This window comes from Lampris incognitus, chromosome 1 (genome assembly GCF_029633865.1).
Source record: "Lampris incognitus isolate fLamInc1 chromosome 1, fLamInc1.hap2, whole genome shotgun sequence".
Lineage (NCBI taxonomy): Eukaryota > Metazoa > Chordata > Actinopteri > Lampriformes > Lampridae > Lampris > Lampris incognitus.
This window is the reverse complement of record NC_079211.1, coordinates 134,601,166-134,745,344: the sequence shown is the minus strand read 5'-3', so window position 1 is coordinate 134,745,344 and position 144,179 is coordinate 134,601,166. Positions and strand designations below refer to the sequence as shown.

At 42.5% G+C, this 144,179-nt stretch overlaps 7 protein-coding genes across 9 annotated transcripts in view; all 7 read right to left on the bottom strand.

Annotated features, from left to right (window-relative positions):
- arhgap25 (Rho GTPase activating protein 25) overlaps window positions 1-6,876 on the bottom strand; it is a 22,061-nt gene extending 15,185 nt beyond the window's left edge. The window contains exons 1-3 of the mRNA XM_056284887.1: window positions 6,441-6,876; window positions 2,658-2,860; window positions 1,920-2,007 (exon numbers count right to left, since the gene is read on the bottom strand). Of these exons, the coding sequence (XP_056140862.1) occupies window positions 1,920-2,007; window positions 2,658-2,860; window positions 6,441-6,504 (355 nt within the window). The 5' untranslated portion in view covers window positions 6,505-6,876. The remainder of the gene's footprint in view (window positions 1-1,919; window positions 2,008-2,657; window positions 2,861-6,440) is intronic.
- A 570-nt stretch (window positions 6,877-7,446) lies between these two features.
- On the bottom strand, window positions 7,447-42,740 carry cds2 (CDP-diacylglycerol synthase (phosphatidate cytidylyltransferase) 2). Its single transcript, XM_056284238.1, has 13 exons — window positions 42,516-42,740; window positions 34,752-34,894; window positions 33,082-33,178; window positions 32,550-32,647; window positions 31,656-31,795; window positions 30,592-30,650; window positions 28,965-29,047; window positions 28,574-28,661; window positions 28,142-28,210; window positions 27,041-27,193; window positions 26,232-26,351; window positions 12,427-12,530; window positions 7,447-11,350 (listed from the first exon to the last, which is right to left on the bottom strand). Exons 1-13 carry the CDS (start codon window positions 42,579-42,581, stop codon window positions 11,215-11,217), a joined length of 1,356 nt encoding a protein of 451 aa, XP_056140213.1. The 5' UTR covers window positions 42,582-42,740; the 3' UTR covers window positions 7,447-11,214.
- Window positions 42,741-59,259: 16,519 nt separating this feature from the next.
- Window positions 59,260-64,520, bottom strand: zgc:65851 (uncharacterized protein LOC321113 homolog). Its single transcript, XM_056274779.1, has 4 exons — window positions 63,789-64,520; window positions 61,388-61,705; window positions 60,802-60,926; window positions 59,260-59,629 (listed from the first exon to the last, which is right to left on the bottom strand). Exons 1-4 carry the CDS (start codon window positions 64,518-64,520, stop codon window positions 59,260-59,262), a joined length of 1,545 nt encoding a protein of 514 aa, XP_056130754.1.
- A 19,333-nt stretch (window positions 64,521-83,853) lies between these two features.
- mxd1 (MAX dimerization protein 1) lies at window positions 83,854-98,229 on the bottom strand. Its single transcript, XM_056290345.1, has 6 exons — window positions 98,164-98,229; window positions 97,382-97,481; window positions 91,911-91,940; window positions 86,735-86,849; window positions 85,513-85,672; window positions 83,854-85,062 (listed from the first exon to the last, which is right to left on the bottom strand). The coding sequence occupies exons 1-6, from the start codon at window positions 98,219-98,221 to the stop codon at window positions 84,866-84,868; spliced, it is 660 nt and encodes a 219-aa protein (XP_056146320.1). The 5' UTR covers window positions 98,222-98,229; the 3' UTR covers window positions 83,854-84,865.
- Window positions 98,230-99,972: 1,743 nt separating this feature from the next.
- snrnp27 (small nuclear ribonucleoprotein 27 (U4/U6.U5)) lies at window positions 99,973-104,850 on the bottom strand. Its single transcript, XM_056275535.1, has 6 exons — window positions 104,675-104,850; window positions 104,057-104,183; window positions 103,536-103,642; window positions 102,805-102,884; window positions 101,873-101,937; window positions 99,973-100,540 (listed from the first exon to the last, which is right to left on the bottom strand). Exons 1-6 carry the CDS (start codon window positions 104,709-104,711, stop codon window positions 100,486-100,488), a joined length of 471 nt encoding a protein of 156 aa, XP_056131510.1. The 5' UTR covers window positions 104,712-104,850; the 3' UTR covers window positions 99,973-100,485.
- Window positions 104,851-105,378: 528 nt separating this feature from the next.
- On the bottom strand, window positions 105,379-132,389 carry add2 (adducin 2 (beta)). 3 transcript variants are annotated; one of them, XM_056275272.1, is made up of 15 exons: window positions 132,067-132,389; window positions 126,141-126,333; window positions 125,234-125,375; window positions 123,459-123,610; window positions 121,349-121,429; window positions 119,928-120,077; window positions 117,491-117,634; window positions 116,892-116,990; window positions 115,543-115,719; window positions 114,490-114,738; window positions 111,443-111,559; window positions 110,087-110,173; window positions 109,816-109,942; window positions 108,536-108,619; window positions 105,379-106,804 (listed from the first exon to the last, which is right to left on the bottom strand). In XM_056275272.1, exons 2-15 carry the CDS (start codon window positions 126,285-126,287, stop codon window positions 106,527-106,529), a joined length of 2,034 nt encoding a protein of 677 aa, XP_056131247.1. In that variant the 5' UTR covers window positions 126,288-126,333; window positions 132,067-132,389; the 3' UTR covers window positions 105,379-106,526. The 3 variants fall into 3 exon arrangements, with proteins under 3 accessions (XP_056131247.1, XP_056131316.1, XP_056131398.1); XM_056275423.1 differs by lacking the exon at window positions 108,536-108,619 and adding an exon at window positions 106,982-107,015 and having other exon boundaries at window positions 106,698-106,804; XM_056275341.1 differs by lacking the exon at window positions 108,536-108,619.
- Window positions 132,390-139,039: 6,650 nt separating this feature from the next.
- The window catches only part of figla (folliculogenesis specific bHLH transcription factor), a 15,194-nt gene continuing 10,054 nt past the window's right edge, over window positions 139,040-144,179 (bottom strand). Inside the window, exons 3-5 of the mRNA XM_056279831.1 lie at window positions 142,253-142,336; window positions 139,806-139,973; window positions 139,040-139,111 (exon numbers count right to left, since the gene is read on the bottom strand). Of these exons, the coding sequence (XP_056135806.1) occupies window positions 139,040-139,111; window positions 139,806-139,973; window positions 142,253-142,336 (324 nt within the window). The remainder of the gene's footprint in view (window positions 139,112-139,805; window positions 139,974-142,252; window positions 142,337-144,179) is intronic.

Genomic DNA, 144,179 nt, shown 5'->3' with positions numbered 1-144,179 from the left:
TACCATCACAGGGCATTATTTCCTACACAATTGAAGTTAATTGGAAAAAAAACCAACGCGACTATTCTTGTTTCTTGCCTCTTGTTTACCATATGATGATGATAGGTAGGATTTTTTGAGTTGCAGTGCATTTCACAAATGCCAGATTGCAAGCAGCCCCTCCTCTTTCACTCAGTTTACAGCCTGCATTTTGCACAGAGTGAACAGAAGCCTACTTTACGCTAGCCAGCTGCTTTTAATGTAGGTGAAGATGAAAATCATGGCGAAACAAAGCGGTTTGCTTAAGCTTGACACAAAAAGACATCGTGAGGAGCTGGAGGAAGAGAATTCAGCTAGAGTTCAGTCATCATTCTCAACCCAGACACATACTCCTGTGCCAGTTTCTCATCAAGTGCCAAGTATTAACGACACATACGTGGCTGCTAATTCTGGCCTTTCCCTGTCAGCAGGGCATCAGTGATGACATGCAGACTGAACTCTTTGTCCTTGCTCTCCTTTGAAAGAGAGCTGACTGAATCGCTGGACTTGAATGAAATAATTTCAGTGTTTGGCACCAAGCCCTGTCATCGCCTGTTGTAATCATCAAAAGTAAGCTAATTTACAATTTCGGACTGTGCCTATTTCACTATTATTGTTTACTGGGTATAGCTGTAGTTGAGTGTACAATTGGATTTTATGCTGATGTTGCTGCATGTGCTGCACGTATGTGGTTAATGTGGCCGCCGTGCCAGGCTCTGCAATGCTCTTAATGTTCATCTTGGTCCCTGTAACATTACCTCTTATGATGTATAAGGCTTGTATGATTAGACTGTGGTGCATTTAGGCAAGTATAGTTGTAGTGGCCTAGTTTAGTTAACATATGCGTTTCAGAACTTATTAAGTATGATTGGTCTTAGACGGGCTTTTATCTGTGCCCACCCACACTGTAATGTCTGCCTACACTGTTGAAGTGGACAGAGAAAAATTATAAATATCTAACGAAGAACTCCTTTTAATTTCATAAATTACTTCAGAGTTTCTTTATGCATGCTCAATAATCCAGATATGAAAGTCAAAGAAAGTTCAATCAGTTCACCTGAAGAGGTCACTTAGATGAGTGATGAAATGTATCAATAAACATTGTATCCAGATGAACTGATTCAACCTTCTTTGATACTTCAGAGTTATTCTTATCATCATCATCGGCGGTCACTCGGGGTCGAGTATGACCGTCCTCCCTCTGGGTCCCTCTGGATCTTCAGGTGGGCATAGAGGCCAATCCTGGAGCTGCATAATGGGAGGAAGCCTACGCGTGACAGCTTTTTACATGGAGTGGCTGATGTGCCTGCAGCCACCTCACGGTCCTTGGCAAGGGGTGGCCAGAGTCCAATGGCAAGGAGAACCAAGGCGATTGGGGACAAACTCTGTTGCAGCCTTCATCCACCTTCACTGCCGTTGTGACCTGGAGACAACTTCCGCCAGTTCTGCCGTTGAGGTCTTTGTTGGATTGTGCTTCATCTGGAACCTCCCCCTTGACCTATCCGCCTTGCGTGACCCTACCAGGAGCCAAGCTCTGGACGGCATAGCTCTTGGGATAATTGGTACACACAAGCTTCTCCACCAGAGCAAGGTGGGGATCCAGGAGAAGTATTATTGTAACCTATGACAGCCCCATCGTATTTATATACATGAACATCACCTCCTCAAACTGGAATTCACACAACAACTAATTCCCGGTTTTATACTGATGTACAATCTGAAGCACGGCATATGTTATTATGTAGGTGGGGCAAATTCTTCTTTGTATTACCTTACCATGACAGACAACACGAGACTGTATCATTCATACACGAAGAAACTATCAAAAAGGGGTTGGATGGTGAAATCCAGTGGTATTCCCCCTCAGATGTCCCTCAGATATGAGTCGTTGCTTTGCTTACGTGGTATGATCTCAAACAGGCACTTCCCAGGATCATCTGAACTCTGTGGGAGCTCGTTAACTTTACTGAACCTCAGCTGGATGACTCCCTGTGGATCACACATACACACAATCAGACAGACACACACACACACACACACACACACAATTAATCTCAACAAAAAAACAGTAGCATGGGCTCAAATGACTAAGAAGTTGGACATGAAATGCCATTTAAAAGATTTGTGGTTTGATCTTATTGACATTTATTTATTAGACATATAACTGTCCAGAAAATCCTTAAACAGGAAGGCATAAAGAGTACTTTTTGAGCTTTTTGGCCTCTTTTTATCTTTTTTTCAATTGTGCCCTTTCCAATTCCTTCTTTTTCCCATTTTCTACTATTACTGCATCTGTCGAGGTTTTACTATAGTCCTTCTATTGTAGTCTATGTTGTATCTATTCTAATCCTTGATCTGTCAAGATGAAGGATTAGAATAGACATAGCCACACATTACTGTTCCTATGAAAATTTAAACATTCATGAAAGTCTTTAATTCAGTTCAGTTCAATTCAAATCAGTTTGCTGAAGTTGTCCTTGCTCAAGTTCATGTTCACAAACAATGAAACAGCACTGCATGTTCACAGGATCATGCAAATACAGTCATGTAAGTAACATTTCACATTTACATAAGAATAGCCACTAAACTAAACCAAGCTAAAGTAAAACTTAAACTCAGCTGAGCTCCCTCTGACCCACCTGGACAGTGCTCTCCTTGTCGTCTTTGTGGTAGGTCAGCGTACTTCCTCTCAGGATGAAGTAGCGTTGGTGCCAGTTCTTGACAATGGACCTCTGCTGTTTCTTCAGCCAGCCAGCCTTCAGCGGCCTCTCCATGGACCTGGAAGAGCCCGGTGAGTCCGGGTTTGGGATCCCCTCGCCTGGCATCACGCTCTTGGACCGTGCTGCCAACACAAACAGGAAGAGGAGGTGAGTGAGAGTATTAATGACAAAGAAGGTATCATAAAATACAAACGAAATACACTGCAGAAAGATGCATGTAGTACCACTGAACGTTAACCAAAGCCTCAGGGCAACTCGGCTACAGCAAGGAACTTCCTCCTTTTGTTGATTAGTGAATACGCGTCGATCTAGAGATGTGGAGAGAATATTTTTGCCTGCCGGTCGATTATGTTTGGTGTGGTGGCTTTAAAAGGAAACTTGTAGCCATGGTCTGACATGGTGTGTTTCCTGTTGAGGGGAGTGCAAACTATAACATTACAGCCATGATTGTTACAGACCAGTAAAACCACGTCATACAAATAGACGGGCCACCAAACAAGGAAGGGTATTGCATGTGAAAGGTTTCATATACTATATATATATATATATACACTACCGTTCAAAAGTTTGGGATCACCCAAACAATTTCGTGTTTTCCATGAAAAGTCACACTTATTCACCACCATATGTTGTGAAATGAATAGAAAATAGAGTCAAGACATTGACAAGGTTAGAAATAATGATTTGTATTTGAAATAAGATTTTTTTTACATCAAACTTTGCTTTCGTCAAAGAATCCTCCATTTGCAGCAATTACAGCATTGCAGACCTTTGGCATTCTAGCTGTTAATTTGTTGAGGTAATCTGGAGAAATTGCACCCCACGCTTCCAGAAGCAGCTCCCACAAGTTGGATTGGTTGGATGGGCACTTCTTTGAGCAGATTGAGTTTCTGGAGCATCACATTTGTGGGGTCAATTAAACGCTCAAAATGGCCAGAAAAAGAGAACTTTCATCTGAAACTCGACAGTCTATTCTTGTTCTTAGAAATGAAGGCTATTCCATGCGAGAAATTGCTAAGAAATTGAAGATTTCCTACACCGGTGTGTACTACTCCCTTCAGAGGACAGCACAAACAGGCTCTAACAGGTACTATTTAATGAAGATGCCAGTTGGGGACCTGTGAGGCGTCTGTTTCTCAAACTAGAGACTCTAAAGTACTTATCTTCTTGCTCAGTTGTGCAACGCGGCCTCCCACTTCTTTTTCTACTCTTGTGGGAGCTGCTTCTGGAAGCGTGGGGTGCAATTTCTCCAGATTACCTCAACAAATGAACAGCTAGAATGCCAAAGGTCTGCAATGCTGTAATTGCTGCAAATGGAGGATTCTTTGACGAAAGCAAAGTTTGATGTAAAAAAAATCTTATTTCAAATACAAATCATTATTTCTAACCTTGTCAATGTCTTGACTCTATTTTCTATTCATTTCACAACATATGGTGGTGAATAAGTGTGACTTTTCATGGAAAACACAAAATTGTTTGGGTGATCCCAAACTTTTGAACGGTAGTGTATATATATACATAAAATCCAGTGAGTCAAGCACAAGCCTGTTTCATGAGTGAGTCAAGTACAAGCCTGTTTCATGCCATAAGCAATCATATGGCAGGAGACAGGCTTCTGCTCTCTCATAAAGAATTTACTTGACTCACTGGATTATTTTGCTCCTTATTTGTTGAGCACTTTCCCTACCATTGAGTGTTTCTTTTCACAAAGTTTTATATATATATATATATATATATATATATATATATATATACATACACAGACTAAAGTCTGACTGATATCTGACATAAAACGACAAACTCTTCCATCGTTTTATAAAATCTCTGTCCAATGTCCTCATTTACGGATATCATATGAACATGTTTGTTTTTTTGTTTTTTTTTTACTGTAGTTCATCTTGTGACTGAAGGGGGAAAAAAAGTTAAGCAGTAGGAAAAGTAATGATGAGTCTGGGTTTAACAGGGCTGGGACAGATCAGGAAGCGAGGTGTACGTGGCCCACTTTCGATAAGGGCAGATGGAGGTGGAGAAAATGCCCTGCTGGGTGGTAAGGCCCAGGGCGATGGTGTGATTGTGATTGAGGAGAGTCGCTCAGTTCTTCTTAAATTCACCCTAGCCCGTTTGGTGAGATAAGGGAGGAGAAGAGACGAGGAAGGGGGTGCCCTGCGTAAACAGGAAGCTGCCGTATGACTGCCAGAACGGGCACCACCACTTTGAAGGTCTCCACCTACATGTTTGAAAGTCTCTTTGGTCCAATTTTGATAGCATCACCCCCGCCTACTCGTCATAAGTGGAGAGTCAAAGGGTCGTCAAGGAATGGCGGGCCCACACAGAGCGGTGGATGTGACACCACACCCTGCACAGGCGGACACAAAGCTCAGAAAGGCCTCCAAACTGGCCCGTGAGACGTGACGGGGCTGAGCCTCGCGCCCAGACCCCAGAGTTTCAGCTTCAGCTCAAAAAGATTTCAAAGATGGTCATCGAAAAGCACTCACGTCATACACAAAACCTCTACGACAGATAAAAGGAGAAACGTCAGTACGGAGGTGTGAAAAGGTTTTTTTCACGTGTGGATGGTGAGGCTCTGTCAAGGCCACATCATTACTAATGTTTACGATGATTTATCTCACACACACACACACACGTCACACTCATCCACACACACGCACACAAACTGACGCACACAGAACTACAGTGTCAACCATTGACAGCGCCGAGGACATTGCATCAGTTTCCTCCGAAACACCATTTCTATTTGACATTGCTTTGCACTCCTGTTGTGTGCAGGACTCTGCTTATCTTGCTGAAGAATCCTTAGAAAGTCACACGCAACACAGCATGTGAAAGCAGAGATGCTTTCATTTACAAGCTAAGTTCATTTATTCTGAAGAAAGACGTGTAGACATGATAAAAACGAACTGCTGACATCTGCCACCTTCCATAATGCAAGTTAGATATGTAAAACCAACACGGGTCAAGATAGATTGTTAAAGTGAGGAGTGTGACTGGACAAATATTGTGTTACATATTGTATTACAATATGTATTGCATGTTGTGAAAATCAGTGGAATTCTACGAGTGTTAAACAAATACAATCACCACTTTTGCAAAGCCCCTGTTTAATTGTACTGTTGTAATGGGTGTGTCGGTCCAGCCTGTGTGGAAATAGTAATACAGTATTTGTACCGATTCCTCCTTATGTAAACATCGTGAAGCACAGGCTGCTTACACAAACACACACACACACACACACACACATTCTACCAGATGGGTTGGTAAACTGCGCTCTTGTTGATCATCACACGATGCAAGTCACCAATGATACAGACAAAATTCTAAAAGTATATTTTAGGGATGTATTTTTTTGGCACAGTATAATCAAATTGTTTATTTTTTCTATTTAAAATACCTTATTTTCATGTAATTTAGACTAGTCTGATCTTACTTAAATAACACATTCTGTGAATTCATATCCAAAAATGCCTCGTCAGCTGGAAAACGAGGTTGGACTCTATATGTCAAAGTAAATGGGAAGGTAAAGTTGTTTGCTGACATTTGTGGAGTGTGAAATGATTCTATGTCATGTCTGTCCATATTCACAATCGCTAAATACACAATAGTAACTTGCAGAATGAAGCTGTGAAGTGTAAATTCATGGCATCTCTGCTGTGGATGGCAGACACAGGAATTGCACTGGCTTACCTATTCGAGTAGTCTCGGCCTTGAGGGTGCTGAAGTCCCAGTTGCGAGGTAGTTTAAGTGACATTGTCCTCGCTTCTTAGGACAGGTCAGTGTAGCATCTCACACACACACAAAACAGACACACACCGGCACTCACACACACACATGGACAAACACATGTACACTTACACGCATATTCATACACACTCACACACACGAATTACAGATCAACTCCAAGCTGAGACACTACTAAAACCTGTCTTTAACACGCTTCCTACTTCCTGTGTTATCTTTCTTCTTCTTTCTTTTTTTTTTTTTACCCCCTCCAAACATGTCCCTTCATGTTGCCTCCACTTCTGTGTGCGTAGTTGTTCGGCCGTTCTAATAGGGAACTGCATAAAAGCCTTCCAGGCTTATATTCTTAAAGTATAGCTCCAGGGTCCATGCAGTGATGACAGGTTTCAAATGGCACCCTTCTCTGGTATCACAAGAAAAAAAAGAAGAAAAAAACTTGGTCTCTTTTCCGCCCTCTCACCAGGAAGTGGGTTTTCATCCGCGTTGGCTCATTCAAGAAGCAGAAGCATATCACTGCAGGGCATTGGTATTAATAGGACACATCCTGATGGGAAATAAAGTCCACATTCAACGTGTCTGTGTTGTCCAGGGAAGTCAAAGGTTTTGACGACATCATCTAATTACAAAATGAATACCAATTACAAAAATAAGTACAGATAAAACTTTGAGGGTTATCAGTTTCCTCTAGTTCTCAATGCTGCCAACATACATGTAGGCAAGGACACCTAACCGCTCAGTCACACTCAGACAAATGTTTGTGGACCAGCCTGCTAGAGATGTATTTAAAACAAACTAAACAGCAAAATACTAAATATGTGGTCTTAATGCCAATGTGTGTTTGTGCTCTGTAGTTGTCCTAAGAATAAAGGCTATATATTACTCAGTTCACTGGGTTTGAGATTATAAAATGGGGAAGAACAGGAGGAAGGAACAGTTATCAACCAACCATTGTTTTGTTTTGTTTTTTTATTTTCACTGACTAAAGGTAAAGCACATTTCAGCAGTTAAGAGTACAACTTTTCTCTGGACAAATGTACAACTTAACACAAACCAAACATTACACAATTGAATAAAAATATCCATCTTAAATATAGGCAAATTCAACTTGGCAGGATCTATCACAACAAAAGGGGAGGGGAGGGGGCGGGGCAAGAGGGACAGTCATGTTGCACATCTCCCGTACATTCCATAGAGGCCCTGGCTTGACAAGATTGATTTATTATAAGAAAAATAGTGTGTTGATGCACAGTGTTGTTGCCTTTTTCTCTCTTTGTGTATCACACGGAAGAGATATGTAAAACGATCATTCATATTTTATGTCCCGTCAAGTGCGGTAGTTCTCGGGGCTTGGGGTGGAAGGAATGCATTGAGTAGCAATGATAAAGCGAAGGCCTCACTGCTTTAACTTGCAACACAGGCCGAGGTTTGAAAGACCACAGGCTGGGACGGCTTGAGCTCTCTCTAGTGGTCGTCCATCACACAAACAAGAGAACTGGCCACAACGGCACACATAATGCCGCGTATAATGCCGAGTCACCGAGGCTTTTAGGCCAGAGAAAACACATTTCACCGGTGGGATATCCATCCCTACTGAGTTTCTGGAAACTTTCTTGCATGCTCACCGAGACGACACAATATACGGTGAAGTATATGTGTTCTGACTGGCACTGCAACAGAGAGCACACAAGGTAACACGAACCAGGAGAAAGCCTAATAGACATCCAACTAAAAAAAAAAATCACACCGAGATATATGAGATAATATATTTCAACTCTATTTCAGTATTATTTCTAACTTGGAATGGATAGTACTTCATATATGGCTTTAAAACATCTGCAAATTAGCCTGACTTGGGAGAAAAAAACCCTACTGAACATATTTCTGACACTTTAAATATTCATAACTAAAATACTTGTGTACATCAAATCAAAGAAACTTCTTAATACTATAATAATTATAGGTAAATTATATTAAACACACACGAAGTTAACATTGAACAGACTTGATCCATGGCATAACCATAACAAAGCTGAGGAAGTATCACAGCCATGGAAAAATTAGGATGGAGATACATTTAAATGATGATGAGGACGTTGTGCGGACCTGTATATGTGCTATTACATGTAAATGTTTACTCCACCTCTACCAAACTGATAGCTTGTTCAGAAATGAGTGTTTACCCACTCCCTATAAAAATTATGTTGTCATGAAGGAAATGCAACTTTGGGGCAAATTCTACCCTATACGAGACATATAAAAGCATCTGCCAACAATCATGTTACATTTCTGAGGATAGAATCTGCATTTGTAAAATACTGATCAATCTCGATGAATTTGCAGTGATGCGCTTGTAAGGATGCATTCGGCAAACAAACCCCTTCAAGTGCACCTTGGGAAATATTGGATGGAAAGTAGAGAATAAGAGGTGGTCCAACGGTGTTCAGTTTCATCACGAGTAAGCCCTCAACGTAAGAGGTGTATTTCTGGATGTAGAATTGGAGCCAGACCACTGGGAAAACGTCAGATTACATTCCAATGTTTAGGATTTGAATCTGCAAAAACAAACCTTGAAAAAAGTTTTATCTGTCTAGCTTCCCTGCTACACCGGTTAGCTTGTGTTGGTATTAATGTTGTCTTCAGGCACAATTCACCCATAGAAAATACTCCTACTCCATTCTCATGTATACCCGTTTGCTGTCATTCAGCTTGCACTGACTTAATAAAACCTCACTGCTAATGTAAAAAAAAACAACAATATCGGCATGATAACCAATTCCCTTATCTAACAGGTTAATGGCAAAGTGATGAATGAGGTTTACGTGGATGACTGAAATGGAGATGTTATTGATCATTGGGTATAATGGGGTCAGCCCACTTCAACAAAATTTATCAAAAACTTGTGATCGTGGTTTGAAAGTTCAAAAATGTATTTAATGTAATGATACGGAGTATCCCAATATCACAATAGTGCAATGTCTCTGCCATAAGATCCATTAAAAATGATCACAACACTGGAGGTGTTTCATTATTTATGTATTGACAACCCAAGTGTGACCTGACAGTGGCAGCCAAACATTAATTTGCCAACAGCATAAAAACCCCTGAACATGAACACTCTGAATGTGACAGGCTAGTAGTATACAGCAGACTGTACTGGAAATGGTCAAACTAACTTCTAGTGCAAAGGGCAATACTTTTCTATAAAAATAAAATAAAATAAAGTTATGCACCAAAACAAGTTAAATTTTGGCCAATGATCACATGATGGTCAGTGTTTCAATTATCAGACCGGGATTATGCCGAGGTTTAAGCAGACTTCCAAACAGGCCCGGCCATTTAAAAATAATCATTGTGAAAACCCAGGTAGCATGTGTTGTATGAGATGGCCCCTTTCAGATACCAACACATACGTAACACATGTATGGAGCATATATGTTAATTATTCCATCACCTTTACACTACTTAACCCATTACCAACAACACCAGGGCCACTGACGATAACCCATTTTGTCTTCTATGATGCTTCTTGCAAAACAATTTCCAAAGCACTCACCAAAAGTTAATGCTGAGCATACAAAATATTGCCCCCCCCCCATCCTTTTTCTTTTCCCATGAAAATGAGCAACCGGTTCAGTTTTTAGGAGGGTGTTTCTGTTTTCTAAGCATTCAATACATGGACTTGTAAAAGAAAAAGTTGCTGTAAAAGAAACTGGCACAGCCCTGATTAGTGCACCCTACTGAGAAATAACCACTGTTTCACAATAAGACAGGTAATTTCTGTAGAGCTTTCTAAACTACTCCTTATGGCATATACCCACAACATTTAATTGGATAACTTTCCAGAAAATAATTCACCCTTGACCTTGATTTTCCATCTCCTTCATGACAGACTCAGTAATCCTCCAAAATTCCCAATGGCGCTTATTACAATATTAGACGCCTGTATCTCACAGCGGCTACACCCCACGTTGATATCACATACATAATTTGGATGGGTATGAAAGACTATGAAATGATTGATGGCATCAAAGTGCACATAGGAAATACTGACAAACATACACACAACTCAGGAGCACATTATGTATGGACACAGTGAATTTCTACTCGCTAAAATTCACACAAACACATCAGCATATAATGGCATATACCAAAATGTAAAAATTTTACTGCCTATGTATAAATAGCAACAATAATAAGAAGGAAAATAGAAACAAGAAAATGAGGGTGTCACAGGTGACAATACAGTGTGTGTAATGCTGCTGAGTAACAGTGCATTAAAACAAAACAAAAAATAAAATAAAAAATAGAATATGTACCATAAAATATTTGCACACCTCAACAGACTATCCTGTGTACCAGTAGAAATATACAGCTGACCGACGTTATATATTCAACAGACAAAGTGGCATCACTGTGTTGACAGATGTAAGTTGGCTACTGTGGAAAATTTGTAACAATTACAGTAATTAAATAACCTGAAAACACTGATGCAAGAAACTTCAGTCCCACATGTACATAGATAAACACGCACTTCCCTCTTTCACACACAAACAAAATGGAATGACCCAAGGCTTTAGGTTGTTGTCGTTTTTTCTCTTGGATGTGTTCTTGCTCACACAAAGCACTGCATGTCTCCCAGACCTCTGGGGCTGGCCGCCGCAAATGAGGGCCACTCTCCTCTCAGTCCCCCCAGCAGGGTGAGCCGGTGTCGGCCGTGGCTCTAGGCAGCTGACTCCTCCAGGACAGGCAGCAGGCCCTTCTCTGTCAGGTGGGCCTTGAGGGAGTGGAAGATGTGGAGCTGCTGGTCCAGGCGCAGAGCCAGGAGCTGCTGGATCACCTTGGTGGGGTTGGGACCCCTGATAAGAGATAATGAGCCCATTATAAAATATACACACAAACACAAAGAATGACAGTCATTCTTAACAATCACCTTTTTTTATTATTAATTTATTTATGATTTTTCCCTTTTTTCTCCCAATATAGTGGCCAATCAATCCCTATTTTAGTTCAAACACCCACCCTCGTACTGCATGCATTAACCAACTGCATCTCTCCGGTCGGCAGTCTCGAAGGAGACGCCTTGTCACGAAAGTGGCAAGGCGAATCCAGGCCGAACCACTGCTTTTTCCGACACAGATAGACAAGATAGACTAGAGACGCATTCATGTGACAAACACAAGCTGACTCCGCCCCCCTCCTGAAGATAGCGTTGCCAATTATTGCTGCTTCGTCAAGTCCGGCCACAGTTGGATCTGACGAGACCAGGGCGCGAAACCCGGTCCCCAGTGGACAACTGCATCGACACAAAGCCGATGCTTAGACCGCTACACCACCGCAGACCCACAATCACTTTTAAAGTATACGCATTTGTCTTGATGACATTGGTGCAGAGACATGCAATCGACTTAATGAAGCAAATAAATAATAAATCAATGAACATTCAGAGAAACAAAATTTTGTGGTACTGGATTTTTTGAAAACTGAACCAATAGCCAAAAGCTAGAGGTTATACAATCATGCAGAAAGGTAAAAAGTACCATGTGACTGCATGCCTAAGATATGTATCGCAGCATTTACCATATTATTAAGCAAAGGCCTCTGAATTAATGTTTTGCTACCTATAGTGGCTGTTAAAGTACACAACTCAAAAGCATCTTCCTCCAGCAAACTTACCAAACAAGCAAAGATCTAATGTTGATGTGGGCACTTTCATTTTCTCTTAATGTTGCCCATGACTAAAATAGACCTGGTCTGACTGCTGTGTTGCACGCACCAATCAAAGTACCAATAAATAAAGCACCAGTAAAAAAAGTACCAATAAATACGATAGAAAGGGCTGAATATTCTGTGTTTGCTTCTGGTTAAAACATGAGATTGAATTCAATAGAACTGCAGTTTTTTCTTTTCTTAAATTCAGTGCTTTCCGATTTACCTGATGAAGCTGGCAATATAGACGTTAACAAAAGTGGCCATAAGATACTGGCAGTCAAATCGATCCATAATGCCTCCGTGACCAGGGATTGTGTTGGCAAAATCCTGAAAGAGATAAAGGACATTGATGTAAACTAGAAACTTGCCGTATTTATTTTGTGTCCCAACTTACTGAGGCAGAGTTGACAAACATTACCACAGATTTAGTTACAAAAGTACACATCAAGACTCAAATTATTGTAACACAGACACACACACACCACACCACACCACACCACACCACACCACACCACACCACACCACACCACACCACACACACTTCTTCGGTCTGAACTGACTGCAGGTATCCCCACCCTTATATACTATACAGTGGTATAACGACCGAAAACACGACGGCATTAATAGATAGACAGATAGACAAGATAGACTAGATAGATAGATAGATAGATAGATAGATAGATAGATAGATAGATAGATAGATAGATAGATAGATAGATAGATAGATAGATAGATAGATAGATAGATAGATAGATAGATAGATAGATAGATAGATAGATAGATAGATAGATAGACAGATAACAATGATAAACTACTACATTAAAGGTTGTAGAATCCATTACTGAAATAATGTAAATTGAGACTGGGGGGCACCCATAGTGATTATCAGAATCAGAATCATGTTTATTGGCCATGCAGTTTTGCACATCCAGTTTCGTGGTTCTCTCGGTGTACTTAACATAGAATAACAACACTACAACACAATAATCTTCAGATATATATACACAAGAATTAACTTGTACAGGTGCAATAGCAACACTACAACACAACAATCTTCAAATATATACACAAGGATTGACTTACACAGGTGAAATAAGAAGTGATAAAGTGCAATGGTGCAGAGATTATATCAGAGATGCTGAAATAGATGTTAGCAAGTTACTTACATACATGCCTGAGGTAGATGGACATGACAGAGCGTACCAGTATATGTACAATGTACAGCACAGTATATACAAAATGGTTGGATCTATTGAGCGTTCATTTGAATGACAGCCTGTGGAAGGAAACTTTTTATATCTGGTTGTTTTGGGGTAGAGTGCTCTGTAGTGCCTGCTAGAGAGGAGGAGTTGGAACAGGTTGTAACCAGGGTGTGATGGGTCTGCATTGATGTTACCTGCCTGTTTCCTGAGTCTGGAGGTGTATAAGTCTTAAATGGATGGCAGGTTGGCACCAATGATTTTCTCTGCAGACCTAACTGTCCGTTGTCGTCTGTCCCTGCCCTGTTTGTAGGCCAAACCAAACCAGACAGTGACGGATGTGCAGATGACAGACTGAATTATTGCAGTGTAGAACTGAATCAACAGTTCCTGAGGCAGGTTGAATTTTTTGAGCTGGTGGAAAAAGTACATTCTCTGCTGGGCCTTTTTGATGATTGTGTCCATGGTGGATGCCCACTTTAGGTCCTGGGAGATTGTGGTACCCAGAAATCTGTAGGTTTTTACCACAGACACCATGCTGTTGAGTATGGTGGTGGTGGTGGGGGGCACGTGTTGAGGGTCTCCTCCTGAAGTCTACTGTTCAGCTCCAGGTTGTTATGGCCGCACCAGAGGGCCAGCTGATCAATCTCCCATCTATATACAGACTCGTCACCATCCTGATAAGGCCAATGATGATTGCGTCGTCTGCAAACTTCAGGAGTTTAACAGACAGGTTACCTGAGGTGCAGTTATTTGTGTAGAGAGGGAAGAGTAGAGGGGAGAGCACACATCCCTGGGGGGTGCCAGTGCTGATTGTCCGGGTGCTGGATGTGATTTTCCCCAGCCTCACCAGCTGCCTGCTGTCTGTCAAGAAGTTTTAATCCACTGGCAGATGGAGGCTGGTACAGTGAGCCGGGTCAGTTTGGAGTGGAGGATATCTGGGACGATGGTGTTGAATGCTGAGCTTAAGTCCACAAACAGGACCCTTGCGTATGTCCCTGAGGAGTCGAGGTGCTGGAAGACGAAGTGCATTCCCATGTTGACTGCATCAGCCACTGACCTGATGCTCGGTAGGCAAACTGCACGGGGTTGAGCAGGGGGCCTGCGATTTCCTTAATGTGGGCCAACACCGGTCTCTCAAAGGATTTCATGACCACAGCCGTTAGGGCAATGGGCCTGTAGTCATTTAATCCTGTGATACGGGGTTTCTTGGGGACCGGGATGACAGTGAAGCTCTTGAAGCAGGAGGGGATTTCGCATAGCTCCAGTGATCTGTTGGAAGATCAGTGTGAAAATGGGGGCCACGCCATCCAGGCCCGGTGCCTTCCTGGTCTTCTGTCTTTGGAAGAGCTGGCGCACATCCTCAACACAGATCCTGAGTGTGGGTGGGGGTTCAATGGACAGGGGAGAGTGGCTGGTAGGGAGTGCAGTTGGTTGTGTGGCATGTAATTGATCCTGCAATACTAACCAGAATTTTATTCAAAGACAAGCAACACTTATGTAAGAGTTCTGGGTATTAAAAATATCGTGAAAAGGAGGCAAAAAAGACAAAAGGAAACCATGATATGAAGGTGAACATTTGGAAGGTGAAGAAATAAATGACACCATGGCCGCCATGGATGACGAGCTCGACAAAGGCGATGGCGAAATATTGGACTCAGGCGAGAACAGCAATCAAGATATCATGAAAGCCATAATTTCCCTGAAAAGAAGACTCTAAGAAAATTTATGTGACGCAAGCAACAATTATTGATATAAGACAACAGGTACAGGAATGCACAGGGCACATTATGCAGGTGGAACAAAGGATTTCTGATACTGAAGAATATGTTAATGAGCTAATATCCAAAGTCGGGAAAATTGAAAAGCACTGTTCAAACCAACGAAGTGGAGGGACTTGGAATGCAGAAGCCGACGGAACAACATAAGACAGGTGGGCCTACCAGAGAAGATAGAGGGCCAGGATACAATTACATTCCTGGGAAAGTGGTGACCAGAAGCTCTGGGACTTGAACTGCAGGAGGTCTTGGTAATTGAACGGACTCACAGAATTGGTGCCCTGCCAAACAACGACTTGCACGATACGTCTGAGAACGATTATTATGATGTTCTTGAACTTTAAAGACAGGGAGCGAGTACTGAAAGCAGCCAGAACCAAAGGAAAAGTCCTATACAACAACGAACAAGTCCGTTTTCACCTGGACCTCTCTGCTGGTGTACACAGGATGCAGCGCGGCTATGATGACATGTGAAAGAAGTTGCGAGACAGGGAATCCATAAGCACAGAATCATCTTTCTGGCGTGGCTCCTGGTGACGCATGTTGAGAGGTCTCTCACGTTCCAAACTCAGGGCTGAAGTGAACAAGTCTGTCCAGTCTCTTTGAATGATCAAGGCAGACCTGATGATGGAATGCTCCATCAGGAGAGTGTAGCAGCAATACTGATTATTCTATGTTATATCACTTTCAAACAAGGTAATATGATCCTCCTTTCTGCTTATCATTTTCCATTGGAAAGGACTGTGTTTCGTTTCCCTTTCCATTCTCATGGCCAAAATAAATGTTCATCTTTATTGATGTGGACAGCGGACTTAATACGGATTAGAAAAAGGGAAAACAATAAAATGTATTCACCTAAGCAATGGACAGTTGAAATGGCATTTGCTTAAAAAGAACGCTCAACCCATCATGGACATTATGTGGCCAACAGCGGTATTATTCGATTCCTTTGATATTTTCTCCATATCTCAACATGGGTTCCAGCCAGGCATGTGGTTATTTGTTGTGTGCCCTTTGTCCGTTGTGTACAGGTTGCAAATATTACATAGTTCATTTTTACAAACTTCCAAGAGGTTAGGTAGCATTCGGTTAAAGTAGTTAGAACTAAAGAAGGGGAATAACTAAAAGTGAGAGATAAACGGTCCCTCTTAGTGCGTGGGCCCGTTTTGCCCATAAGTGGTAGCTTTAGAGTGGGAGAGGAGGGGGGTTGTTCAGTCTACATGGGCTCCACTGGGGATTTGGGGTGAGTTTTATTTTTTATTTTTTGTCTGTGGGTGTGTTTTCATCAATGTAGTTTACCAAAATGATTCTTGAGGACATATTATATAACTAATGTCTAATAGTTTGAAGGTAAAATTTACCTCATGGAACTGTAAGGGTTTGAGAAAAATTACAAAGCTGAAACAAGTGATGAGCAGAATAAAAGTGTTGCAATCAAAAATAATTTTCTTGCAAGAAACCCACCTGCTAAGTGAGGATATCTCTAAAATAAGAAGATGGCAGGGCCAGGTGTTACACCACCCATGCTAGAGGAGTTATGATACTAATTCTTAAATCTGCCCCACTATAGATTCAAAATATAGTTAAGGACCCTGCTGATCCTTAACTATATTTTGAATATATCATGGTCCAGTGTACTTTATTATTTGAAAATATAAATCTGATGAATGTGTATGGCCCAAACGGAGATGTTCCTAAACTTTATAATAATCAATTTCTGACTGTTTCAAATCTCCCTGGGCAGTACATAATAGCTGGCGACTTTAACTGCACGTTAGACCCATTGAGAGACAAATCATCCAGCTTAGATAATACTCACACCAGATCGAGGAAGACAATACACCATTTTATGAAAGAATTGAATTTGTTGGATATTTGGAGACATGGTAAACCAAATGCAGTAGAATATTCCTGTTATTCCAGCACTTATAAAACTTACTCACATATACACTACTTTTTAGTCTCAGCATTACTTGTTTCCAAAATTGATGAATGTCATTATAGCAGTATGGTTCTATCCGACCATGCAGCGATATCTTTGAGTTATAAAGATACTAAACTTGTGAGTCATCCCCCGAAATGGCGCTTTCAACCAGGGTGGCTAGTGGACCCCACATTTGTAGATTTTTTATTTTTTTTAGATAAACAAATTGACTTGTATTTTGAATGCAACACTCCCCAAACATCTGCTAGCACAAGAGGGGGAGGCATTCAAGGCATTTATTAGAGGTCAGATAACTTGTGTTACCAGCTCAAAAAAAGAGTGCCCAACTTTAAATGAAGACATTAGATGAGAAAACAGAAGAACTAGAAACAGATATTTACCAAAATAGGCCTAGCTCTATAGATGCACATGCAAAAGTACTACTTAGATCACAGTATGATGGACTGTCAGCTAACAAAGCAGCTGTCAATTTAATGAGACTCAAACTGTCCTACTATGACCAGGGAGAAAAGCCTGGGAAACTTTTAGCATGGTGCATCAAACAACAACGAACAGAAAGGTCTATTAACTGCATTGAAACTTCACAGGGTAGAACTATAGTGGACAGAACAGAGATTAATGAGGCCTTCAGGGTCTTTTAAGGGAAATTGTATAGTACTGAGTGCTCTTCCAGCCTAGATATGCAGACACAATTCCTAAACAACCTTAATATTCCTAGAATTTCTGAAGAGGAAATTAGAGCATTAGATGGAGAATTAACAAAACTGGAAATTGCAGAAACGATTGGCTGTATGCAGGCTGGAAAAGTGGCAGATCTAGATTGCATCCTTATAGAGATTTATATATATATAAAAAAAAATCAGTCTAAATTACTTTCACCCCTTTTGGGGATGTTTCGGGAGTCCTTCAGGAATGGTCTTCTCCCCACATCCATGAGGGGTACCCTACTCACATTACTCCCAAAACCAGGAAAACCAAACACAAAATGTGAAACTATGCGCCCAATTAGCCTCTTAAATTCAGATACAAAACAAAAATCTTGCAAGAAGATTGAAGGGCCTGCTTCCTCGGGTGGTGGGAGAGGACCAAAATGGATTTATTCAAGGTAGACAGGGTTTTCAAAATGTCAGACAAGTGCTCAATATTTTACACAGCCAGAGAGGGGTAACAGACACGGCCTTACTCTCACTTGATGCAGAGAAGGCCTTTGACCGTGTTGAATGGCCTTATCTGTTTGAGGTGCTTACCCATCTTTGGCTTTGGGGAAGCAATTTGTAAATGGGTTAGACTGCTTTGTACTGGGCTCACTGCAGAAATTTTGACCAATAATGTGGTCTCTAAACCTTTTAACATCTCTAGAGGTTGCCTGCAAGGAAGTCCTCTATCACCATTGCTATTTGTCAAAAAGACATGCATGTTAGGGTTAATACTCCTGTCTGTGCCCTTGACTGACGCATGGCAAGACGAACTGGAGTTGGTCCCCGGGCGCTGCATGGCGGCTGCCCACTGCTCCTAGCTACACAACTAGGATGGGTTAAATGCACAGCGTAATTTCCCTAAAGGGATCATTAAAGTCTATCATATCATTTATTCTTGCAATAGAACCATTTGCTATAGCAGTGAGGATGCATAGTGGCATTTATAGAATTCAAGGTCATTTAGAACATAGAATAGCACTGTTTGCCGATGATGTAATCTTGCTCCTAAAAAATCTAAACAGTTCTATCCCTGTACTCCTAGATCTTATTAAAACACTTGGAAAAATATCTGGATACAAAGTTAATCGTTCAAAATCATCTATGTTACTTAATGACTTAGACAGGAAAAATAGCCATATTTATGCTTTATTTTCAACCTAACGGATAATTCCACATATCTGGGTATAAAAATTGTCCCCAAGGTGAATAAGATCATTCAGATAAATTATGACCCAATTCTGGAAGCTACTACCTCATCAGTAGAACGTTGGAAATCTTTACCTATCTCAATGACTAGCAGGATAAATATTCTAAAAATTAACATACTTCCTAAATTTCTCTATTTGTTTCAGAATATCCCCCTGCCACCCCCTTCATCTTTGTTTACTAGAATTAAGAAATTGTTTACCAATTTTATTTAGCAAAATAAACACCCCAGACTATGTCGATCTTTATTATATCTACCATATGATCGAGGAGGCCTTAAATGCCCAAACATCGAATGGTATTACTGGGCAGCTCAACTGCAGTCCATCATGTTTTATTTTTCATCTGAAACCCCCCCCCCCCCCCCCTGCTTGGACGGATATAGAATCTTGTTCTGTTATGCAAAGCTTACTGTTGCACTTCTATTTGTATTCAGCAGGTCACAAATACCTGAGAAAAAATACAGACAACCCTATTGTATTGAATAAGATTAATGTTGGGTTTGACACTTGTAAATATTTGAATATAAACTCTTGGTTACGCTTCAGTCCTATTTGGGGTAATGTTAACTTTAACACTAGAAAGACCAAGGCTGCCATTTTGACAGTTTTGGATTTTCAGAGTTAAATAACTTGATGAAATAAAAAAGATACAGACCTGCGCTCCCTGACTACTGCTAAAATTGCATATATTTGCATTAAAATTAGTTTTAGATCAATTGCACAAAAAAAGTTATGATAAGATCTACCTAAAATGACCATGAGCGGTCAAAAAGACGGCTTATAATTTGCGCATCATCATACGCATCATGTCACTATTTATGACGTGTGTTGGTCGCGTCATTTCCTTTGCGAAGTTCATTGCTCTGTCCTAGAAACACAGTAGCATTCTCCAGTGCAGAGTAATAGTCTAAACTTGATTTTTGATTGTTGCCAACATATCTGGGTACAGCCGCCATTTCAGACGCACCATGACTACCACCAAGGTGTTGCAGTATTTACAGGCATTGGACAGCGGCAATTTTGAATTGTTTGAAGAATAGTATTGAAGTTGTTAAAATGTTAATTTTGGTGTCAGTCGTTTCGTAACAGACATACTAACGTACACGATGCATTAATATCTCAACTGGATATTTATCTTGACAGAATATAGAGTTTAAAAACCGGCGGTCATTTTGACCACCCATGGTTGTTCTAGTAGTTTTTAAGTTCCAGTCATTGTTTGGGACTGTTCAATGGTTATTTTCAGTTCTTTTTTTGCATTTCACATTTTATAGGCCTTGTCACATTTGTTAGATTAGAAATATGTGTTTTCCGTTTTGTTTTTTAGGTAATATTTTCACTTTTTCAATTTTGCTATTCAAGTTCGACCATGTCTCTGAACTTTAAATTGTTTGAAAAATAGTATTATAGTTGTTAAAATTTTAATTTTGGTGTCAGCCATTTGCTAACAGACATATTAACATATCCAATGCATTAATATCTCAACAGGGTATTTATCTTGACAGATATAGAATTTAAAAATGCCCATGTCATTTTAGGTAGGAGTGAAATCCTGGTTGTTCTAGTGTTAAACCAGGGAAATATGACTCAGGATTTTGGTTATGGGTTGACAAAGAGTTAAAGAAAGTGCATGATATGGACAATGAAGTACTTATGTCCTTTGCAGAAATATCAACTAAATATGACATTCCAGAGAATCACTTTTTCAAATATCTTCAAATTAGGATTTTTATAATTTTTATGAAAAAAGAAAAAACTGTGACACAGGGAAAGGATGGACATTTACCAAACCAAGATTTTTGTATGGAAGCAGGAATCCATGTTAGCCCAAATCAGATACAAACAGAAGCTGCTTAGTTACTCTACAACTTGTAAAGAGCCAAACCACAAGTACAGCTGAAAAAGATGAAAGCCCCTAAGTAATATTTTTGACAAGAAGTGTGTCAGCCCTGTGATGGCCTGGCGACCTGTCCAGGGTGTCTCCCTGCCTGCCGCCCAATAAATGCTGGGATAGGCTTCAGCATCCCCGCAACCCTGACAGCAGGATAAGCGGTTTGAATAATGGACGGATGGATGGTTATTCTCAAACTCATTCATTAGATATACCTATCATTTCCTCATTAGAGGCAGCAATTATAGGACATTGCTATGATAAAAGTTAATTTCATCTTCGCATGGCTTGTTTGAATCTGGGTCTGATGAATCCTCAGAATCAAAACTGAGATCATGGAAGGAAGATATAGATGATGAAATATCTTTAGAAGACTGGACTAAGACATGTAGGAAGGTTAGAGGCAGACAATTAACAGTAGTTAATTTCATCTTTGTATGGCTTGTTTGAATCTGGGTCTGATGAATCAAAACTGAGACCATGGAAGGAAGATATAGATGATGAAATGTCTTTAGAAGACTGGACTAAGACATGTAGGAAGGTTCAGAGGCAGACACTTAACAGTAGCTTGAAACTTATACAGTGTAAATGGCTAATATATATAACTCCTGTTAAATTGCACAAGTTTAATGATACCATTCCTGATACCTGTATCAAGTGTACTGAGGCAAGAGGGACACTGGATTTTTTGGGCCCCATTCTCTTCTCATTGTATATGCTGCCCTTGGGGTCTTTTTAAAAAAAACATAATTCAGTGCATCCGGAAAGTATTCACACCCCTTCACTTTCCCCACATTTTGGTATGTTACAGCCTTATTCCAAAATGGATTAAATTCCTTTTTTTCTCATCAATCTACACACAATACCCCATAATGACAAAGTGAAAAAGGTTTTGTAGAAATTCTTGCACATTTATTAAAAATAAAAAACTGAAATATTGCATGTACATAAGTATTCACACCCTTTGCTATGACACTCAAAATTGAGCTCAGGTTCATCCTGTTTCCACTGATCTTCCTCGAGATGTTTCTACATCTTGATTGGAGTCCACATGTAGTAAATTCAATTGATTGGACATGATTTGGAAAGGCACACACCTGTCTATATAAAGGTCCCACTGTTGACAGTGCATGTCAGAGCAGAAACCAAGCCATGAAGTCAAAGGAATTGTCTGTGGACCTCCGAGACAGGATTGTATCGAGGCACAGATCTGGGGAAGGGTACAAAAAATTTCTACAGCTTTGAAGGTCCCAAAGAGCACAGTGGCCTCCATCATTCATAAATGGAAGAAGTTTGGATCCACCAGGACTCTTCCTAGAGCTGGCCGCCCAGCCAAACTGAGCAATCGGGGGAGAAGAGCCTTGGTCAGGGAGGTGACCAAAACCCGATGGTCACTCTGACAGAGCTCCAGCGTTCCTCTGTGGAGATGGGAGAACCTTCCAGAAGGACAACCATCTCTGCAGCACTCCACTAATCAGGCCTTTATGGTAGAGTGGCCAGACGGAAGCCCCTGCTCAGTAAAAGGCACATGACAGCCCGCTTGGAGTTTGCCAGAAAGCACCTCAAGGACTCTCAGACCATGAGAAACAAGATTCTCTGGTCTGATGAAACCAAGATTGAACTCTTTGGCCTGAATGCCAAACGTCACGTCTGGAGGAAATCAGGCACCTCTCATCACCTTGCTAATACCATCCCTACAGTGAAGCATAGTGGTGGCAGCATCATGCTGTGGGGATGTTTTTCAGCGGCAGGAACTGGGAGACTAGTCAGGATTGAAGGAAAGATGAATGGAGCAAAGTACAGAGAGATCCTTGATGAAAACCTGCTCCAGAGTGCTCAGGACCTCAGACTGGGGCGAAGGTTTACCTTTCAACACGACAATGACCCTAAGTACACAGCCAAGACAACGAAGAAGTGGCTTCAGGACAAGTCTGTGAATGTCCTTGAGTGGCCCAGCCAGAGCCCAGACTTGAACCCCATTGAACATCTCTGGAAAGACCTGAAAATAGCTGTGCAGCGACGCTCCGCATCTAACATTACAGAGATCGAGAGGATCTGCAGAGAAGAATGGGAGAAATACCCCAAATATAGGTGTGCCAAGCTTGTAGCTTCATACCCAAGAAGACTTGAGGCTGTAATCGCTGCCAAGGGTGCCTCAACCAAGTACTGAGTAAAGGGTGTGAATACTTATGTACATTCAATATTTCAGTTTTTTATTTTTAATAAATTTGCAAAAATTTCTACAAAACCTTTTTTCGCTTTGTCATTGGGGTATTGTGTGTAGATTGATGAGAAAAAAAAGGAATTTAATCCATTTTGGAATAAGGCTGTAACATAACAAAATGTGGGGAAAGTGAAGGGGTGTGAATACTTTCCTGATGCACTGTATGTCTTTCGTTGTTTTGCCGATGATTTGCAAATCTATCTGCCTATAAAAACAAACAGCAGAGATTCTATACAGGCTTTACTGAGTTGTTTAAAGGCTGTCAAAACATGGATGGAGTTAAATTTCCTGAAATTAAATCAAAATACGACTGAAATTATTGTATATGGACAGCCTGATCTGCTGGATGGTTATGATAGTGCTCTTGGCCCTTTAGCTTCCTACAGTCACTCTTCTGTTAGGAATCTTGGGGTGATTTTTGACAGCTCTTTTAACTTTGACAAATAAATAAGCTCAGTAGTCAAAACAAGTTTTTTTCATTTACGACTTCTGGGAAAAGTAAAGGCCTATCTCCCTCCAAATGATATTGAAAGGGTAATTCATACGTTTATTACCTCTCGTCTAGATTATTCTAACTCTTTGTATGTTGGCATAGCTCAGTCATCGCTTTGTCGCCTGCAGCTTGTACAAAATGCAGCTGCTCGCCTGCTGACAGCAAAGAAGCGACGTTATCATGTAACGCCTGTACTGGCCTCCCTTCATTGGCTTCCTGTCTGTTTTAGGATCCAGTTTAAGATTTTATTACTTGTTTTCAAGTCGTTAAATGGGCTGGCACCATCTTATTTATCTGGGCTAATACATTATCATACACCAGTCAGAGCACTCAGGTCAGCAAACCAGATGCTCTTAAATGTACCGAGATCCAGGCTTAAGAATAGCGGTGACAGAGCCTTCGCAGTTGCTGCCCCTGATCTCTGGAACAACTTACCAATACACATAAGATCTGCTCAGACCCTAGAGACTTTTAAATCTTGGTTAAAGACCTACCTCTTCTTGCTGGCATTCGATTCAAGTTGAGCTAGACACCATGTTTTTATTGTGGAAATATACTTTTACTCTTGTGTTTTATTGTTTACATTTTAATTCCTTTATTTTACTTTTACATGTATTTTATATTCATATGTGTTACTTATTTTATATTGTATTTTAAGCTTGTGCAGCACTTTGGTTCAACTGTGGTTGTTTTAAATGTGCTATATAAATAAACTTGACTTGACTTGACACTATACCACTGTATATGGGAATGCGTGACAGTGAAATCCTTTTGGCTAGATCTACTCATATATTTTCGTAATGTGTGTGTGTGTGGCGTTAGTGTGTGTGTGTGTGTGTGTTAGTTAGTGTAGATAGCGGGACCGAAAACTAAAGCACTTATGATCCTAATTCTTTTTGGAGGTGGTAGGTATTGTCTCAGAGAGTAAGGGAAAAATCCCAGAAAATTAAAATTATGCATAATTATGCATAATTATGCAAAATATGCATTTTTCTAAAAATGGCTAAAAACCACTTTTCTCGGCATTTCAGATGATTCTGAGCATCTTTGATTTTTTTTCACCTATATAAAAAAAAATTCTGGGACATGTTTTGGCATTATGCAAAATATATGCATTTTTGCAAAAATGCACTTATGATCCTAATTTTTTTTGGAGGTGGTAGGTATTGTTCCAGAGAGGACCAGAAAAATAGCAGAAAATTAAAATAATTATAAGAATTATGCAAAATATGCATTTTCTAAAAATGGCTAAAAACCACTTTTCTCGGCATTTCAGACAATTCCGAGCATTTGGGGGGAGGGAGTTGGAGTGGGGGGAGGGGGGTAAACCACTTTTCTCGGCATTTCAGATGATTCTGAGCATTTGGGGGGGGGGTTTAGGGGCAGGGGGTAGGCGGTTAGCTGGCAGGATGAAGAGGAGGAAGATTTAGACAGGTGGATAACCAAACCGCTACATTGTAGCGGGGTTCTTCTAGTATTATTAATATGACTGATCAAATTTTAGGAAATAAATTACCATTGGGTCCTAAGCGTTTTACTCTGGGTACATATCCTATCAACCATCACTTACAAAGCAAAGAGTTTAAAATCACAGACATGGGTATATTACAAGCTAAATGTATAATTACGCTTAATTGGAAAAATGTTAATGGCTAAGAATCGGAATGTGGATTAAAGAAATGGCTTCAAACAAGTCAATGGAAACGATAACGTATATTGTTAGACGTAAACAAAATATTTTTGTTGATACCTGGAGACCTTTTATGTACTTCTTAAGGCATAATGTTAATGTTGGTAACCTGCTTCAGCAAAACAAGCTCTGAGGGAGTAGGGTACCTTCAAGATCATGTACATTGATCTAAGACACACCCTTTACTTTTTTTATTTAATTAATTTTTTATTTAATTTTTTTTCTATTTTTTATGTGTATGTAGGTGTGTGTGTATATGCATATGTTTCATTATTTACTTCTTACAATTGTCCCTAATTGTTGCTTATGTTTTAAAATGTGCATGTATATGCATAAGTTTTCATGTTTCATTTTTTTACCTCTTGCAATTGTTCTTTAATGTTGCCTATGTTTTGAATTTCCTCACACTGGAAAGCACTTGGTGCTTATTGCTTGAAAAGTGCTCTATAAATTATTATTATTATTCTTTTTATGTCCCTACTTGGTTGGTGGGAATGAGCTGTGGAAGCGAGAACAGGGGGGAAATGTTTGCTGTGTTTTGTATAATTGTTATTCATTGTATATTCTGATGTGATTTGCAAACTATTAAAAAAAAGAGAGAAAAGTTCTTCCCTGCTATATGTGATCAGTGAGTGGGTGCTGGAAACTAAACATATGAAAACAAAAAAGTACAACAGTGGAGAACCGAGGCAATTGTCTGCGGCGCCACCTTGATGATGACATAGATTTTCTTGATGAGCAAGAAAATATAACTTCTTACTAACAGACTTAAAGCTATGAGATTGTACACAGGCTATAGATAGGGGGTCAGACTAACTGTCAGGTAGTGCAGACCTTGGTATGGAGCAACACAGATCATCTCCTAGGTCAACCCATCACACAGAGGTGTCCTTCAATGTTACCTTGATCTTAAAAGCCCTCTTGAAGCCACTGGCAAAGAAGCCTCCAAAAGGTCCCATGATGGAGGCAAAAGCAGAAAGGGCGATACTGTGGATCTGGAATGGATAGAGACGCACCGTGGTCTGGGGAGTGAATGGAGGGAAGTTGGGTTAGAGCAAAAGGTCAACACTGTCATACTGACATACAAAACACAATACAGAGTAAGATTGTGTGACACAGTGTTTCTAAACCTCCCTGACTCACCTCCAGTCTTAGATTTCTGTCATTTTTAAAAAAAATCTTAATTCCATTTGATGTATTCTAATAGTAGCAGGACAAAATGACTTCTCTAAAACTTATCAATTATTAACTCATTTTGCTTAACAACAAATAAAGCTAACTGATAAAACAGGCTGTATTACCTGCTGCTAAACCAGTACTTAAATGATGGAACACTGATTAATGCTGAATTCAAAGAGTCGGGAATTATTCCACATATCAAAGGAGAAATCTGTTTTTGTTTCAAACTATTCATCCACTTTGGAGTGACTACAGAAAGCAGCAGAGATTTACAGCTGGAAATTATATGAAACTGTAAATCAATACAATGAATCTCCCTATGAAAGAAAATCATGATACAATTTGATCAAAGTTCTGTGTCAGTACACTGTGAAAGCACGTTGTGGACCTCACAACTAACTGCATTGCATGGAGAATCCTTTGCAATACAGTTATGCAATTCTTTAATGTTCATGTTTATATGAATATATCACACTGCTGAGGCCTAATCCAAGGACATGAACAGAGGCACTGGAGTATGGGAGATTCTCACCCAGCCAGTGAGGGACTCCAGCACGCTTGGCAGGGCGTAATCCTGGAGCTGGAACAGCTCTGAGGGTTCACAATCCACCTGGAAACTATTGGAGTCATTGTTGAACTCCACCGGACACACAAAGTAGCGGTAGCCTGCCATCACATAGGATAGCTGGGGAGACACCGTATTAGGAGATAGTGAACAGAATTAGGAAATAGTCTGTACTCACACATCTTAGAGCCAAATTGCTGTCCTGCTGATGACTAGCTATGACTCTTCTGGTGATACAGTGATGGCAAGAACATAGGTAGCAACAATGATATGTGAGTGGCAGTTAATTGGCTATGCTAATGCTAGCAACATAACCATCTGTTAAGGTGTTTGACAGCTGCCATTGAGAGTAAACAATTAAAAATCTATCCTATAGTACTCTGAGCATGTGGGAGGATCATGCTATTCCCCACAGTCCCCCGCCCGCCCAGAGCAGGCGCCCCAGCCGACCAGAGGAGGTGCTAGTGCAGTGACTAGGACACATACCCACATCTGGCTTCCCACCCGCAGACACGGCCAATTGTGTCTGTAGGGATGCCCGACCAAGCCAGAGGTAACACGGAGATCCGAACTGGCGATCCCCATGTTGGTAGGCAATGGAATAGACCACTACGCTACCTGGACACCATTGAGTGAGCATATTTTATGACTAGAAATAGAATACTCTTATTGGGTATTCTATGATGATCTCTATATGCTCTAATTATTTAAAATGCTACAAAGATAATCTCCAAGTCAAACTATCTCAAATTTGACTTACTACAGGGCTAAACTGGGTTAGGCCATCTCATTTGTCGAATAAAGCATTTTAGCATTAGCCAGGCAGGTACATATTTTGATAAAATGACATCAAAAGGAATTGATATAAAAAGAAAAGTAAAAATTTCCAGATTTAAAGCTACAACAGACTCTTGCGCTTATAATCAAACAATGGAGGAAATGTTTATCCACTGAAGCTGGTAGTGAAATGTTAACATGTTAGTTTAGAAAAGGAGTGTATGAGAGACCAGATAAGAAATTGACTTCATCTCCCTAGAGCGTGTGCAGTGATGTCACTTCATGTCTTACCAGGATTCCAAACACAATGGTGGCAAAGAATCCACCGATGAATCCCTCCCATGTCTTCTTAGGTGATAGCTGCAAAAGACACAATCAGGGTGTTGACACAAGGGTAACTTCTGCTTGTTGTATCACAGTGTTACAAACAACAGGTCAAACGTCCATAACTTCAGTTTTTAAAGGCAAGGCAGGAGAATACAAGAAGCACTACTGATGAAGCGTTCTGTTGGGATGATTATACAATTTTTATTTGTCTTCGATGATTTCTAGACTAATGGTTTTAATTCCTTATTGACCGAGACATGGATGAATTGTTGGAAACAAAAACACTGCCATGAAAAATATTTCAATTGTTTTTATGATTGACGGCATAGACGTTTTTAAGTCCCAATCCCTCCTTATACAGGTTATGAGGCCCCTACAACTGCCAATATTACCAACCTTGATGAGTGGGGTGCGGCCGAAGAAGAAGCCAAACATGTAGGCCATGATGTCATTGCAGATCACACAAGAAATAGGCACAATGAACCTATTGGCATTAAACAGAGCTTTGATTATGAGAAAGTAGGAGATTTCCAAATCAAAATTAAAAGACACTGGCTAATAAAACTGAAATACTATGTGCATGTTTTAGGCTTCACATTCTTTGCAAGGCAACTGCAAAATGTAATCTCATTAGTTAATGCCCTGTCCAGTGCAATGCTTTTTAAACGGTAGATCTTAATGAATGTTACTACAGATGACTAATGTTAATTTCATTACAATTTTACCAATAAGTAGACATTAGCGGACAGGGTGTCAGAAGAGGGAGGCAGAGAATCAGGTTCCTTACCAGATCATTCCTTCAAACAGGTTGTGGATGATGAGGTGAGACTGGGTTACCACAATCAGTAGAGTCACATGAGTCCAACCAAACTGGGCAGCAAAAGACAGATTAATGAGGAAAACAGAGCAGGACAAAAATTACAGGTTAGTTTTACAGCAGCGTTGGGTTCAATTCATTTTAAACTAAAGGTGCCTTAGGTCGCCACCTGGACACTGCTTGGCATCCCCCTCCTCACATTTTCTTTTTATGTATCTTATAAATCCATATAATTTTGTTATCCTGTTTTAATGTTATATCCTTCTCTCACTAAGATGTGTGACTAATTTTTTTTTTTTACATGGTGATGCTGGTCACATGGCTTGAGTCCTGGGCTGTTCCGGTGGCATATGGACACTGCTTGGTATCCTCCTCATCATATTCTTCATATATTTTATAATTCCATTGTAATTCTGTTATCCTCTTTCAATGTTGTATTCTGTAAATTGTATAAACACAACATCCATTGCACGTTGTCTGTCTTGGGAGAGAGATCCCTCCTCTGTTGCTCTCCCTGAGGTTTCTTCCTATTTTTTCTCCCTGTTAAAGGGTTATTTTTAGGGAGTTGTTCCTTATCCAATGCGAAGGTCTAAGGACAGGATGTTGTGCTGCAGTAAAGCCTCTTGAGGAAAATTTGTAATTTGTGATACTGGGCTATACAAATAAAATTGACTAAATTATGTGTTATGGTCAGTAGAAGCGGACCCAAACTCAGACAATGGAATTGAGCAATATAAAAGCGGTTTACTTTAGGAATTTAGGGGAATGAAGATGGCAGGCAAGGCAGAAAGTAGAGAGAAGATAGCAGATGGCACAGCTGAACTGAGCTGGATGATGGTTAGCAGAGTAGGGCAGAGCAGGACAGGCGGACGAGGGAGTGAGCGTGGCTGGCTGAGGAAATGCTTGGGAGGTAGTAAGCGCGCAGGTGAGGCAGACAGGTAGGCAGGCAGGGGAAAACAGGAGACACCAAGGAAAAAGGAAACACAAGGGAAATAACTGGAGGCATGGCTGGGCCTCAGAGTATTGTCTTTCACAACAAACATAAAAGTTAGCCGGTGACTTCAAGGTACCTGGATCGAACCTCACCACCAGTTTTGAAAAGATGGCCGGGGGAAGTCCTGCAGTAACACGCTCCCGCTTCCAATACCTACAGCGGTAATGCTGCTCAGTGGCCCACAGCAGAGGACTATGGCTGTACTACATAGCTTCCAGGTAGAAATGTGTGTGGCTTTGCGAACGTGTAGCTGAACAAGTGAGCTTAGCTAACCTTCCCTGGGTAAATGACAACTGGAAAAAAAAACACTGCCAACAGAGTATCAAGTGTTATCCCACTGAACAAAAGTAAACATAAGTGACTCGAAAGCCAGATTATGATCTAATCACAACACACAATTCAGGACTGGTATAATAGCATTCTGAGGAGGACTGAAGCTGGTTTTCTGTTATTTTGTCATTCCCCTGTAAGGTCACTGTTGTCTCAATCTAAAGTGCTTTATTACTTTACAGAGCGGACTCTGTTTACTTGAAGACCTGAATGTTTGTGAGCCACATGAGTAACCCAGTAACCTAAAGGGGGGAGGCCAGGGGAGCCACTTACCATGTAGAACTGCAAGCGGTAGTGTTTCTTCACCAAGCTGATCACAAACATGCAGAAACCTGCAGTGAAGAGAAAAGCCACACACCTAGTAATTACACTTGTATTGCCTGCAGAATGAGGGAGTTTTATTAACTTCTAATGGAGAGCATCTCCAGTCACACTAAATTTAGACTGACCTATATTCAAGCTTACACTGTGATAGTGAGTACATCAGGATTGCTGGAACTGCTGTTTTAATGTAAGATTAAAGTAAAGCTCTTACAAAAAGCAGCCGGTAAGACTCTTCGATAAAAGAAATCAAATAACCTGTTAATGTGACCATAATCTGAACAGTTATGATGCCTGTCCCTTGAAAATGTTTACATCAGCATTTACTCTTTCCAGATTCCACTTATGGCACCATTAGTTGTGAGAGGATGGCACATGATCATAAAAGCTTTCAACTGTCAACCCGAAAGCCTTAAAAGGATGAAGATGGGCCTTTTGGTTTTCTTTTCACCTTAAAGCTGAGAGGCTTGAAACACAAATGAATAAGCTTTCCTCACCACATCCTGTTCATCGTCAACTGTCATCCTGTACCACTGAAAGACTGTCAGCCTATAGTAAAGAAACTTGGACGTTAAAATACCTGGATTATTAACTTATAAAACAAAAATGTTCTCAAAAAAGTAACCAACATACAACTGTATGTGATGCACAGTTTAGCTCTCATGATGTCTGTAAGGTTAAACCTGATGATCTCGCAAAATGGAGCTACTGTATAGCTGATGTTACCTTGACTGAGTAAATAAGGGATTTATATGGCCCATCCCATGTGAGCTGATGTGGTACATTCTCAATGTATGAAAATGATCATAGGGATTTCAGACTGCATTACTCCATTCTATACACTGCTCTTTTCCAAGTTAATATTTCTTCAACAAATTAGCAAACCACTATTACTTCTTCCCTGTGTTTTTTTTCTCAACTGGGGCAAATGTAGGCAACCATAGGAAGCAAGGGTGAGATGATCCAACAAGTGTGAAGAGACTGGCTCTTTTGTCTTTCTGTTTGTATGTCTGCACCTGTGAGGTAGAGGGCAAAGGAGATGAAGCGGTGGTATTTGCTAAGAATACGAAGAGGCTCCTCCCTCTGCACCAGAGTGAAGAAGTAATCTGTCACCGTCTCACCATAGAAGAAGTAGTTCACACACAGCAGGAAGTACCTGGGAGGAGCAAATAGACATTGGAGAAATACAGATCTTACTTATCCATACATGGCTACACTGTCACAACCCATTCAATATGCTTGCAGAAAATCCAGATGATATATTGCAGTGGGTGAGAAGGCATGTCTTTGTATTTAGCAGAAGTTGTTATGACTGACACAGGACTTTGTATCCATGGTTATGGATTGGTCAGCAGTAAATGTTTTGGTTCACTGAGCTATTCAACTAATGTGAATGGCTGACCAACAGTTTAAGACATTAGTTGTACTGGGCAGTCAGCAAAGGCATGTAAAACCTTATGAATGTGGAAAAGAGTGCTGCTAAAAAAAAGAACGCATGCTCAGCAAAACTAAATAGATTAGAGTGTTATTTACTATCAAATTATTAACTCAACATTTTGTGTTCGTTTATCTTTTTAAACAGGATTTTCAGACTTATAGCATAGTGAATGGTAAGAGACTACAGAATTGTCACAATAACATTCACCTGTACGGCTAGTTCTAAAATCAAACTAGTCACCGACTATTTGACACCCGACCTGCTGATTTACAGTATTATTGCTAATGTTATCATTGGCTTAATACTCTCAATCTAAACAGAGAAAATCAATTCAGGTCACCAAAGAAAGCACGGGAAGTCTGCAATAAAAAAAAAATGAGACAACAGTAAGAATAGCAAAAGAGGACATTAGCCATTATCATAACACTGCTAGAAAAAATAGTGTTGTGTGTTTGTGTGTGTGTAACCTCACCAGCTCAACGTTCTGAACCAGGGTAAGTGGTAAGAATGATACACGCTGTAGCCGATGGTGATGATCTCTTGGAAGCACTTTATCTGAACACAGAGTACCTGCACAGAGAATCACACAATACATCATCACAGGGTGCAGCCTAAAAAACTGGAGCATTAAAAGATTATTCAATATGTATCTAGCAGAATCACAGGCCCGGATGCTGCTGGGTACCCATAGCAAAGGGACAGTTAACATGTGGACAAAAACACTTGTAACAAGGACACAGTGTAATGGATGTTGAGCACAACTTTTATCAAGTCCAATCAAGTAAGGACTTGGTGAATTTGCATTCAGCAGACTTAGGCTGTGTCCATCAGAGAAAGGTAAAAAAAAAAAGCACCACTTTTTGTATTGCTTTCTATGAAAAGCTGTGCTAAGAATAAACTCTCCACAGCTCATGCTCCAAACTATCTCTCTTGTTAATCTTTTTCTAATTTTAGATCATGTGTGGTTGTTGCACCTATTGGTCCCTGTAGAGCCTTGTACTCACAATCATCATGAGCACCATGGGGCCCATGTAAATGATCAGGAAGAAAAAGGAGATCATAGCTAGAGTCAGGATCCCTCGTACCCACCAGTTCTTCCATCTGAGGGGTAACACACACACACACACACACACACACACACACACACACACACACGTGCACACAGTCAATGTAGGTACATGCAGACAGGAAAAAACACCGACATTAACAAACATAACCAATATGCCAATATGGTCCACTAAACAACTGACATGCTGTAGTCCATATACCTGTGTATAAATGATCTGTACAGTGGAGAAAAACTAGTGTCTTGCATTACATGTTTGTGGATGAGCAGCAGGGGTGCCCTGATCATTACAGAAACAGAAGTGCCATGTCAAATCCCTCATGACCTCTGTGGAGTCTTTGAGCAAGACACAGAACCCATACCAACTGTAACAGCACTCTTATGCTTTAGATGCTGTACTTTAGCCTCCCCGTAGACAGAACCCTCCCACCACACGAGGGACCGATAGACTATCAGAAGAAGAAAAACAACCTTTCTCAGAACGGTCTGACATTTTAGTCTATAGGGTATAAAAACATATCACTCGTGAATGTGTTGTCCCTTTTTACGCCTCAAACAACCCACATTAACACACTGTAGAGATGACTCTTGTGGTTGGACCACAGACGCTGCAGTACAATGAGTCATACAACACATTATATTCAGACGAACTATGTACGGCACATTACATTGGGACAAACTATTTATGGAAGGAAATTCTATTTCTGTGAATCAGGCCTCTGTCACAGCCCCGGCCGTGCCTCTAGTTGTTTCCCTTGTGTTTCCAATTGTTTTCCTTTTCTCCTGTGTGTGTGTGTGTGTGTGTGGTGTGGGCGTGGCTTCCTTCCCTGGCACTCTCCGGCTCCCTCCTGACTGCAGCTCATTCACCTTACCCGCCCAGCCTGCACCCCTGCCTAACATTAACTCATCAACTTAACAGTATATCTGCTCCGGATCACCATCCACTCATCGCCAGATCGTTGCTTCAACCACAATGGTGGTCTCTTGCTCTTGGCCGCTCTGCAATTGCATATTCAGTTATTCTTCGTGTCATCTGCATTACCTGTATTTACCATGTTTCCTTGTATTTCCAGGATCACTACTCTCTGGTTCCCCTGCCTGCCTCGCCTGCTCGCTTACTAACCCCTGAGTTTTTCCTCAGCCAGCTATGCTCACTCCCCCATCTGTCTGTCCTGCTCAGCTCAACTCTGCTAACCGCCATCCAGCTCGGCCAAGCTCTGCCATCCGCTATCACCTCTCAACCATCTCCCTTGCCTACCATCTTCATTCCCCTTTATTCCTACAATAAACCCCTGTTACTTAATGCCATTGTCTGTGTCTGCGTTTGGGTCCGCCTCTACTGATCGTTGCAGCCTCAGTTTGAAACTGCACATGACTTTTGCCCTCATTTTGAACAGTGCAATGGTGTCAGGCTTGATTTTCACTTGCTTTTAACTTACTTTTCACTTGTGCAACACACTACAAAAAGTTATTAACCCTTAACTTTTACTGTTAATAAAGGGAAGATTTGTTTTAACACCTGTTTAGCATCCAAAGGGTTGTACACGTTTTGAACAGAAAGCCATCCTCTTCCTTAACACAGCATTTCTTTGTAAATGCTGACCTTACCTTGAGGATAGTCCTGACAGGGCCTTGTTCAGAACTTCGGGGGTGTCATCAGAAGGAACAGGCACCTCAGGGACACTCAAGTCCGCCTTTGACTCTGTGTCTGACGCTCGGTCTTTCTCTTCCTTCAGCTCATTCTCTGAACCCTGAGAGACAGAAAGAAACACAGAAAGAGACAGGAATAAAGGGAAATTAAGACTTGGACATGTAGTAAATGTTCTGTTCTCCAATTAGAGGACCACAGACACAACCACAGAAATTTCAGGAATTTAAAGAGTGGTGGCTTTACACCCTCTCCATGAAAATCCAGCCCATGTACATTTGTAATAAAATATCTTGAGATGCTTCAAGCATTGACATTTTTCCCATTTCAGTGTCCCCATTACAATGTTTTGCATGTGGAGAGCACGGCTAATCATTTTCTAGACACCCAGATTCAATTGTTGGTCCATTCCACAATAAGCTCCAGTATGTCCTGAATTTTAGTATTCATGTAGCAAGTATATCACATTAGAATACACTTTTTTTCCCATCTTTTTAGGTTGGGCAACGAAATGATGAATTTTGACTACATGTGTTTTAATGTGGTGGAATTTTTCAAGTTGTGGGCCACCAAAGTTATATGAGTGAAATGGCTTGAGGGTAGCACCTTCACAAATAAGACCCTGTAATCATTCAATATTCAAACTGAAATAGAGACAACTTTCATAAAGGCTGCCACAGGGATGGTTTTAGGCAAACCTACAGGCAACACACACTTCATGTGGCGTGTTTCCTGATATGGTTTCCGAGACACATCTAACTCCTAAACATTCACTACTGCCACCACAGTCCTGCTATGTCTTGTCTACACAGCCCCACCATGGATCAGTATCCAAACCTGTGACTGGCTAATGACTAATAGTGTTTTCTATTATATATATATATACACACACCTTTTTCCATAACTGTTCTCAACAAGATCTGTGAGGAAGTGGTGTAGTCCTCATTAATATTCATGAGCTGACCTTTGACAAATATGTAAGGTAGGGTTGGTGATAAGAGTGGGCAGGGTTTTATATTTTGATTTGATAGGCTGTACGCAAACGATGCCTGATGACATCATGGGTATCAGAAAAAAATATCATCGGCGAAGCTGAATTAGCAGGAGCTCTTTAAAAATAGAAAATGGAATTTTAACTTTTATACTTGCACCATTTTTCTTCTACAGTGGAAAGAGAGTACAAAATACATAAGTGATGTAGTGTTTCAATTTCGGTCTGACTTTAACGACACTTTTGGTGCAAAAAAAAAAAAAAGAGAAAAAAAAAGGGCCGTTTGACACTGGCTACATCAAATCTAAAAGCTTCCACATTTCCTATCCTGTAGGATTTCCTGTACTGGATAACACTGTGGAAGACTAAACACAGCACCAAATTCATGTCCGTTATTGTTGATTTTCTGTTCCTTAGGGTGCCTATTGAAAAGAGCCTGCCTCTCCATGGAAACAACCACCACACGGTGTCATCAGATTGTGGCAGTAACACATTATGAAGCCTGCCTGATGGACACACCCGCAGTGCTCTGTCCCAAACTCCTCTCAGCTGGCGTTAACCAAATTTGAGTTAAGAGCTCTAATCTCACATTAACACATCAGGTGGGTAAATTGTAACAACGCGAATAGGAAGAGTCAGAGTAAGGATCTGGATCACATACCATGAAGCTGACTTAATGTATCGGTCGCAATAACACTTACTTGGTGAAAGTAAAACAAATGTGCGAATAAGCCTGGTGTTCTTTCAAATTCTGACTATGTGTCTCAAAGCTACTGCAAACACTAATTAATGTCAATGAAGATTCATGTGTATAAGAGGTGGTGAGACAGGTTTGGATTAGCAAAATTAAAAATAAAAATTGTATCCATGTATGTAAGAGCTAGTATTACAAGTTCACAGAAGAACAAAAAATAGAATCTCTGTATACAAGAGGTAAATTAGTAAATTCAGACTGCAAAGGAATATGAAATAGTGGCCCTCTAATACACAGCATTCACAATGAGACTATTACTACTCAATAATAATGTTAAAAAATTGTATATGCAAATATTTGTTTCTGTTTAAATGGGTATGGAGTTGGCTGAGAAAAAAAAGGTCAGGCTACTTTAGGCAGATAATGGTGGAATGTATGTGTTGGATGCCGGTGGCGTAGTAATGTTAATATTGATCCGTCTGTTGGAGGAAAGAGAAAATGAGAGGGAGCTGAAGAGTGCTGAACTGTACTTTTTTCCCATTTAAATGACCGCAGTTTTGTAAACTGTCTTTTTCTCCATCTTGTCTACTTTATTGAATCAAGTCAGGTTTATTTGTATGGCCCTAAATCATTGTTATGGTCCCAAAGGGTTTTCAAGCTCATCTCATTTACATTACATTCTCCAAAAAAGCTACATACATCAAGTGATAATGTCCACTGTCCTTACACCCTCCATTTAGATGAGGAGAAAAAAACCTTAACAGGAAAAAATGGGAGAAACCTCAGGAAGATCATCAGAGGTAGGATCCCTCTTCCGGGATGGATAACCATCACTTATCTCGATTATCAAATGTACTTTCCACCAATGTGTGCATATATTGATCTAGCTTATATACATACCACAACAGAAAAGAAAGGCTTTACATTTGTTTGAGGTTAAAATAATGACGAAGTATCAAATTGTCTGAACACACCATTAAAAGTCATTACTCAGCATCTCAACATCCTATCTCCAAAGTTGCAGCGACAAAAAAAAGTTGTTTAGGAGAGGGGAAAAAACAGCTCATAGATAGACAGGAAACCCCAGTCACCTAAAGATCACAGTTCCAACCCCGAAAAAACAAATATGTCCACTCCTGTTGTAGCATCCTTTGGTAAGATACAAAGTTAAACCTTTAACTTTTAGCTCATCACAAGTCCCTCCATAATATCAGATACATACAGTACAGAAAAATCAATAAAATCAGTCATAATATCATGTCTCTGAACGCTAATATTCTGTAAAACTGACACATTTTTGCTCAATTATTTTCAAGATTTGGAAAGTCCCAGAGCTTTACAAACCACCAATATAGTGTTTAATATGTAAAGAAATCTATGTTAAGACCTGTAGCGCACGTGCGCACACACACACACACACGAACAGCCATCACACTGATGAAAGCTCGAGGTCTGTTAGTTTCTATGGCGACAATATCCCGTCATTCAGGATGCTTGGGTTAAAAATAGGCCCTCCTTTCACATAAACAACATGCCGTAACTCCTTGTGTCATGCTTCCACTCATACTGTAAGAAATAGTGTCTTCATTTAGTTTGTCGAGCCTAAGAAAAGATTATGTCCTAATGTCTTCTTTCACGCCATTTTAGAACGCAAACCGAGACATCCATCTTCTCTAACCAGACGCTACATGCGGCTGCCACAAACTTGTTTGTTGATGTAGAAAAAGTGTTCTGAAATTAAACAGCTACAAAGAGATTGAAAGGGCCTACGAGGTGGTTCATGGGCTACATCAGCTCTGTTCTCAGCTGTGTTTTCCAAAGGATCCATCTGCTACGAGCCTTTACATCAAATTCTCTACCTCCCTACTGCTAAAAGTCTAGTATTCGATTAGCATCCTGGAGGCCAAACAGAGTAAAACGAAAGAGATTTTTTTACACTGATGTAATGATAAAAAACTCTACATATTAAAAATCTCTGGACACAGAACCATATGAGTCTGTTTTGAGCAAAGCAGTGAATCCAAAATCATGTAGCCTGGTTGCTCCGAATCACATAGATGTAGAAAGAAAGAAAGCCACTTTATTTTGTCATTGTACAGGTTACAATGACACTTGTTCTCTGCATTTAACCCATCCTATCATTATTATTGTTATTATTATTATGTTTTCCTTTATTATTTTACTACTTTATTAATCCCAGTGGGGCAATTCTTTCTCTGCATTTAACCCATGCTTGCTGTGTAGCTAGGAGCAGTGGACAGCTGACGTGCAGCGCCCAGGGACCAACTCCAGTTCTTTTTTTCCATTGCCTTGGTCAGGGACACAGACAGGAGTATTAACCCTAACATGCATGTCTTTTTGATGGTGGGGGAAACCAGAAAACCCACTGCAGACACCGGGAAAATATGCAAACTCTACACAGAAAGGACCTGGAATGACCCTCAAGGTTGGACAAACCCGGGGTTCGAACCCAGGACCTTCTTGCTGTGAGGCGACAGCGTTAACCACTGAGCAGTGGGCAGCTCCAGCGCCTGGGGACCAACTCCAGTTCTTTTTTCCATTGCCTTGGTCAGGGGTACACGCAGGAGGAGTATTAACCCTAACATACATGTATTTTTGATGGTGGGAGGAAACCGGAACACCAGGTGGAAACCCACGCAGACACAGGGAGAACATGCAAACTCCACACAGAAACGACCTGGGATGGCCTGGGGTTCAAACCCATGACCTTCTTGCTGTGAGGCAACAGTGCTAACGACTGGGCCACTATGCCACAAGTACAAAACTGTAGTACATGCCATTCAGTCCCATGTTGAAACACTGATAAGCCTTCAAACTGACTAACGTCAGTGTAATTATGAAAGATTCAGAATGGTGAATTAGTTTAACAAAGCCGCACAGCTATTGAGAAGTGTGTAAGACAGGGGAACTTTCAGCCCTCACAGTGGAGCTTGTTGGACGGAGTCAACAGACCAAGGCGGCTGAAGACCTACTATTTTGGGCGGCTCGGTGCTCCAGTTTCCTTCCACTATCAAAAAGACATGCATGATAGGGTTAATACTCCTGTCTGTGCCCCTGACCAAGGCAACGGAAAGAAGAACTGGAGTTGGTCCCCGGGCACTGCAGCTGCCCACTGCTCCTTCCTATACAATAGGATGGGTTAAATGCAGAGGATGAATTTGTTGTAAGAATACAATTCGTTGTAACAATACAATGACAAAATAAAGTGGCTTTCTTTCTTCTTTTCTTTCTTCTATTTCTATTAAGCCAGCTGGATGCTGCTTGGCTTCCCCCTCATCCCTTTTCTTTTTATATGTCTTATAAATCCATATAGTTTTGTTATCCTGTTTCATTGTTATAGTCTTCTCTCACTCAGACATGTGACTTTTTTTTTCTTTTCTTTTTTTTGTCTACATGGTGATGCTGGTCGTGTGGCTCGGGTCCTCAATGTCTTTCAGTGGCTTCATCAGTGTATGAATGTGTGCGAATGGGTGAATGTGAGGTATACATTGTAAAAAAAAAAAAAGCGTTTTGAGTGGTCGGTAGACCAGAAAAGCGCTATATAAAATACAGTCCATTTACCATTTAACCATTCCGGTGACATCTGGACACTGCTTGGCATCCTTCTCATCCTGTTATTCATATATTTTATAATTCCATTATAATTCTGTTATACTCTTTCAATGTTGTATTCTGTAAAGTGTGTTAACACAACATCCACTGCATGTTGTCTGTCTTGGGAGAGAGATCCCTCCTCTGTTGCTCTCCCTGAGGTTTCTGCCATTTTTTTCTCCCTGTTAAAGGGTTTGTTTTTTTGTTTTTTTAGGGAGTTGTTCCTTATACGATGCGAGGGTCTAAGGACAGGATGTTGTGTTGCTGTAAAGCCTCCTGAGGCAAATTTGTAATTTGTGATATTGGGCTATACAAATAAAATTGACTTGACTTAAGTCCACAGAGGAGATACCAAGGCAAGGCAAATTTATTTATATATAACACATTTTGGCAACAAGGCAAATTCAAAGTGCTTTACATAAAACATAAAAGGCATTAAGAGAAGCAAAATAAGGCTCTAAAAATACATTTAAAAACAAATAAAACAAGAGTAAAAGTTACAGTGCAGTGTAAGATGAAAATCAAATACTTCAAGTTTTATTTAATGAAAGGCAGCAGCAAAGAGGAAAGTCTTCAGCCTTGATTTAAAAGAACTGAGAGTCGCAGCAGACCTGCAGTTTTCTGGGAGTTTGATCCAGATATGTGGTGCATAAAAACTGAATGCTGCCTCTCCATGTTAGTTTTGACTTTGGGCGACAGAAAGCAGACCTGTCCCAGACTATCTGAGAGGTCTGGATGGTTCATAGTGTAGCAGTAGATCAGAAATGTATTTTGGCCCTAGACCATTCAGTGCTTTATAAACCAAGAGCAGAGTTTTAAAATCAATTCCTTGATGGACAGGGAGCCAGTGTAACAACCTCAGAACTGGAGTAATGTGATCCACCCTTTTGGCTACTTTCTGCTCTTAAAATAGGAAGTAGTATCCTGTCCCAATCCCAATACCACAGGCAAGACAATGAAACGGAAAATAAGATACCCAGACATAGTATCGAGCCTTCCTTAATGGTTATACCAGTAACATTACAACCTTAACTGGTCTTGCATTGTAAGAGTACTAAGTAAACCCATACTGGCACATCAGTCCAGTGTGTGGGATGTGGGTCATATAAAATGGCCTACCAAGGACAGCATACTCTTTAACAGCCACAAGTGGAATTTGTAGAAGAAATATTACATAGCAACTTAACTACTCACATAATGCTAGTTCCATTGCATATTATGTTTGGAGAGGGAAACTACCAGCAGCCAAACATTGGTCAGTTTTGTCTGTTAGACTTTATACTTCACCAGACTGTTTGGCAGTTTAACAGCCATTTTCTGATGATTTTTGTTCCCATTGTAGATTTGTATTTGAAGGGAATAATTAAATATTTACAATTCATCACCATCATGACAGGTGGAAACAAAAATATTTCATTTCCTTCCCTGGTTGAGTAAAAGGCATACTGTCAAATCACAGTAACATGATTTATCATTTGCATGCCATTGTCATAAGCAAAACACCACCTGAAGGTGGTTTGCTCTAATCCTGGTCATCTAGGTGAATTAAATAAAGCAAAGCTATATGAATTGGTGTTTTACTCAATCCACATCAGTACTTTTAAGCGCATATCTTAAAAGAAATGTCAACCATAGTAAAATCTATTCCAAACTACAATTAACTTGATGTTTCTTAAGAATTAAGTGACCAGTTACATGGAAATGTACACATTATAAAAGGGGCGCAAAAAAGTAACGAGCCAGTCTCGTTACTTGTCAAAATCTGAAGTAATTACATACAAGACGTCCGAGGCACTAAGTGGGCATAACACAAACAACACTTGATACCTTTGGCTTTCAGACTTTGTTGGTGTTCACTGTATTTTGTATAGTTTTATAAACGTGCCTTCTTGTCCTTGATATCCAAATTAACACAACTATTACAAAAAACAACTATTACCACGCCCCTTGTTTGGCTCCGACTATTACCTGGGACTAAACTTTAAAGATTCACGTCGGTTTACATGGGCTGCAGAATGACCACATTCCCATACAGTTTGAATGACACCCGGAGGAGGATTACAAACAAACTGTAAGTAAACACTTGAGTTAAATATCGGAAACCCCATCATAACTGCTGTAGAAACACCAGCAAAGCTAACGAAACGCATTTTGCTTCAGCAAGTAGCCAGAGACACGCTGAAATTAACCCATTCACAAATCGATGTCGCCGCAAGCTAGCGTTTACACAAAATGCACACGGCGTGAACTCAGCGTCACTGCTGGCGTTATCTGCCGCAAATATATCTTTAATATATTGCTTTTAAGTAGTTAATCTGGAAACGGGGGACTACTCCTAAAACATGCTCCGCTAACGCTAGCCGCCAGTTAGCTGTCAGGCTAACGGTTAGCTTAGCCATCGGACGTTAGGCTGAATATCCAGTCTACCTTGTCGTCTGTTTGCTGGTGATGTAGGTCGGTGTGGGTCGTCCCGCGGTGCCTCAGCTCCGTCATCCCTGCAAATGTTGGCCCCCGATGATAACAACAAAGGTGCCGTGGTTTCAAATTAAATACTCGTTGTTATGACTTGCTGATGAATAGCAAGCCGCAGCAACGATTTTACACCCAAACAGTCTGATCACTCCGTTGTTGATCCTCTGACATAAGGTCCCCCTTCTGGTCTGCTGCACCGCCCCCCTAAGAGATATGACGAAATGCGTCCAATAATCCTGTCACCTTTTTTTGTTTTACACAGGAAACATTTACACCTCACATTTACATTCATTCATTTGGCAGACGCTTTCATCCAAAACGAATGCATCGTAATCATATCATAGATAGATGGATACTTTATTATTGCCACGCAACAATGTTGGTGGATATAAATTGGTACAGCATGGTAGCTCAGTTCCAGTGCAAAAGAAAAACAAGCAGCACAATAAACCATTACAACAACACACACAAAAGAAACACATAAATGTGAGAATATATAGAGTGAATAGCGTCGTTGTCGTCGTCTTCTTCTTCCATCTCTTCCTGTCCTCTGCGTGTTCCTTTGTCACGCCAACCACCTGCATGTCCTCCCTCACCACATCCATAAACCTCCTCTTTGGCCTTCCTCTTTTCGTCTTGCCTGGCAGCTCCATCTTAAGCATCCTTCTCCCAATATACCCAGCATCTCTCCTCCACACATGTCCAAACCATCTCAATCTCGTTTCTCTTGCTCTGTCTCCAAACCATCCAACCTGAGCTGTCCCTTTGATATACTCATACCTGATCCTGTCCATCTTCATCACTCCCAATGAAAATCTTAGCATATTCAACTCTGCCAACTCCAGCTCTGCCTCCTGTCTTTTCATCAGACTGACTCCTGCCTGATCTCGTCCGTCAACCTGTCCATCACCATTGCAAACAAGAAAGGGCTCAAAGCCAATCCTTGATGTAATACCAACTCCACCTTGAACCCATCTGTCATTCCAACCACACACCTCACCACTGTCACACTTCCCTCATACATATCCTGCACCACTCCCACATACTTCTCTGCCACTGCCAACTTGCTCATACAATACCCCACCTCCTCTCTGGGCATCTTGTCATATCCATCCGTTCCATCCATTACCCGAACCGCTTATCCTGCTGTCAGGGTCACGGGGATGCTGGAGCCTATGCCAGCAGTCATTGGGCTGCAGACGGGAAGACATCCTGGACAGGCCGCCAGGCCATCACACAGGGCCGACACACACACACACACACACACACACACACACACACACACACACACACACACACACACACACACACACACACACATTCATACCTAGGGGCAATTTAGTATGGCCAATTCACCTGACCTACATGTCTTTTGACTGTGGGAGGAAACCGGAGCACCTGAAGGAAACCCATGCAGACACAAGGAGAACATGCAAACTCCACACAGAGGATGACCCGGGATGACCCCTCCCCCAAGGTTGGACTATCCCGGGGCTCGAACCCAGGACCTTCTTGCTGTGAGGCAACCGTGCTAACCACTGCGCCACCGTGCTGCCACCCTGTCATATGCGTTCTCTGAATCCACAAAGGCACAGTGTAACTCCTTCTGACCTTCAACATTCTCAAAGCAAATATTGCATCTATTGTGCTCTTTCGTGGCATGAAACCATACTGCTGCTCACTAATCTTTACCTCTCCTCTTAACCTAGCTTCCACTATTCTTTCCCATATCTTCATGCTCTCTGCACATCACCCTTATTCACATCACCCTTTCCACTCTTCATCCTCTTCATAGCTGCCCTCACTGCCTTCTTGCTAATCCACCGCACTTCCTGATTTACTATCTCCACATCATCCAACCGTCTCGCTCTCTCTCATTCATCAGCCCCTCAAAGTATTCCTTCAACCTTCTCAACACACACACACACACACACACGCACACACACACACATACACACACATACACACACACTAAGTTTTAATTAAGCTTCCTTTATTAATCCCCTTGGGGAAATTCATTTACTGCAAATTAACCCGTCCTAGCTGTGATCTGTGTAGCGAGGAGCAGTAGGCTGCTGCCTTCATGCTGTGCCTGGGGACCAACTCTAGTTCTTTTCCCATTGCCTTGGTCAGGGGCACAGACAGGAGTATAAACCCTAACATGCATGTTTCTTTTGATGGTGGGGGAAACTGGTGCACCCGGAGAAAACCCACCACAGACACGGGGAGAACATGCAAACTCCACACAGAGGACAACGTGGGATGACCCCCAAGGTTGGACAACCCCGGGGTTCAAACCCAGGATCTTCTTGCTGAGGTGCTGCTCCAGTTTCCTCCCACAGTCCAAAGACATGCAGGTCAGGTGAATCGGCCATACTAAATTGTCCCTAGGTGTGAATGTGTGTGTGTGTGTGTGTGTGTGTGTGTGTGTGTGTGTGTGTGTGTGTGTGTGTGTGTGTGTGTATCAGCCCTGTGATGGACTGGCAGCCTGTCAAGGGTGTCTCCCTGCCTGCCACCCAATGACTGCTGGGATAGGCTCCAGAATCCCCACGACCCTGAGAGCAGGATAAGTGGTTAGGATAATAGATGGATGGATATCTACTACTACTACTTTTGGCTGCTCCTGTTAGGGGTCACCACAGTGGATCATCCATTTCTATCTCTTCCTATCCTCTGCATCTTCCTCTTTCACGCCAACCACCTGCGTGTCCTCCCTCACCACATCCATAAACCTCCTCTTTGGCCTTCCTCTTTTCCTCCTCCCTGGCAGCTCCATGTTTAACATCCTTCTCCCAATATATCCAGCATCTCTCCTCTGCACATCTAAACCATCTCAATCTCGCCTCTCTTGCTTTGTCTCCAAACCATCCAACCTGAGCTGTCCCTCTAATATAGTCATTCCTCATCCTGTCCTTCTTTGTCACTCCCAATGAAAATCTTAACACCTTCAACTATGCCACCTCCAGCTCTGCCTCCTGTCTTTTCGTCAGTGCCACTGTCTCCAAAGTCCAAACCATATAACAAAGCTGGTCTCACTACCATCTTTTAAACCTTCCTTTTAACTCTTGCTGGTACCCGTCTTTCTCAAATCACTCCTGACAGTCTTCTCCACCCACTCCACCCTGCCTGCACTCTCTTCTTCACCTGTCTTCTGAACGCACTGTTACTTTGAATAGTTGATGCCAAGTATTTAAACTCATATGCCTTTGTCACCTCTACTGTTTGCATCCTCACCATTCGGCTGTGCTCCCTCTCATTCATACATATGTACTCCATCTTGTTTCTACTGACTTTCATTCCTCTCCTGCTTGATCTCATCCGTCAACCTGTCCATCACCATTGCAAACAAGAAAGGGCTCAGAGCTGATCCTTGATATAATCCCACCTCCACCCTGAACCCATCTGTCATTCCCACTGCACATCTCACCACTGTCACACCTCCCTCATACATATCCTGCACCACTCCTACATACTTCTCTGCAACTCCCCTCATACAATACCACACCTCCTCTCTCGGCACCCTGTCATATAAGCTTTCTCTAAATCCATAAAGACACAATGTAACTCCTTCTGGCCTTCTCTATACTTCTCCATCAACATTCTCAAAGCAAATATTGCATCTATAGTGCTCTTTCGTGGCATGAAACCATACTGCTGCTCGCTAATCATCACCTCTCCTCTTAACCTAGCTTCTATTACTCTTTCCCATATCTTCATGCTATGGCTGATCAACTTTATAACTCTGTTGTTGCTACAGCTCTGCACATCACCCTTATTCCTGAAAATTGGTACTAGTTAATTACTTCTCCCCTCCAGGCATCCTCTCACTTTCCAAGATTGTGTTAAAGAATTTAGTTAAAAACTCCACTGTCATCTCTCCTAAACACCCCCATGCCTCCACAGGTATGTCATCTGGACCGACCACCTTTCCACTCTTCATCCTCTTCAGAGCTGCCCTCCCTTCCTCCTTGCTAATCCACCACACTTCCTGATTCACTATCCCCACATCATCCAACCTTCTCTCTCTCATTTATCAGCCCCTCAAAGTACTCCTTCCACCTTCTCAACACACTCTCCTCACTTGTCAGCACATTTCCATGTCTGTCTTTGATCGCCCTAACCTGCGGCACATCCTTCCCAGCTCGATCCTTCTGTCTAGCCAATCGGTAAAAATTATTTTCTCCTTCCTCATACAATGCAACATATGCCTTTTCCTTTGCCTTAGCCACCTCTTTCTTTGATTTACACCACATCTCCTTGTACTCCAGTCTACTTTCTTCATCTCTCTATCCCACTTCTTCTTTGCCAACCCCTTTCTCTGTATACTTTGCTGTACATCCTCATTCCACCACCAAGTCTCTTTGTCTTCCTTCCTCTGTCCTGATGACACACCAAGTACTAGCTGTCTCCCTCACCATTTCTGCAGTGGTGGCCCAGCCATCCTGCAACTCTTCACTACCACCCAGTGCCTCCTTGACCTCCACACAACAGTCTTCCTTCTTCAACTTCCACCATTTGATCCTTGACTCTATCTTCACTCTCTTCCTCTTCTTGGTCTCACAAGTCATCCTACAGACTACCATCTGATGCTGCCTAGCTACGTTCTCCCCTGTCACCACCTTGCAGTCTCCAACTCTTTCAGATCGTGCCCTCTATATACAGTGCTGCTTGAAAGTATGTGAACCCCTTGAGCAGTTTAGATGTTTCTGTTGTTTTACCATGATTTTCTTATTCTATCATCACCAGTTTTTATATATGAAATGTCAGATATATGTTTATCAATTGCATCTACTTGTTTAAGTAGCCCAAAAACTACATGAAACATGGAATTAGGGTATGTGCAAACGTAAGTGAACCCCCAGCTGCATTGGTTAAGTCAAGCAGGTAACAGACTTAGGTGAAACACATTTGGGTGCTTAATTCATCATTTAAGCAGACCAATGAAATGAGACATCCTTGGGAAAGGGTTTGGCCTGCACTAATTAAAAGAGAGAGGAAACCAACCAAACCACTGTGGTCCCATGCAAATCAACAATGCCGAGAGCAAAGGTGATATCCGAGGACATGAAGAAGAGGGTAGTGACAGCCCATCAGTCTGGGGAGGGCTATAAGACCATCTCCAAAAGATTCCAGCTCCATCCATCCACTGTAAGACATATAATTTACAAATGGACGGCCTTCAACATGACAGCAACTCTGCCTAGAAGTGGACGCCCATCAAAAATATCACCCAGAAGCACCAGAAAAATAATACATCAGGTAAAGGCCAACCCACACATCACCTCTAGAGAGTTGCAGACCTCTCTGATAGCATCTGGGACAAATGTGCATGCGTCTACAATCAGACAAAAATTGAATAGCCATGAAATTCATGGGAGAGTTGCTAGAAGGAAGCCTCTGCTCTCAAAAAAGAAGAAAGCTGCCCGTTTCAACTTTGCCAGAGAGCACTTGGACAAACCAGAGGCCTTCTGGAAGTCCATTCTCTGGACAGACGAGTCCAAAATAGAATTATTTGGTCACAATCAAAACCAACATGTTTGGAGAAAAGCCAACACTGCATATGAAGAAAAGAACCTCCTCCCAACAGTGAAGCATGGTGGTGCAAATGTGAAGGTCTGGGGCTGCTTTTCTGCTTCTGGACCTGGACGACTCCATATTATCCAAGGAACCATGAATTCTCCGGTATATCAAAAAATTCTTGACCAGAATCTCCTGCCATCAGCCAGGGAGTTGAAGCTGGGACGAAAATGGATTGTGCAACAAGACAATGACCCAAAGCATTCCAGCAAAACTACAAAGGCATGGCTTCAGAGAAAGGATTCGTACTCTGGATTGGCCCAGTCAAAGTCCGGACCTTAATCCAATTGAAATGTTTTGGCGAGACCTGAAGAAGTTGGCACATACCAGATGTCCCTCCAACCTCTCTCAACTGGCTGAGTTCTGCAAGGAGGAGTGGGCAAAAATCCCCATAAGCAGATGCGAGTGACTGGTTAGTGGTTACAGAAGACGTTTGGTTGAAGTAATGGCTGCAAAAGGAGGAGCCACAAGCTACTAATACAAGGGTTCACATACTTTTGCACATGTTAAATTTCCAGTTTTTGTGAAATAAACCACCTTTGTTGAATTAAATAATGAAAATATATCGCTTTTTGTGTGTGTGTCCATTATTTGGAAGGTGTGCTTTACAAATTGGGATTTGGATGTATGTGTAATAAGCTTATTTTAATGTTTTTTACAAAAACAGTGACCCTGTCTGGAGGGTTCACAAACTTTCAAGCAGCACTGTAAGATATAGTCCACCTGTGTGCACTTTCCTCCACTCTTGTACGTCACCCTGTGTTCCTCTCTCTTCTTGAAATATGTATTCACCATAGCCATTTCTATCCTTTTCACAAAATCCACCACCATCTGTCCTTCCACATTCAGGAATCAGGAACACTTTGTCATTTCATTTCATGTACTTATGTACATGAAGTGAAACAAAACATCATTTCCCCCAGCCCACAGCAGTGCAACACAAAGACAACAACAAATCCAAAAACTACAAGAACACATATATCCAAATTAGAAAACATATATCCAAACTAAACACATATATCCAAACTAAACACATAGTATATCCAAACTAAGCAAAAAAAAATCACTGTCCAAAAGGACGAACGCCAGCCAGGATGACTGTTGGAACTGCCGGTCTGCATGGGCAAGCAGTTAGCTTCACCTGCCCTGCTTCCACCTTCTGTCAGACTGCCCTCTGTGTTTCCTCTTTGGATGCAGCGCCGGGCAGGGCCATGGTCCCTGGGCCCACAGGATGCAGCAGACCAAACTCTCCAAGCCGATCCAGCACCAGCTGTCCCAGCCATCAGACGAAGACATAATTTAGATGCAGACATGGACAAAGACACTGCATAGACAGTACTGGGTGAGGCCGCTGCAAACTTGAGTTCGCGCAGCCATCTTCCCACACTGAAAGAGGAAAAAATACAAAAAAAAAGAAAGTACATCAAGGTATTCTGGCTCCCACCATATAAAAACATGCACATTATGTGAGTTGGAGTCTCTAAATTGCCCATACATATGAATGGTATGTGAGTTCTGTGTGTGGGGGCCCTATGATTGACTGATGACCTGTCCAAAGTGTCTCCCTGTCTTCCGCTCAATGCCCGCCATGGCCCTGAATTGCAGTAAGCAGATAGAGATAATGTATGAATAGATCATTTACTCTACTGAGATTTCTTTAGTCTTCGAAGTCTTTGCATAGCTTTGCATAGTCTTTGCATAGCAAAAAAAATATATATTTTTTTACTATGTTGCTGTGGGTAATGGTAACTGATGCTCTCTTCCGTAAAAGATTCTGTATGTAATTCGACTTGAATCCTGACCGCTATCCTTCTGGGATATTTACTGATATTTACTAGCCATATAATCCTCCAGGAAGACTAAAATATTACTCCTAGTGAAAATTGTGCAGTAATTTGCACTTTTATCACTGAGTGGCAGCAAAAGCCCACAAACGTTCTGACTCAGTCTCAGTCTGTCTCTCTCTCTCTCTCTCTCGCTCTCTCTCGCTCTCTCTCTCTCTCTCTCTCTCTCTCTCTCTCTCTCTCTCTCTCTCTCTCTCTCTCTCTCTCTCTCTCTCTCTCTCTCTCTCTCTCTCTCTCTCTCTGTCTCTCACACTCTCTCTCTCTCTCTCTGTCTGTCTGTCTGTCTGTCTGTCTGTCTCTCTCTTCTCTCTTTGTGTGTGTGTGTGAGTGTGTGTGTGTGTGTGTGTGTGTGTGTGTGTGTGTGTGTGTGTGTGTGTGTGTGTGTGTGTGTGTGTCTTCTAACCCCACTGAGAGCAATACGGCCCCGTGCTGTTGCAGGCATAGACAGAATACTCTAAATACTTAATAACATCCCATTTTCCATTTATTTCAGGGGAGTGAAAATGGTGAGCAGTGCAGTCCAGACACCATGCTTTAATAGGTTTTAAAAAAAAATCATATGCCCAACATCTCTATAATCTATGATATTTTGTGAAATTTAAAAAGCAGGTTTTCTTTAAACTCTTAATGACCTCTGCAAGGCCAAGAAGAACCAACTAGATGGTAAAAGTAGTGATCATTTAATGTTTATTTTCATGAAAAAAAATGTTTTTTTTCTAATCTGAATCAGTGTGATGCTGAATACTCTCGATTTGAGTTGATAGACTCTCCACGCTGTTTCACTAAATCAAAAACAATGCGGCCTATGAAATTAACCTACATAGACAATGTAGCCTACAATATCTTGGAAGATTTTTTCCAAGGTTTACTTTAAAAGTGAGCAACAGCTGTTCATGAGTACCAAATCACTTCACTCATGACAAAATGTTTGACTCTCTTACATCTCTGAATGGATTTGATGAAAATAATAAAATTAGTATGCACTGACTGGTGAGTCGATTACAGAGAAAAGTATTAATCCAAATAATGACTTAAAACAATCTCAGAGAACTGATATTGTCCTTAAAATAGAAACATTACTATGTTATATATACAAACTAGCATGATAGGATTAATTTCACCTGCTTTTGGATATTCCAAAAAGTTGAAGTTGCCGTGCAGACCTGGAGTGAGTCTTGGTGTCAGGTGTGGTAGCAGACGATCTAACACTGTCTACATCCTGGATAACATATATATTAAAAAACAACATTATTTTGGTCAATGCAAACCTTCATTGGCAACAGGATTAAAATACCCCTAAAATAAATAATGTATTAATCAGCATCGTAACGAGTCAGCACCGGGCCCCAATGCAGGATGGTCAAAGTGGGCCCTGGCCTGCCCATCACAATCAGACGTAACATAACGTCATGTCAGTAGCCAATGAAAGAAGTGAAAGGATGCAGCTTTAAAACGATCAGCATCAGCGAAATGCACTGCACAGTTGACCCCTAAATGTAATGATTACTAGAAAACAGACCGCCGAGCTACAGAAGAGGAGCCATAATAGCAAGGCCAGGATAGTGATAGAGTAGCCTACTTAACAAAATCTGGTGTTGGAGCACCATTACAAATGAAAACATCAGTGCACCTTGACACGAATGAAAACTTTATCAGTGACGGTGCCTCCGCACATAGACGACATTATTCACATCTGTGCATAGGCCTTATAAATACAGAACACAAGTGTGTAGGTTGATTTTTAGTCAAATAAATAATAGATAAGTTCTACTTACATCATATGTGCACTCTCCGGGCTTTTTGCTGTGTGAAGTCGTCTCTTCTGCTGTGTAGTACGCAGTAGTATGCATGTCCATAATTACACACATGGGCACACAGCACATTTTTGAACATACCACATACCATAGACTCAGTGCTTGAGATCTTTGATACGATAGTGGTGCGATAAAGAGGGCTCCATGCATGCAGGCCCCAATGCAGCTGCATTACTTACATATATGGTATTTTTGCTGTGGGTATTAATTACAAAAGTCGGTTTCTTCCATTTTACGGCCTCAGATTTATATGTTGTTTCCATATCAAGCAAAGTCATATCAATGTATTCATAATGCACATTGTTTCATTAATTTAATGCACAATTTATTCATAATGCACACGATAAAGGATTGAAGTTGACCAAGTTGGTACACAGCTGAAAAGGAGTAATAAACTGGCAGCAGAATCAAACAAAAAAAACAAAAAACAATATGAAAGCAGAAAAGATGCACAAATAATGAGCGCAAGACAACTAAGAAGTTCAAGGAGTCTTAACAGATAGCATCTTAAAGTATTTCTCATTACCATTAGTTACAACTATAATCAATAGCTAGTTCATAATAGATGATATTCTGTTCGTATAAGCAAGTACCTAGAATCTCATAGTCAAGACATATTTTTAATATGCTAGGTTTAAAAATGATCACTGTAATCTCACTTCTGCCCTCATATGAACTCTGCCTGGTTTACAGTGACCCTTTTCCCCCCATGAGATTAGCATATAGATGTTCAGATATTCTTATCAATATCATTTCAATGCACTATTATTTGAATGATATTGCAGTATAGTGCAAATATTGTATTGTAATATTAATATTTTAAAGGTGCTATGTGTAATATTTGGTTTGGGTTTTTTTGCCACTCAAATATGTATGTTTGAATATAACTTATACAATATTCATACACTGTATTATTTTTCAATTCTGATCTGGATTCTGGTTCTAATTGTTATCTTTGTGCTAACGTCAGCAGCCCTCCAAGAATTTGGCTTTTACTCATGCTGTAAAAACCCACTTTTTCTCTAACTGGAAAAAATTTGAAATTGTGTCTTAAATTTCGTGTAGGTATTCCTTGTTCCTGGTTAATTGTTTTCATTTTCAGGTTCAGATTCAAATTCAGATACAGACAGCTTTATTTATCCCAGAAGGGCAATTCAAATTTACAATCTACCCAGACAGTACAGTACAGTACAGTACAGTACAGTACAGAATAAAAGTCAGGTTCTACTACCATGCTGCACTTACACATATGCATATTACATAATAGGGATGTCCCCTACTAATGTACAGTTTACAGGGGATTTAACACTATCGTTAATGAGCGTGTGCTTGTGTATATTTGCTTCATTTGTGTGTTTTAGATTTATGGAGCACAGATAATTCATGGTAAGTGTTATGTTTTCAAGTGTAAGGTAGGTTATTTATTACATGACTATAAAAATCAACAAAGTATTGGCAATTGATGAATAATGTGGGGGTTGAAAAATGAGTGAATACCGCAACATCGCCTTTGGTTCAAAGATTATGACTGCAGTGGTTTTGACCACTGTGGGAACCATTCGATCCTTTCTGCAGTATGCTGCCTTCAACTTTGCTCAGTCATGCCTCAGCAGATGGTATATCTGCAACAATGTCACATCCAGTCATGCTGTGCCATCCTGTCCTGTGATGTCATCCTGCTGTTTGCTGTGCTTTGTGTGTCAAGCAATCAGATTTTTGGCTGGGAGTCCTCAGTTAGCTCCTCTAGAACTGCAGGGCTCTGGGACATCTGCAATGCAGAAGTCTATATATAGCAATGAAGAAAGGGTGCAAGGGGGAGAGAGAGAGAGGCGAGAGCGCGAGAGACAGAGAGAGAGGGACACAGAGTCGCAGACAGATAAATAGAAAGACAGGTGGACAAGCCAGACAAGAGGCAAAACAATGTTAAGAGGGAGAGGAAAAGAGGGAATTAGGAGAGAGTGAGAGAAAATATCAAATGAAAAGAATCATATTTGAACTGTAAAGTAGTTTTAGACTGATCCCAGGTCCACAGAAAACAAGAGCGGTCATTGCCAGTGACTGCTGAAAGGTTATGGTCACTCTATCCTACACCAGCTATCTTTACAAGCTCATTAGACCTCTTCAGTGTGTAAAACAACTACATTCATTAGCATGCTATTGAACACTGACTATGACCAGCTAATGTACAGTACAGTCACTTCACAGTTAGTGGAGTGGCGGAGGATAAGCACACCTAAATGCAGTTTACCTGTTTTCCTGCCCAGGGACCGCAGATGTAAATTTGCTATAGAGCCAACTCTGGCCCAACAGTTGTGATGTGCATGGCCCCTGTTAAATAAACGAATAAACTAGACTATCCACCTTTGTATTTGCAGACTATAGTTTTACATACTTTTACTCAGGCTGACATAAATCTTCATGACATAATTTCATAGTATATTTCAAAGTAAGTAGCATCATTCTGATGTAAATTATAGAGAATGGCGCATTTCATCTTGAAAATACATAGATTAATGATCAATGATAGCAATATTGTCCATATTGGTAGTTGGTTGCCGTTGATAATCACTGACTGAGGGTTACGTTGGAGTTAACCCGTCTTTTTATTTACCACCTCATCACTGTCCACGGACCAGTTCATCTCTGGGATGCAGTGTTTGAGAAGGGTCCATGTCTGAGCGGTAGGCAGCCACGCAATAGCCCAAGGTCAGAGACAAGCCTGTTTGCCAGTATACTACTGTGTGATGCAGTTTAAAGTGAAAACTTAATTAGAGACTTGGAGAGGCACATGTACAAGGAAAGGGAAGGCTAGCTGTTTGTTGATTGCTGAGTTTCAGGATTTATTGCTTTATCTTTACAGTTCTCGTGAGGGCAGTAGAGGGGAGAGCAGTTCAATTATGCATGCAGCCTCTGAACAACAGAATCTGCTGATGGTAGACCTCAGTTCACACACACACACACACCCACACAGTCCAGTCACATCCGTGTAGGATTGTGAGATTGATCACATTCTTAAATTTTCAATGATCTATCTCTTCTCTTCTCTTCTCTTCTCCCTCTCTCTCTCCCCCCCCCCACTCACCCACCCACACGCACACACACACACACACACACACACACACACACACACACACACACACACACACACACACACACACACACACACACACACACACTCCAGTGGCTTGTGCCAGGTCATAACTCAGCTTGTGTCCTGACCAACAGACAAACTATCCCTCATTTTGTGTCCACTGAGCCAATGGACGGGCTTGGAGAGCAAGCTTGTAATGGATTTATATCAATAAAATAATGATTTGTATAATTGTAATTAGTTATGATTAATAACAAACAGAGAATTCATTGTGCAAGTATTACTGAGAATAAAAAAAGCTTGCATGTTAATCGAGATATTCTATAAACTTTGTGCATGGAAATAATGGGTTAAATTGGTTGTAAATTCTTAACATTTTAGCGGTAAATTATTTTCATCCTCGGCTTTGTTATTATCCGACACTGTCAGCAGTGACAGGGACTGCAACGTGCTGCAAAACAAATCACCACTGATGTTTATTTAGCATTTTTTATTAATTTATTTTGCTTTTCATCGAGGAAAACATAGAATGCAAAATGCACATTTTCATGTGTGTAAATATAAATTTTTACAGTGTTTTTTAATCCCTTCTTACCGACCCGCCACACAACGTAAAAGTCAATGACGAGTAGTCAATGACATTTTGTCAAGCTGGCTTTTTTTTTTTTCGTTTTATTTCACTGGTTGTACATTTTAAGTATTGATTGTCTGTTAGTGCTGATAATGTGTTTTGCCACCGTGAGCAGGGAGTCCAACAGGCTCAGGCCGTGATGAAGTCCTCGTCATTTGACAGCCGTGCAGGCGGGCTGCTTCTGACAGCTGTCATCCATCTTAGCCAGCCTCATTTCCTGCCTCTGGATGCAGGATGTGAGAAGCCAAGATGAGAAGATAACGGTGTGAAGGGCTGATGCCCTGCAGGACTGCCTGCTAGCTTGAGACAGTGACTGTAGGATCAAGGTTAAAACAGCAGGCAGATCTCTGAATAACGTTATCGGGCTGGTTATGCAGATCTGGCAAGACTCCTTAAAGGAACAACTTTAACGGAACAACCTGGGTCTTATTTTGAAGCTTTTTCCCCATTGTGAATATCGGTAATGACGTAATGTTATCCACAGGCTTCATTGTGGATATTTTGGACATGGCACGACTGTACACAGCTTCACAACAGTGTCTTGTGGGGCAACTGAACACAAGCCTTGAACCCGTCCTTTCAATAACACCAAACAACGTCCTGCGTTATATGTCCGTACTTCAACACCCATAGTTATTTCCCATTATCTGACTCCTCTGCTGTTCTGGCCGGGTGGTTTATAGTTTATGGATGTTTACTACTACCTGCCGTAAGTGTTGGCTGCTTATTCCTGCAAGTTGAACCAGGAAGTAGCTCAGCAACATGATGGACAGTTGATAACATTGAATGTTTTCAGGTAAGAGCTTAAACTTGCATTTTTTATTTGCTCTATAAGACACTATTGTAAAGCTGTGTCCAGCGGTGGTCCTGTGTCCTCGGTCTCCAACACGAAGCCCTTGGGTAAAATGGTATGATAACCAATATGCACGATGGCAAAAACAATGAAAATAAGACCCAGGTTGGAAAAACACGGAATTATCCTTTAACCCCTAAACTGCACCACAAAGCTGCTTACAGGATGCCAATAGAAGACGGTGACTGTAAGAAGCAGTTTCCAAGCACGAATGTGTGCGATGGCATAAATAGAAAGCAGGCTGTCAATAACAAAACAAAAAGGGTGCATGTTCACCAAAACCCTACCTGAATGAATGAACGCCTCAAAAATGTTATTTTTTCATGTGGATTTAAGCCTCTCCTTATGTCAATATCAGTGTGTGTGTGTGTGTGTGTGTGTGTGTGTGTGTATTATTGTACAAAATGATTGCAATTCAAAATGTAAAAAACATGAAAATAAATATATTGATAAGTAAATATGAAAAATGTTGCAAATTTGACTAATTTGCAAAAATCTGTTCTACTTTTACTTTATGTAACGATGCATTCATTTGGGACTATGCTAGGTATGACGCTTTTTATCAAAAACCGAGACTCATTTGGCTCTGTGTTAGTTTTAAACTCGTTCATGTTACGTAGATAACAGTGTTATTTAATCAGAATTCATACCCAAATATAAATTTCCACTAGAACTGACATCATCTGTTACTTCTGAAATTGTGTGAATGAATAGAGTTGATAGAGTGCTTGATTAAAAAACATGTCTGCCTCATTTCTAAATGTGAATTTACACTCATTACAGAAGTGGAGGTCTGAGGCAATGGGATTTATTCGCATAGGATTATTATTTCCATCATTACAATCTTACTGTGTACTCAATACTGCGACGTAATTGTATGGGTGACTGGTTCATATGAGAGAAGACGCGAGGAAAAACGTGAGCATTTGGTTAATAAATGTCTTTATTTGGCTTTGAGAGGAACATCACTGCATGAGATAGCAGCACGCACAGTCACAGCTGAACAGCAGAAACGGTCTGTAAAGTGTTGACACTCCTCAACCACCCCAGAAATATGTGAAATGCAGGTGAAAACACATTTTTAGCATCGGTCATGGTTAAGGCATTTTTTAATCATTATTATTTATAACACTCAACAAGCAAAAAAAAAATCTATCCCATCCCCATATAGTCAAGCTCCATATCTCAGGCCATGCATACATGCCCACTAATTGATTCATTCGTCAATAACAAACGAGGAAAAAGATGGGTGGGGAAGGGGGGGTAGTTAAATGTGCCACTTTATATGAACTTCACTATGTTTTTGGTGCACAGGTCAGGTTTAGGGTTGTGTGTACCATCCCTCCATCAGACTGTTGAGCCAGTCAGCGGTAATAAGGCTGGACGGGGGTTATGGTGATAATATAGCCCTTACGTGTGGCGCTGTACCATGTGACCATTAACCCGGTGTCATCTGCCCCGGCCTGCCACCTGCAGTCTAAGTGGAGGGCTGTCACTGTCACCCACAGCTGCCTGCACACCAACACCACCTTAACCTTCAACCTCGTCCCTATTTTTAGCACGTCTCATCACCGTCCAAACGAGCTGATGTTGGCCAGAGAAACACTACTGAACCACACGCAAAGACACAGGGGAGACAAAACAGCCTTAGGTTAGGGGCTATATGTTGCTCATTGACAAATGAATCAAGCAGATGGGGGGAGTATTCATATTTCAGACATAACAAATTATAGTATCTTCGCTATACAGCAGCAAATTAAACTCTAACTCTTCATTCAAAAAGGTACACCTCCCCAAAGTACACCCCCTCCTCTCTAATAGGTGAAAGAAGAGCCCTCCCCCTCGACACATTCGAATCTTGATATTATATATGCAGCTCTGGGAACACCCAGGTTGCCATTCTTGACGTGCCAGGATGCTGCAGTGGCAAAAAAAAAAAAAGATGCAGGAAAGTGAATTGTGACGTTAAATTCTTACATTTCCTTTTGTCGCGGTGAGAAGAGATGCAAAAAAATGGACAGAAGGCCGGAAAGATGCCTCGCGCTGTGAGATGTGTGGGGTCCGATATGTCAGCTCAAGAAGGGGCCGTTGCCCTCGTGAGAAATGGCAGGTGGGGCTCTGTCCTTTGGGGTTTCCTTGGGGTACATGGTGAACATTCAGAAACACAACGGTGGAGTATATTCTCTGATAAGATCCCTATTTGCGGTACTCTCCAACTTTTATATATGTAGAAATTAAATAGCACCGTAAAAGTTGGACTGGTAAATTTGCTTCCTATGCTCCAGATATGTGTGTTGATCCAGAAGTCTGTGTGCTACTGGAACTGTTAACATTCAGGGTCATTAACGCTGAATATCAATTACACTCCCGCTGTAGATGGTGTAGGGTGAAATAATGTCCCTTTTTCTTAATTTGAAATCAAACTTGTATTATTCATGACGTTCAGTTCCACATTAGTGCAGGCTGTCCTATCTGTCCTTCACTCTACATGTTCAACAAGGGGAAGCATCCTATAGAGGATGTCATCATTGGATGAGCCCCCTCTGTCATGAATATACATTTACTGGAAGGAAACTGATCAGTCTTAATTTCTAGTCCCTGTCCATCTCCACCGAAAGAAATGTAGTTTGAACATGAACCACGGGTGAATTAACGTGCAAAATAACAAAAGGGAAGGATGTGACGCATCTGGAGTGCAGAGGTGTGTGTGGGTGTGTGTGTATGTGTGAGTGTGAGTGTGTGTGTGCGTGCACACGTGCAAGTTTGTGTGCGTCTCATGATACGAAGATGAGCAGATCCATATGAGTGAACTGATGGTGTGAAGTGGGTATTGATGATGATGATGATGATAATAATGACAGCAATGATGACAGCGACAACAGAAGCAGTTTAGCTCTTGCTAATCTTGCCGGTGGCAACACCCTTCTTCTTATCCTTCTCCTCCTTGTCTTCCTTCTCCTTCTGCTTGTCCTCTTCTTCCTCCTCCTCCTCTTCTTGCTCCTCTTCGTCGCCCTCACCATCTCCCTCCTCCTGATCCTCTCCCTCCTCTCCCTCTTCCCCCTCCTCAATCTCCTCCTCCTCTTCCTCCTTCTCCTCTTCCTCTACCTCTTCCTCCTCCTCCTCTGGCTTGGCGCTGGACTTCCTGTAGGCGCCGAGAGTATAGCTGCGGGTTGACGAATAGGAGAAGCCAGGGTAGCCTGACTGCACCATAGCGCCACTAACAGTGCTAAGGCGGCACTCTTCCCCTTCTAGCAGCTTCCTGTGTAGACGCACAGAGAAATAAAAGAGACGAGACATGAAGTCACATTCTGTTATGACTGTTGTAATCCCAGTTCACCTGGAGGGATCTATTACTGTCTCATTACTGTGGCTTGGCACATCTGCCCAGGACACCATCCACAGCCATGTTTCCATCAAGTATTGCATTAGAAAAAGTTGGGTGGAAATTGTAAAATTTTGATAAAATTTTCTCGCTATCACAAAGAAATGTTTACGCTCGCTTGAGGCGATTCTTGCTTTTGTCGATGAATAGTTAATGCATTTTTTTTTGATAAAAAAAAAATCAAATGCAAACAGAATTTAATCCCATAATCAGTTTTCTCCTTATCTTGGAGCATCTGTCTCATGGGAGTTGAAGTAAGGACATGTAAAGCAGGACACGTAAAAAAGTAAGTTCAGGGTTTCAATCACTTAAACAGATCTGATGGAAACACACCTAATTTACATTTTCTTTTTTTACGACTTCAGGGAACGTTTGTTTAAAATCCACTTGACGGTTGGAAACATTGCTACTGTTTCTATATGACATTATTTAAAGTTCTCTATACCATTTTGTTTTGTTGAGTGGGGAAAAGAATTGGTTCATCCATCTGAGGTGAGGATATCAAATAATGTCAACTCATTCAAAACCAGATTGTTTGGCTATACTGAAAAGCAAAATATAAGCAGAAAGAAGAAGAAGAAGAAGAAAGACAGACAACTTTGAAAAAAGCAAAACATCATGGCGTATTATCGAGGCCATGAGTCATCTTGAGATCTGTGCTCACAATTTCTATTCATAAGGATGGATCTTGTTCATCTGTAGTGTTTTGAAGTTGGTTCAGAGTAAGTCATATATAGGCCACTTCTGACTGTATGAAAATGAAAAAAAAAACTAAAAATGAAAGAAATTAGTTCGGCTCAACACTCCCAGAGGTAAACATCATAGTGTAACGTGCATGGATAAGAAGACACGCTGGCCGCTGGCTCGCGGGTCTGACCCTTTAGTCGAGCGGTTAGCGATGTCTCCTGCGGTGCGGGCGATACGGGTTCGCTTCCCGGCCGCGGCAGCTCCTGTGGTTGCGTTGTCCCCCGAATTCGCTACAATATTCTACAGGATATGTCTGTCTCACGCCACTAAACGGGACAATGAGGATGAGGTCCTCGACGTACCTGTATGCAGCGATCTCAATGTCCAGGGCCATCTTGACATTCAGCAGGTCCTGATACTCACGCAGGTGACGGGACATCTCTCCCTTGGTGCTACGCAGGGCAGCCTCCAGCTGCTGGATGGTATCCTACACACACACACACACACAGAAAGAGAGAGTGAGAGAGATGTAATATTAATATTCTATATTGCCTTTGTGAATACTAATGTCTCATACATGTGCACAAACACATTGAAATATAAAAGTTAAATCATTGCACTGGACATTTATTGATCTGCTAATGGTGTGCTGCAAAATCTAATCAATCGAGTTTCCCTTTCGGCTCATCCCCTGCATGAGACGAAAGTGAATGACAGATTAAAGCAATTCTTGTGAGAATGTCCTGCAATCGATTTTTTTTAAGGCTCGGTCCACCCTGACCCCCGTCTCTCCCTTGCAAGACTGTCTGGGAGACAGATGCTGAGTTTCTTTTGCAGATGACACCGTTGTCTAACTCGACCATGAAGGGAGTAATGCATGCCCTCAGGGATTCATTTTAGTATTCCGAAAAGCTAGATATTACCCCACCCCACCCCTCATCTGTATACCTGCATCTCTCCAATTTCGTTGCCATGGCGGTCCTCCATCTCTGCAATCTGCCTCTCCAGGGCCTCGTTGTGACCCCGGAGGGACTCGATCTCCAGGGTGCGAGCCTGCACCTGCCTGCGGTACTCGCTCAGCTCCTCCTTGGATTGCTTGATGGCGTCCTGGTTGCGGGCAGCCACCTCATTCACGCTCGCGAACTTGGAGCGGTACCAATCCTCAGCTTGGACCTGGTTCTTGGCAGACAGGGTTTCATACTGGGCCCGGATGTCCTTCAGGGCTGCGGCAAGGTCGGGTTTGCTCATGTCCATCTCGACTGACACCTAGAAAGGGAAGAGAGAAATGGGCTCGACACCGTTTGGGGAAAATGTGGAGTTTATTTGTTAAAATAACCATCCTTGGTTGAACTCTGTTGTTTGTTATTTTTTATATAGGGATGAGCCTGATCTAAATGTAGTGTTTAATACCAGCTTGGTATTTGCAGGTTTTCCATTGGATATTAGATTGATATGTTAATTTTTACGAAGAAATAAAATACAAAATGATTCACATATCGTTCAAAACTATGCTGGACCACCACAGTGGATGACGCTTCATTTTTTTTCACATGCTCATCAACAGAATGACCAGACCGGTAATTTTTTCTGTAACAGCTGTTAGTTTGTCAATGTTGTTCTCTTGTTTACTCAAAGTTGTGTAATGCGTGCCATTCTCCTGGCCACAGCATGAGTAAACTGATTGTACATGTCCATGTATGAGGCGAGGTCTCAGGCTTGGCTTGCTGTGTTGCAGCTGAAGTGGAAATGCTGCAGGCTGATGAACCAACAGCTGACTCAGGTCTCTCTCGTGCTGTCAATAGCTTATAGAGTAATGTTCTCTGCAGGATGGACCAGCAACCCTATAGAAATCTACCCAGCAACCCTATACAAATCTACCCAGCAACCATTACTCCGCTGACAGACTTACTCGATACTGGACGTTCCCTGCATTGATTTCTGTTCGAAGTTGCATGAAATTGCAAAGCTGTTCAAACTGAATTTCTCTGCAAAAAATGTGTTAACGCGACTGGCCCTTCTTTTAAGTTCACCTGAAATGCAATTTAATCGTTGATAAAGTTGTTCTCTCGGTGCTAGTTCCCTTTAACTCTAGATCACCTTGAGGGACTATTTGAACATGAACCAATAATATTGACAACTTTGTATAGGAATAGGCCTGGTGTGTGTGTGCGTGTGTGTGTGTGTGTGTGTGTGTGTGTGTGTGTGTGTGTGTGTGTGTGTGTGTGTGTGTGTGTGTGTGTGTGTGTGTGTGTGTATGTGTGTGCGTGTCTCTCTGCATGTGTAAGTGGATGTTTGAACATGTATGTCTGCATGCAAGGCTGTGCATGTGGGGATGAGGTGTTTGGATGACATTAAAAAGAAACAAGTTTGGCTGCATAGATAAATAAATATCTGCCTGTGAGCGTGACTTGCTTGGTTGGTTTCTGCGTCAGAGTTCATCCTACCCTGTTTCTATATAGGACGACCACACCCCTGGATTATGCGCAAACCCCCCTCCCCCCCCGCTCTCTCCCTCCCTCTCCATCTGCAACTGCCGCTCTCGCCTCTTAGCACGCATGAATAACATGCACGCAAAACGCACGCAAGCGCAATTTACAAACATCAAACTAATATCTATATATAAAGGTGAACTTCTGAAAGTTTGTACGGGGGTGGGACTCTGCAGAGATCCGTCGCCCGCAGACACGGAGGGAGGGGGGGGAGGGAGGGAGGGAGGGGGAGTCGTGGTGCTGAAACGGAGCTGCAGTGCTATAAATTATCCACGGCTGTCGCTAATTGCAGTGCGCAGCGTTCGCCTTGCCGATGGTGCCGCATCATGTTGTGACTCAGCCTATTTGCCCCCCCCCCCAAACAGTCGTAAAGTCACATAACTGCTCTCCTAAAGTGAAATGGTTTAGATTACATCTCCGCTGTGACGAGATGGCGGCGGGAAATCTACTTATTTCTTTGGCTCCAGGGAGCTGGACGGGATATTTGTTTTCTAGTCTCTTGCATTTGCTGGTTTTTATAGCTTTGAGCGGCACAATGTCCTGCTTTGCTGTTTTGGGGCAGTTTTAGTCTATCTTGTGTCTACTTTGGTTTTGCTATTCGCCGCCTCTTGATGCTCGGAGGCTTGCTTACACTTCATGCACTGCTCTTCACGCGCACTCTTATCTATGCTGACCGCTACTTCATACACCGCGACCATCATGTGGTTACCGTCCCGTGCTCTAACGCCCACAGCTTATCTGCTAATTGTTGACCCGTGTCCCTGTGGGGACAAATGTAAATCTAACAAAGAACACACTTCGAACACACATAGATACTACTCCGCCGTGCGATAAGATGGAAGGGGGGGGGGTGTCCGTACCTGTGAGGCTTGCAGGGACCCCTGCAGCTCCTGCAGCTCCTCCTCGTGGACTTTCCGCAGGAAGGCGATTTCATCCAGCAGCGACTCCACTTTCTTCTCCAGCTCCAGCCGCGCCAGCGTGGCGTCGTCCACGTCCTTGCGGTAGCCGCGCAGGGTGCTCTCCGCCTCCTCGCGGAGCCGGCTCTCCTCCTCCAGCTTCTCCTTCAGCCGGTCCAGCGTTTCGCTCATCTGCACGCAGTCCAGGTGCATCTGGCTCTTCTCGTGGGTCAGCTCCTCGACGCGCCCCCGCAGCTCCCGGATCTCCTGCTCGTACAGGTCGTGGAGGCGCGACGGCTCGTTGTTGCGCTGGCGCAGCAAGGTCACCTCGGCTTCCAGCACCTTGTTCTGCTGCTCCAGGTTGTGCACCTTCTCGATGAAGGAGACGAAGCGGTCGTTGAGGCCCTGCAGCTGCTCTTTCTCGTTGGTGCGGATGATCTTCAGCTCGTTGGTGACGGCTGTGGACTGCGTCAGGTCGATGGACTCGTGTGCGGAGGCGAAGCTCCGTCCGGCGCCCACCTTGCGGATGCTGGAGGAGGTGAGCGCCGACGGTGACCCGTAGGTGCGGTGGCCCGTCCGGTATCCCGCGGAGAGGCGAGAGGGGCTGCTGCCCAGAGTGATGCGGGTGGACCTGGGGGCATCTCCGAAGATCTTCCGATACGAGCTGCTGGTGTACATTTCGTTCGCGTAACTCATGTTTTCAGGTGGGAAATGGTGATCTCGTCCGTTCTCCCCGCTTTCCGTGCGCGAGAGTGTGTGTGGAGTTGGGGTGCGTGGAAGTTGGTATGTGGGAGAGAGGGAAATAAAGAGAGAGGGAGAGAAAGTGAGATGCGAGTGAAGACCGGCCGGGAAAGCTGATTTTATAGGGAAGGCGCTGGTGCATCATTTGACGCAGGTCCAACAGGAGATGGGGAAACCTGCAAGCTGTTGCAAAAAAAAAAAAAAAAAGCTCTCTCTCCGGGGAACACAAAGCCACTCATGCAGCTCCTCTTTCGCCTCGTAGCTCTGACAACTCCTCGCCAGACAATTAGGAGAAAACAATAACTTTTGCACAAACGATATCTTCGCAATTATTTAAAATCACTGCATTGCCAGGCTTTGTTTTTGAGGCTGTGTGCGTGATGACATGTGGCGACCCATTACTGACGGTTTATATGACACAGGCGTGCAAATTAAATCACATCAAGGAAGGGCTTTTCTTTTCATACACTGAGCAAGATGCGACGCAAAATAAAAACTTTATTAACCTCTATGAATATACACTGTGAGTCAAAGGGGCGGCCACTGTAACGTGTTATGTTGTCCTAAAAAACTGTCATTGCAGCTTTTCTTTGCCGTCCCAGCAGAATGGCGATAAGGGATCGATGTGTGTTGCCGTGCCGAGTGTGTCTTGCTGCTGCAGTCTGCATCCAGCAGCCCTGCACGCCCTGACCTCCGCAATATCAGAATACGGGATGAGATGTACTCAAAGTGGCCTGACGCTGGGGGGGGGGGGGGTGTATGGCATGACAACGCGATCTTAATGGAGCTGTTTTGGTGCAGCAGTAGAGACTAGAGGCCACTTTTCATTCAGTGAAGACTTTACGCATCAGTGAAAAGTGTGCGTTTTTAATCCATCGATTCATAGTTCCAGCAGTGGAGGGATACTTGTACCGTGTGTCTCTGTAACACCTGCCGTGGCGTGGGAGGACTGGCTGGGGGGGTGGTTATGCAGTACAAGCAGTCTCCTATTTGTTCATTTTGCATTGGTCCTGATCCGTACAGGACCAAGGCACCACACCCCTGTAAGGGTGCTGTATCCCTTGTAGGGGTGTGGTTTTGGAAGCGAGTGGGGGGAGGGGGGAGGCTCCATCCTTGTCAGGGTTGCAGACTGAACGGTGCAAAACCTGCAGTTTGCACCTCCAAACATCAGATAAGGCGTTTCCCGGCTTCGCTTATAGATCGTATGAGAAACGGCCTGTCGATGCCTTTGCAGCTGTTGTCTTACGGAGCAGGTCATGGTTTTTGCTGGACTGAATTGTGTGATACAATGCTCAAAATCTGGCTCTTTCTTCAAAGAATTGCGTACTTATGTCTTGATGCATGCTCAATAACCCAGGTAAAGAAATCACAGAAGGTTGAATCGGCTCATCTGGACACAACGTTTATTGGGAGAAACGTCTCAGTGACCTCTTCAGTCTCAACTGACTGCAGGACCTGCAGGTAACCTGCAACACTGCCCAGTTAAGAGGATCATGTCCCTCATTTCAGGACACGTGTAGAATGGACAGTATGAAACAAATGTAAATCAATATGCGTATCAAAAGGGGTGCTCATCCGCTCATTTCTGCTGAAATATTCTCTCTAAAAATGGCAGTTGTGCCAACAAATTGAAAAAGCTGCCAGATTCCAACACTGGGCGACGTTAACCAGCTGTTGTCCATGCCGACGCTTCGATCAGAGAACTGCAAAGTCAGTCGACAGAATTGAAACTTTCCTTTGAATACATATTAATAAAACCTAGTCGCATTACATTGCTGAAAGCCAGCTTCTTTCTTAACATTTTCGCGGGCTTCATGAGACCTTTCAGAGTTGACAATGACTTTCTGTTGGAATGTTAGAATGAAACGGTGAGGCGTGTCACTCATCAGGTCACGTGGCAAAAGTCGAACCTGTCCTCAGTCTATATACATTGTAACGACCACGGATGAATAGGCTCGGTAGCCCTTGGCTAACGGGTCAGACCCTTTAGTCGCCCGGTTAGCGTAGTCGCCCGTGGTGCGGGAGACACGAGTTCGCGCCGCGGCTGTGGTGGTTCCCGACTGCCCCCCCGAATTGGCTACAATATTCAGCGTTATTGTACAAGGGCCTTGGAGGTGGCGAGCATTGGGCCAGATGTCCTACTTGCCAAAAGGATTGCGAAGCGGTGCGGTGGCCTCTCGCTTCCCGGTGTAGTGATCGCCGCAGGTCCATCAGGACCTTAGCATACGGCCGCTCCTACGCACAGGTGTCCGCAGCAGCACCTTCTCGTGGTACCTCCTGTTTTCACAAAGTCTGCTGCGGGGGCGACCGGGTTCCCGGCGGTATAACCGGGTGGGTCGATTGGACCCGTTAGCCTTGGTTCGGCAGCCAGTCTAGGAGAAGGACAACTCTGATTTAAAACCTCCGCTGCCTTGCGGGTGTACTCGTCTACGGGAAAAAGGCTTTGGGAAGAAACCCTGAGGAAAAATCTGCAGCCGTCTCCATTGTATGGCAAGCCCTTTTAACATTCATTAGCTAGACGAGATATCTGCAATGACGTAATTACAGATATCCGCGACGTCATTTCGCCTAGTCAAAACTCTAATTCACGACTGCAGACGCTGCAGATATCTGTAATTACGTCATTGCAGATATCTCGTCTAGCTAATGAATGTTAAAAGGGTTTGCCATAGGCGACGAGGTAAAAGCAACACTAAGAAATAACGTACCATATCGTGAACTACGTGAGCGACGCGAAGGCAAGGTTAGCTACATCACACGTGAGTAGGCGGCGTAGCCAGTCAGAGTGAAACCAAGTGAGGCATCGACGACAAAACGATGCTAACGATGTCGGTCTTTGCGCATGTGCGCAACATGTGAAATAAAGTGCGCGCTGCTCTACTTTATTTTGACCTCACCTCACACCGTACACTTGACCTATGCCGTAGAGCGCGTTGGACATAAGACGTACTCTGCGCTCTCTTCGGTCCTTGACAACGTATCCTCATGAACGGTTCGTACGACATCGTGCGAAAAGTTAGGCACAATTTTTTGTGTGGAGCGACTCACTGCGCCTGCAGAGGATTGCGCGGGGCTGAAAAAGGGGGCGGGGGGGGGGCCGGGGGGCCCAACCCTAGGGGTTAGCGTGAGGTGGCCCAACCCTAGGGGTTAGGGTGAGGTGCCTGACATGCGTCACATACGATTTTTTGTGCATTACTTTTCGTACGTTTTCCTACGACCAGGGAATGAGAACAGCCTGTCCTTGACTATACAGACCCTCTCACTTTTAAGTCCCAGATAATAACTGCCCAAAACCAAGAACATGGCCGGCACGAAAAAGCGGAAGCTGACCAGGAAAACTGTCAGTTCATATCTGACTGGACTGATCAGTTCTGCTTTATTTTACCGGACCACGCCAATGTCAAACCTACATGCTTGACCGTAGCTGTCTGCAAAGCAGATAATCCCAGGCGGCATTTCAACACTATGCATGCTGCCAGTTTTAACAACTGCTCCACACAAGAACACAAGAATAACCACACCATGAAAACCACATCATTAAAACGTGATTTTAAATCTAACATTATCAGTCCCATCGGCCATTGCGCTCCCCCAGCGTAGAACCTCCGACAGTCAGAGCGACCGCCCCCTCCGGTCGCTACTGTATGACGTCATTCTTTTGTTTGAAATGTGCGTGTGTAGCAGATTTGGAATGGAGTGTTTTCTTACTTTATTATTAAAAATGTACATTGCGGGCGCCCGGGTAGCGTAGCGGTCTATTCCGTTGCCTACCAACACGGGGGTCGGTGGTTCAAATCCCCGTGTTATCTCCGGCTTGGTCGGTCGTCTCTACAGACGCATTGGCCGTCGGATGTGGGTATGTGTTCTGGTCGCTGCACTAGCGCCTCCTCTGGTCGGTCGGGGTGCTCCCCGGATCGGCAGATAGTGGGCGGAGCAGCAACCGGGACGGCTCAAAAAAAAAAAAAAGGAGTGGGGTAATTGGCCAGATACAATTGGGGAGAAAAGGGGAGAAATTTAAAAAAAAATGTACATTCCATGCAGCCCTATCCCACTGTTTAAAATAAAGGTGTGTTTTGTCTTTTTGTTTTGTTTTTACATTTGTACGTTAGGAAAAGGGGGCACGGTGGTGCAGTGGTTTAGCGCGGTCGCCTCATATCAAGAAGGTCCTGGGTTCGAGCCCCGGGGTAGTCCAACCTTGGTGGGTCATCCCGGGTCGTCCTCTGTGTGGAGTTGGCATGTTCTCCCCGTGTCTGCGTGGGTTTCCTCCAGGGGCTTTGGTTTCCCCCACAGTCCAAAGACATGTAAGCCAGGTGAATTGGCCGTACTAAATTGTCTCTAGGTGTGTGTGTGTGTGTGTGTGTGTGTGTGTGTGTGTGTGTGTGTGTGTGTGTGTGTGTGTGTGTGTGTGTGTGTGTGTGTGTGTGTGTGTGTGTGTGTGTGTGTGTGTGTGTGTGTGTGTGTCTGTCGGCCCTGTGATGGCCTGTCCGGGGTGTCTCTCCGCGACCATGAGAGCAGGATAAGCGGTTAAGATAATGGATGGACCTTAGGAAAATTTAGGCATACCGTTGGATCTAAGATGTTACACAGCCGCCTATCACTGCTGGGGAAGGGGGTACACCCACCACTAGGTGGCGCTGCAGCCCCCTCCCCTTCCCGCGCTAATGAATATGATAACGTCATACAAGCACATCGGTTCTACTAGCTGTAAATCATCGGCTCAAGATCACAACAGCTGCATCATTTCGTGTCTCATGGAACCCGGCTAAAGCTAAGAAGCCATTCGCTGACGCTGAGCTGATTAAAACGTGTGCAATTGATATGGTGGGCGAAATTTTAAGTCAAGCTGAGAAAAGCAAGAACACTCTTGTGGAGCTATTAAAGCAGGTGCTGTTATCGGTTCATACGACAACAAGAAGAGTAGAACTTTTACCCGAGTGTTTTTATAATCTACTCACCGATTTGAAGAACACAGAAACCATATAGTCTATGCTAGTGATATAGATTTTTTTTTTGATGGGAAGACCTTTCAGGAAGAGCTACTTTGTTTGCTTCCTCTGCCTGGGCGCACAACTGGGGAAATCACCTTTAATGAATTAACACAGTTCTTTGAGAAGAATGGCTTGGATGTGAGCAAAATTGTGTCTCTTGTCACCGATGGGGCTCCGTCAACGGAGGGACAACACAAGGGCTTGATGAGCAGGCTTGCCGCTGTTAACCCAGCGCTCTTTGCATTTCATTGCATTATTCACAAATCAGTGTTGTGCACTAAACTGTGTGGGGAAATGAAAGAGACAATGGATACTGTGACGAGACTGGTCAATTTCATTTCCCAGATAGGAAAATTGCTGTGCCCTGGACCCCGGACCCGGACACACCCAGCACTTTCATTCAGCCCACATACCATGTGGAATGATGGCACTTGGGTGGTCCGCTCCTGTTTGCCAGATCTGGGCTAGAACGAAGCCATAGCAATGCCACATATGCCACATATTTGCCAAAGGTGGCCCATATTTGTTTTGTGATATTTGGGCCATATTCACCATTTACTACACGGGCCACTTCAGGGTCACATCCAGATTACATGTTGCTGAGAGCACCACATCTTTTCCAAAAAAGGCCCACATTTGATTTGGCATATTTGGGCCGTATTTGCTCTTATACATGTGGGCCTCTTCAGGCTCACATCCATTTTGTCAGGGCAAGAAGAAGGCCATCAGTGCTGCATCATTGCCTGAAGTGGCCCACATCCGGGTGCTATCTGGGATGTGAGAGTTATAGTCTGCAACATCGCCTTTTCAGAGCATTGCTGGAGGAAATGTCAGCTGAACACAAGGATCTTTTGCTGCATAATTATGTTCGCTGGCTGAGCAAAGATCAGATTCTATCTCTCATCTTGCTCCCAGCTTGTCAAAATCGATAATTACACATTTAATTCTCTAGATCTATCAACTGGTGTCCCAAAGGGCTCTATACTGGGTCCAGTCCTATTCAGCATGTACATTAATGATGTACCTTCTGTGTGTGGAAAATATGACACCTTAATGTATGCTGACGAGACAGTTATTTTTTTCTCATAGTAAAACTACAGAAGAGGTTGCAATCAAGATAACAGATGTTATGTTGAAGTTCACATCCTGGCTTGACCAATGTTGTCTGCAATTGAATGTGTTGAAAACAGTTGGTATGTTTTTCTCAAAAGGCAACAACATAAATGTAGTGGAAGATATTCTCATCCAGGGAGAGATACTACAAATTGTCTCAGAATACAAATAGTTAAGAGTACGCATGGATTCAAACCTCAGCTTCAAAACCCACATAAAAGGGGTCTGCAATAAAGGTTAGTTTGGCAGATTTCAGGTTTACCAGAGACTTCCTATTTACTGAGGCAGCAAAGATATACTTCCACTCAGTGGTTGTTTCCTACATCACCTATTGTCTGATAAGCTGGTCTAACACACACTACATACAGAATTAAAACCACGGGAATCATTATACAAACTAGCACTCAAAACCTTCGACAAGAAGCCATTCGGTTTTTATCATTGCCATATTCCTAAAAAGTATAATCTACTTAGTTGGGAAAACCTCATCAAATACTAAAATGCCTGCCTCATTTGTAAGATAATGTATGGTTTAGCTCCTCCTCTGTCCAGCTTCATCAACTCCAAATCTACCACAAACAGAGCTACTAGAGGTGCAGCTAGAGGGGACTGCACAATCCCACTCAGGAGAACTGCATTTAGTCAAGCCCTCTTCTACTTTAAAGCATCACATCAATGGAACTCAGTACCACAATCAATTAGAGAGTCCCTATCCTATTATTCATTTAAGTGTAATGTCAAGAAATGGCTTATTAAGAATCAATAATATCAACATTGATGCTACTCGCACACACCTTTAACATGTTGTTTAACTGTATTGTACATTAACTGTGTTGTATGTCTGACTTTTTATATATATAATTTTCTGTAGTCTTTATTAGCTTTTTCTACATTAATTTTCTATATTTTCTTGTTTGTTTGCTCCTGTGTTTTTTTTGTTAACTATGTTGCATGTTTATTTTATTTTTTGTACTATTTTATTATCCTAGGATGCCTAACAAAAACAGGCAAAGGGACTGCCGATGCAAAATAGCCTCTTAGCTAACTCATATACATTCACATTTGTTTTGAATGTTGATTAATGTACATTGTCCCTTCCCAAATAAACATTTAAAGGCCACGTGTTGGAGAGGGTGTGCGACCTGCACAATGAGTTTGTGTCATTCTTATCCAGACTGTGCAGCCAAAAAACCCAAGAATATAAGAGGTTTTTAAGTGAGAGTAAGGTGATGGCATATGTTACTTTATTTTATTTATTTATTTTTGTGTGTGTCAAATCCTGTCTCATCTAAATCTCACAATTTCTCCCTCCACATACGTATGAGTCATCGATTTCTTCAATGAACTCGATCAAGAACCAGGAAAGAAACAGACTCTTCAATGCACATCTTGGCCAGTGCCTCAGGCTTGCCACAACAGAAAACAGGCCAGACAGCAGAGGGATTGCCTCATCCCGTCTCTCTCACTTATCTCACTTATTGGTGAATAACCATCCATTTATTTTTGTCCATTTATCCATAATTAAATGGTTGGTTTTGGATTTATTTTGTTTCAAGAGTGCCTTTTTTTCCTTGTATGACCCTCAACACATGCTTTGAGAATCCCAGGCCTAAATTATTACTACTACCACTACTATCACTACTACTACTACTACTACTACTACTATTACTACTACTACCATTGGCTGCTCCCGTTAGGGGTCGCCACAGCGGATCATCCGTTTCCATCTCTTCCTGTCCTCTGCATCTCCCTCTGTCAAACCAGCCACCTGCATGTCCTCCCTCACCACATCCATAAACCTCCTCTTTGGCCTTCCACTTTTCCTCTTCCCTGGCAGCTCCATATTCAGCATCCTTCTCCGAATATACCCAGCATCTCTCCTCCACACATGTCCAAGCCATCTCAATCTTTCCACTCTTGCTTTGTCTCCAAACCGTCCAACCTGGTCTGTCCATCTAATATACTCGTTCCTAATCCTGTCCTTCTTAGTCACTCCTAATGAAAATCTTAGCATCTTCAGATCTGCCACCTCCAGCTCCACCTGCTGTCTTTTCGTCCGTGCCACTGTCTCCAAACCATATAACATAGCTGGTCTCGCAACCATCTTGTAAACCTTCCCTTTAACTCTTGCTGGTACGCTTCTGTCACAAATCACTCCTGACACTCTTCTCCACCCACTCCACCCTGCCTGCACTCTCTTCTTCACCTCTCTACTGCACTCCCCGTTACTTTGGACAGTTGACCCCAAGTATTTAAATTCAAATGCCTTCGTCACCTCTACTCCTTGCATCCTGACCATTCCACTGTCCTCCCTCTCATTCACGCATAGGTATTCCGTCTTGCTCCTCCTGACTTTCATTCCTCTTCTCTCCAGTGCATACCTCCACCTCTCCAGGCTCTCCTCAACCTGCACCCTTCTCTCGCTACAGATCACAATGTCATCTGCAAACATTGTAGTCCACGGAGACTCCTGCCTGATCTCATCTGTGAACCTGTCCATCACCATTGCAAACAAGAAAGGGCTCAGAGCCAATCCTTGATGTAATCCCACCTCCACCTTGAATCCATCTGTCATTCTAATTGCACACCTCACCATTGTCACACTTCCCTCATACATATCCTGCACCACTCCTACATACTTCTCTGCAACTCCAGACTTCTGCATACAATACCACACCTCCTCTCTCAGCACCCTGTCATATAAGCTTTCTCTAAATCCACAAAGACACAGTGCAACTCTTTCTGGCCTTCTCTATACTTCTCAATCAACATTCTCAAAGCAAACATCCCATCTATAGTGCTCTTTCGTGGCATGAAACCATACTGCTGCTTGCTAATCATCACCTCTCCTCTTAACCTAGTGTCTATTACTCTTTCCCATATCTTCATGCTGTGCCTGATAATTTTTATACCTCTGTAGTTGCCACAGTTTTGCACATCACCCTTACTCTTGAAAATCGGTACCAGCATGCTTCTTTGCCCCTCCTCAGGCATCCTCTCACTTTCGAAGATTGTGTTAAACAATCTAGTTAAAAACCCCACTGCCATCTCTCCTAAACACCTCCATGCCTCCACAGGTATGTCATCAGGACCAACTGCCTTTCCACTCTTCATCCTCTTCATACCTGCCCTCACCTCCTCCTTGCTAATCCACTGCACAGCCTGAGTCACTATCCCTACATCATCCAACCTTCTCTCTCTCTCTCTCTCTCTCTCTCTCTCTCTCTCTCTCTCTCTCTCTCTCTCTCTCTCTCTCTCTCTCTCTCTCTCTCTCTCTCTCTCTCTCTCTCTCTCTCTCTCTCTCTCTCTCTCTCTCTCTCTCTCTCTCTCTCTCTCTCTCTCTCTCTCTCTCATTTTTTTCATTCATCAGCCCCTCAAAGTACTCCTTCCACCTTCTCAGCACACTGTCCTCGTTTGTCAGCACATTTCCATCTCTATCCTTCATCGCCCTAACCTGCTGCACATCCTCCCCAGCTCGGTCCCTCTGTCTAGCCAATCGGTACAAGTCCTTTTCTCCTTCCTTAGTGTCTAACCTCTCAAACATCTCACCATACGCCATTTCCTTTGCCTTTGCAACCTCTCTCTTCACTTTACACTGCATCTCCTTGTACTCGTGTCTACTTTCTTCATCACTCTGACAATCCCACTTCTTCTTTGCCAACCTCTTCCTCTGTATACTTTGCTGTACTTCCTCATTCCACCACCAAGTCTCCTTGTCTTCCTTCCTCTGTCCTGATGACACACCAAGCACCTTCCTAGCTGTCTCCCTCACTATTTCTGCAGTGCTTGCCCAGCCATCCTGCAACTCTTCACTGCCACCCAGTGCCTGTCTGAACTCCTCCCTGAACTCCACACAATAGTCTTCCTTCTTCAACTTCCACCATTTGATCTTCGGCTCTGGCTTCAATCTCTTCCTCTTCTTGGTCTCCAAAGTCATCCTACAGACCACCATCTGATGCTGCCTAGCTACGTTCTCCCCTGTCACCACCTTGCAGTCTCCAATCTCTTTCAGATCATGCCTTCTATATAAGATATAGTTCACCTGTGTGCACTTTCCTCCACTCTTGTACGTCACCCTGTGTTCCTCCCTCTTCTTGAAATATGTAGTCATCGCAGCCATTTCTGTCCTTTTTGCAAAATCCACCACCATCTGTCCTTCCACATTTCTCTTCTTGACACCATACCTACCCATCACCTCCTCATCACCTCTGTTCCCTTCACCAACATGTCCATTGAAGTCCGCTCCAATCACCACTCTCTCCTCCTTGGGTACACTCTCCACCACGTCATCCAACTCACTCCAGAATTCTTCTCTTTCTCTTTCATCTCACACCCAACTTGTGGGGCATATGCACTGATAATATTCATCAATGCACCTTCGATTTCCAGCTTCATACTCATCACTCTGTCTGACACTCTCATCACCTCCAGCACACTCTTGACATACTCTTCCTTCAGAATAAGCCCTACCCCATTTCATCTCCCATTTGCACCATAGTAGAAGAGTTTGAACCCACCTCCGATGCTGCTGGCCTTATTCCCCTTCCACCTGGTCTCTTGCACACACAGTATACCTTCCTTTCTCCTTCCATCATATCAGCCAGCTCTCTCCCTTTACCAGTCATAATGCCAACAACAACAACAACTACTACTACTACTACTACTAATGATAATAATAATAATAATGACAATGACAATAGTAACAATAATCATAATAGCATCAACAGCAACATCGGCACATCAAACAACTTTTGCTGGCACGATAGAAAAAACCCTGGACATGTTAGCCCTTGGGGAAAACTAATTGGGGAACCCTGTCCTACATGATAGATAGATAGATAGATAGATAGATAGATAGATAGATAGATAGATAGATAGATAGATAGATAGATAGATAGATAGATAGATAGATAGATAGATAGATAGATAGATAGATAGATAGATAGATAGATAGATAGATAGATAGATAGATAGATAGATAGATAGATAGATAGATAGATAGATAGATAGATAGACAGACACGGAGGGAGAGAACGAGAGAGAGAGAGAGAGGGAGAGAGAGAGAGAGAGAGAGAGAGAGAGAGAGAGAGAGAGAGAGAGAGAGAGAGAGAGAGAGAGAGAGAGAGAGAGAGAGAGAGAGAGAGAGAGAGAGAGAGAGAGAGAGAGAGAGAGAGAGAGAGAGAGAGAGAGAGAGAGATTAATAATGGAAACTGGTCTGTTTTGTTGGACTGTTTTTTAACCACTAGAGGGCAATACAGGGCCAAAAATGCTTTGAATTTCAACAAGGCTGAAGATGAACCCACGTGCAGGAAAAACAAATAATGACAAATAAAGTCAGCATGTTGTTTACAGCTATTATCAACGCATATCTGCAGTGAACCACAGTGTCTTTTAGTGCCCAGTTAATGGGGACTCGGGGGTGATCATTTGACCAGAGATCCCAATCCAATTTATCTAACATCAAAGTGCAAACATCATTCATGTGTCACCTTGTCTGACCTCTCAAAGTAAGGGACTGATGAGGGACGTGATCAAAGGGGAGGGCAGAGGATTTAATATGACAAAGGATGAGATCAGTGGAACCCATCTTTAAACAGGGAGAGACTGATTTAGATGTGTGAAAGGAAGACAGACAGCGAGAGAGAGAGAGAGAGAGAGAGAGAGAGAGAGAGAGAGAGAGAGAGAGAGAGAGAGAGAGAGAGAGAGAGAGAGAGAGAGAGAGAGAGAGCATCACTACACCCTTGCTGCCCAGCCATTTTGTCCCAGGGAAAAAGATTGAGGGGTGAAAAAAGGGTTTAAGCTAGTGACTCAGCAGGAAATGACAGGTTGCCAGAGCTGTCCGATTTCTATCATTATTTGACTTTCTTAACCTCCCACCCGCTTTCTTCAAAGCACAGAAAGGAAGTGTGGACCAACTTTTAAGCCCATAAATTCCTTTCTGGTGTCCATTCATTCCGCGAGCGTCTGTTGTAGCTACCCCATCAATTCCTTCATTCACTGAGTTGCATTATATACTCCACCAATCACACAACAGTGATGCAGTGTCAATGCTGAACGGTCATATTTCAGTTTTGCAAATTTGACTTTTAAATGCTGTGCAGCCGCTGAGATGACGCAAGGCGGTGGAGATGGGAATTTGATTAAGAAACACTGCCAACATAAGAAGGGAGCGAGACGTGCATGTGTGAAATGGATCCACCAACACCACAGCACCCAGTAACAGCACTGAGGGAAAAGAGAAATATCACCCATTAACCCTTAAGATGCAGCTGACCTGAGCACTGCATCAATATAAGGTTTCTATTCACTGTAAATACTCTTCCATGGGGCTGCAGAAACACCACACTGCAAAAAATGACGTGCTTATCAAGGGATTTCATCTTGTTTTTAAGTCTCATAATGCTTATTTAAAATATTGCTGGTAACCTTTTCTTAACCAACTGGCAGATATTATTGCTTGTTTCAAGGAAGTGCTCTGGTTTCGATTCGTTTCAAGACTACACAGAAAAGAAATATTATTTCAAAACAAGTTTCACATTTCAAGATTTACTTTCCTGATAAGTGAAAATTCCTCTTACAATCAGGAAACTGCACTTTCTCAAAATGAGCAGTGCTATTGTCTGCCATTGTGGTAAGAACATTTTACCAGTCATATCTAGAAGTAAGCACTAAGAGACTTAAAACTTGATTGGATGCATTGATAAGACTGTCGTTTCTGCAGTGTATGGGTTTTCTTTTTTTTTTTTTTTTTTGCATTGCAAAACAAAGCACAAACGATTATTTATATACTACAAAATGGGTTAACTGTGCAGGAAGCTGTCTATGCCAATGACATCTGACTACATTTTAGTTGATGCCAGGATGGTGTTAAAGATCAAATGTAGATTTTGATGGGCTGTGGGGTTTTTGTTTTTTTTTTTTGCTGATAGAACTCATATTCACATTTTATGCGCATTTCATACATGTATAATGGCGGCCTACAATGCTGAAGCCACACCTTCTCTGTCTGCGTTGCACTGCATTTATGCATGAGGCATAATTGAACTAAGCCGACAGCTAGGGCGCCGCAGCCATATGCAGTCATGTGACTAACAACATGGTGCTGGGACACCAGTGGGGTGAGCCAAATCAAATCTCCATAGGGCCCCAAAAAAGGCTTGGGCAGGCCCTGACAGAAGCTTGAAACAAAAGGCCTTCCATCAGTAGTGCTCTTTTTGGAAACTCATCCTCATCCTCAGGTGCGTTGTTACCCACAGGCGCTAAGCTAAAGATCAGTGATGAGCATTGCCATGTGTCACATCCAGACCACTCACCGCTCTCCTCCTCTGTTTCAGATGTGCTCGTCTTTTCTGATGCGCACTTCTTCGCTCCACTCCGGTCTCCAGAGATATCCGTCCATGCATGGAACGGTCTCCCCCATCTGTTCACACACGGACCTTGCGCAAACACAATTGCACATTTTGAGTCTCTTATCTTCCACATTGGTTGTCAGCTGCGTTGGTTAATGACCAGGTCCGTCTTTTGTCACTTATTCAGATCCTGGACTCTGTTGTAGTCACCCAGGGGACCAAGATCTGTCATGGTGTCAGCTGATCAATTGTTTGACTTCTCCATCAGTTGCTGAGGGGTCAGTCATAATTAGATTTTTATATCACTTTAGATGGCACATTGAAATAATGGCATTTATTGACAATGTATGTATGTAGATCTACACACAGTCTCCTGTCAATCATGTCTTGGCTGTTGGGCTCACACCATGTGTCTCAGTGCTATGAAACCTGTGTTGCTGGCAAGACGAATTCTCGTGTTTGCTTTATAAATACAGATTTCCCAGTAGTTACGCGTTTACCATCATGACGTCACACAGTTTTCTGCAGCTCAACGTGGTGCTGAAGCCAAACGTGATTCACACACGGATGGCAAAACGGATTGAATAATTTGAAATTTGTCATGTTATAGTCGAGTTTTTTGCAGAACTTTAGTGAATAATAACCCATCCCACATAAGAACCACAGGGGCTGTATGCTTGCTTTTCTAGTGATGAATACAAAAGCGGTTAAAGTATAAAGTCCAACTGGGCCAACAACCGCAAACATGGACAAAAACAATTGGGTATTTTTTGTTTTTCTTTTCTTAAAAACATCCTATATTCTCTCTTAACAGTGTTCAGTGCTGATAAATCATCCGGGCTGTTTCGGTGCATTAATCTGTGACTGAATCCATTCTCACACAGCAAATAACCATCAAACCATTATCATTATCTAAAGGAGCTGTGACCTTCTGTTAATATAACATGATGATGGTTTGTGACGTAGGTTCGACCACATCATGGAGAGGGGCCGGGGGTGTCCATAACCAGGCTCTTCAGTGGTGAGTTGATGCCTGTAAGTGGTTGAATCGCTATGTACTTACTGTATTCCCCCAAGGGTATTGTTTTATTACAGGTTGCCATAGTGCTGCATGTCTTTTGTGGTTCCTTGTTTGAGTGTGGCGCTTGGTTGTGTGCCTTGTCTACAGTCTAAGGGTGTGTGTTTGTGTGTTTTTCTGTAGTTTTGTGTGCCTTACTGTGAGGCTGCATTCAATTATGCTCACGTGTGTGTGTGTGTGTGTGTGTGTGTGTTTGTGTGTGTGTGTGTGTGTGTGTTTGTGTGTGTACTTACGTCCAAGTATGCGTGAGTGCAATTACATACCCACGTGCGATTGGCCGGTGGAGGTCTATTGATGAAGATCTTTCTAAACTGGGTGTGTTTGGGGATAAGCTGCTGGATTTGTCTAATCTGACAGTTGAGGACAGTGAGAGATGGGTCAGCGGAACGGAGACCCTGACATATACCCACCATCTTAATGTGTAATCTTGCACACACACACACACACACACACACACACACACACACACAATCAAGTTGGTTGTCAACACAGTAAACATAACCGACCTAATGGTGTGGCCTGCTATGCTATGCCCATTCAAAACTGGATTGTGTTCAATAACTGCTATTGTGATAAGTCTTTCTGTGTGCCCTCATATATATATATATATATATATATATATATATATATAAACATGTCATTTGGTGAACCCTTTTCTGCAAAACTCTTCAAAAAGCATGCCTTAATACATTTTTAGCACCAGTGGGCCACATGAAAAGCATGACAGAATTTGCAGGACCCACACATTTTTGCACGAATCTGTTGCCATGGAAATGTGCAGATGGAAATGCAGATTCAAATTCTGCGCTAATGACCGTTGTTGTATGACTCAACTTCCATGGTGAATGGCACAACACTGTAAGACGGGATCAATACGACTAGTGTTGAATCCAGGACTACAAAAAAACAAAAAAACGGATTAAAGACTGTTATATTAAAAACACTGGTGTAAAATCAGCCATGGTAGTTGGGGGGCTGTGGGAAGAAGACATCAGGGCAACGCTGCAATGGAATTAACACACGTCAGTGTAAACGCCACTGTGGCTTGAGGCAGTTAGAGACCGTCCTATCATGTCTATTGAGCTGAACGTCTGTCAAGCTTTGCCGTGACGGCCCAGACCCTCGCGGCCCTCCCCCACGCTCACGTGTTCCCATGACCTCAACACCGAACAGGAATATACCCTCGGCCTAAGTCTTCACTTTCACGCATGGTGGGAATTTAGAAGTCAAGTCAATTGTATTTGCATAGACCTAAATCAGAGTTTAGTCCCAGATATTTTGGTTTTTTTTAATCATGGTAGATTCTCTGTACAGATACTTACCATTACGGTGATGCTAGTTTTGCTGGGAAAGGGGTCAGAAATGGTTTTGATTTTCAGAAAGGCAGCCCTCAATTCGACACTGCTTTCAAAGTGTTTCTGCCCCCCCCCCCCCACCACCACACACACACACACACATTAGAGGTAATTTCTATGGAAAGAGGATGGTGTGAGATAGTGGAACAATATGGTCTGTGTTGGAGAGTTGCGGAGTGCCTCAAGCTGCGATAATCTCCATACTACTACTTGTGACGTGGCCCCCCCCCCCAGCAGCAGCAGCGGCAGCGGGGATGTTGGGGTTGCCTGAAGATGCCCATCCCCCTCTTTCCCTTCCCCTTTGCTGGCTTTTGTGCATGTTGTTTATTTAGCTCGTCAGATGGCTGAGATCATACAAACATGGGATTTGGCCCACAGATTAGCATCTGATGAACACACTAAGTAGCTGGCTGGGAACGACCTCCATGGAGGCTTTCTTCTATCTGCAGTAGGAAAAGAAAAATTTACCGCCCGTTCCAGAATTTATATAAAGCTTACTCATATTGAGAAATCAGGTTTCATTCTCTTATCACTATGGGGTGTCCTTGTGTCCCACTGCATGCTTGCACAGACGTGACAGTATTACTCCTTCCCCCCTAAAATAGCCCAGCCTCTGCAAAACAAAAAACAAAAAAAAACAAAAAACACAAGGGCAAAGTGATGGGTAGGTAAACAAGGGTTTCAAATGGTTTTATTCCTTTCATATAACTTGCAAATATAAATTGCTGTTCAACGTTTCGTTTCTCAAAGGGTTCTCGACATTTAAAGTTATTTCATTAGTGGTCAGTGTCCACGTCCTCCAATTCTAAAAAGTATGTGTGAAAATTGTCTCTTCAATTTGTAATTGTTCGACGGCAGACCATGGCCTTTTGGAGGTGAAAGGTAGTATGTGATGATGTATGGGCTATATGACCAGGTGTGTCTGTGTTGCTCTGTGTTGCATTGTGTAATGTATGAGAGCACCACACCTGAGACAGTCACAATGAAAAGGAATGACCTTTGTGATACACATCAATATATCATATACATTCATATATATATAATATACTTCTGTTATGTCTTACATTTGTTTCTGTTTTAAGGCATCAGCCACTAGGTATGAATGAACAAAATGACAAACCAAACACACAAACAAACATGAGGAGATCCCCTGATGTTAAAATCCATAGCTTAAACAACTGGATTGGGCAGAAGTCAACTGCAGTCTTGTTCTTTGAGAAATTCCACACCTGCGTTTTAAGGCAGATACTGAAAAGCACCAGGGTCTTAGAAGAAGAGGGTGTATATACAGGAGGGGTGGGGTAAGAGGAGGGGTGGGTGGGGGTTTGGGCAGAGCAATAGTTGCATGTGATTATAGACAACGCGCACACATGCACACACGCACTTGGCTTCGCTTGTGGCCCTCCATGCACCATGGTTGCCAACACAGCACATGGAGGAGGGAGCCATGCTCACGCTAACACACAGACACACACACACACACAGACAGACACACACACACACACACACACACACACACACAATGAAAATTACAAAACACACACACACACACACACACACAAGATGGTGGAAGACAGACAATGGGCAAATTGAGGAAATTGTGATCTCTCAGAGACAGACATTAATGCTGAGGTTGATATGAGGTCTTTGTAAAGTGGACTTTTTGCACCATCTACTGATAAACAAAGGAAAATAAACAAGAAATACTATAGCCATATAAATCCTTTTTGTTTTGTAAAATCATCCACCCCCCCCCCCCAACCACCCCAAAAATGTCTCTCTGAAGACAGTGACGAAATCAACACACACACACACACAAACAGATGGCATTCTGGTGCACACACCTGTCCACTCACACCCGGTGTTCAGTACATTTCCTGTTCGCCTCCCATCTAGCGTGGCTACATTGTTTTCCTCCAGTGGGCTAGTTGCTCATTTGACAAAGAAAGGCAGCATTCCACACTAAACGACCAAACAATCCTACACCTATTGTTGAGGGTTTCTATTTTTTTGCCGCACCATCTTCATGCTTTGATGAAGATCTGCGGTCTGGCTGTGAAGTGGGAGGGCGGAAGGTTCCGTCGGCACAGTGCTGTCGAAGCACAGAGGTGAGACGGGGGGGGGTGGGGGGGGGGCTCTACATTCAAAACACTGCAAATCCTCTCGCTGCTCGCCGGACCCATGACTTTCTACAATAGGCCGTGGGTGAAAACCCTCACAGACGGAGCGCAGCCATTTTGTTTGAAGTTCCCAGGCACAGAGATGGAAGAGCGAGCACCACGGCGTCACACGCCGCCAGAGAACCAAACCCACCTCCGACACCACAAGCTTCCCTTTTTCACTTTTTTTTAACTTTTTAATTACTTTTTTTTTCAAAATTATATTAATTTTTTTTTTTGTCTCAACACTCTCGCCGAACGATGAGCACAGCTTTTAAAAAAAAACAAGTTAGAACCAACTAGAACCAACCATAAATAAGGTCATTTTCTAAGAGCACTGTGCCAAATTCATAACAGACAAAGGCCTTGAGGCACAAGAGACGGTTCTACAAAGCTATGGATTGACTAAGTTGTGCAAACAAACTACACATCGGAAACCTCAATAAACCTCACAAGAAGAACATAAGCTATGACTACTTAAATATATTTATATATATATATATATATATATATATATATAATCTTCTATATATTCAGTATATTAGATCTAATAAATACTTTTTTCCATATACATATTTTTTTCTTTAAACTATTTACATAAAAACTAACTTTTTTTTTTGCAGAAACAATAAATAGCTATGAAGGCAAGGCAAAGGAAAGAGACTATAATTTAACTTTTTTCTTTTTTCCCCCGTTTCAGATGTGACCATGCAGGAGGAGACACAGGCCTTCCTGGTGCATTGTGTCTGAAAAGCCAAAGCCACTCAGCCCTCTCTTTCCAGCTTCGACCTACTACATATCAAACTGTACTCCCCCTTCACAAAACTACAGGCAGGGACCTCCCCTCCAAAAAAAAAAAATTTTCTCTATCTCGTCTGCCTGTCCGCACTACATAGTGGAATGTGCTCAAGTCTACTGACTGCTTTCAGTTATGTGGGCTCTTTCTTCCCTGGCTCGTATCAAGCGAGCAGGGCTGGAAGCTTATTTGCAAATGCACCGGCCAGTGCTGAAATCCCCCAGCATCTGGCCGATGGCTGGAGTAACTCTCCTGTCTTGCTAATGACCCCCGTTCACTGCTGGGTCAAACCGTGACCAACACCATGCACACGTGATAAAAAGATGCTTTAAAAATGCCACCGTCATCAGAGAGAGGCAGAAAACATCCAACCCCACCCCATACCCTTCACAATCTCATGCTGCACAAGTTTTTTTGTTTTTTTTTTCCTTTTCTTTCTGTTATGTTTTCCCCAGGACAATTATGAATGGCAGGTGTAGACGTTAAAAGCACAGAGAACGCAAGGACCATTAGCGTGAAGGCTCTCACACACCACGCCTGGGAATTAGGGGACGTATTGCTGCCAACCCCAACAAATAACATTTTCCACCAACAATTAAATTTAGTCTCCTACAAGGCTTCAGACGGATAACCAACTGACTTTTGTTCAACGCTTATGACATTTTCATCCCATAATGGATGTAGTCACAGCCTTAAGTTTGTAGGAGACAATGTTTGAGAAAAGGGTGACAGTTTTGTTTAAAAATTTGATTTAGTGCACCAAATTGTGCACAGATGGTCATCTGGTCAGCAGGGCAAAAGAAGTCCTGTGTCTAGGTCATCGTTGTGTGGTCTGTCTCACTGGACAACTAGAAGCTGGAGGGGTGTATGCATGCAACTGTGCTTGTGTGTGTGTGTGTGTGTTAAAGAAGGGGATGAAATCTCAAAAGTGCTTACTGTAGCTCTTGGGGCCTAGAAAAAGAGGCAGTGGGGTATAGTGTGGTAACATTCTCAAGCTGAAAGTTGTGTTTTTGATGGACGGAGGAAGGTAGAGGGGAGGGAGGACAGGATGTTGGTCAGCATAACAGAGATGGAGTGTCTACTGAATCCCGCTCATTTGATTGGAGCAGAACAGAATTGGTGATGTCTGGAGACTGTCCCTACTTCCTGGTTGGCTGACGGAGTGGACGGCTGGATGCATGGGTGTGGGTGGTTTTCTTTGAGGTGTTGAAAGTTTGAGTGGAAGTCGATGTGAGGTGGGGCAGAAAGGAGCGAAGGCTGGTTGACGGTAAGGCCTCAGAGCCTCGATCAGTCCTATTGGAGGTGGGGGTGGACTGAGTTTCGACTGACAGTAAAAGTGGTTGCGGGTGGGAGGGACCAGGAAGTAGTTCTATAAACAGGACGGGGTAGATTGGATTTAGGGGAGTCGGGTGGTGGTGGGGTTGGGTCAGTAGACGGGAGTTGGGCCAGAGACAGTGCTTCTTCATAGGCTGCAGCCCAGGTGCTTGGCCCTCTCCAGACTGTCCTGCAGGTGTCGCAGGCTGGCGCTGGAGTAGCCTTCATCACTACAGCTGCTCCGCAGGCTACCCCGCTCGTCCCCTGAGTCGCTGACGCTGCTGGTGCTCCACTCCAGGTCCCCCAGCAGGTAGTCTGTCCCCTCCACGTCCACCTCCAGGTCTTCTGTAGGCACACAAGGACATATCCACATACAGGCTTTTAAAACAAATCTGTCACATGCCAAATCTTGTGTAGCTCTAGAAATTGGGTACCCTGATGGAGAAGGACCAAAAAAAAGCTTTGTTTACACTTGCAGAATGAGAGAGGAGGAAATGTGAGATGGAAAAAGTACAGGGACCAGTAAAATGGAAGAACAGTGTCATGTACACTCATTTCAGTATTGAACTGGGTCCCCTTTTGAACACTCAAATGTCTCAAGGAGTATAAACCCTTCAAAAGCTAACGCCTAATCCCTCATCTACGTCTCCCCTTCATAAGTAAAGAAGATCTAACAGGGAAATCTGTGACTTCCATAGTTGACATAGATCTACTTTGTCAGTCAATTTAAATGGGGAACTAGTATTTTGTCCTCTCGGTGTGTGTGGCTGTGTGTGAACAGAGTGCGAGGCTCACCTTGGTCAGAGTCGGACTTATCGGAGGAGAGGTTAGAACCCGTGCTGTCCATGCGTATCCTCTCCACCCCCAGCTGCTCCAGGCGCCTCCTCAGGTGCCTCTGCTCCCTCTGCAGCTGCTCCATGGTGTGCTGCGCTCTCCTGTCACTCTCCTCCAATTTCTACACCATGCGTTGAAGATATAATGAGCAAAAACCAAAACACAGACTCAGTAACATCATGGCCACCTGTGACATATATGCCAGAATGTATAGTCACCGCTGTGTGTCCAATGGAGCAGAAAGCGCTAGCTGTATTTTGGGATCTGACCTCTCTTTAGTGCCTTGAACTGCGAGTGTTGCTCCTCTCTTTGAGGTTCAAACAAATTTTGACTCACATTAAGGCGGACGGCTCATTATTGTTACCTGAAGAGGCAACCTCAAAGATTTCCAATCTCCATTAGATTAATATCTCTTGCTATAGTCAACTATCTTTCATGCTTCTCTCTGGTTGTTGCACCAGAGAGGAAGTTCCACCGTATCCTCTCTGGTGGACCAAACCCTGCTGATTGAAGTAAAATGCACGAGTTCCTATACGCAGCTTGCAATTTTTTTGTGGTTAGTGTTCAGTTTTTTTTTCTTAACTGCAAAAACTTTCAGAAGCAAGGCTTTCATGAATTGGAGTGAGTTGAATCATTATTGTTTTGCCACAGATGGTGATAGATAGCAACCAAAGGGACATATGAAAAAGGTCCACCGACAAATAAGGAGGAAGGAGAAGCAGGACCTGACAGGAAATAGACATGCTTGCTACTTTGTCATTGCAGAGAGGAGAAAGATAAAAAATAAATGAAAATTAAACAATCGATAATTCACGATAATGACAAAAAAATAAAAATTTGGTTTATGCACAACACTCACAAGCCCTAACTTCCAGCACAAGCGCTGGCATTGTTTCTCTGACAGAGGTCTCCACTGGACACACAGCTTTAACACATCTTTTGTTTGTTTGTTTTTTTTAACCAAAGTTGCAAAAAATATTGTACAGCGTATCACCACCATTACAGCTTGGCTGTGTATTCATGTGAGTGCTCATATGTGGCTCATCTAGACTGTTTATGGCCGTAACCAAGACAAACTACAATCAATGACAGCACTTATCCTTTACAGTGGTCAACAAATTGCCCTCTGTGCACTGATTAGGCTGGCACACATACACACCAACACACGTGTACACACACACACCTTGATGTGCTCTTTGGCCTTCATCAGCAGGCTGAGGGTGGTGTGCCTGTTGGCATCTGGTCCCAAGGGTACAAGGGATTTCAATCGCTCTAAACACAGCCGTAAGTGCGCTCGTCTGTAGGAAGAAGGGAAGGGAGACGAATACAGAGAGAAAGTGTCACACATAATCAGACTCTCTCTTCACACACTTCACAGATTTTTTTTTTTTTTGCTTAAAGTCCTTGCTTTTAATTGAAGCCAACACAAGCCCTGCTCTATTTTGACATAAGCTTGCATCATGTGCGCAAGGGTGGACAAAACCACACAAACCCCACATGAAGAACAGACTTTAACAGAGGTGAATAACAGCTACAAAGGCAGCTGTACAGGGCTGTTGCAATTAGCTGAGGGCAAAATAGCAGTATATATGTATTATTATTATTATTATTATTATGATTATTAAGTATATATATTAAAGACATATGACAATCAGCACTTTAAAATGTGAGTTCTTACAGCCACATTAGGCAACCAACAGAGCTCCAGAGGCCACATAATCAGTGCCTATATCAGGTTGTAGGTTCACTAATCACAAAATCTAAGTTGTTTAAATATGGTGCAAGGATCATTCAGGACAATCACGTCAACAAATGCCAAACATGGTAAAACTGGTTTCAGGCAGAAGAGGAAGAGTGGTCACATGTCAAAGCCCAAGGACAGAGACAAGACAGTTAAGAGGACAGCTGATCAGCAACACTAAATGAAGGACTGTCAAATGAGTAAAGAAACGAATCAACATCCTCAACTACTAACTCAAATAAAACCGGACACCGAGATCCTCACAAAGCTGGATATCATGGCAGGGCCGACTCTGATACCACTGTGATCCAAGGCTGACAAAGACCAACAGCATGCAACATGAGAGAAGCAAAACCTGGACTCCGAAGCAATTTGGTCTTATGAGTCACCCATTACCCTCATTCCTACACAGAGATGGGCTGACATTTGAAGAATGCAAAAAAAAAAATCCCTTTCAACCCAACATGCTTGGTGCCAGCTGTTACACACGGGTGGTAGATCTGTAATGTTAAGAGAAGGCGTTTTGTTGGAGACAATAGGTCCATCGTTTGAGATCTGCATGGTCCTTTGACAACCAAAGACTATGACAACATCCAAAAAAAGCTAGTGCGCCACATATGCGAGCACTATTTACTCATAGTATTCTCATATTCCAGAATGCTCCATACACAGGCTTGATATATTCAAGAAGAGGTATCCCAAACACCCGAACAAAGTCAACACATCTGACTTTGTTCTGGTGCTTACCATGACCTATCCCGAGACCAGATGAAAAACACTGAACCTTTGTAGGAGGGCCCGAAGCAAAGTTTATTATAGCAGATCTCCACTTTCTTCATCTGTCAAACAACTCAAGGCTTTCTGGATGGTGAAGTTCTCAGGAAGAATATAGCTGGTATGAGGGAAAAGAAAGAACGACTGCTTTTTTAGTTACTTATTAGTCGACTATTGGTAGGTTTTTGTATTATCTGTTGCCTAAGAAAAAGATGTGTCAACTAATGAGGTAAATATTGTATTCTACCATGATGCAGCCCAATTTGGAGTAATTTACAAAACTGTCCCAAGATGTTCTATATATTGTAATTTTGGGATGCCGTGGACCATACTGTGCAAAGCTTTATAATTTGATGATGCATATTTCCCCAAACATTTCCCCCCCCCTTGGGGACAAAAAGGAATAAAAAAAGAAAAACATCTCCAAATATTCAGTGAAACTGTCTCAGAATAACATCAAATCTAAAATTTGGCTTTTTATGGAAAATACTTTTCTGCATTCTCGTTTACATTTCCCTTTCATGCGTCCGTATGGCCCTGCTTCATTTCGTCCTGTTTGTCTGTCTCTTGGCTCTACACTGGCAGTTGTGGCAGCTGTACGGGTGTGGTGGGTGTTGGTGACCACATGACCCCTCTGGTTACACAACACACACCTCCAGCCCCAGACTGGAGCGGGTGTGCATGTGTGTGTATGCTTGTGTGGGTGTGTGTACACGTCAGACTCTTCCGTACAGGACGAGTGTAAAAAAAAAAAAGGAAGGAAAAAAAAGCTGCTGTAGTGCTGTAGCTCAAGGCTGGATGAGCTGTTCTTTTTTTATTCTGCATGGCCAGTAACCCTGGCCATGCAGAAAGCAATCCAACATTTGTGTGTACAAGTTATTCAAATTGGCAGCGGGGACAACAGGGAGAACCATGTGGCCAGCTACAGAGGGGTGGCAAGCAGCCGTGCATGCACAATGCATATGCGTGCATGTGCATCCTCTAAACACCCCCCCCCACACACACACACACACACCTCCCCCCACCTCTCAAAAACACAAACACCTGCCTCAAATGCAGCCCACACAAGCATATACAAAGCAGTATTCAAAGACTGGCACCAGGTGCCTTCTTCTCAGCTGACTCAGTCTAAAGGGCAAGCAGACTGCCATTATATAATAGGAAAATGCCCTTCCCTAGTTGTTCTGACATAAGGGATCAGCAAGGCTGACTAATATTTGTTAAACAATGTCAACTAGGAGAACATGCATGCAATAGTACTAGCTCTCCCTGGCCACATGGAGTCCATCGTATCCACTCAGTCAGAGAGACGGCGTTATTTGAGCAACAGGTTATTCTGGCCTACTGTGGTTATGGTGCAGTGTGTCAATGGGTGAGTATGTATGCATGCTTGTGTGTCTGTGCATTATCACACTGTCAAGAATCAGCCCAAGGCCACAACATTTTTTTTTTGACCGCCCGTGTCCCAATTTCCACTCAATTCCTGGAAAGCGAAGCAAGGAATTAAAAGCACAGGACTGGTCCAACTGCACCTGACTGGAGCAGCGTTGCACTTTTTAGATTTTACTCAGGTGAATGTGAGATTGGCAACATGGGGGGGGGGGGGGGGTTTAGCCGATCACAGACTACAGGGTAGCTCCCTGCAACCAAAATGGTCTTTCTCACACTGCCGTCCCAGCTGCTAAAAGCTACTTCAAGTTCAATGTGGTGCACTGTGGCCTGCCATCAGTATAATTGCCCTTTGAACCCTTTGAACCCCTGAGTAATTGCCCCTGACCAGCTGGGGCAACCTCGCACGCAAGAGTGGCTGCAGTAATATTACATACACACAAACACATACTACATATGTAAACTAACACATACACTCACTTGCTCTGTGTATGACAACAGGGTAGCCATACAGAGGCGAACACAAAACAACCATACGTTGTTGTGTTTGTATATAGATGTAACACTGATGCAAGATTATCTCAGCCCCTTCCAGATATATATTAGGGTATGGGCCCCATTGTTCTCCTCTAGCTTCCTAGCAATGGGTTGAAATGAGTAATTCATCATCGAATGCTGACAAGCTTTTTATCATTAAGGTACTGGTTGGAGAAACTGGCCACAGGCTATGAATGTACTCACATGCAGACAGAAAGACTAAGACTCTAATGTTGACTGCTGGTGGGTGATTTTATTAGGCATAGGGTGCACCCCCCCCCCTCCCCAACCCCACCCCACGGCTAAGACATGCTTGAGTCCAAGCGTGCACACACACACACACACACACACACACGGTCCTATATTCCAGGCAGAGGCCTCGGTGCCATATATTATTCAGGCTGCAGGCGGTCTGACTGGGTGTCTAGTGGGCAGCCGATTCGGATCTACTAGCACAGACAGGAGAAAGGCTCTGGGAGGCACACCAAAAAGATAGCAAGGAAGACGAGAATATTCCAGGGCTGTAGGCGTGGGCCATTTTCCCCAAAGGTACATGCATTTATTCAGAGCACAAGATAACGTATGCAGGCCCTCCAGGCCACCTAACGAAGACTACCAATACATTATGTAAACGGGCAAACAAGTACCAATGTCTGATCTTTTTCTTTTTTTTTAAATTGGAGCGTAATTCCAAATATCTGCTTATGCGCATCATATTTTCCCTGCTTTAATAATTCCTTATGTGAAGCTCATCCATTGCCTACAATTCGGTCTGGATGCATGCTCAGCAATCCCGCAGCAGAATTCCACAGAACCTGAATCAGTTCATTCTGGACACGCGGTTTAGCTAGGTTTCTGATCTGCACAATGATACAGTGAGATTGTTAATGAGCTTTTATTTCAGGGGAAGGTTCACCAAGTAATCGCGGTGTGAAGTTATAATTGCGGTGGTGTTTGCAAATTCCACAGACCAATATGAGATGAAACACTTTCAAGTGCAGTTATGTTAGCATCTTTCTAATGCCTGACCAAAAAAAAAAAAAGAACAGATGAATCTGGGTCTTAGGTACTGATGTTGTAGTATCTACTGGTAAAGGTCTTTCAAAAGCTTTGTCTGCTATATCTGCTTTTTAACCACAACAGCTTTGCTTCTTTTTTTCTTTTTCTTTTTTAAACTCGCCACTACCTGCCGTCTTCTTTCGAATTTGGCTGCTACGCTACGCACCGTTTCATTTTTATTCAGGAAAATTATAAAAAAGCTACAAAAACGTTCAAGACCTGAATATTTGTAGCTTGCCTATTGTCAGTACAACTTAAACGTTTGCAAGTAAATCTTTATAACTTTGGAAACACACACATGTGCAGACACACACACACACACACTTATGTGATTCAGATCGCACAATTTGGCAGGTATTTAAATAAAGGCAGTTAACTTTCTTGACTACTCATCTTACATTCAAGAGCAACATAACCCCTTTAAATTTGACAGAAACCATGCTTATCAATATTTAGCACTTAAAAATCATTATTGTTTCATATGACAGTTTGTGATAAAATTTTCTTGTTGTCTCACTCAATGCAAATTGGGATTTTAATGCCAAAGATTTAAAAAAAAATCAAATCTATCTACAACCTGACCTTAACTCATTCTGCCAGATAACTTGTCACTACATCAGCCACAGTTCACCAGGTGTACACATTCTCCACAACTTTGCCCCTCTGCCTGTGTTTTACATCTCTTCCACCCGATTCACCGAGAGTTATGTGGCGAGAGCGGGGGGGGGGGGGGTTTCAATGGTGCGAGCTGGTATTCTGAGGAACTGAAGAAGGGCACCCACCCACATACAGTACATGTACACTCGCTGCAACACACAGTCACACTCAAGCATGCAGAAGATGAGACATTTCGCATTACCTGTTCTTTTCCATTTCGTTGTGTGTAGACCTGCGGAGACATAAAAGACAGTTATTAGAAAACTTCAACACACATAATAACATAGCGGTGCTTGATTGATCTGTGAGAACCCCCCCCCCCCATCACCACCACCACCATCTTTTTTTTCCATCACTGCAGTCCAAAGCCACATTGCAGGAGAGCAAGAGCGAGAGCGAGAGCGAGAGCGAGAGAGAGAGAGAGAGAGAGAGAGAGAGAGAGAGAGAGAGAGAGAGAGAGAGAGAGAGCGCGAGCGCTGTAAGAGGGGTTTATGAGCTGTCAAAATGCCCTTCAATAAAATGGTAAGGTAAAGGAAAAAGGCTGGAATATTCCAATGCCCAAAGCCTGTTCTAGGAAGAAGCCAAAGCTTCCCACACACACCCCATACAGACACATGGTGAGGAGCCTAAAGGGGTAAACTCTGAAACAGTAACCAGGGACAGGAGCACTGGAAGTTGACTGTGTGCCCCCACACATCGCCCGATCATGCACTCTGTATGTCGGACTGAACGGAGGAGAGGAAGGAGCAGGAGGACGAAGAAAGAATGAGAGAGAGATATTGGGGGGGGGGGGGCAGAGATGGAGAGAGTGAGAGAGAAAGAGCATAACAAAGAACTAGACAAGGCACTAGTAGCACCAAGAGAAAATGAGAGCGAGACAGAGAGAAAAGGAAAGAGAAATGGACAAAGCACTAGTAAGTTAGAAACCGATAGCCGCCCTGAGTCCTGCATTGCAATGTAGGGCTGCATCATCTTCACAAATACAAACAGACATGAAGACAGACAGCTAGACATACAGAGACAGACAGACACACACACAAAGGGATACACGTGGGGACAGAGACATATGCATGTGTCAGAGTCAAAGGCATCCCAGAAACTAGGTCACGTCTAGTTTTTTTGGATGGACTGACAGGTTGACCTGTGTGAAATGGGGTAATTAAAGAGGAAAGAGGGGCCGAAGGGTCAGGGGAGGCTGAAGTTCCCCCAGCTATCCTAAACCCACCCCCACCTCCCCCTGAACTCCGAACCCCGCCAAGGACGACCCCCTCTTTCCCAGAATAGTTCTGCCATCCCACCGCTGTCATCAACCTAACCCGCATAGAGTCAAACACAAACACACACACACACGCACGTACGCGCACACACACATGCACACGTCCTGTTTCTTCTTAGTTGTGTGGCCAGATTGAGTACCTTTACCAAAGTGCTACGGACATCCCTGCTTTTCTGTCTTCAGTCCCAATCTTTCACAGGGTTAGGGTTAGTAAGATTCTTACTCCCGGTACATGTGAGGCGAGGTAAAAGGACCTGTAAATATACACCATTTCCCCTGTGCGCTTTGGTGTTGGGTGTCTCTGTGGGTACACTCTCAGTCTCACCCCCCCCCCAAAAAAAAAACAGGGACACATTCCTCTGCTGGGGTAGACAGCCACCGGTGACATAACACTGCTGGCAAGGAAATGATCCAGTAATGTAGGGCTACTTGACCAGCTCCCATACCATCTTCTACCTGCTGCCCTACATGTTGACCCATTTAGCTGCCTAATCCACATTGTCACCTGGGACAGTAGTAGACTAAACATGGGCTGAAATGTAATCACTAACACACCGGGCAAGGGTATTCTCTTGTTGCATAATAATTGATAATGAGCATTTCCATATTGACAGACATTGAAAAATGCCGAGTGATGAGCCTTTTTTTCTCAGGGTTTAGTGAACTCGTCTGGGGCACTGTCCCATGTTGTAGGGCACCATTTTGATGGTAGTGAACTGGACCGCCTGCACGATACCCAATTGAATCAGGTAGCAACCGTTTTTTATGCCTCTGAGAAATATGTAGTGGGGAGAAAATGTAACTTGCCCATCTACTACCTATTTTACCACACACTGCATTGTCATGTAGAACAGAGATCATGCCGCCTAAACAAACAAAAAAAACTTGCTAGCCACTGCAAAAACTGTATAAGAATTTGTCTAGTGGCTGATATACGCATTTGCCTGATTGCTGGTGGTAATTTCCTTGGGAGATTAGATTACAGGTGTTGTCAACAGTTTACCATCTAGGCTACTGTATATTACGTAAGCGATTCCAAGATGCAGTATTTCCTCCACCTTGGTCTATGAGGGCTCAAAGACATTCGCAATGTAGACATCACTGGATCACATCATACTTTATGTTTTCCATGTTTGTCGGAAGCTTAGCTCGAGACAAGAAAACCACATTAGGCTGGAAACAACAACACAGGCGGATGAGCTTTGGAAGGCTACATTTCCCTGCACAGCACGCATGGCAAGATCACTGTATGGTTTCTATAGTGCGCTCTACTAGCCTACGCTGTGTGTGTGTTTGTATGTGTTTGAGTGGGTGTGTGTAGGGTGGGGGAGGATAGCTCCATCTATATAATGGAGGAGCTAGTGCTCTCCACTGCCACCGCCTGCCAAGAGTGAGAGATAGACAGGGAGGAGGTGTAGAAAAAAAGTGAGACAGGAAGAGAGAGAGAGAGCGAGAGAGAGAGAGGGAAAGAGAGAAATATAGGCAGAGAGAATGAGAGAGGAGGAGGGAGAAGCCACCAGAACTGACACACACCAGAAAACATGGTGGTTCCCTTCCCCCCACTACGCACACATCCATACCATAGGGAAACAACAGGAACTGGAGGGCTGGCTCTAGTGCTGGATGTATAGACGAGGGTGAAGGACTTCAAACAGGGGCTCCCTGCCCTACATTTTATAAAGGATTGCCCGCAACAAAAACCCTATAATGCCTTTCATTAACGACAAGCTCTTTCAGGCCAAATTATTCCCTTCTCGAAAGGGGCCAAATCATTTCGCTTATCCGCTTGCTAATGTTTTTGCTCTTGATATTAGATGCTACACACACATATCAGCATCTCTAACACATTCTCTTTACCATTGCACTTTATCACCTCTTGTTTCACCTGTATAAGTCAATCCTTGTGTATATATCGGAAGATTTTTGCGTTGTCATGTTGTTATTCTATGGTAAGTACACAGAAAGCCATGAAACCTGAGTCAAATTCCATGTAGTGCAAACCTACATGGCCAATAAACTTTATTCTGATTCTGATGTTCGTCAGTAAACACCAGCACATATCCAATCTACAAGGTTTTACAGAAGGAAAACTAATGTTATGCATGGCTGTAAGGGCATTTTGTAAGGGCAGTCCCTTACAAAACAATATGTAAAAGCTGATGGAGCAGTCCATCGTCACATGGTGGAAGATATGGTACTGTAGGAAATGTGATTCAGTGATACAAACCATGGTATGAGTAGATCATAAATAGATGAATTGTTCTCAGTGGTAACTTGGGGTGTCTGCTAAATGAAGTTCAAATGAATGGCAGGAACATCATTAGCAAATTATTATGGCTACTTTATTAACACCAAAATCCTGGTATTTCCCCAGGGGTCAACTTCCAGGGAATTTTTGATAAAACAATCTTTAACACCAAGTCCAATAAAAATGCATATTTCCATTCTGTCAGCTAAATATTCCTCCCTGTTTCACTACAATGTAGCTTCAGTGTGTAGCATCTAATATCAAGAGCAAAAAGCAGATCCATGTTATGCAGATATTGACAACATACAAAAAAACTGAGTCAACAATATGGAGGCGATAGGACACAGTGGGGGATGATGTAACTAAATTGGAGGGATTTGCATGGTGTGTGTAAAAGGTTTTTTTTTTTTTTTTTTAATCGACAATCCCAAGATTTGTAACCCAGAAAAATACCAGGATTTTGGTGTGAAAGAGGCTTATGTGACGAAAGGCTTTATTGTACTCACTATGTATGGAGGGTCTAAAAATCAGAATAAACCTTACTGGCCAAGAGTGCTCATGCATACAAAGAATTTGACTCTGGTTTACAGCAGCTTCTAGTACTTGCATATACCACTCACACAAAAAAAAAAAAAAAAAGAAATAAATAAATGGAATAATAAATAGAGCATGTAAATTAAACCAAATTAAGCATCTGAAGACATGCTCTCCGCTAAAGAAACTAATCTATGCAGACGTAACATGCATTCTTACTGAACATGAGGTAAAACAAAAAATAGAGTAACCATTTATTTTATCCAAGACACTATGCATTTGTCACTCTACACCATAAACGTTAGAAAGCCAAACAGAAGGATGACAGGCAAAACCAAATAACTGAATAACACTGGACTCTCTTAACCAAGCAATCATAGATGCATATATGTTGGTACAAGTCACCTCGTTCACCCCTTCAAGTATTAATATCCGCAGCTATAAAGTTACAGCACTGCCATTCAGACATCTTGACACAGCTCAGGTAGGTGGCTAGGTAACTTTTCCTCTAAGTTGTGTTCAAGTTATTTGAATAGCACTATAGTTGTCTCAGTGCGTTATTGTGAATTTATTAAGTGTAGCTGTATTTTAGCGTGCGTGTGTTTGTGTCAAGACCTGTTCCTCACTGCGGTCTCTTCTACAGCCACCTAGGACTGACGCTTTCTGTCACGGTAAATGGCCATTCACTTCAAATCACACTGATGATTACAGCTGTCACTCACTCTACAAAGAATGCTGCAGGAAGTCAAAATGCAATCCTTGCCTGATGAATGCACCACAAAGGGTGTTTTCCACAAAAGGTATTTTACTGCTGGGTTGGAGTTCAAAATTTAAACCAAATCTGTACACAAGGTTGTAGTGCTAAGCAGTAAAAGTGCAGAATTGGCATATACACTCATCTTCCACTCAAAAGATATATTTCTAAGCACTGGATTTTTAGATCAGTGAGCAGAATGTGGGGTGCATTTTTTTCTGCATCATGCTTTTATTTGTGTTAGACTGTCACTTTAATTTACACATACAACTGTCTGCAGCTATCATACTATAAAAGGGTGAGCACTTTCAAATGCATATATGCAAGAGAGAATGGTGGTAGTGCTAGCCAGCTAGCTATACCCCAAACAAGTGGGTAGAGTGTGTATCCCTTTTTGAAATTGCTGTTAAAAGGTTGCCTGTCCAGGGATGCATTATGGACTCACAAGTTGGGTGGAGCAATTTGAGAAACCTCATTTTTGGGCAGTAACCTGATGCATTTAATGGGTGCCATTTCCAAACAATTTTCATTTGCCTCCATCTCAATTTTAGCATTCCAGTCTTACATTACCATGAATTGGAAACTACAAGTCAACAGGTAACAGCTCTCTGAGCAGAGCATTCTGAAAATGCATAACAAACTAACATAAGAATGGAATGGTTAAATCAAAAATGTCTATGGCAGCTAATCAAAATCTTTGATCTGTAAAACAGATTGCCATCACACTTTAATATGCATGAATGGAAGACAATGGATTAACTCTGCACTCAGTGGGGACATTCAAATAGGTATGATGAGTTCAATGTTACAGAATAAAAAAGTCATTTTGTCTGGGCACAAATAATACTGTCAGACCTTTACCTGCTACTTGTATTTTTCTTGCTTTTGCTTTTCCGTTTCAAGCTGTCCCTCTCTTTACTGTTGGTGAATGGTAACATGGAGGCATAGCCGTGCTCTGCTTCTGCAATCAGAATAAAAGCACGTTGGTCACATGTACTGCATTTGACTCATCTGGGGATACAAAACAATACAGCTATGCAAAAAAAAAGAAGAAAAAAAAGAACTAGATCAGGAATAGCAGAGAACTAATATTGTTATTAGAATTAACATATAATTATTGAAAAGCAATTACTATGGAGTGCTAACATGCAATGGATGGATTCCAAACAATGTTAATACAGTATATTTCCCTGTCAGCTTTGGCAATGATGTCATCTTGAACTGGAGTAAACCCCACTGGCCAAACCACAACAGAGGAAGGGAGTGGGGAAAGCTATGTCCTGCATGAACAACCCTCAACAAAAACAACATCCTTCTGTACATTTTGATTGCATATTGCAGATAATTTTCTTTATCCCAACATTTAATTGTAAGTGTACACACTCGTAGATATAACCCACGAGTGTTTACATATAGATTAACCCCTACTGGTGGAGACAATGTGCTGTGCTGTGCTGTATTGTTGTGCAAAATCTTTACCAGCTTCAATATATGCCCCGGTTACTAAATGAAAAAATAGTCAGGAACTGGAGTCTATACAGTCTTTAATGGCAGGTTTACGCAGTAGCCCGATTAGAAGAAGGATGCAGTGGCATTATTGCAAGAATAAAATGTGCTATGGCTAAAACGCAGTCATACTGTACCTCTTTCCCTGCGATCAAGGTACTCGGCTGCTTCGATTAACATTCCGATCGCCGCCATTTTCAACAATAACACTAATAATAAAAAAACAATCCGATGAGGGATTCCGTGGCTGTGCACGTCTTGCTTCTCTTGCCAGTACTGGTGTTGCCTTGTATTCAGGTAGCTTGCTTTTTTCCCTGAGTGATTTGCAACTGAAGTAGGCAAGACTAGCGTAAAACGGATATTCAGCTTTCAAATCGACCGAGTTGATAGGTATTACAACTTAAAATCTGTGATACAGGACCGGTCAGACTGACGGAATAATAAGAGCTGGCTTATTCACCAACAAGGGTTAAAATGTGACTAACGAGGATTTAAAATGGCCAGTCAAGGCTCGCACGGACACCTCTTCAATAACTAAATCCGGTTTACGTTACCTCTTTATAGAAACAAGCCAGGGTAACAAACTTGCACTGTTTACTCGGTAAATCCTCGAAAATACAGTTTGCTGCCAGAAAGAGAAAAAAACCAAAACGCTTTTAAAATATTACATAAAAGAGATGCTCGTCTTTTGGTCTGCTTATGGTTCTAGATAGCTCGATCATGTGTCGTAAAGAAACCAGCTCGTCAAAGTTAAGTTCACGTTTAAAATGCTGGGTAAGTTCACAGGCTCCTCTGGTTGTGATATTAGAGAGAGAAAAATGCTAATGCTAGTTCTCTTAAACTTCCACCGTCGACGTCCTCCAGCCTTATCGATTAAGAGCTTTCTGGCTGTATAAATTTGTGCTGGCTTGAGGCTGGTCAAGGCGAGATATGTGACGAGCTGGAGAAGCAGAGAGCAGCTGACATCAACAGCGAGCGTTGTTCAAACCGCTTCCAAAATAGTGGCTTGTTGATCTGAACGACAGCTAGGCTTTGCCATGTGTACTGTGATGTGATTGGTTACTGGAAATAACAAACGGAATTTCTATTGGACGTGTTCGTAGTCAATCATCCCTGTAGTCTAGAGCCTGTTTGCAACTGATTGACTAGTCCGGCCATTTTGGTTCCGAGAGATTCTGTTGCTTTTGTTTTGAATTTGTATGTACAACATACAGAGGAATTCGTTTTATCAAAATACAAAAAATACAATCATCTGGGAATAGAGATGACACAGGATTGTAAGGAAAATTTGAAGAAGTAAACATTGTATCAGGGAAATCAACATCAGTAAAGATTAATTAGAAGAGACGATAAAAACGATAAAAATAAGAGGAACTGTTATGAAGTGAAGCGATTTAGTAGGCACAGTTTGAGTGGAGTTAAAACTGCTCCTTTTGATTGATGAGTTTAACGCTGGAAATCCATTTTGAATATGTTAAATGAAGCGGGGTTCCAGGAGATACTCGCAACAGTATATGATATGAGTCACACTGGACTCGGTTTCCTTTCCAGTATACGGGCGTAACGTCATTGGTTGCTCGCAAGTGAAATAGGGCTACTGATTGGCTGGTTTTGTCCCATCAGTCACGACTGGTACCACCCCTGTTTTGACAGGAAACACGCCTCCATTGCCATGCTGCTTCGCGGTGTATTGCTGTAATTGGCCTGCGTCATGTTGTTTGTCTTATTTCGAGCTCTCAGATTGGCCGAATTCACATGTTGTTTTACCATTGGTGCGTCTTACGCCTCCAATGAGATACCCATTACTTGAAAGCCATTTTACCAAAAATATAAAATATAACTGCTTGAAAACCATTTCACAAAACTAAAGATGTCATTTTTATCCAATGTATTGGATTCATAATCTGTGTTTCTGTCCATGAAAAATCAATTCGACCAAACGACGTTCACATCTTTATTAATTCTTAAATGATTAACTGGTATTCAGTCATACTTTTCTACTCATACTTGCAAAGCCATATGTTCTTAGAGCACATGGTATTTAATAATACTTAACAATATAGGTCATTTTGACTGTGGTCTGTAAAATGTAATAAAAGTAAAGCATATGACAAAAGAAGGTGCAAAAACAATACTGTCAGTGCTATTTCTTTTTTAAAAAGAAATTATGGAAGCTACACAATTCTAAAGCATTTTATTTCAATGAAAACACCTTACAAACCAATAAACAGATCCATGCATTATGTCTACATAAAATCCTTGATCCTTACTCAGCCGTGGACAGCTAAACACATATTTACACTTTTGAGTTCTTCCAGAAAGGTACATACACGATGTTTTCAATGCACAAAACCACCGGAAAAATAACAGGAAAAAATGAGTGTCACTAAAGCAGTCACTGTTGTGAAGAAGTAATCAAAGGAATACTTCTTGCTTATCTGGTCGAGATATTTCAACATCTAAGCAATGAAGTCCAGCGGTCTGTTGAATCCACCTTTTCTATTCATGTACTGCCTAAGGAGAAAATAAATATATTAATAAAAAAATAGAAAAAACATTACATCACTGTTACCCTTGCAACAGTTGCACATTACATCATCGACTACCAATGGGAAAGCAAAGATCTGTGCATAGAAACACCTGCAGAGGTTATTGGCTGCAATAACAGCAGATGAAGTTGGGAGAGCTCACCGTCACAATGGACAGCACAGTTCATGTTTTACCAATAATACTGGTCATCAACACTTAACGTATGTCTAACAACTTAAAATCAATCACAGAAAATATTTGAAATCAGGTTTTAGGAAAGTTTTCTAAACCTGTAGTCTATACTCAGCATTTTTTTCAAAATTCAGATGGCTTACATAAGCAGCTCTCGAAAATCATTTTTTCTTAAAACTGAAGCTCATTCACGATTAGCTTTTATTGATTCATTTTCATTTGTCTCTGTCATACATATCAGCTAGTGGAACCACAAGTTACATTCATGAGCGACTACTACTACTTTCGGCTGCTCCCGTTAGGGGTTGCCACAGTGGATCATCCATTTCTGTTTCTTCCTGTCCTCTGCATCTTCCTCTGTCACACCAGCCACCTGTATGGTCTCCCTCACCACATCCATAAACCTCCTCTTTGGCCTTCCTCTTTTCCTCTTCCCCGGCAGCTCCATATTCAGCATCCTTCTCCCAACATACCCAGCATCTCTCTTCCACACATGTGGAAGAGAGCCAAGCCATCTCAATCTTGCCTCTTGCTTTGTCTCCAAACTGTCCAACCTGAGCTGTCCCTCTAATATAATCATTCCTAATCCTGTCCTTCTTCATCACTCCCAATGAAAATCTTAGCATCTTCAACTCTGTCACCTCCAGCTCTGCCTCCTGCCTTTTCATCAGTACCACTGTCTCCAAACCATATAATATAGCTGGTCTCACAACCATCTTGTAAACCTTCCCTTTAACTCTTGCTGGTACCCTTCTGTCACAAAACACTCCTGACACTCTTCTCCACCCTGCCTGCCCCCTCTTCTTCACCTCCCCCTGTTACTTTGGACAGTTGACCCCAAGTATTTAAACTCATATGCCTTCATCACCTCTACTCCTTTCATCATCACCATTCCACTGTCCTCCCTCTCATTCACACATAGGTGTTCCGTCTGAATTTGAATTGTTTCAACTTTGGAAAGAAATTCAGAGCTGACATCATTAGACCTATCCATAGAAAACAATAAAATGCAGAAAGCACCCTTTTAAAGGGTCTCCGGTGAACACCCAAGGCCTTATTGGCTTGGACACACTAACAGTAGTGCTTCGTATCTATGCACAGTGTGTCTTTGTTTCCTCAACTTACCTGTATTTTCTCTTCTGGGACACATTGATAGCATGTGCATTGACTGAGCCATCAGTTTTCCTCCCCTGTTAAGACACAGCCATTGCAATTACAAAACGTATTTTGTTGGAAAAAGTAAGCAAAGTTGACTAATTAATGGCAACAACCATCGCTTAACCTTAAAATCGATTTGCGGACCAAAGATACAGCAGGTTTAAAAAAGTCATGATTCCATTATAATACACTTAAATGAAAGATTGTTGATTAGTAGTCAATATTTTTAAAGAATGGATAAAAAGGACTAAGAGTGAAACTTAAAGACCAAAGTAACTGACTGCATCAGAGAACATGGATCAAAAAAAAAAAGATAGAAGATACACGTCGTGTACAGGTCTTCCTCCACATGAAATGGGTTGACATAAAATTTCATAACACTACTGAAATGTATGCATTCCTTTACAGGTCCCATGAAACAACAGATAGAGCATCACAAACTTCTGCAATTTGAGATATATCTGAATGAAACAGAATGGTCAGGTGGGATTTTTTGAGGGGAGGGAGTTTGATTTGACAGCCAATAATGGCTAGGCATTTTTAGAAGAATGTGAACATCAATATGCTATTGGCTTGTTTCAATTTGGTGGTAGAAGAGCCCTCATCTTCTCTTAATCTTGCTCCCATTCACTGGACATTTTTGTTAGTGTACACCCACAAGTGCAGGATAACACTGATAAAAGATTATTGCATTCGTCAGGAAAAGAAAAACGTCTTTTTTTTATTTCAAGAACATAGTGTGACATAGATGTAAATTAAGTGCAGATACAAGAGGTAACAAGAATGAAAAACATTGGTAACTTCATGAGACCTTTAAGTTAGCCGTCTAAAGCAATGCACTTGCACCATTGGCCCCACCTTGTGGCTGGATTTACAATGTACAATGCTTATGCGCTCACCTTAGTGGTATCAAAAGAACTGAATCCCATTAGTTTCATCATTTCAATCTCCTCCTCCGTTTTGCCTTGCATATCTTCCTCTGAAAATAAAGCATCGTTTCAGATTCAATTACACCCTGAAGAAAGCAGTTAACATTTTCTACTGGATTTATTGTTCTATCTAAAAACTGACATGGAAAAGATGTCATAAATTAATCTAATCCTTCTAAAAACTTAAATATATTGCATCAAAGTATGTGTGCATCAGTAACAGCACATGTATCATGTATCAGGCAACAATAAATGATCAGAATTGCTTTATACCATGACAAGTAAGTCAGGGGAATTGGCCATTCTAAAAAAAAATGTCCTTAGGTGTGAATGTGTCTGCCCTGTGATAGACTGGCGGCCTGTCCAGGGTGTCTCCCTGCCTGCCGCCCAATGACTGCCGGGATAGGCTCCAGCATCCTGTGACCCCAATTGGGATAAGTGGTTTGGATAATGGATGGATGGATGGGTGGATGGATGGATAGATGCTTTATACCAAAATCTGCTACCAAGAGCAATGTGAACCAGGTCAAAAGGTAAAATATTTCTCACTCTCAATTTTTTTTTCAATTTGCAAAACTATGTTGGTGTAGTACTCTCAATCAATACTTGATGAGGTCAAATTACATCTCCTGGTCTGCGGCTCTTAAAATGAAAATTGTATTCAGTTTCCCTGTGTGCGATACATTGTATTTATCCAATACCTGAGATTTGAATTGACTTTTCTTTGACTTCCTTCCGTTCATCCTCTCGTCTGTCTTTTTGTCTCACAGGAGAGCTGGAAGAGGAGCGGTGGCGTCTAGGGGGAGACCTGTACACCGGACACAGAGATAGCTGCAGAACGCATTATCAAGAATGACGAGGGCCACCACTCCCTGGGTCAAACGTTCTACACCAATACATTTTGCGCTTTGTGTTAGTGTGGTTAGGTACCAGATAAGTACAGATCCCCGCACAGAACAATAACAGAGTTTCAGTGAGAGAAAAGTGTTCAAAATGGATTAAACATTCTAATACTTATCTTAATGGTCATAATGACCGAAATCTAACCCTCTGGTGCTTGAAGCCATTTACAATGAAACGCTGAAAATGATTTGCTAATGCTAGTTGACCCAAGCCTGATCGGTGCAGTCATTCATTAACACAGTTAGCAGACAGAAACACTATTTCCTGTGCCCAACTCCTGTTTGAAAAAGTGAATCAATAGTAAATGATCATATCTCACCTTGAACGTCTCTTGTGAGGAGAACGTGAACGGCTTCTCCGTCTGTCCCTGTCTCGAGAGCGAGACCGTTCCCTCTCCCTTCGCCTTCGCTCGCGCTCTCTGGAGGTGGAGCGGGAACGGCGTCTCTCTTGAGAATGTGATCATTTTAGAATAGACGTTAGTTTTATGTCAGAATTGTGGAGTTACCACAAAATTCCCTTCTTCATTCAAGAATGGAAGTTGGTTGACCTTAACCTAACCATCAAATGCCGCCAACTGCAATAATGTCGTCTTTTAGAAGAGGCAGATGGAGCCAACTGTGCGTTTGCACCGGTATATGCATTATTATAGGGATAATAAAGATTATGTATAGCTAACAGTATTATACAGAACGGCTCGATCTTTTGTGTCTGTACAAGAATCAGTCAATCAGCGAATCAGACTTTATATGGCACGTTTCGTACATTCGTGCGCTCTGCGTTGTGAGCGTTCACATATAAGAGGTAAGTAATGATAAAAGCAAACAAAACGAAAACAAAATTACCAAAGAACCAACAAATCGTCAGCAAAAATAAACGAGACTATACAGTAAGCGAACGCAGAAGACTGGGGCATCCTCGGTGAATTAAAACTTCTAACCTCGTCTTGGCGGAGTCCTGCTCCTACTTCGACCCATTTCAACAGCAAATCAAATATCGTATGTAACCTATATAAGGAAGCAATTTGCGATGAGAAATCCTGTAAATGAGTTTGTTTTTTGTGTATCTGTTACCAGCAGAACTGTAGTTAGCGCTAACAGTAACGCAGTACGGCACTTCCTGTTCACGCCTTGTGGAAAACGTGCAAATTTCCGGTGGCACAGCGCCCCCTACCCAACTGGAGTCAATTTGAAACTTTCAGTACTTCAAACAACAGCAGGGATCCGTCCCTAAATAAACTAGCAGTTTTTAAAGTGAATTATTAAGAACAGGAAATGTCCATTTTCTATTCATTGTTAATAGAGCTGTCTAACACCTATTTGTCCTGCTATTGTCACTGATCAAATAGCCAAAGTTCATGATTTTTAGGTTTGGGGGAATTCGTTTATGGGCAAAACTGGAGCTGTTCAAGTCTCTGAGGGGAAATTTAGATATTTCTGATTTAGAGTGGGTTTTATTTTAAATTTCACATGAATGTAACTTGATAAATGAAGCCTTATAAAGCCAGTTCATACTGTAGTTATGCTGCATCTATCTTGTGAAAGTAGATAAATTACATAAGGGGAATCATGAAGGATCATCTTACATACATAGATAAGCAAGAGACAAAATGAAAACAAATTTGGATTGAAATCAATTTGATCTTTTAATGAGTGATACATGTTAAACTTTTAACACACTTAAACATTCTAATATGAAATAAATTAAAACCATGAACAAAAATCACAAATCAGCACTTTTGATATTAGCTACTGGTTGAAAAAAAATATATAGTTACAGGTGTTGAGAGGTATTTTGCAAACATACATTTAAAAGAAAATGAAAAGTGGAATGTTTAGTGCCTTCCATTATTGGGACTTGAAACTGCATCGGCAAGTAACATATTTTATAAGTATATATCCCTGTTTGGTATTAGTACCATTTATAGTGGATTGTGTTTTATCTGGACCCAGTTATTTTGTTTCCTTGTCTTTTTTCTTTTTTGGTCCCTGTTGTTATAACTTTGTATATGCCGATAGTTTTACAAGACCAGCATTCATTCAGAGAAGTACAATCAGCATCTAACAGCATATTCTACATGAACTCCATCAGTGCTCACATATTTGAACTTATTTGATAAAACATGACCAAATCATGACCTGGGGATGCCATTGATAATGAATAAATGCAACATACTGTAATATTTGTATACATGTGTCGAATGCATTATGCCTATACATGAAGGAAGGGTGCATAACTCATGGAGACTTACTGATTCCATGGTTTCTTGCAAAATTGTGGATAAAAAAAGACTGGTACGAAACTGTTTTCTGAAGTGCATAGGAAGAGACTACTTCTAATCCTAGTTGTGCAATCACAGAAACTTAATATGCCCATATTGTACATGTCAGCAAAGGTTTGATTAGCGCAGAAGCAGGTGAAAATTATAAGGTGAGCGTCAGTATTACAGGTATTGTGTCTGTGAGTGTAGTCGGTAGTGGAGTAATGTGCCACAAAAAAAAAATCTGTATCAGACCTGGGTCAAATGATATTTGAAAATAGCAGTTTGTTTTAACCTGTTCAAAATGGGCAGATTGGGTGTTGGCCAATAATGCAGAGAGACAAACAACATCAGAAAGGGGATTGAAAGTTAATATAGTTTGACTGCTCCTGTCATCCAGAACTTTCCTGATACTATCTGAATAGTTTTAATTAAGTGAACCCAAACCATGTGTTACTCCAAGCAGTTTAAAACATACAGTAAGAATTACATTCAAATAGTGCTTAACCCAGGTCTGGTCAGTGTGCATCCCTCAGGTCTCAGCTTTCTCTTTCTGCTTCTTGCTTTTTTTTAGGAAGGACGGTGCCTTGAATTTCTTTTTCTTCTTGGATGGAGACTTTGAGGGCGATCCCTCCGGGGTGCCACCCTGTGGTTTGGCAGGCAGAGCAGCAAGGGTGATGGAAGGCGAGTTTGGCGTGTCATTGGTTGTGAGAGCCTTCATTCCTTTCTCCAGTTCCTCTGTTGTCTGCTTCTCCTCCTCCTCCACTTCCTCTCCGTTTTGCACAGCCGGGGAGTCATTCTTTGCCTCTTCTGGGCCAGGGGTTATAAAAGGACAGCAAACAAAGACACACAATGGCTTCAGTTCTTAGTAAGAATTTGTCCATTGGAATGGAGCAGTGAAGCTACATGCTGGACATGTCATTGCAATTTTGCAGAACATGCTTGCTTAATGAGAGGTGGGTCATCTTATTCATTGTCTGTACTTACTAGGGAGACAAGCTCTTAGCACCAGAGGAGTGCCCTATGAATCAATGTAGAGGAACACAGAAATGAACAGACAGAGGGAGAGGGAGACGGATACATCCAGTGGGTGTGAAGACAGATGGAATTTACAACAAAAGAGCTGAAATGTGGAAAATGTATATTGTGAAAAATAAAAATCACTGACAACATCAAACAGTTAACCTGACATTCCATGTTACTCCATATTGTACTCTACCTTTGCACATTTTTAGGGGTGCCAAGGTACAAACCATCTGACCTTAAATCAGCCCAAAATCCAATTCTAATATATGAGATCCGCTTTTCCCATCACACAAAGGAGTTATTTTTCAAGCCCGCTACAACATTGTCACTCCACTGGCTGTTATTCTAACTTTATTTAATCCAAGAGACTAAGTTTAACAGCATGAACAAGCTGAGCATGACAATGCATTTTGGTAGCTTATTTTGATTTGAATATATATTGTAAAGTTTGTTTGACGGCCCTACAAAATCTGTTATGTTGTTGTCTGAATTCAAACACAACAGGGACCCTACATGGTCATTTATGCCATAGCAGACAATTCAATTTCTTAGTTTGGACCTATCCAAATTTAATTGGTATCTAAGGCGCATATTCCCACATGGGTTGTGTTTGAATTCAGACCACAAATATAAATATAATTTCTAAAAACCTAAATATAATCTATTTTAGGGAAAAGCAATACTTGGATTAGTATATTGATATGATTCCGGAGGATGCGTTATTTTTATTCAGCTATTTGTTTGAGCAGAAAAACGTAACATATCGTACCTTTAAACAGGCCTGTCGCCCCCCCCCCTTTTCTCTCCAATTGTATCCGGCCAGTCACCCCACTCCTCCAAGCCGTCCCGGTCGCTGCTCCACCCCCTCTGCCAATCTGGGGAGGGCTGAAGACTACCACATGCATCCTCCGATACATGTGGAGTCGCCAGCTGCTTCTTTTCACCTGACAGTGAGGAGTTTCACTAGGGGGACGTAGCACGTGGGAGGATCACGCTATTCCCTCCAGTTCCCCTCCCCCCCAAACAGGTGCCCCGACTGACTAAAGGAGGCGCTAGTGCAGCGACCAGGACACATACCCACATCCAGCTTCCCACCCACGGTCATGGCCAGTTGTGCCTGTAGGGATGCCCGACCCAGCCGGAGGTAACACGGGGATTCAAACCGGTTGATAGGCAATGGAATAGACCGCCACGCCACCTGGACACCCCAGGCCTGTGTTTTAAAAAAGCTTAGGCTTCAACTAAAAGTCAAATCCTTTGAGGATTCATGTGATCAAAAATACAATTTCGATGGCAATAATATTTCTGAATTAGGATTTCAGCTGAAGAGAGATGGTAACCGCTGTGTGTACTGAGAGGAGTAACAGGGCCGTCAGTGGGCATTCGGGGCATGAAAAAGGTCGAGGCGGTGGTGCGACACACATGTCTTCGTATGAGACTTAAAGCAAGCTCTTGCTCAGGCGGCCATAATGCAAGGCAAGTGTGGTGGATGGTCAGAGCCCTGCCAAGCCTCACCTGAGGGTGGAGGACTGCTGGGTGGGGGGCTCTTTGTAGGGGAGGTAGCAGGCGGGGACTCATTTTCATTTACCACCTCCTCCCCTACTTACACATGCAGAACAAACACATAGGTGGATATAGAGAGAAGGACAGCATGGGCTCCATAAGTATGCAGAGTTTTGTTTTGTGAGGCAAACAGAGAAGTGAGGACAAAATACTTGAAAGTCGCCAGTGGATTAGGATTAAATGAAAGCCAAAGTGCTTAAGAGGGTTAAGAAAAAGTGTGTTACACGTTAATATTCACGGTGCAAGTGCTGTGTTGGTGCTTTTAAACCTGAAATGATGACTATACAGAGAATAGAAACTTCAAATGATAATTCCGGTTGTTTACAACCTGGGCCTTTTCTGCGTAGTTTTTGCCGTTGTGAATATCAGTGATGATCCCATTTTAATCAACAGATTCATTGTAGAGATTTTGCATAGGGGACCACCGCTGGACTCAGATTTACAACAGCATCTTGTGGGACATCTGAACATGAGCGTCAGAAATGTTTCAACAAGTCCAATTTAACACAATTATCTAAACCACATATTTCGATGTGAAAACGAAAGCGTGAGGTAAAAGGTATTAATCAAAATGTCCAATATTATCAATAGTCAAGCTTTTTGCTGAGCTACTTCCTGGTTCAACTTGCAGGGATGACCAGCCAATTCATCCTCTAGGTAGTAGAAACCTTCAATAAACTAACTGGCACTATATGTGTTGTTGTTGTTGTTTAAAGGACAGGTTTAAGGTTTATGTTCAATTGACCCATAAAATGACATTATAAAGCTGTGTCCAGTGGTGGTTCCGTGTCCAAAATCTCCAAAATGAAGCCAGTGAGTAAAATTATATCATAACCGAATTGATACGCACAATGGAAAAAAACTATGAAAATAAGATCCAGAATTGAAAAAACAAAATTATTCTTTAGAAGTGATGAAGGTTATATTTTGAATTAGAACAATGACCATGAAATGACTTCCTTCCACACAACAAACATCAATACAGTAAAATCAAAACCTAGAGACTTTTTTTTTGCATGCATGCATGATAATAAATATCTGTTATCTGATCACACTATTACAGTTCTAAAATTGGAAATAAACAGTCATACTATCGAAGAGGCAACTTTCAAACGGAGGCAAACGGCAGAATAGCAGGGTGTCAGTTTGTAGGCTTGAGAAAGCACACAGAGTATCAATGACAGCTTCACTACTGGAGTTAGCAGCGGCTGAGCAAGGCGGATTAGCCATACCGTCGGTTCCTCCGTCTTGTTTCCTCTGCACCTCCTTGCGGTACTCTTCCAGCTCCTGGTCTGTCAGTTGGTTGAAGGGGTTGGGGGGTTCTGGTTCTGGTGGGAGTTTGGGTGGGCTTACTGGAGACTGATGCACAGGAGGAAAAAAGAAAATAAACAATGAAATCAGAACTCTTTAATATGTGGCTTTTTTGTCCGTCGTTTCTCGAACACATGAAGAGTTGGACACAAAACCACAATGGTGCACGAAAGTAAAATAAATGCAGATTACCGGAGGACTCTCGCCTGTTATGACACTGGCAAGGACTTGAGACTGAGGCCCAGCTGTCTTCATGTCCTCCCGATTCTGCTGCCGGATCTGGAAAAAGAATGGTGATTTTTCATCGATTGATTGATTGGTTGGTTGATTGATTGATTGATTGATTGATTGATTGATTGATTGATTGATTTGGAATATGCAAGAAACAACAATTGAGAAACAAAACAAGTAACCATTATAAATAGAAAAAATGCATACAAGAACTTCAAAGAAAGTTGAATCACTTCACCTGGATACAAAGTTTATTGTCAGATACGTTTCATCACTCATCTAAGTGACCTCTTCAGTCTAAACTCACTGCAGGTATCCCCACCCTCATGAACAATACAGTGGCATAACAACTGAAACCAACGACCAGTTTCATATGCAAATTGTTGTGACCATTAACAACAGTTTCAATGGCCATGTGTACTATTCACAGAGGATTTGGGAATATTTGCAATCACAGCATTGTAAGATGGCGACAGATGTACTCCCCCCCCCCCCCCTCAGTTCAGGGATGGTCGTTCCCTCTTCACATAGATGGCTTCTTTGACTCCCCGTTCAAAACAGCATTCCTCCCCATCAAGGATGTGCACATCCTCATCCTTGAAAGAGTGGCCACTGGCCTGTAGATGGTATAGACTGTGGAGTCCTGGCCTGACACGTTAGCTCTACTGTGTTGTATCATCCTCTTGGCCAGTGTCTGTTTAGTTTTCCCAATGTACAAGTCACAGCAATCCTCCTGGCACTTAACAACATCCACTATATCGCTGTGTTTGTGCCAGGGGACCCGATCCTTGGGGTGGACCAATTTCTGGCACAGCGTGTTTTGAGGTATGTAAGTAACTGAGATGCAGTGTTTGGAAAATGTGTGTCTCAACTGTTACGAAAGTCCTACCACATACTAATCCATGGGCAGAAGATACATTTTTAGTACGTTCACAAAATCCCACATTATTTACTACCCCAATAGCTCTTTTCTACAGTATGAGCTAGTCTGATACATCTGCAAGGCTGCCGCCAACCGCCTCCTCCTCCTTCTTCTTCTTCTTTCGGCTTGCTCCATTTCCCAGGGGTCCCATAATCCAAAAGTAATGCGATTTTAAAATCCATTTTGAAAGAATTTAGTGTTTTTAATGACATTACTGTTTTACAGATAGTACACAGTGGAGATGGACAGGAATGATAGGAAAAAAAAGAAAGAAAAAAATAAGGCCAAGAGTAAGGTTCAAGATGATTATAATCAATAGTACATTAAATACTCTATTGTAACTAGACGATGCGACATGTTTTGTTAAGTTATAAATGAGGGAATGGCCAGCGTACCTTGTTTCGGGTTTCCAATACCTCTTGAGGGTTGGTGAAAAGAGGAACAAACTGGTTGGGGTTTTCGATCTTGATGGGCGTGCTGCCCGCCTGCGTCACCTCCTCTGTCCTCATCCACTGAGGAAGAGAGATAAGATGTTTGAAGAATTCATTTACAGAAAGACTTTATAATCCAATCTGAAGGGGGGAAAAGTCATCAACACAAATTCCTCACCGAGTATCCCTCAAATCTAGATCCTTGCATCCACGTTGTACAATTATCAACTGATAACCATGAATCTTAGTTTCCTTCAAAACTTAATCATGCTTTTTTTGTAACAGTGAGGTCTTTACGAGTGTAAAGGAAATGTCTTAGTTCTGTCTTCATTTTGTATGTTGCCTGTAGTTTTCTAAAAACGTTCCACGTCTTCTCCTTCCTCATCACACTCCCCCTTTTGAACTCTCTCCTCTTTCCTATAATTCTTCCCTATTTCATCAAATAACTACCATTTTATTAATGGGGATCTGATTTGGTCATTTTAGGAACACTGATTTCTATTTTACAAGGCTTTGTCCATTTTAAAGGTACAAGTTGCTCCCAGATTGATTGACAGGTCTCTTAATACAAGGACTAACGCTAAGCAACCATTAAATCTGAGTTTCTAATGCGTTTTGATGCTGTAAAAAGTTTGTTCACATCGATAATGTTTGCACATATTTGAGTAAAATTGGGCCCTCGTTTTCAATTACAATCAATTGAGAAAGACACAAAATGCTTATTTTCAATCTATAACTCAAAAGGTGCGTGAGTATACCTCAATTTTATATAGTCAAATAAATCACAGTTTAGGTGTTCAAGTACAGATTTCAGTATCTGTGTATATCACACAGCAGCACGGTGGTGCAGTGGTTAGCGTGCTCGCCTCACAGCGAGAAGGTCCTGGGATGGAGCCCCGGGGTAGTCCAACCTTGGTGGGTCATCCCGGCTCATCCTCTGTGTGGTGTTTGCATGTTCTCCCCGTGTCTGTGTGGGTTTCCTCCGGGGGCTCCGGTTTCCTCCCACAGTCCAAAGACATGTAAGGCAGGTGAATCAGCCATACTAGATCCTAAATTGTCCCTAGGTATGAGTGTATGAGTGTGTGTATGTGTATGTGTGTGTGTGTGTGTGTGTGTGTGTGTGTGTGTGTGTGTGTGTGTGTGTGTGTGTGTGTGTGTGTGTGTGTGTGTGTGTGTGTGTGTGTGTGTGTGTGTGTGTGTGTGTGTGTGTCGGCCCTGTGATGGCCTGGCGGCCTGTTTAGGGTCTCTCCCCGCCTGCCGCCCAATGACTGCTGGAAATAGGTTCCAGCATCCCCGCAACCCTGAGAGCAGGATAAGTGGTTCAGATAATGGATGGATGGATGGATGTATATATTGAACACATATGGAGGGGGGTATTCTGCCACTAGAGGGCAGACTCTGCACTGCAGCATCCATATCAGACACTGGGCTCTCCCCCTGCAATGCAGAGGAGAGAGAGGGGGGTACAGAGAGCAGGAGCTAGCCTCCTCCTACTGACGTAAGAGGACGTCAGTGGTATTGTTTTGAACTGTTGTTGAATCAAAGAGGACTCCATTGCCTTAGCTTTGCTGTTGTCTGGATCTACCTAGAGGTTCAGCCACATGCAACCGCTGCTCCCTCAGCAATCATGCCTCCCCTTATAACCACCATCAGCAAGAAAGGCAGTAAGTTCGCGTTATCATCCAATCATGTTCCCTTCACATCATCATGCCTTTAAAAAGGAGAAGTATATTTTCCAAATCTGCATTGAATTGATCCAGGCTGTATTAATGACATGCTGTATAATATGTTACTGGCAGAGCCCTCAGATTTACAGTCAATCTTCAGTTACAAGAACACACACTAGGACTAATGATGATGCAGCAGTTTGCGTATATGGTCTTCAACTTTTGAATAGTCTCCCACTTAAACTTATATTGACTTTTAAACATTTGCTTAAATGCATATTTTTAATTAAGCTTTTTACCTATAGGGCATCAACCCCCTGCTTTCATCCATCCATCCATTATCCAAGCCACTTATCCTGCTCTCAGGGTCGCGGGGATGCTGGAGCCTATCCCATCAGTCATACTGGCTGTTAATCACCTGCTCATCAATCACATTTCTATCGATTATAATTTCATCAATTTGATTTTTTTTTAATTCATGTCATTGTATTTCATTATTTTTTGTACATCCCTTATACTATTTGAATAATTCTATCTATCTATCTATCTATCTATCTATCTATCTATCTATCTATCTATCTATCTATCTATCTATCGATCGATCCATCGATCTACCTACCTACCTATCTATCTTTCTAGCATTATTTTTGTCTTCCCTTTACCCCATATTAAGATGAAGGTAGCCGTTTTCTTCTTTTATCCTTCCATACTTTTGTCCACTTCTTGTGGAGTTGGGAATATAAATCTTGTTAGGTTGTTGCAGTTTGTGTGTTTGGTGTCTGAGCTGCTGAGCGGGCCGTTTCAAGCTAGCAGTGTTGGCCATCACATTAGCTTACGGGCGTTCAGCTCAAGAGTGAGGATGCATATATTTATGATGGTTGTCTAAGTGGTTTGTTGTGGTTTGGTGCCAGCGGAGCCATTTGGAAGCAGGTTTATGGAGATTTATGATGGCACTGTCTGATGTTCTCTCTTTGAATGCAGAGACGAGAGTAAGAAGTTGGCTCAAGGGATTTGACATAAAATTCTGTGTATGTGCCTTTCGCTGAATGTTTTGACTGTATGAAATGTGCATCATAAATAAAGTTTGATTGACTGACTGACTGAGTGATTGATTGATTGATTGATTGTTTGAGTTACCATCAATATTTGTAATTTAGGAGTCTGCCTTTTCAGAAAAAGGTTGAAAAATTGAAGATAAACCAACAAATGGTTATACGACCCTGCCTTCCTCCCCTTTGTTCACAATGGTCCCTCTTCTCTCACCCACCCCCCCACCCCCATTCCAAAATTTCTCTCTCTGATTATCCTCCTCCTCATCCTCCCTTTCCTCATCCGGCCTCTCACAGTGGTGCGCTGGTGTCCCGGGCTGCCCTGCTCCTGGCTGACTTTCTGGTAGGAGTTTGGGGTGTTGAGCCAGCGGGTCCTCTCCTGCTGCTGACGCTGGGTGAAAGGGTGCTGCCGGAGGGCCGGGTGGCCTCCGTCCTCCTCAAACTGGTGGAAGGCTATGGCTGTGGCAGGGACCTCCACGTCTCGCCGTGTCCGCGAGCGCTCCAGCAACACGGGGAAACGGTAGGCGTAGCCCGTACGGTAGCCCTGGTGACAGAACGGAGAGAGATGTAGCGACGTTAGTGATGCACAGGTTGACCCAAAGTTTGCGGGACCTGTGGTTTTACCCATAGCATCCGTTGGTTTTAGGGTGAAAAAAAAATCTTGTTGGTGAAGTTCGAGCAAATGGGTCAGGTTTATGCAAATATATATAGCATTTTTTTCTGAAACCATCAGTGGTGTTATAAGTGTGCAACTAATGAGGAGCGGAATATCAACACAGATACAGGAAAAAAGTTTTAATGCCTAGCAGTAAAAGTTTCTTTTCATGTATTTTCCAAGCATAGTCATTGACATATCGTTGTTTCTGAGACAACTGCACGGATGGAGAAAAAAGAAGGATTTGATCAAGGGTCACAAAATGCAAACAGCCCTGAAATTATCATTAGCCTTGATTAGGCAGTTAGCATTTTGTGACCCTTGAACAAATTACTTTTTTTATGGTTGTGCAGCTGTCTGACAGCAGAAACATAAAGATATGTCAATGACAACACCTGTATTGTGTTATATACTCTGTGCTGAAACAACAAATAAGTGATCACAGACAGAATCAAATGCAACAGGAAGTTGGCTTTTTAACATCGCAGGCAATGGGGTGAACTAATATTTACCCTGGATGACAAAGCGGAAGGACAGCAGCCATATTTGTGAAAAAGGTCTATTATCACAAGTCCATTACTGTTCTAGACTGAGTCGAGTCTGGGTCATTGTGCTGTGAAGTTCAAGACGAGACTTGAGACCATCAAAATATGGACTCCAGAATCCATACTTGAGTACTACAATCCTACCTACCAAGTTATCCAGGGTCCTCATGAGGGCTTCAAACTCGTGCTCCCCCAGACGGCTCTTATGCAGGGGGCCAAAGGTGGAGCCGGCCCAGCCCACAGTACCAGCTGGATTGGGTTTCTGAGTGGTCCGGTCCAGTAAAATTAGGTTCTGTTCACCACCAGCGGAGCACAAAGCTGAAACCTGGAAATGCGAAACAGGATCACAGCAGTTGGCCCAGTTAATTTGGCTCTTTATGTCCACAAAAAAAAAAGGAGAGAAAAAAAGCTCTTCTCTTTTTCAGAACGGTATATCTGAACAGGTCTGACAGACTTAAAATCAAACAGACTGTGTGTGATTATTTATCGTGATTTAAGAATATTTATTTTGGGTTATGTAGCTTAGTTGTTTCATCTTTAGAGCATTTTTAGTAGTAAAATAAGAACGCTTTCTGTGGAGAACTAGTTTGAGAGGATTCGTCGAATAATTTCACAATTAAACTAACAAGTTATACACCAGACTAGATAGAATACATCTTAAAATCAATGCAATTTAATTTGTTTCAAGATTTCAGGTAAATAAGTGAGTTTAACTTGTTTCAAGAGAGCTTGCCTAGTTGAAAAATCTTCCTGCACTGGCTGAGTATTTTGCTTGTTTTGAGAATTTTCTCAATTGGATGTGCTAAAGTCTGACTCAATTTTGACTTGGCATTTTTTAGTGCATTAATATAGTTGCATGCATATGAGTCCTGTATTAAGTGCCTTGCTCAATGGGTACCTGAACAGTATTTGTTGTAGGAGATCAAAGGTTTTACTGGTTTTCATTCATACTATCCAAGTCGTTGTGGAGATTCAAATGATCACAAGCCATCTTTCCTATATGCTCTGGACTAAACTCTATGCTACTGCTGGCAGGATTGTAGTACTGCAGGACTGCGGCAAGCAGAGTTTCTTTGGCACTCTATGGTACAGCACAACACAAAGGACCCTGCAGTAAAAGATGTTCCGAACACACAATGCCAAAGGCTGCCAAAGAAAGGTCATGTTCCCATGTATAAATATTGGCATCTCTACGTTAATATTCTGGCTTCCTTGCCAGCTCACTTTCATTGAGTACACACCTACATGTCCAATGATAGCACTCTGTCTCTTTCTTCTTCTCCAACTTTAACCATACACACACACACACACACACACACACACACACACACACACACACACACACACACACACACACACACACACACACACACATACACACACACACACACACACACACACACTTTATATCAGGGTGAGAAGTGAATTTGATAGTGTCTAGGGTCTGGCAAGTTAGCTGTTAATGTGTGTGTGTGTGTGTGTGTGTGTGTGTGTTACCTGGATCTGGCAGGCAGCCTGGATGTGATAGATGGTGTAGAAGGCTTCCTCTACAGACTCCCCCAGGGCCACGATGCCGTGGTTCCTCAGCACCATTACCTGGAATAGAGATCATGGATTAAAATATTCACTGTAGGACACCGCAAAGACAAATTTTTCTCAACCAAAGCCTTTTTTTTTTCCTAAATGATTCTTCACAAAAAAATGGGTCTATGGGTCAATTTGAAGTTAAAGTTTTGGTGTATAAAACGTTATCCTTTAGTCCCAGTTAAAGGCAAAATTCAACAACAGCTGTGGGTTATTACTACTGTATAACTGGCTGATGACCAGTGAGATGCTGTGGTCAGACCAAAAATCTAACCACAATCTAAGTAAAATAAAGTAAAGTAAAGTAAAAACATAAAACACTTTCACTTAAAAAAAATCTCCATTACATCTTAAAATTTACCCATTTTTCAGATTCCACCTTAAGTCCTTTGTAAGTTCACATGGCCTTATATTATTTATGTTTGAGTTCATGGCCATGTGAGAAGCACGACAGCAATGCTGCATCACGCCGATCACATGGGGCTCTCCTTTGTCTCCCGTAGCCTGCTCACCTTGCAAGTGGGCCCAAGGCTCTTTTGCAGCTCCACCCTATCTTGCTCTTCCTCCATGACTCCGTTGTAGTCAAAGTAAGCCACATCACCCACCAGCAAAGCCTCATGGGACAGCGGCAAGAGACCACACTTCATGGCTGACACCTGGACACACAGTTAGTGGTCAGTTCTGGGCAATGGCAGGGTGAGCTGGTGTTTGGACTTTCAACCATAGCAGGAAGGTTACTGAATTGATCAGAGATGTACCAGTATCACTTTATCACTGCCAATACCAATTCCACGCCCAAATCTTTAAGAATCAACTGATACCAAGTACTGATCCTATCCAATAGTTTTGCTTAACAGTGCAGGCTAAGAACATTTGTTTGGGGGTCAATGGGCAAAATAATTGAAATAGAATCAGTTTTTTTTCCACCATTAAAGAAATACAGGCCTGCCGAAAATGCAGTAAATCAAGCCATATTGCTTTTTTATGACACGTTACTAATGACTTTTGGTATCCAATTGAAGCCTTTGGGTAAAATCTCACATACCGATACTCCATTTCAGACTGCTGTTGGCTCAATATCTGTTACCAGTATCAATCAGTGCATTCATACAGCCAGGGGCGGATCTACAGGGTGGCAAGGGGTGGCAGCTGCCACCTCTGGGACACAGTCTTGCCACCCCTGTTGCCACCCCATTTATAAATCAGATAATATGTTTTTAAAGTATATTTTATGTACATGCATGGTGAAGGTCAATGAGACCCACACCAAACTCATCTCAAACAGAAGTCGCCGATTTAGAATCCCCCTCCCCCTCACAGGCGTGGATCTACAGGGTGGCAAAGGGTGGCAGCTGCCACCTCTGGGACACAGTCTTGCCACCCCTTTGCCACCCCAGGAAGAATCTCTAGATCCACCACTGCCTACAGCTGACCCTCACGGCCAACCCTGCGGGTTATTCCATGTATGAGCACCAGCTAAATGCCAAGAACGTAATATTTTCCTTCTGGCAAAATGGGCCTGTAGGTCTACAATTAAGGTCATGAGATTGAGTCAAATGTAATAATGTACAAAGTAGATGGAATATGATGAGTAGATTTTATGAATCTCTTATGTAGTCAGAAACTGGCATCCCTGCTGCTTCGAAGAAATTTCCACCTTACTGCTAAAAAGCCAACATGATGTGCATGTTGCTCCAACCTGAAGTCCCAATATATTGTAACATGCATGGATAAGTAGACACGTTGGTCCTTGACTAACGGGTCGGACCCTTTAGTCGAGTGGTTAGCGATCTCTCCTGTGGTGCGGGCGATACGGGTTCACGTCTCGCTACATTGGTGTCAGAAGTGGGATGGTGAGACCGTGAGGCCATTGGAAGCGCGTGCGCCCAGAGACGTGAGGGAGGAGCTGATATGCTGAAGCGTGGGGACGCGCTTCCCGAAGGAGGGGGATAGTGTAACGTGCATGGATAAGTAGACACGTTGGTCCTTGACTAACGGGTCGGACCCTTTAGTCGACTGGTTAACGGTGTCGCTTGTGGAGCTGGAGACACGGGTTCGCATCCCGGCTGTGGCGACTGTCTCCCGGACTGCTCCCCGAATTCGCTACATTGGTGTCAGAAGTGGGATGGGGAGACCGTAAGGCCATCGGAAGCATATGTGCCCAGAGGCATGAAGGAGCTGATATGCTTAAGCGCGGGGACGTGCTTCCCGAAGGAGGGGGATAGTGCAACATGCATGGATAAGTAGACACGTTGGCCACTGGCTGACAGGTCTGACCCTTTAGTCTCGCGGTTAGCGATGTCTCCTGCGGTGCAGGCGATACGGGTTCGTGTCCCGGCCGCAGCAGTTCCTGTGGTTGCCCCCCCCCCCCCCGAATTCGCTACATTGGTGTCAGAAGTGGGATGGTGAGACTGTGAGGTCATCGGAAGCGCGTGTGCCCAGAGACATGAGGGAGCTGATTTGCTGACGTGCTTCCCGAAGGAGGGGGATAGTGTAACGTGCATGGATAAGTAGACACGTTGGTCCTTGACTAACGGGTTGGATCCTTTAGTCGACTGGTTAACGTTGTCGCTTGTGGAGCGGGAGACATGGGTTCGCGTCCCGGCTGTGGCGACTGTCTCCCAGACTGCCCCCCGAATTCGCTACAATATACAACAAGATGTCTCTTAATGGGCAAATGGGGTTATTTTAGTTACGATTTAATTATCTGTTGACAGCAGAGACTGCTGAGATCCAAAGTCAAAGTTGACCTGGCTAACATAAATACAGGCTAAGAAAAATACAAAATAGCTAATTTCGCTAACAAAGGATCTGAAATACTGGATGGATGAAGTCTAGCAGGTCAGTCTGTGCCTTGCTCACATTTCTCTCATTCGGCCCTGCATCTCAAAGTGTATCTTATGGATATGGATCGGACCAAGTTAAACAGAGGTTGACTGGCCGACTTACTGCTGCTGTCGCTGGTGTGTGGAGGTGAAGCAGACAGCGAACGTCCGGCCGGGCAGAATAAATGGCTGAATGCAGGCTGAACTTCTCCATGTCCACGTCGAGGGAGGTGTTGCCCTTCTCCACCACTTCACCCAGGATATTCACTTTCACCTGGGATACGACCGCACAAACACCCTCAGCATTTACTTCTTAAAGTACATTTAATTTCAAAATGAGATCTTTAAAGCTACTACAGACAGAGCAAAATTAAAACAAGGATGCTTTTTGAAGCAAAGCAGGTCCTCTGCTAAATCCTCCATTTAAAAAAAGGTGACATCATTTTAGCAGACCGGCTCCTCTGGATGTATGACGTTTTGGACAGAATTCTTCATTAAAAACACCTAAACCCTTGTAATATGCATGAGAATTTTTGTTTGCAATCACAATAACTCAGAATTGGTAGGTACTTAAAAAAAAATAAAATATATATAGCCTGGCATAGATAGATAGATAGATAGATAGATAGATAGATAGATAGATAGATAGATAGATAGATAGATAGATAGATAGATAGATAGATAGATAGATAGATAGATGTTCATTATGTTCTTGCACCAATAATCACCATTGTACCAAGACATCCTCCAGTGAATGTGCTTTACATCATTTCCATTGTTATTTATTATGAGCCACGGTGACCCAGCACATTGGTTGTTTAAAGAATTCCTTTTTTTTTTTTTTTTACAACCTGCATCTAATTTTTGCAGTTTTTGCCATCATTCATTATGGTTTTGATATTATTTTGCTCGCTGGTTTCATTGTTAAGATTTTGGAAAAGGGACCACCACTGGACTCAGCTTTACAATGATACTTTACATGGCAACTGAACACGAGCACAAGACATGTTTCAACAAGGTCAGTTTAGCCCAATTGTCTATGTTTTTGGAAGTGAAAAGGACAGTGCAAATTAAAAGTTATCACACAGAATGTCCAATATCATCAGTGGTTGATTGCATTGCTGGTTCAGCCTGCAGGAATGAGCAGCCAGAAGTAGTGATAACCATCCATAAACTACCTGGCCAGCGCAACAGACAAGTCATAAATAATGGGAAGTCATGTACACAATCTAACTAAGGTGCTAACTTTCTTTTGTTGTTATTGATGAAAGCTGAGTCCAGCAGTGCGCCCATGTCCCAAATCTCCAAAATGAAGCTGCTGAGTAAAATCATATCATCACCATTATGTTTTATGGCAAAAACACACAAATAAAACCCACGTTATTAAAAGAAAAAAATATCCTTCAAGCCCTCAAGTAAGACTGTGGTACAGGCTTAGTTAGTGTTGCTTAGTTTTTATGTTTCACAAATATACAAATTAATCAATGCAAGAAATTGCTTTCCTTCAGTTTCCAAAGTAATGCGTTTCTGTTTGTGGTTACTCACCAGACTGGACGCAGAGACCTCACTGTAGCCCAGGCCGTCTGGAAGCACCAAGAAGTGCTCCTGTTCTTTACTCACACGCAGCTGCCGAAAGACCAACACCAAGTCAGATATACAGAATGACATCATCAAAGAGGGACAGAGAACAGGAAGAGAGACCAAACCTGTGTCTGGAGTCATTACTTTGTTCTCTTATTCACTATTTTATACATAATAATAATAATAACATTTATATAGCGCTTTTCTACACCCAAAGTGCTTCACGTTGAAGGGGCTAACTCACTTCAACCACCACCAATGTGTAGCATCCACCTGAGTGATGCACGGCAACCATTTTGCACCAGAACGCTCACCACACATCAGCTTGAGAGGGAGGAATCAGAATCATTGAGCCAATTACATGGGGGGATGATTAGGTGGCCTGATAGAGAGAACCAGGTTGGGAATTTTGCCAGGACACCAGGGAACCCCCTACTCTTTGCAATAAGTGCCATGGGATCTTTAATGACCACAGTGAGTCAGGACCTTGGTTTAATGTCTCATCCGAAGGACGGCATCTCCTACAGCACAGTGTCCCGGTCACTGCACTGGGGCATTGGAATTTGATATTTGTTGTTTTTATTAGGACCAGAGGGAAGACTGCCCCCTACTGGCCCACCAACGCCACTTCCGGCAGCAACTCATTTTCCCGAGGGGTCTCCGATCCAAGTACTAGCCACGCTCACACCTGCTTAGTGTCTGTCATTTGGCAGAGCCAGGGTACATGTTGCTTTGGGCAGCCATACCAGCCCACATATGAAACATATGAAACAAACAAAACAAACATCGTCCTACGTATGAAACACTCACTAGGGCACTCTATAGGGAGTAATAAATGGAGATTTTAGACATCACTGAATCATCATTTTGTGGCTTCTTATTGTCCTGTCATGCGGTATATTAGACAGTTAAAACAGTGCATGTGCAGAATGGAGAAGAGGCGAAGCATTGCTTTGTTGTATATTTTCGCCTGAAGTAGTGTGCATGTGTTGGACACTAAATTTTCATTTGCATTGTATGAATTTTTGAGGGCACTAAATAGTGAATACATTTTACAGTTAGAATTTCAGACACAGTCAAAATGGAGGAAGGTGAATATAATGCACTATATAGCAAATTGGGAGCTTTGGTGGTTTTTGGTGGTTTAATCGCCCCTGTTGTCTTACTAATAACCAATGTCTCTAGGATCAATGGAAGCTATCAAAACATTGATACTGTCAATTAAAAAAAAAATCAATGCTAAGGAACCTGGCTTTGGGGGTTGAGATTTTAACCTGACAGCTATGATAGAGAAAAGTGAGGTGCAATGGGGTTGATTAGCCGGGAATAGTGAAGCGCAAAGAAGTCAGAGGAAAAACAGCGAATAGGGGAAAGGTGTAAAGAGAGAAAAGAAAAGAGGAGGAAAGCTTCGGGAGGTACAATAGAGACCAGAGTTGGGCTTCAATCACCGTCAAACCACACAGGAGGTGATTAATTTTCAAGACTACAAAAAATAAAAAACGTATATCCTGTCTATAAAAGAATTCATCAGGGGTGAAGGCTATGTCATTACTATGCAAATCACCATTACAATGGAAACTGATGGGGATGGCAATTTACATTTTGAGCTGAGGCAGGTGAAAGTGAATTGACTCCATCAGCTCAATACAGAGGTTGAATTTGAATCCTAGAGGGGTTTGAGATGGAAACACACCTTCCAACTACAGGCAGGAGATCCCAGTTTCTTTTACTTATTTGTAAGATGAAAACTAACCTCACGGTTAACCCTGTACTCCCACCCCACCACGTGCACCTGATACAAAACAACTTTCCAACATAGTTTGCAATTGTTTTTTAGCACAGCGATCAGGACACATACCCACATCCGGCTCCCCCCCCCCCCACAGACACGGCCAATAGTGTCTGTAGGGACACCCGACCAAGCCGGAGGTAACACAAGGATTTGAACTGGCAATCCCCACATTGGTAGGCAACAGAATAGACCACTACGCTACCTGGACGCCCTCCACACGTTTCAGCTTTTGTAAAAATAATCATACTAGAAATGAGTTGGAAATCCATGGTTGGTACTGACAGTGAGGCAGGTGTGGCTGAGTTGGGCCCAGCCGTAGAGGTCAAACAGGCGGTGGATGCTGGCCAGCTTGCAGCGCATCAGCCTCTCCCCCTTCACCATGCTGCCGGGCTCCCAGCCATGCAGGTCGTTGATGGGTGTCACCATCATCATGTCTGTTGGGTTTAAAGAGTTTAAAACACAGAGGATAAGGACTGCATACTTACTCTCATGTTGAGTTTATCAGACAACTATCATCATCTACATTTTTAGGACCTTTTGCCTTTTTCAGGATGTAACACATTGCATTTCAAATAGTCTTATATAGGGAAGCACTAATCACAGTAATCTTTCAGTCAATATTCCATCCAATAAATATTCAGTGGATACAAAACACTTCATATGACAATCAATGATCAATATTAATAGAGACATAGAAGACATAGAAGGAAGAGATCAGCGACCAAGTCAAAAGTCTTGTTTTTACTTCTTATGAGCGTAAACGGCAATGAAAAAAAAACAGTACAAAGTAGTATCTGGTAGCCACTGTATCCTCCTATCTGGTTGGGTTATGAGCTATGCTGCTAATTCTCTGTCAGGATAGCCGTGACGGACATTAATGCAGCCAATCTGCCAATTGCACACCATCTGAAGACTTATATTTTCAGCAGCGTTACAAAACGGCACGTTACAAGGTGCGGTTGTAATGATCCCACTGTCTAATCAGCATCTTAACACAGAACATCTGTCAGCTGGATGGACTTTCTTGGTAAAACAAATAACATCATTAACAGGGATGTAATTGCATTTTTTTTTTTTGTGTGTGGATATTTCCCCCTTTTTCTCCTCAATTGTACTTGGCCAATTATCCAACTCTTCTGAGACGTCCCGGTCACTGCTCCACCCCCTCTGCTGATCCGGGGAGGGCTGCACACTATCACATGCCTCCCCCGATACATGTGGAGTCGCCAGCCACTTCTTTTCACCTGACAGGGAGAAGTTTCACCAGGGGGACGTAGCACGTGTGAGGATCACGCTATTCCCCTCAGTTCCCCCTTTCCCCTGAACAGGCGCCCCGACTGACCAGGGGAGGCGCTAGTGCAGCGACCAGGACACATACCCACATCCGGCTTCCCACCCGCAGAAACGGCCATTTGTGTCTGTAGGGATGCCCGACCAAGCTGGAGGTAACACGGGGATTCGAACCGATGATCCCCGTGTTGGTAGGCAACACAATAGACCGCCATGCCACCCGGACGCCCCCGGATGTAATTAAATTTGAGCAAAAACTTGAGAGAAATAACAAAATTGTGTACACATGAAAAATGTCAAGATCTACTTGATATTACATGGGAGTAAAGCATTGAACGTTTTTATGTTTTTTTTTTTGTTACGTACATTGAAAAATATTTAAAGTCCATAAGATCTTGTTCTTTACCATATCCAGTTGATTTTATGGGATATTTATTTAACCTGTCACTGCAGTCAAATTAAATAAAAACAGGATGATAACCAACAATAGATTGCAGTAGTGAACTGCCTTGCTTATGGTATCACCGAGCATTAAGAATCAGAAAAGCTAGGGAACAGTTTAGTACACACTAATGGAATGCGGGTGAAACCCACAAGGCTAATAAAGAAAACACTGAAAGCACCAGGCCACTATGGAACAGCTCAGCTAACAGTTACACACCTGGGCTTAGCATCGCTAAGACTAACAAATGAACACCCAAACACCTGAAATGGCACTGGAATACCCAGAAGAGTATATTACGGGATTCATGGACATGTGGACCTACTTGAAGGGGCGACGGGCAGGGCGGCCGGGGAGCCATGGGAGGCCATGAAGTCTGCCAGCTGTCTGAGAGCCCATAGGTTGGAGGAGCTGCCTCCCTTCTTCATCTGCTCCTGGATCAGCACATCCAGCTCCTCCCTGAATGACTACACACACACACACACACACACACACACACACACACAGTTTCAAACATATACATACACATATGCAAACAGACCCATACAAATGCTCACCCATACAAACAATATTTGCGCACACTGACCCATACATATGCACCGTACAAGAACAAACCTAACACAGCGAAGAGTTTGGTTATAAGAGACACACATATACACGTTAACAAACACACTGATTAACACTCCTTGACCAGAAGTGAGGGTGAGGAAATATGCTGAAAGTGTTCTCCTCTCTCCACAAAATCATAATTTCTCTGATTATCCTCAACCCCTTCGCTTGCCCCCTCTCCTCTCTCTCGCTCTCTCTCTCTTTCTTTCTCTCTCTCTCTCTCTCTCTCTCTCTCTCTCTCTCTCTCTCTCTCTCTCTCTCTCTCTCTCTCTCTCTCTCTCTCTCTCTCTCTCTCTCTCTCTCTCTCTCTCTCACTTAATCAGCAGCTTTACCCTCCATGTGGCCCTGCCATTCACAGAAATACACACATTCATCAAGTGTGAATGGGCTACAGCAACTGTGTGCAGTCCCAGCTGTCAAGTGGCGATTGAGAGCAGATTAAATCTGAGCTAAGGAGATAATCACACCTATGGAAATCTAGGGAGGGGGGTGGGCGACTGAGTGAGGGACACACACACACACACACACACACACACACACACACACACACACACACACACACACACACACACACACACACACACACACACACACACGCACACAAGGTGGAACATCTCTCTCACCGGGCTCTGCAGGAGGCTGGAGATGCGTTTCTTATGCTGGGGTCCAGAGCTGGGTGTGGAGTGCTGAGGGGACAGAAGCCCCTCTGGGCCGCCATCGCTGGGGCTGTGTTGCAGCGAAGTGTCCTTCGAGGTGGGGGATTCGCTCATCTTTTACCTCTTTTGCTTGCCTCACGACTGGGATTGGATGGGCGAGCTATGGAGAGAGGGAAGTGCTGATTCTAAAATGTAAATTTGTTCATTTTTTAAACAGCATGTTAAACAATTGTGGCATCACACATTCAATCCCTCTGAATAAATTAGAGCTTTAAAGCCACGCTTATGCAAGTTTGGCACAATAGCGGCACTTGTTTCCTGTAACCCTTAGCAAAGACTTGGCGTCGAAATTTCTATTTCTTTTGTCTACCGCCATGTATTAACCTATTCAGAACTACTGAGGACACATTAGCTCTTCCCCTAGTGTGTGAGAACCCTCTGTTAGTGACAATATCATGAGATCAGACACATACACATGATATGGGACAAGACTGCGAGAGGGCTCGTCGAACCAGACCCCATGAGTCTAAAGCAATGGATCTACTTGGCATACTGAATCAGTATTATCAATACATCAATAATGCCAGTGGGTGACATTTGTTCTGTATAAACCCAAGAGCACTAAATGAATTAAAACTGCATAGTGTTGCTTTGAAATAAATAACCTTCCATCCTGTTGTCAAGTGCCAAACAAAAATTGGAGAAAGAGCTACAGTAGGACTGCTGAAAATAGCCATTTGGTTCATACAGATACCACATCCATCCTCTAATTTCAGCACTAACGTAAAAAGCCTTTTTCTTCCTGACCGCGCATCAAGGATGTATATTGGCGAGCAGATGCACAGGGCAGGAGGAAATGCAGCATTAGCATTAAGTGCTTAGACACTGCCGACGGTATTAATACAGCCACAGGAAGCTAGCGAGGGATAGAACCTTGGAGAACTTGCAGAAACATTACAGAGTTACCGTAAAGATCAGTCAGAAAAAGCTAACCACTCCCCCACTGAAACACACACACACACACACACACACACACACACACACACACACACACACACACACACACACACACACACACACACACACACGTGTGCATGCATGCTGTGCTGCATCGGGAAGATAAGGTCCCAAATGCACCACGCCCTAACTCCTGTACTTCCCCACACCAACCGCCACGGTAAGAAACTCGCTCTATTTGCTGAAAGAGCACAACACTGAAACAGGTGGCGTCCAATTGTTAACTGCTATGAGAGACCTTCTCTCTCACACACACCTCTGCCTATCTTTCCAAATACCAAGAACAGATTTCTTTTCAAGGAATGCACACACAGCAGTACGTACGAAAGTCATCCGCATCCTGTCCCTGTGTGTTGTTAAATCGCATCCTGCTCAGCGGATGTGAGAATTCGCTGACTGATGAGGGCATTTACTTGTCACTATGAAATCATTTACTCATTTAAAATCACTGGAAGCTTTTTTTCTTTTTTTTTCCTGGCACCATCTTGCTTCACATCCATCATTTCACACATGAACGCCTGTATAGCAGTGACTGTTATAGCACCTGAGCAGAGCCCCTGGATGGCAAGGCCCTCTCTGTTATTAACTAATTAGATCAACTGAGCTATTAGATCAGCTGAGATACGAGACCAACTGAGATTAGATCAGTTTACTGCTGAGCAATATTGGTTGAAGGTTCAAGTGCGGCATTTAAGTTTCCCCTGAAATCATCGTATCCTTTTAAATGTATTACTGGTCAATAAAACTGATGTTTGGTTTGGTGTAATCAAATTCTAACCTGTGTTGTTTTTGTTTTTTTTAAAAACCAATTATTTCAAAGCGCTTCAACGTAGTCCCCCTTCTATAAAACCAATCCAGACAGAGTAGTAGCACGCCGTTCTTTCTCTTCTACTTAGGCCACTCCAGCCTCAGACGGAGGAGGCCGGTGGATGCTTGATATGAGTGCATGTTGTGATTGTCTCTCTGGGAGGAGAGAGGGCCCAGCTGCTGGGAGGCAGCAGACAGAGAGAAGCCCTCTCCAGGGAGGACATTAATGACTGGGGGCAGACATGAATGAGGGTTTGGCTGCTGGCCCTCCTCCTCCTCCTCCTCCTCCTCCTCCTCCTCCTATTCCAATGCTATCTGAGACCAGGAAGTGATGGGAGCTCACTCTCTACAGCTGACTGCTCTCCTCGAACCTGTGTTAAAGGGGTATTAAATACAGCTGGACAGTATATTGACGTAATACTGGTATTGTGATATGACACTAGAGATCATCTGGGATTTTGGTTATAGTAATATTATACAATTTTCTGAACTTATTCAACCGTTCCAGCTGAGTGAAATGAACAATGATTATCTTTACCTGCTTGGTCATCATATCCACATCACTAAAGGTCATTTCTCAACGTTTACATATCTATATCTAGGTTAAAGCACCAATAGTCACCTCAGTACATCATCACAATATCAATATAGAGGTATTCATTGAAAAATGTGAAATCTTATTTTTTCAATATACATGGATACATGGACACCACCATCACTGTTCTCCACATCTACATCCCTTTATATCCTTTATGGATGGACACCTCCATCACTGTCCTGTACATCTACACCCCTTTATATCCTTTATACATGGACACCACAATCACTGTCCTCCACATCTACACCCCTTTATATCCTTTATACATGGACATCACCATCACTGTTCTACACATCTACACCCCTTTATATCCTTTATACATGGACACCGCCATCACTGTTCTCCACATCTACATCCTTTTATATCTTTTATACATGGACACCACCATCACTGTCCTCCACATCGACACCCCTTTATATCCTTTATACATCAGTAGGTGGAGACAGAATAAAAGTGAGTGTTTACTTACACTTTAATACTTTGTGGCCAAGTATCATAACATAAATTTTCCCTAAGAAATTAATAACATACATAACCCTGACCTCACCATAGTGATGTCAGTGTTTTGACTGGCACCTTTCCCTAAGGAAATTTACAACTGCCTACTTTTCCAGATACCTTGTGCCTAACCCAAACCTTAAGTAGAGATTAAAAAACAAAAACAAAGCAGGGTATGTTTTGTCTTTGCATCGTTGCTAGAAAGGCAAAACCTTATAAATAGCTACTCGTGTTTAAGGTGAATTTAGAGGCATGCTTGCACGACATATTCAATTCATGTTTGCAAATGCACATTAAAGTAAATGTGCATTAGAGGGTACTGAGTTTCTCAAGGATATTATCTTTATCTTTACTTGTGCATGCTTGCATTGATCATGGTGAATGAACCTCCTTCCAGCAGATGTTTAAGCAGCTCTCTCTCTCTCTCTCTCTCTCTCTCTCTCTCTCTCTCTCTCTCTGTGGCTGACAGAGAAATCCAGTCAAACAGAGACATGAAAGTATAATTACATAAGTAGGTCACTATTGATTTTCTTTGGCTCCACTTTCATCAGGCTAATGCCAGAATCCCAATCAATCAACGGATGCTAACTAATTATGTAACCACTCTCTAACAAGCCAGTATTAATTACTTGTACATTTTCAGTCATTAGCTGAACCTGATTAGCGGTGATATTAACCTAACACCAAATCCAAAATGTATTGAGTGACACGAGTTTTCAGAACTGTATATTTATAGTTTATTGGAGGGTTTTATTAATTACAAAGCTCATGTTTGACTTGTGATTTGAGGTCACATGGTGCAGGACTGTGTAGTAAAATAGTGGATGTTAACAGGGATTATTTCTCATTTGACAAATTACCTAAAGCTCAACAACTGTGATTTTATATCAAACATATTTTATCTGTACAAGCTGGACAGGTTTCATATTTGTACAGGTTTCATAATTGGGATAAAGTGTCTATCTTTAAATTCATGCAGATAGATGCAACGCAAAAAACCTAGTAGTTGTAATGGCGTAAAATTCATAGTCTTCTATAGACAAAATTACAGAAGCCTGTTGTTAATATTCCCTCTCTGGGTGACTTGGTTAAATCCAAACTCCCAGACAAATGGATAAATAACTCATTTTATGGACCGGGTCACTCGTAAAATGGAGAGGTGCATCATTGCATTTGGGTTTTTATGTATGGAAAAGTGCCAGACATTGTTACAGACAGGGAAACAGGAGAAGAAATATGACACTGTTCATCATCACAGTAAAAAAAAAAAAACCCATAAAAAGCTCATTGAAATCGAACAACTGAAAAAGCGGAAGACTGATTGACCAGGGAAGTGGAGTTGTAGTGGGCAGAATCTATCTGGGTAAGTAAAGTAAGTTTAGGTCAGCCCATTTTTTTTCTGAATTGAGTTAATAATAAAGATTTTGGATTATAATTCTGCAGTGAATATTCAGTGATAATGCAGAGATCCTATCCATCAAGTCTCTAAAATATAATCTATGTTCTTAATAAGAGGGGTGTCGATGTATGCATGGACCTTGTGTCTGATGTTAAAGCTCCCTGCATTTTTGTACCTTTCTCCACAAATCCTTAAGTAGAGTTCATGTTGTTTCATGGTAGGCCTCAGTCGCTTGTAGGTGTTTTGAATAGGGACGTTTTCTGACACTGACAAACCTCATTACGCGTTTCAGTTACACTTCCTTTGTAGCAGGGAGAATGTATTATGATGGAGTTGATGCAAGGTATTTCTCAGTAAGTCAACAATGGGAATAACAACAGAAGTGACATGATATTCTAATTTGAGGACATATTTTGACTAAATAACACAATTAACCATAGCCAGTTGGCAGCAAATAAGATTTACCATCTAGACTAGTGGAGCTGCGCTGAAACCCTCCCCGGCTCAGTGTATTTATCACGACCCTAACCCCAACTCCATGAGAAATAAAATCTGCACACCCACTCCTATTCCGACAGAGGCTGTGGGTAGACACACGAAGCAGAGCCAAACTCGTGAAATTGGCAGACCCCATTGTGCATCATTCGCCCAATGCTTAAACACTTCCAGTTCGTTGCAGAATTCATCCTTCATGTCACTGAAATCATCCACCGCCTCCCAGCCTGCATGGCTGCATGGCTGCAACACACACGGCGCTGCAACATCAGCACCAAACTGTGTGGATGCGCCTGCAGACCTGCTGCCGATCAACCCGCAGTATTTACAAAGACCAGCAGTGACAGCTGTGCATGACTTCTCTCTCTCTCTCTCTCTCTCTCTCTCTCTCTCTCTCTCTCTCTCTCTCTCTCTCTCTCTCTCTCTCTCTCTCTCTCTGATCCTGCATTAGCATTCATGCATTCACAAATCTTTTACGTATTGATGCCCTGCATATGACCGTGACACCATCTAAGACACGAATGCTAGTAAAATAAAAAAATAAAAATAAAAAAACGGGAACGCGCGATGTGTCTGTTTAAAGCGTGACGATATCTGCTACATTGCTAGGAAAGATAGCGCAGATATGCTAAGCTATCGTGGGCCTAGCATCCCGTAGCTTCGGTTCATAACAGGTACTGGCAATATGAAAACGTGGATGAATCACGGTCCCCCCCCCCCCTCAGTATAAGCCATGGAGGATGATGGCTTGGCCAGCAACAATACGCCGGCCATGAAAGAGGCGGATCGGAAACCTTAAACGCGTTGGAGTTACACCAGTTTTTCGAAGAATTTGGTTATATCCTCGTGTCGGTACAAAAACCAGGCATTAAATAACCGTAAGGTTGTCAAAGCGACAGCGGTAGAGAGCTCATTTTGTCGCTAGGTGCACGCAGAACCGAATCAAATACTGACACAAGGCTCGTCCGTGCGTAAGGTGGACCATGCCCAGTCACAACCAAACCCGCACGCACGAGAATATAGCCAAGAAAAGAAGGGAAGAAAGACAGAAAGAAGGGAATTAGAGGTGCCACGCTTACCTCAGCGCATTCCTGACACCTTGTCCTTTGTGGGTGCGCCTCACACCCACTGCCCGATTCCAGCTCTCAACAGCAGCAGGGCGGCTCTAGCAAAGCAGCTACTTAAGGAAATGTTGGTTTACGGCTGCAGGGGTCCTTTGCCAGGCTATACGGAGAGCCTTATTTGATGGTTAGTCTATAGACCCCTGTGTTTTTCATCGCTGATAACGCCTGGGCCAACCCACTGCCACGCCTGCCGACGGACGCTCTGGCTGCCGCCTGTTTCCAGCAGCAGCACCTGCACTGCACGGTTTATCGAGTCTGTCGCTCTTTCCTGTGCGATCTGCGACCGTTTTCCCTCTTATGCCATTTTTCGATTTTGTGCGCGTAAACTAGTGTAGTACTCTAATCTGGCGTTAATGCACAATACGTCTATCGGGTAGGCCCGCATGACGCTTGCGCCCCCCTCTGTCAGAATGGGTCGTCTGACATTTTACAGGTGAATTATTCATCGTGGAGATTAAGTTTGATTCTAGAATGAAACCCACACGAATGACGTCATGTTTTACGTGCCTGTGCAAAATCGTGACTGGTTTTAAAATCCGCCGTTTTGAGCTGTCATTTTAGAAATTGTGCGTTTGCGCGCGCGCGCGCGAGCGTGTGTGTGTTCTCATCTACCTAGGTTCCTTTGTCTAGCAGTTTGATAGATGTCCATTCTATTCTATTATACATTACATTGTGTGTGGAGCCTCAGGCCAAAGAATGTCATAGCCTGCAACACTTGCTTCCATGCTGTCTTGTCATGCTCGTGACAATAAAAACCCCGAACCTTGATTGGCCAAAAAAAAAAAAATATATATATATATATATATATATATATATATATATATATATATATATATATATTCAATTTTTTTTTCATGCTAAAACGAGAAAACCCTCACCACTTATTAAAGCAACGGCCATCTTCACTTGTGGGTTTGTCCAGCCCATAGATCCTCGGCTGAGGAAAACGCTACCCGCTCTCGAACTGTTGGTGTAATGCGCTCTATTTGATGCTTTTAGATGTGTGCTTAAACGTTTTTATTTTTCATCTTTATTTTTATTTTCACGTTGCCTGCACTGCACCAGGGATACACACACAAAAACACCCCTCTTTCGGTTCGAATCCCCGTATTACCTCCGGCTTGGTCGGGCGTCTCTAAAGACACAGTTGGCCGTGTCTGCGGGTGGGAAGCCGGATGTGGGTGTGTGTCCTGGTCGCTGCACTAGCGCCTCCTCTTGTCGGTCGGGGCGCCTGTTCAGGAGGGAGGGGGAACTGGGGGGAAATAGCGTGATCCTCCCACGTTCTACGACCCCCTGGTGAAACTCTTCACTGTCAGGTGAAAAGAAGCGGATGGCGACTCCAAGTGTAACGTAGGAGGCATGTGGTAGTGTGCAGCCCTCCCCGGATCGGCAGAGGGGGTGGAGCGGCGACCGGGACGGCTCGAAAGATTAGGGTAATTAGACGGGTGGAGTCGGCCCCTTTAGCCAAGCGGTCAGAGATGTCGCCTTGTGGCGCCGTGCGCATCGGATCGAATCCCGCAGCGGGCTTGATTAGGCTACGCTACAATAGCATGAAACCGTCCCATTTACATCGCCACCTCAGTACTAAGCGTCTCTCCTGTGTGGGTAAACCTGCTGAGTTTCTCCATCAATAGCTTGCTGAATTTAAGGGAAGCCAAGAAAAACTAAGGAAAGTGACATCGGTCTCAACCAAGGGTTTGGAGGCATCATATGCTGTGTCGCTACTCGTGGCTAAAGCAAAAAAAAAAAAAAGCCATTTGCCGAAGAGCTAATCTTGCCTGCTGCTGTCATTCTCGCAGAAACAATGATCGATAAGAAAGCAGCTGATGTCCTGAAGAAAGTGCCGTTGTCAGATAATAGTGTGCCATCGGATCGACGACATGGGAAACTGGAAAAGTCGGGTACGTTCGCTTTGCAGTTGGATCAGTCAACGGACGTCAGTGGGGACGCGCAGCTGATTGCGTTTGTGCGTTATGAAGACACTTTGGAGATGAACGGGCACGTGCTGTTTTGCAAGAAACTCACGGGGAGAACTACCGGACATCACTTGTTTAACGTTACTGACCGGGTTTTTTTTCTCTCAACACAAGACAGTTTGGAAACCCTGCTCTCATGTGTGCACGGACGGTGCTGCGGCGAGGACCGGCAGAGTGGATGGTTTAATGGCCCACATCAAAAAGGTAAACCCTCATGTTACATGGATGCCCTGCATGATTCACCGAGAAGTATTAGCCAGCATGAGAACGAGTCCAGAGTTAAACGATGTTTTGAACGATGCCGTAAAAGTGATCAACTTCGTACAGTCCAGGCCTTTGATTCGTAGACTGTTTCGGTCACTTTGTCAAAACGGTGGGTCAGAACATGAACAGCTACTGCGTCTCACCGATGTCCGGCGGTTTTCCCGAGAGAAGACGTTAGAGCTACGCAATGGAGTGAGGGAATTTCTGCCGGAGCACACGCACCCCCCCCCCCTTGTGGCTACGATGTTCCACGACGCTGACTGGGTAGCTCGGCTGGGATACATACCTCTCAGATGTTTTCAACAAACTCAACCAGCTGAATCCCTCTCTTCAAGGTAAAGACACACATGTTCTTAGCTTGTATGACGAAGTATGTGGATTTATGGAGGAGATCAAGCTCTGGCAGAGCAAATGTGAAGATGGGGATACAAGTTGTTTCCTGCAGCTGGACACACACATTGCCACTGGTGAATGTGGCAGTGCTACGATTGTGAAAATAGTACACACACATTTGTCCAAGCTCAAGAATAAGTTCAACTCCTACTTCCCCGATATTGTCAACAAGCCTTCCAAACTGGACTGGGTGCGTAATCCAATTGTGACGGGCATTAAGAGCAGCATCCCTGACAGACTGCAAGAAAACCTCATAGATGGGTCCTCAGGTAGGAGCCTGGAGATGAGGTACTCAAGCACACCACTGATGCAGTTCTGGTGTGTTGTGGAGAAGGAGTATCCTGAATTGGGGAAACATGCCCTGAATGAACTGTTGCCCTTTGGATCCACATACCTGTGTGAGGTGACATTCCCCGCCATGACCCACATCAAAACTAAACACAGTAACGGGCTCAATTTGGAGAATAACCTGGCCACAGCTGTTGCAACAATCTCCCCCAGACTCACAAAACTGATGAGTGACAACAGGCTCAAGTGTCCCATTGAGTGTCACATTAAATTGGTGAGTTTATAAGTAATATGATTAGTTATGATTGAATATGATTAAAATATCACATTGATTGGGGAGATTGAGTCTTTTTTTAATAAAAAGGTATAATTAAATTAATGATATATAGACTAAATAAAATTAGGAATGATTATATTAGAGGGACCGCTCAAGTTGGATGGTTTGGAGACAAAGCAAGAGAGGCAAGATTGAGATGGCTTGGACATGTGTGGAGGAGAGATGCTGGGTATATTGGGAGAAAGATGTTGAATATGGACCTGCCAGGGAAGAGGCAAAGAGGAAGGCCAAAGAGGAGGTTTATGGATGTGGTGAGGGAAGACATGCAGGTGGCTGGTGTGACAGAGGAAGATGCAGAAGACAGGAAGAAATGGAAACGGAAGATTCGCTGTGGCGACCCCTAACGAGAGCAGCCGAAAGTAGTAGTAGACTAAATAAAATACTGTATATGTATATATAAATTATATACATTAATGATATAGCCTGGTGATCACCACAATTGATTGCATTAGTAGGGGGTACTTTAGGTTGGCTTGAAATGCTTTGGGGGTACAGTACTCAAAAAAGGTTGGGGAACCACTGATGTACACAATCTTGATGGTCCCCTGCTCCTTCAGATAATATGTCCATTGTAGGTGCTTTCGGTGGTGGACAGGGGTCATCATGGGCACTCTGACTGGTCTGCGGCTACGCAGCCCCATACGCAGCAATCTGTGATACACTATGTGTTCTGACACCTGTCTATCATAGTCAGCATTAACTTTTTCAGCAATTTGAGGTACAGTAGCTCTTCTGTGGGATCGGACCAGACAGGCTAGCCTTAGCTCCCACGCGCATCAATGAGTCTTCGGTGCCCATGACCCCTATCGCTGGTTCAGCGGTTGTCCTTCCTTGGACCGCTTTTGGTAGGTACTGCATACTGGGAACACCCCACAAGACCTGCCATTTTGGAGATGCTCTGACCCAGGCGTCTAGCCATCACAATTTGGCCCTTGTCAAAGTCACTCAGATCCTTACGCTTGTCCATTTTTCCTGCTTCCAACACATCAACTTCAAGAACTGACTGTTCACTCCCTCTCCTTGACAGGTGCCATTGTAACGAGATAATGTTATTCACCTACCTGTCAGTGGTTTTAATGTTTTGGCTGATCACACACACACACACAAAATCTGCCAACATAAAGAATTGTCAGCTGGTGTTCTACAATTACATAAATACTTCTTACATGTCGTGACAAAGTGGGCGAGAACACCATTTGTCCCATCATTGTCTTACTCATGACCAGGTGTTGGCTTCCCCTGCCACAGTGGTGCAGCCTGAAGGTGCTGCTGATTGACTCCAAGGAAGTATTCCAGCAGTTGCTCTAGAGTTGTTAGTTGGGTAGGACATCAGGGTGTAGGCGTGTGCACGTGATGTTGATTTTTAAGTTCAAATTGTTACAAGTTGAGTTTTGTTCACCTGATGTTTGTTTTCAGCTCAGTTATTGGAAGTTTTTTGTTCAGTTAAGATTAGTTAACTGTTAATTTGCTTTTGTTTTGTACAGATTCTTTTGTTTCTTGTGTAGCTACACCCTGTAGCTACAAATGTAAATATTTAATAGCTGCAAATGTAAATATTAACCGGAAACAGTTTTGAGTCCGCCTCCTACATTTTAGTCACTCAGGCCAGGCTTCCCCACACGTCAATACAACAATTGACAATTTCCTTTTGAAAGCAATGAAAAACAAAGGCCAGAGTTTTGCTGTAAATTGTATTTATAGGGGCTGCTGAGGATACATATGTGCAGTGAAAATAAAAATACAAATGTAAAAATATGAAATGGAAATTAAAAATATCTTCTTTTGGTAAACAATTCCTCAGAGCAGTCTCTCCTAAATAAAGAGAACAAAAGATTTGTTTCCACTAAGCTGCGACTGTACAAGAATTACCACCACCACCACCCCCCCACACACACACACATTTACATACTGTACTGTGTCATGATTTGTATTTTAAGTCAAAACTCTGGCATTGATTTTGTGGGGGGTCATATAAGCCTAAATGTAATTGAGGCAGGGTGTTACACAGGTAGGTTAAGGGATACCAAAGTTTAATATCATCCCTTTAGGGAACTTAACAAGCCTGAGTCAATTAAATAGGACTATCTAGGATTGGGAAAGCATGTTTCCGTGGCGGTGCGCCTCCATTGTTTGTAATGTGCAACATAGTTAGGTCCGGTCCTGTATAGTGGTAAATTACAAAACAAAAAGTACTACTTCATGCTTGTCTTTGGTGGATTTTTAACACACACACACACACACACACACACACACACACACACAGAGAAAAACTAATGGCAAACTAAATTAAGATGACATAGTATGGGATATCACCAGAGGGTTTCTGCTACATTTTGGACGAAATTGGGTCATAGTTATGATCAACATCACCAAAAAGAAAAAGAAAAAAAAATGTTTTGCAGCTGCTTGGTCAGAAATTGTACAGTTTACAAACTATCAACATGTTAATTTGTCCATTTATAAGATAAAAGTCCACCCACAGCTGCTGCAAAAAATACATTACTTTTGATGATCAGTACAATATAAAATTTAAGGTCATCGGTCAAAACTACATTTAACTTAAGTAAAACAGCTGCAGATAACAATTACTACTAGTGGTATGCAAGTCCCACTCGCGATTCTATCTGATATCATGACCTTTCACCTTGAGTGACCTTCAAGGGTCACGTTTTGTCTTACCAACATCAACACCTTTATGTTGAGGTGAGTTTCTCCTTCCTGGAATGTCACAGAACTGTGTCCAGATGAACTGATTTAACTTCCTGTGACGTCCTTACCTGGATTATTGAGCGCGCGTCAAGACTTTCTGAAATGTCGTTGACCTCTGACACCACACGGGGGAGACATTTGTCTATTCTGACAGATGTAACCGATCCCTTTTCACGTTTCATGAGGCAACACAATAAATAGCGGACGTGAGACTGGTCAAAATACAATAATGCATTATCCCATGTTAACTTGATGAGTATAATAAATTGGTCAGTATTAATTCGACAAATTAGCAGGAAGAACTACCAGTCTGTCCGTACTCTAACTGGTGTGTGCTTTTCCCAAAACATTTTCAAGGCCCTATACTGAACCAAAACAACAACATTCCATGTCCTGGTGTCCAAGAAGCCCACCTGATAGATGTTCAACAAGTCCCAGCCAAAACTGAACTCAAATGGCTTCACGCGTCATCCAGTCATCCAAGCCTTGGCACTGTGTCATTTTTTTCAACCTGGGGATACTAAGTAGAAAAAAGCACTTAAACACCTATAGTGAAAAAAGAAAACGTATGATCAATTTACATTCGTACTAATACATTTCTACTATAAAAGGGGAAACGAATTATCATGAAGAAAGCACCCCCCCCCCCATTTACTTCCCAATGGGGTTAACAGGACGCCTCGCAGTGAAAGCTTTCGAATGTCTCTCCAGGCGACCTACTCTGGCTGTCAAAATAAACTGTTCTCTTCAAAACAGCTCACCTCCGCAAAGTGTCCTTGGTGTTTTTTTAAGTTGTCAAAAGAAAAGTGTCTGCAATCAAAGGACTCGGCTATGGGCAACAGTCAATGCTCATTTTTGTTTTAGAAACACACAGGGAAGACAATACCCTGAATAACGATAATGACAAAATAACTCAGAATCCAAGGACTGTTCACTTTTCAACCAATCAGGTTCGTCACGACTACATGTTCCAGTCACTGGAAACACTTACAGGAGCCATTTGCTGATTGCCGATTGCAACTGTGGCTTCTTCCTGCCAGATATAAGGATGACAGTCTAGAATGAAATGATGGCCTGATTAATGTTTTTGTCTTTGGGTTTTGTTTTGTTTTTTTCCCCTGGAAGCGGGGTGTACATGTTGGCTTCCCATCCTGTTTTCAAAGACTATGTAGTTTTACAACCAGATGAGTAGCGATTTGTTTTCTTTAAACAATTTGATTTTTCATTGGGTTTAACAAAACTTCCTAGAGGCGAGATAAGATGAGCTCTGGTGAGCAGAACAAAAAAGGGAAAAAAGGCGATTTGAGTTGAGGAACCCAAATTGGTTAGCAGGTAGTTAAAATTGTGTCAGTCACTGCTTTAGTCTTAACGTTGTATCAGCATATAATTTTCAAGAAAATTTTTGAGAGTAAGGCACATGAAGGCTTGCAACATATTTCTTTTTCTAATCATTTCATCAACCTTTATGCTACCGTAGGTTACAGGGAATACAATTCAAAGCTAACGTGATTCAGCAAAGATGTTCACTGAAACCCCAGATGGGCTGAGGAAATTAGTATTTTTATGGAGCGAACAGAGAGAATATCTACGTGCACTTTTGCAAAATATCTTTGCAAAATATAAAAATCTGTCCAAACGGCTCCAGTGGACCCATTTTCAGAGACCAATAATTGGGGTCATTATGCAGCATAAAAAGAGTATGTATAAGCCTTAGAGAGATTAATTACTGTCGTCTCATCGGGTGGTGCAACTTGGATGACAAACTGATATGAGGGCATCACACAGTGCTGCAGCACCACTCTGTTCAGATCTTCCTCTGTTGCAAAAAGTGAGGTGCCAACAGGCCCCGGCATGTAGTCATCCACCATGCCTCCCTCTGTCATGCTGTTCAGCAACTGTTAAGGGAAAAACAATATCAACAGTTTTATTTTTATTGTCTTTGTGCTTGGCTCTCATTTCATTACCAATACCTAAACTGTGATGCATGACAATTCTTGTGACACTGGGATAGCTGGCCATTTTAATTATCTACACATATGTAAGTTGTTGCACTTATTTTAAGTTACTCTGGATATCAGTGTCAGCCAAGAGCAATTCAGTTTAGTTCAGATCTTTATCATCCCTCGAGAGGAAATTTGATTTGCAACAGAGGGCAAAAACACAAACTCAACATACAAGTGGCCATGGGACATTAATCACAATAGTTACAGCAAACAACAAAAAAACTGTTCATTAAAAGTATCAACCCATTGGGATGGTAGCCATAATAAAGTGCTGCTGCACTTGGAACAAAGGAAAATTTAAAAAGTGTAAAAGTTAAAGCTCTAGATCTGAAGAATTTGACCAAAATGGACTAATAATCCCATGCCACCAAACTGTACAAGAACATACTACATACTATATTGATCAGTATACACCGATGAGCCAAAACATTATGAACACTCACAAGCGAACCGAATAGCATTGGTCATCTCCAAACAAGGGCACATGTGTCTGGGTAGATTAGATGGCAAGCTGAACAATCAGTTCTTGTAGTAAACGTTTTGGGTGCAGGAGAAATGGGTAGGAGTAAAGACCTGAGGTACTTTGACAAAGGCCAATTTGTTATGGCCAGATAACTGGGTCAGAGCATCTCTGAAACAGCAAGGCTTGTGGGGTGGTCCCAGTCAGCAGTGGCGATTACCTACTGACAGTGGTCCGAAGAGGGGCAAACCACAAACTGGAAACAGGGTTTTGGGTGCCCAAGGCTCAACAATTTGCGAGACCAAAAAAGGCTATCCCGTCTGGTCCGAACAAATAGAAGGTCTACTGTGGCACAGGTCACAGAAAATTGTAATGACGGTTATGGGAGGAATCACTGTGTGTCACAACACAGTGCATCGCACTCTGTTGCGTAAGGGGCTGCATAGCCACAGACTGGTCAGAGTGCCCATGATGACCCCTGTCCACCACCAAAAGTGCCTACAATGGGCACGCAAGCATTAGAACTGGACCTTGGAGCAGTGGAAGAAGGTCGCCTGGCCCGGTGAATAACATTTTCCTTTACATCATGTGGATGGCGGTGTACATGTGCGCCATTTACCTGGGGAAATGATGGCACCAGGATGCACTGTGGGAAGATGACAGGCTGGTGGAGGGAGTGTGACGCTCTGGGTAATGTTCTGCTGGGAAACACTGGGTCCGGCCATTCATGTGGACGTCAATCTGACATATGCCACCTACCTAAACATCATTGCAGACAATAACACCCCTTGATATTAATGGTATTTCCTGATGGTAGTGGCCTCTTTCAGCAGGATAATGCGCCCTGCCACACTGCACATGTTGTTTGGGAATGGTTTGAAGAAAATGATGAAGTGTTCAAGGTGTTGCCCTGGCCTCCAAATTCTCCAGATCTCAATCCAATTGTGCATCTGTGGGATATCTGGGACTAACAATTCCGATCCACGACAGCTCTACCTTGCAACTTACAGGACTTGAAGTATCTGCTGCTAATATTTTGGTGCCAGATACCAAAAGACACCTTCAGGGGTCTTGTAGAGTAAATGTCTCTGTGGGTCGACGCTGTTTGACGGCACACAGAGGACCAACAGCATATTAGGGAGGTGGTCATAATGTTTTGGCTCAGTGTATATACACAATATACAATATATTGTAGTATATCCCTAACGGGAGCAGCCGAAAGTAGTAGACAATATATTGTAGTATAGCAAGTTAGGCGGGTTTTTTTAAACATGTTCAATTGTAGTCAATGATGCTTTTCATTGAAACGTTTTAAATCATACATCTTAAACATAATGTAGTCACCTTGAAAATTTTTAACCAAGTTAGTGATTTTAATGTCCTGTATTGCAGTTACCCAGTATTAATGGGTGACTGAAATTGCTTCAGCTATAATTACAACCACAATATTCAGGGTGTAATGAGGCTTCCCTTCCCTGACAATGCACCTTATGTTCCAGGCGTAACAACGAATCTCCTATGGAATGCAGCTGGATTTAAGTAGAGCTTTTCTCATTCTAAATGTATTGTGATGTGTCCATGCCTATTACAGATATGGTACAGAGTTTGTATCTTTGTCTCCATTTCACTTATAAAAAGTGTCCTTGAATGAATTCTGCAAAAAACAGAAAAGTTCCAACGTGCTGAGGAAAGATCAGGAAGAACCACTCACATCGTCTACTCTCCACAGGTTACTGCTCATCATTTGAGCATTACCGTAACTGACTGCATCCTTGATAAAATCAGTGCCATTACCCTGTTCAAAGGAAAATATATATATTAGACACACCTGTGGTAAATTAGAAATTAGACTCACCTGTGAGAAATTCTTAGTGCTCACGTGACTTGAATTAACCCATGAATGATGACTTTAATGCTTAAAGAGGCCACTTTTATTCCCAGTTTCTTTTTCACAATGGCGAAGACGAGAGCTGTCTGAGAGCACCAGAAATGCTATTATCACTAAACACAAAAATTCTAAAGGGTACCAGGCCATCTCCAAAGATGCTGGCATCCCTGTTTCAACAGTTTGCAACGTTATTAAGAAGTTTGCTACTCATGGAACTGTCAAGAGCCTCCCAGGACATGGTGGAAAGAGGAAAATCAATAACCAAAGTCTTCAAAAGGTTGGTGCAGACTGTTGAAAAAGCACCACATTAAACATCCATCCACCTTAACGCTAACCCATAGTGATCGTTTCAACCAGTAACATACACTGCACACTAAACCAATAAGAGCTTTATGGGCGAAGGCCAAGGAGAATGCCACTGCAGAAGGAATGACATAAAAAGGCATGACTGATCTTTGCCAAAACCTACCCAAACAAACCACAATGCTTCATCGGTTCATTTGGATATAACGTTTATTGACTGAAACGGATCTGTCAATAAAAGGTATATCCAGAAACGGATTCAACCTTCTTTGACTTCTGGGAAAACGTATTAAAGTAGAGCTGGCAATGCAGACCAGCGATATGCTTGTAGATTACATAATGAAGCTTATGGGGAAAAGAACACCCTACCTACAGTTAAACATGGGGGAGGATGTGGCTGCTTTGCTGCCTCTGGTACTGGAGGCCTTTAACACATTAAACAAATCATGAAATCAGAGGATTACTAAGGCATTTTAGAGCAAAATATGCTACCCAGTGTAAGGACACTAGGCTTTGGTCGAAGTTCCTGGGTCCCTCAGCAGGATGAGAACCCAATGAACACATCAAAAAGCAGAAAAGAATGATTGAAAACTTCAAATTGGACTGAGCTTAACTCGCCAGAAATGAGTCCTGATCTCAATCCAATTGAAAATCTTTGGAGAGAGCTGAAATCTGTCATTGGGAAAATTAATCCTGCAAATATTGAAGAACTTGAACAGATTGCAATGGAAGAGTTGGAGAAGGAGGAGGAGAGGAAAGTGTGGAGGAGAGATGCTGGGTATATTGGGAGAAGGATGCTGAATATGGAGCTGCCAGGGAAGAGGAAAAGAAGTAGGCCAAAGAGGAGGTTTATGGATGTGGTGAGGGAAGACATGCAGGTGGCTGGTGTGACAGAGGAAGATGCAGAAGACAGGAAGAAATGGAAACGGATGATCTGCTGTGGTGACCCCTAACGGGAGCAGCCGAAAGTAGTAGTAGTAGTTGAACAAATTGCAATGGAAGAGTTGGAGAAACTGAATCTTATGGATGAAACAAGAAATGTTTGGAGGCTGTCATTGTTGCCAAAGGTTGTACAGCCAAATATTATTTAAGGGTGCCTTTAATGATGTCCATATCATAGTTTATGTTTATTCTTTGAAATAACTACATACAAGTTAAAAATGCATCTTTTTTGTTGAATAACTCTGGACATGCTATTAATTTTTTTGGGACCCCCCCCCCTTTGTCCCCCCCAATTTTACTTGTCCAATTACCCCACTCTTCCGAGCCGTCCCTGCCGCTGCTCCACCCACTCTGCTGATCCAGAGAGGGCTGCAGACTACCACATGCCTCCTCTGATACATGTGAAGTCACCAGCTGCTTCTTTTCACCTGACAGTGAGGAGTTTTGCCAGGGGGATGTAGCGCATGGGAGGATCACGCTATTCCCCCTTCCCTCCTGAACAGGC

Bases quoted from the DNA above. Each gene is read 5' to 3' on its own strand.
- snrnp27 (XM_056275535.1), bottom strand. From the start codon at position 104,711: ATGGGTCGAAGTAGGAGCAGGACTCCGCCAAGACGAG. The intron at 101,938-102,804 runs GTGAGCGCATAA...GTGTCTTAACAG, and splicing joins GTTCTTTTGATACCACTAAG to GGGAGGAAAACTGATGGCTC. The intron at 100,541-101,872 runs GTAAGTTGAGGA...TTTTCTCCTTAG, and splicing joins TCCCAGAAGAGAAAATACAG to GCAGTACATGAATAGAAAAG.
- cds2 (XM_056284238.1), bottom strand. From the start codon at position 42,581: ATGACGGAGCTGAGGCACCGCGGGACGACCCACACCGACCTACATCAC. The intron at 33,179-34,751 runs GTAAGGTCAGCA...GTTACCCCTCAG, and splicing joins CTGTCAGGACTATCCTCAAG to ATGGAAGAACTGGTGGGTAC. The intron at 26,352-27,040 runs GTGAGAATCTCC...TTCACTCCCCAG, and splicing joins TGGAGTCCCTCACTGGCTGG to ACCACGGTGCGTCTCTATCC.
- mxd1 (XM_056290345.1), bottom strand. From the start codon at position 98,221: ATGGCGGCGATCGGAATGTTAATCGAAGCAGCCGAGTACCTTGATCGC. The intron at 97,482-98,163 runs GTACAGTATGAC...TTCTGATTGCAG, and splicing joins CCTTGATCGCAGGGAAAGAG to AAGCAGAGCACGGCTATGCC. The intron at 86,850-91,910 runs GTAATGCGAAAT...TTCTTCCTACAG, and splicing joins AACGAAATGGAAAAGAACAG to ACGAGCGCACTTACGGCTGT.
- add2 (XM_056275272.1), bottom strand. From the start codon at position 126,287: ATGAGCGAATCCCCCACCTCGAAGGACACTTCGCTGCAACACAGCCCC. The intron at 111,560-114,489 runs GTGAGAGGCCGG...TCTCTTCCTCAG, and splicing joins CGGGACACCAGCGCACCACT to TGGATGAGGACAGAGGAGGT. The intron at 109,943-110,086 runs GTAATCTGCATT...CCTGTGCATCAG, and splicing joins TAACAGGCGAGAGTCCTCCG to TCTCCAGTAAGCCCACCCAA.
- zgc:65851 (XM_056274779.1), bottom strand. From the start codon at position 64,520: ATGAGTTACGCGAACGAAATGTACACCAGCAGCTCGTATCGGAAGATC. The intron at 60,927-61,387 runs GTATACAGATGA...GTGTGTGTGTAG, and splicing joins ACGAAATTGGAGAGATGCAG to GATACCATCCAGCAGCTGGA. The intron at 59,630-60,801 runs GTACGTCGAGGA...GCGTCTACACAG, and splicing joins ATTGAGATCGCTGCATACAG to GAAGCTGCTAGAAGGGGAAG.